At 41.8% G+C, this 114,956-nt stretch overlaps 2 protein-coding genes across 4 annotated transcripts; one reads left to right on the top strand and one right to left on the bottom strand.

Annotated features, from left to right (window-relative positions):
- The first annotated feature begins 40,054 nt into the window (after positions 1-40,054).
- On the top strand, positions 40,055-84,660 carry LDLR (low density lipoprotein receptor). 2 transcript variants are annotated; one of them, XM_043970849.1, is made up of 18 exons: positions 40,055-40,283; positions 56,110-56,229; positions 58,621-58,743; positions 59,528-59,905; positions 64,727-64,849; positions 65,268-65,390; positions 65,493-65,612; positions 68,738-68,863; positions 70,203-70,374; positions 70,551-70,778; positions 73,235-73,353; positions 75,283-75,422; positions 76,848-76,989; positions 77,287-77,439; positions 77,782-77,949; positions 78,606-78,683; positions 81,047-81,204; positions 82,396-84,660. In XM_043970849.1, exons 1-18 carry the CDS (start codon positions 40,202-40,204, stop codon positions 82,429-82,431), a joined length of 2,589 nt encoding a protein of 862 aa, XP_043826784.1. In that variant the 5' UTR covers positions 40,055-40,201; the 3' UTR covers positions 82,432-84,660. The 2 variants fall into 2 exon arrangements, with proteins under 2 accessions (XP_043826784.1, XP_043826773.1); XM_043970838.1 differs by having other exon boundaries at positions 78,603-78,683.
- Positions 84,661-92,271: 7,611 nt separating this feature from the next.
- On the bottom strand, positions 92,272-114,313 carry SPC24 (SPC24 component of NDC80 kinetochore complex). Of its 2 annotated transcripts, none has more exons than XM_043976565.1 (5): positions 114,116-114,313; positions 96,182-96,326; positions 94,615-94,719; positions 93,871-93,947; positions 92,272-93,782 (listed from the first exon to the last, which is right to left on the bottom strand). In XM_043976565.1, the coding sequence occupies exons 1-5, from the start codon at positions 114,273-114,275 to the stop codon at positions 93,676-93,678; spliced, it is 594 nt and encodes a 197-aa protein (XP_043832500.1). In that variant the 5' UTR covers positions 114,276-114,313; the 3' UTR covers positions 92,272-93,675. The 2 variants fall into 2 exon arrangements, with proteins under 2 accessions (XP_043832500.1, XP_043832501.1); XM_043976566.1 differs by having other exon boundaries at positions 92,272-93,107.
- Between the last annotated feature and the right edge of the window lie 643 nt (positions 114,314-114,956).

Genomic DNA, 114,956 nt, shown 5'->3' with positions numbered 1-114,956 from the left:
AATAACTAATCCTCCTGTGTCTCATCTTCAGTCTTTCCCAAAGGATACTTTCCCAGTTGCTTATAATCATGGTCAGGTTTCATCTATTTAAATTTTTTTAAAATTCATTGACTATCTCCTCAAAGTATCATCCTTCCTATGTCTCTTCTCCCCTTTGCCAAACTCCTAAAAAGTCTACACCAGCTTTCTCTTCTTGCTTACTACCTACCTACCCACTCCCCAGTGTCTTCCAAGGTCTTCCAAACATTGGCCCTGTCAGCATACTGCTAATATCTCAAGGGTCACGGGGCAGCTAGGTGGCACAGTGGGTAAAGCACTGGCCCTGGATTCAGAAGGACTTGAGTTCAAATGTTGCCTCAGACACATGACACACTTACTAGCTGTGTGACCATGGGCATCACTTAACCCTCATTGCCCCACCAAAAAAAAAAAGTCTCAAGGGTCACTACTGACCCCTCTATTGCTATTCTTTATTTTTGTGGTTCTTCACCCTTCTTCACTATTAACTACCCTCTCCCCCCTTCCACACTCCACCCTTGGCTTCCCTGAGACAGACGTTAATTCTGTGTGTGTGTGTGTGTGTGTGTGTGTGTGTGTGTCTCCCTCTCCTCCCTCTTCCTCCTCCCTCTATTCTCCTCTTCTTCTACCTATCTAATTACTCTCCTCTCCCTCTTTTCTCTCCCTTCCCCCCACCCCAGCCTTTCCTCTATCTGCCTCTGTCTTCAACCCCTACCTGACTGCTCCCTTTTTTATGTTACCTTTACTGTATGGGGTATAGAGACAAAGGTCAGAATTTAGCAAGAACACTGTTGCCTAAGGTTCAAATGGGTAACCTGAGCTTCACCTTAGCCCCAGAGGCAGAGGCTGGGGGTGGGGGGGTCAAGGTAGTGAACTCTGAGAAAGGAGGGAGAATGGCAGGGGTCCAGGAGATCACTGAGGCAAGCCCCACTGAACTGACCGATCTAAGAGATTGGAGTGAGGTGTTGCACAGGACTGGTGGTGGAAGAGCAAAGAACGTTCTCCCTCCTCCAAGCCCTGGGGTGTGTGTGTGTGTGTGTGTGTGTGTGTGTGTGTGTGTGTGTGTGTGTGTGTGTGTGAGAGAGAGAGAGAGAGAGAGAGAGAGAGATGAGTGATGAGTGAGGTGAATAGGACCCTGTTGGGAGGCAGGGTGTTGAACCCAGAACGGAGAGGATAGCTTTGTGCTAGCACTGAAGCACAAGAAGATGAAAGGAAGAGAACCACTCCTACTGCGAGCTCTGCTGGAGAATTCACCAGCCTCGTGTGTGATATGGGGAAAAGGTTTCAGTCAGAGAGAGAGGGGGAGATGCAAACCTGGGCACAGGTGCAGCAGACAGGCTGGTTTGGTGGAAGCAGATGTCAGGGCAGGTGGGCTTGAATAGACACATCCACCCCATGCCTGGGGTTTCCAATCAGGGCTAACATTCCCTGGGGCCAGCACACAGCTTGCATCCTTCTATGCTCAGCATTTAGGACAGCACCTAGCACAAAAGAGGTACTTAATAAATGGTTAACGAAGGGAATGGATTACTTCTCCCCTTACCTTTCAGTAAACCCAACTTCATCCTTTATTCAATATGAAAGGTAATAAACTCTAGAGTTTACCATCCACATGCACACAGTAAAAAAAAAGGATTAAGTCATTTTTCATAAAGAAAACTCTCCGGTATATAATACGTGTCTCAAGAAGTTTTAAGCTATTAAAGCTTTGAGGATATTTTGGTTTTTGTTTTTGTTTTGTTGTTGTTTTTTAAACAGGGCAGAGGGGGTTAAGTGACTTGCCCAGGGTCACACAGCTAGTAAGTGTCAAGTGTCCGAGGCCGGATTTGAACTCAGGTATTCCTGAATCCAGAGCCGGTGCTTTATCCACTGCACCATCTAGCTGCCCCGTTAGCTGTTTTAAAAAAACAAAATATCCAGGGGCAGGGATGTCTGGTTTCTGTCTTAAGAATTATTTGCATAATTATAATTACCTGAAACATCCCATAAGAACCCAAGGTATTAGAGGGTTCCAGAGTCTTCTAGGGCCTAGCTTCTTAAGTTGCATAACTGAATGTGGGGGGGGGGGAGGGGTCATGAAAAATTTGGCAAGAGTAAGAGTTATATGGGGCCACTAGGTGGCGCAGTGGATAAAGCACCAAACCTGGATTCAGGAGGACCTGAGTTCAAATCCAGCCTCAGATACGTGACACTAGCTGTGTGACCCTGGGCAAATCACTTAATCCTCATTGCACCACCAAAAAAAAAAAAAAGAGCAAAAGTTATGTATACCTATTTTATATACCTATATGCCTGGAGTCACATAAAAATTTCTCTGGTGAAAAGGAGCCACGAGTGGAAAAAGTTTAAAAAGCAGGGTAGCTAGGTGGCGCAGTGGATAGAGCACCGGCCCTGGAGTCAGGAGTACCTGAGTTCAAATCCAGCCTCAGACACTTAACACTTACTAGCTGTGTGACCCTGGGCAAGTCACTTAACCCCAATTGCCTCACTAAAAAAATAAATAAATAAAAGTTTAAGAAGCTCTGGTCTAGGGGATCCTTGTTAGATATCCTAGTTCCATGTATCCCTGTCCCTTCCCAAGAGCACTTTCATAATCTATTGTTGTTGTTATCTCTTATTTCACCATTGCATCCTTATCCTGTGATAACTTTTCCTGGCATAGAGATGAAGCGTAGCACACCCAAACTCTCAAGCTCGGAAGGTAGCCTCCAAGGCTGGAAACATCCATCTAGGGATTACTGTTTGATCACCTGCCCTCAGAGAAAGAAACACAAAAAAGAAAACATACCCAAGGGCTTGAAATCCCATCTCCAGGTCACCTAAACAATCACATGTTGTTTGCTTCCATGTGCATGTAGTCAACATAGCCACTCCCAGAGATGAGGAGTTGACTCTGGCTATGCTCCATCAAAGCATTGGAAACTCTTCTCAGGGCAGCTAGGTGGCGCAGTGGATAGAGCAATGGCTCTGGATTCAGGAGGACCTGAGTTCAAATGTGATTTCAAGACACTTGACACTAGCTGTGTGACTTTGGGCAAGTCACTTAACCACAATTACCTCACCAAAAAAAATTTTGAAAAATAAAAATAAATAATTTTGAAAAATAAAGGAAACCACTTCTCCCCACTGTCAATAACCCAAAGAGTGCTCAGTCACCAAATGGAGAATATAAGGGAGTTAGGCTTGCCTCGGTCTCCCCATATAGAAGTTTTTCACAAACTTGCCTCCTTATAATCATCCTATGGAAGGTAGCTTCCACATGTTTTTCCCATATCAGCCTTTCAAATACTTGAAGATTTATATCCCTCTATAAGTCTTCCCTAAACATTTTCATCCTGGTGGCCTCCTTGGAACATCCCTGTCAATGTCCTTCCTCAAATACAGCTCCAGATGTGTCCTGATGAGGCTAGATTGTGGTAGCACTGTCCATTATTCACTTGGGACCATATGCTTCTATTAATGCCAGTGAGTGTGCAAAGGCAGATTCGTAGTTTGGGGATTGAAAAAACACTTAAAAACTGATCTAACAGAAAAGGAAACCAAGTCACAGTGAGGAAAAGTATCTTAGTCAAGGCCATGCAATCACGCATTAGTGGCAAAGCTCAGTGTGAGCTGCCTCGAGGTTAGGAAGGACCTTAAGTGGTGACCTAAGAGGATGCCACTCATACTAAAGACTGACTGAGACTGCCACACAGAGAGGGCCCCTCCTTCCAGGCACCTGCAAGGCTAGACGTGAGAGGTGGCCACACCTTTGTGGTCTCTTCAGAGTCTCACTCTTGGATGAGTTGGGAGGACTCTGTTGGACTTTAAATTCTCACTGAAGAACACCAACTGAAATCTTCTTTAAATGTCAACAGCCCCTGTCCAGTGGAGCTGGGCACCTATGCCTGTCCTTTTCGGGTAAACACACAAGGTGTACTCTGGACACAAATAGATGACACAGTCAAGCAGGCTCCCAAATGTGGCCCCTGGCCAGGGTGCTATGTTAACTCCCTCTCCAGGGGTCTGTTCTGCAGGGCCAGGGAATCCTGTAGTACTGCTACAGCCTGCTAAACAGAGTCATGATAGATGAGTTTTTAATTCCCTAGTGCTGTCAGTAATGGGACAAAGTAGACACCTAGAACAGGTTCTTGGCTGAACTTTGAGCCCTTTGGTCTTGCCTCGAATTTCTGAGCCCTTTTCTTGTTTGTTTTTTTTTTTAAGTATTTTATTATTTTCCAGTTACATGTAAGGAAAGTTTTCAACATTTGTTTTCATAGGATTTTTAGTTCCAGATTTTTCTCCCACCCTTCCGTCCCTCCCTCCTCCCCAAGACAGAAAGCAATCTGATATAGGTTATATATGTACAATCACATTAAACATATTTCTGCATCAGTCATATTGTGAAAGAAGAATCAGAGCACAAGGGAAAAAACCTCAAAAAAGAAGGGAAAAAAACCAGCACAGAAGTAGAAACAGTATGGTTCAATCTGCATTCAAAATCCACAGCTCTTTTTTTCTGGATGTTGAGAACATTTTCTATCCAGAGTTCTTTGAAATTGTTTTGGATCATTGTACTTCTGAGAAGAACCAAGTCTATCACAGTTGTTCATCACACAATGTTGCTGTTACTGTGTACAATGTTCTCCTGGTTCTGCACATCTCACTAGGCATAAGTCCTTCCAGGTTTCTCTGAAATCCTCCTGCTCATCGTTTCTTACAGCACAATAGTATTCCATTACATTCATATACCACAACATGTTTAGCCATTCCCCAATTGATGGACATTCCCTCGATTTCCAATTCCTTGCCACCACAAAGAGAGCTGCTATAAATATTTTTGTACATGTGGGTCCTTTTGGGGACAGCTAGGTGGTGCAGTGGATAAAGCACTGGCCCTGGATTCAGGAGAACCTGAGTTCAAATCCAACCTTAGACACTTAACACTTACTAGCGGTGTGACCCTGGGCAAGTCACTTAACCCTCATTGCCCCACCCAAAAAACCAAAACAAAACAACATGTGGGTCCTTTTCCCTCTTCTATGATCTCTTTGGGATACAGACCTAGCAGTGGTACCACTGGGTCAAAGGGTATGAACAGTCCCATAACCCTTTGGGCATAGTTCCAAACTGCTCTCCAGAATGGTTGGATCAGATCACAGCTTCTCCAACATTCATTATTTTCTTTTTTTTGTCATATTAGCCAATCTGATAGGTGTGAGGTGGTACCTCAAAGTTGTTTTAATTTGAATTTCTCTAGTCAATAGTGATTTAGAGCATTTTTTCATATTGCAATAGATAACTGATTTCTTCATCTGAAAATTGCCTGTTTATTTCCTTTGACAGTTTCTCAGTTGGGGAATGACTTACATTCTTATAAATTTGATTTAGTTCCCTTTATATTTTAGAAATGAGTCCATCATATGAGCCCTTTTCTCTACCTGGCTTACTGCCTTAAAAGGATGTCATCATTTACTTCCTCCTAATACCTAATACCTCTCCTTTTCCTTCTTGTTGACCCCATACCCTCCCTTCTTTTCCCATGTCCTCCTCTCTCTCCTCCTCCGTCCTCTGCCTCCTCCTTCTGCCTCTCCTTTCTCTCCTCCTCCTCTGGACACAGAATCCCAGTCTCTGAACTAGAAAGGTCTTCAGGGGCCATCCAGTCCAATCCAGAGATGAGCAAGAATCACCTCAACATCCCTGACAAGGGGCTATCTAACCTCCATCTGAAGGTCTCTGGTTGTGACCAGGAGCTCATTCCTCCAAAGGCAGCATTAAGATGCCTCTGACATTCCCCATCCACTCCTCTAGATCCTCTTTGAGATTTTAGTTCTTCAGATAATTGAAGACAATTATGTATTCTTACCAACTCCTCTTTCCTCACCTTCCTCCTCCTTCTTGCCCTCCTCCTTCTTCCCTTTCTTCTTTCTTCTGCCATTCTTTTAGCTTTGTCACTACCCACTCCCCCAGCCCCACCCGTGTACTGTGCTAGGGTTATCTCTGAAGACGGTAACTAAAATCTCCTCCCCACGGAGATCTTGTTAACATCTGAATTTGTGGCACCTCCCAGGAGTATTTGGCTTTTAAAAGGACCATAGGGAAGACCACAGGCGGTACCCTAGAGCAAATCTTTACTGGTAGCAACTTCTAGCATAATGGGCTGATGTGAACAGAGACATGTGGGGCTCCAGGGAGGGTGTTCTGGGAGGGAGCCTCCTCATACTACATCACATCACACCAGGTGGGCACCGGCTTAATCTGCCTATGACTGATTATAATCAATTGGCAGCACAAACAACAATGCAACAAAAGTTCTTTCAAATACTGAGACTCATGAGAGCTGACACAATCAAGTGTGTTTATTTAATTTAGATCAAAGTCCAGTAAGGAAGGGGGAGGGGGAAGCAGATCTCAAAAAGCCCATTCAATTTTCAACCTTTGCCAGAAAATCTCTTTGATGATTTTAACATCACCTGGTCATTTTTTTTTTAAATAGAAAGGAAACACCATTAAACTGTCTGTGAGATGGGGTAGCGAATGGAGCACCAGCCCTGGAGTCAGGAGGACCTGAGTTCAAATCCAGTCTCAGACATTTACTAGCTGTATGATCCTGGGCAAGTCACTAACCCTGATTATCTCAAAAGGAAAGGAAACAGCATTAAACTTTTAAGGGTAGGTATGGGGAGCAACATGTGCACAAAATATAGACAGTCAGTCAAGGAGAATGACATGAGTCTAATGTGAAGGGTAGTTAACAACTGAGCAGGGCTTCCACAGGACATGAGAGAACAGAGAGTTGGCTAGGAATACCGGAGGAGTTAACATAGATGTGAGCTAACTTCTCAACTCCTTCACCTGACATGCCTGAGGATGAAAGTGGATTTGGGAGTAACCACAAGATGACTCTCAAAGCTGGGGCTGCCCAATGCAAAAAGCTCAAAGCTCGAAGGCTGAATTCTCACTATAAACCTTTGGAAGTGTCTTTGAGAAGCTCTGTGAATAGTAATATACTAGAAAATGTCCAAATAAGGATTTTTTTTCTCCCACTGGTGTCCAATTCTTCATGACCCCATTTATGGTTTTCTTGGCAGAGATACTAAAGTAGTTTGCCATTTCCTTCTCCAGCTCATTTTACAGATGAGGAAACTGAGGCAAAGAGGGTAAAGTAACTTGCCCGGGGTCACACAGCTAAGAGTCTGAGGCCAGATTTGAACTCAGGAAGAAGATTCAGGGAAGCTAGGTGGCGGTAGTGGATAAAGCACTGGCCTTGAATTCAGGAGGACCTGAGTTCAAATCCAGAATCAGACACATGATGCTTACTAGCTCTGTGACCCTGGGCAAGTCACTTAACCCCAATTGCCTCAGAAGAAGAAGAAGGAGGAGGAGGAGGAGGAGGAGGAGGAGAGTCTTCCTTACTCTAGGCCCAGTGCTCTATCCACTGTACCACCTGGCTGCCTAAATAAGGCTAGTGACTATAAAAAGGTAACCTTGCTCCTATAGAATTAAAGACTCTCAGAGCTGGTCCAGGAATCAGTTCTAAAACATATCCTACACATCACCCTCTAGCCTTCATTTGAAGACCTCCCATGATGATGAATTCACTACCCCCTGAGTGGACAATTGAGCCTAGAATTCAGTGATATCAATAGCTTACTGTGTATGAACTCTCCAGATAGACATAAGGGTTGTGACCATGAGGTAACAAGTCTGATTTTTCAGCTTTCAGGTACTTGTAGGCATTAGGGAATGATCCTCGAATCCATCGGCCCTAATTGCAATTTTCTCTCGCTGATCCTAATTCTGCCCCCAAAGACCACACAGAGTAAGTCCATTCCCTCTTTCCCAAGACAACCTCCATATCTTCTCCAGGTTAAACATTCCCCATTTCTTCAACTGATCCTTGTACATCCTGACAGGTCGTCCAAGTACTGCCATCTTGTTGCCTTTAGTCTCATCCTCATTCTACTGTCCAAAATATTAGCTAGCCCTTCCAGCTTTGGGCTATCAGCAAATGTATAGTCTGTGAAATCACTGATAAAACAAAACAAAAACAAAAAAGCCATTGAACTCAATCTCACCAAAGACAGTGCCCTCAGCTAGGAACCTCCCTCCCATCAGACATTCGGCCTCAAGGTAGGAATGTCAATGATGTCCTAGGAACCTGTGAGAATTTGGCATCCTCACTGTAGATAAGGCCTGAAGACCTCAAATCCCCTTTGAGTTTTATATAAATCCAGCCTTGCTCCCATTATCCCTACTTCTAGTTATTTTATGGGTGATTGAAGGCAAATCTAGATTATGTCAATCAGGTAAATCTAGTAAAATCTAGTAAATGTCCAGACTAACCCCTGGGGCAGGCTCCGTCCACATCTGGGTTTCTGAACATTTCCCAAGCTTCCTTCCTCCAGCGCACTCATTCCTTCCTTCCAGCCCAGTCCAAGGCCCCATGATAAGAGGGAAGTTGCAAGGAGTTAGCAAATCAATGTTGCTAAGAAACTCAGAGAGGTCCCCTAGGAAGGTTTCTCCCTGTACTTGGGTGTATGAAAAGAAAAAGATATTTCATAAGCCTCGTGTTTGGTGGCTTAATCTAACCAAGATACATTCCTTCTGTTTCTCAATTGCTCTAATGCAGGGGTTCTTAACCTGGGGTCTGCAAACCTGGATGGGAAAAAATGCGCTTTTGTTTTTCACTAAACTCTAACTGAAAGCATTTTTTTCACTTAAACACCAGCAAGTTAACTAGTAAGTTAATTTAAAAAAAATTTTTTTTAGCAAGGCAATTGGGGTTAAGTGACTTGCCCAGGGTCACACAGCTAGTAAGTGTGTGTTAAGTGTCTGAGGCCGGATTTGAACTCAGGTACTCCTGACTCCAGGGCCGGTGCTCTATCTACTGTGCCACCTAGCTGCCCCTAGGTTAGTTAATTTTTTAATGAATCAATTAATTAGAATTCTGACAAGAAATCTATTGGCTTCACTCAGCTTCTAAAGCAGACCAGGGCAAAAAGAAGGTTAAGAATCCATGGCCTAGGGGGCAGCTAGGTGGCTCAGTGGGTAAAGCACGGGCCCTGGATTCAGGAGGACCTGAGTTCAAATGTGGCCTCAGACACTTGAAACTTACTAGCTGTGTGACCCTGGGCAAGTCACTTAACCCTCATTGCCCCACCCTAAAACAAAACAAAACAAAACCAAAAAAAAAGAATCCATGGCCTAATAGGAACAAAAATAGTTTCAAGATTGTTAAAGGTGGGTGACCCTGGGCAAGTCACTTATAACTTTCATTGCCCTGCCCCCCCCAAAAAAAGATTGTTAAAGGAAACATCTGAAACTCAAGGCTGGGAAAGTCTTAGTAGAACTCAAAGCTATCTTTTCACAGGGAGTTGTGGGCCATTTGACTGCAAAGGTTAGTTCTGCCCTGATCTTCCAATTCTCAAAAACAACCACACATCTCTCTTGTATGGGAATGACAATGTTGCAATTAATTTTAATTTGGCCAGACTCCCGGGTTTTTTTCTCTTCCACTTCCAAAAACAAGGATGGGATAGGTATTGGTCTGGATTGGTGATGCAGCCTTTGGGCATACTCAGACAGCCCCTGCCTTATTCTGGACGTATCAGCATCAGGTGAGGTTGGCAGGTTTCCTAGAGTTATTTGTGGCCAAATAGACTCCTCCTTCATGATATCTGAGTCTCTTCCCACCACAGCAGGGGGTTTGACCCTTGATAACAAAGATCAATATTCCAAAACTGAGTTTCTGTTCTCTACCTTTCATCCTAGGGTGACCTCTCATAAGGTGTAGGAAGGAGAAGTCCTTAATACCTTCCTACCCCCAGCATTGGAATGCCTGTCAGGAATTGCTTGCATGCATGCATGCATACACACACACACACACACACACACACACACACACACACACACTGCTGCTCACATTCAGAAGACACTGCTTATGAAATCATCCCCTGTCATCACTCTAGTGATGAGCCAGAGGAGGACCTTCTGAGACAGATGTGAATCAGAGATGAGCCCAGCAACCTGGTGCACCAGAGGAGTTAGCAATGTTGGCCAACCTCCCTTCCCACTGAGGTGAACAAGGAGCCACAACTGTTTCCCACACACACCTGTGGTGTAGTTGTTGGCTTTTTGTTTTGTTTTGGTTTTTTTGGTGAGGCAATTGGGGTTAAGTGACCTGCCCCGGGTCACACAGCCAGCAAGTGTCAAGTGTCTGAGGCTGGATTTGAACTCAGGTCCTTCTGAAAACAGGGCCATGCAGTTGTTGGCTTTTGACAAGAGAAGGCTACATTTGTCAGCATCTGGGAAAAATTCTCTGTGTGTCTCACCTTAGTTTTCTCTCTGCCGTGCTAACAATTGGGGTGGCTGCTATCAAAGCTTGAACTTTGAAGAAGAAAATGAAGAAGAGAGAGAATTTAAGCACACTGAGGGCAGGAATGGTTCCATTTTTGTCCTAACAAAGTATTTGGCACAGAGTAGGCATTTAATAGGCATGTTCCTAATTATAGCTTTAATTCTTTGACCAATTTCCGGTTCTAATTCACGTGATGATCTGGTTTAGGTATTTAGAAAATAATGTAAAATTCTATGATATATCTTTAATCAAAATCAATGCTCCTCCAAGAGAATGTATAAGGCTGTGAGTATCCTTCAGGTGGTCCTCAAACTGGGGTACTGGTATGTGAATGTGTTATGACATAACCGGGTTCATCATCTTATATCTGAAAACCAAACCAAACCAAATAATCTTATATCTTACAGAAATTTTTTAATTGCAGATGTTATATTTATTTATTTTATTCTAAACTTAGCAAACATGAATAAAAATAGTCACATTTTAAAATCCTACATAGGGGCAGCTAGGTGGCGCAGTGGATAGAGCACCTGCCCTGGAGTCAGGAGTACCTGAGTTCAAATCCGGCCTCAGACACCTAACACTTACTATCTGTGTGACCCTGAGCAAGTCACTTAACCCCAATTGCCTCACTAAAAAAAAATATATATATATATATATATATATCCTACATAAAATCAAACTCCAAATACGCACTTTGTTTTTTAAGTTGATTATTAACTAAAAAAAAATAGTAACAAGAAAATCCTATCTCTTGTATCCCCTTCTGATTTCTTTATCATCTAAGTTTTCTTATTATTAATTTTTTCCATCATTACAGTCAGTGTCTTGGTCCTGCATCTTCACTCTGCATTATCTCTTATGTCTTCTCACATTTTGTTGTGTGATTCATGTGTCATTTCTTATGGCACATTATATAGTGAAATGAGCAGAACCAGGAGAACATTGTTCACAGTGACAGCAGTATTGTTCTATAAGCAATTGTTTTTGTTTTTGTTTTTTTGGTGAGGCAATTGGGGTTAAGTGACTTGCCCAGGGTCACACAGCTAGCTCTATAAGCAATTGTGAATGACTTTAACTACTCTCAGCAATACAATCTAAGACAATCCCAAAAGACTAATGATGAAGCAGACTATCCACCTCCAAAGAAGAACTGAGATTGATTGAGGACAGACTGAAGCAGGCTATTTTGCGCTTTCTCTTTTTTTTCACTTGAGTCTTTGTATGTAAAATGACTAACATGGTAATGTTTTACATAATACATTGCACATGTATAACCTATACTGATTTCTTGCAACCTTGGGGAGGGGGGAGGGCAAGGAGGGAGGGAATGAGAGAGGAATAGAATTTGGAACTCAAAACTTTAAATAAAACAGATGTGCATCTTATGGCACATTAACATCCCATCCATTTGTAAGCCATTTGTTCAACCCTTCTTTCTCTCTTTCTTTTAACAATACTTGGTTATTCCATCCACTTAAAAATAATTACCATTGTGCAGTGAGTGTGTCTTTATTGAATCTATCAATCAAAATCAAGTACAAACAGGGCCTATACACCTTCTTGATAATCAAAGCCATAGTGTGAAAGACTTGGTTGTATGTAAGAAATTAATGTCAAAGAATGAGCAATCTTGAAAAGCAGAGTGAATCAGAGATTCTGAAAACATAGCGCTTGGATCAAGTATGGTGTTCTGGTATACCTATGAGGAGCAAAGTTGGGCCTGAGATGTGGCAGAGAAGGGAAATGTCAAGGAGGGTCATAGGCTCTCCAGACATCTTGGAGCAAAAGACCTGGACTGATGGAAGTCCTGTTCAAAAGTTGGCTCTTTCTCTAATTTCCCCTCTTGATACATGCCCATAAAGTTAGGTAGAAAGCCCAGTTTCTGCTTACATATTAAGAATTTTCCTAAATGGGACCTCAAAATTAGATTGTGATGGAATTAATAATATTTTTGTCAAAAATGATTTCCCTGAACTAAATCAAATTTATAAGAATCCAAGAATCCCCAATTGAGAAATGGTCAAAGGATATGAACAGGCAGTTTTCTGATGAAGAAACCAAAGCTATCTATTCCCATATGAAAAAATGTTCTAAATCCCTAATGATTAGAGAGATGCAAATTAAAACAACTCTGAGGTACCACCTGACACCTATCAGATTGGCTAAAATGACAAAAAAGGAAAATAATAAATGTTGGAGAAGCTGTGGGAAAATTGGAACACTAGTGCATTGTTGGTGGAGCTGTGAACTGATCCGACCATTCTGGAGAGCAATTTGGAATTATGCCCAAAGGGCGATAAAGCTGTGCATACCCTTTGACCCAGCAATACCACTTTTGGGTCTTTTTCCAGAAGAAATCATGGAAGGGGGAAAGGGACCCACATGTACAAAAATATTTATAGCTGCTCTATACGTGGTGGCAAGGAATTGGAAGTTGAGGGGGTGCCCATCAATTGGGGAATGGCTGGATAAGTTGTGGTATATGAATACAATGGAATACTATTGTGCTGTAAGAAATGATGAGCAGGAGGAGTTCAGAGAAACCTGGAGGGTCTTACGTGAGCTGATGATGAGTGAGATGAGCAGAACCAGAAGAACATTGTACACAATATCATCAACATTGAGTGTTGATCTACTGTGATGGACTATATTCTTCTCACCAATGCAATGGCACAGAAGAGTTCCAGGGAACTCATGATGGAAGAGGATCTCCAAATCCAAGAAAAAAAAAAAAAGAACTGTGGAGTATAGATGCTGAATGAACCATACTATTTCTTTTGGTTTTGGTGCTGTTGTTTTTTTCTATTTTGAGGTTTTTCATCAGTGCTCTGATTTTTTCTCTTATAACATGACTAATGCAGAAATAAGATTAATGTTATTATGTGTATATATGTATATATGTATATATATATATATATAACCTATATCAGATTACCTGCTGTCTAGGGGAGGGGGAAGGGAGGGGAGGGAGGGAGAAAAATCTGAAATTGTAAAGCTTGTGTAAACAAAAGATGAGAACTATCTTTACATGTAACGGAAAAAAAAATAAAATACTTTATTAATAAAAAAAATGATTTCCCTGAAGCCAAAAAGGAAAGGGCCATGTGAACCTCATTGTCTCATAGGCTTAAATGAGCAAATTATTGTAATAGACTACTATGAAAATAAATCTGTTATTAATATTTTTGTAGTAACATTTTTCCTGATGTCATCTTTGTGGTCAGGTCCTAGTGTTGGAATTACAGAATCAAAGACCATAAAGAGTTTTGTAGTACTTATTATATATTACTATGCAGCTTTCTAAAAAGATCACACTAGGGGCAGCTAGGTGGCACAGTGGATAGAGCACTGGCCCTGGATTCAGGAGGACCTGAGTTCAAATCTGGCCTCAGACACTTTACACTTGCTAGCTGTGTGACCCTAGGTAAGTCACTTAACCCCAATTGCTTCACCAAAAAAAAAAATATCACACTATCCACAGCTCCCTCAGAACCTTTTTGTCTTTTTGTCCCCGCGTCCTAGCACAATACTTGCCATACAATCAGTACTTAATAAATGCTTGTTGATTGGTGGATTAATTGTATCTTATGGAGTATCTCATAGTTGCTTTAAGTTTTATTTCTCTGATTAATAGAACATTGAAACAATTTCCAGGTAGTTACTGAAAGTTTATGTTTCTTCTTTCAAGGACTTCTTTTGAATTTGCCAATTGGGGATATTTATTTCATAAAGACCAAACATTACCCTAATTTTGTCTCAACCAAAGGAGACTGACTTTCTCCATTTATCCTGGGGAGGGAGCAGGCATCACATGGGTTATTCCAAGTGGAACCAAGGGATGCATAACAGCATTCAGAAGCCCTAACAATGACCAGTGAAAGAAGGCTTTGTTGATGAGATACCAACAAGGAAAGGAAATAATAAAGATTAGCTGGTCTGAAGGAAAGGCCAAAGCTCTGTTTAATAAATAAGAGATGTAGGAGACCAACTGAAAGGGAAGGGCCTCCTTTGAGCTTTGTCATCTGAGGCTTGGAAGAGAAATTCTGTTTCTGAGTGGAATGGAATGTGTCAAAGAATGCAGAAGGACGAGTTATGATGAACTTCTAAGGAATTAGAGTTGAGCCCTGTCTCAAACGATCATGCATGTAAAGCATTTTGAAAATACAGGGTCTCAGTACCCTGTAAATTTTAAGAGCTTTAAACAGCACTAAGACTTTTTGGGACACCCTGTATTAAAGTGCTATATGAATACTAGCTATTATTGGTAGTGGTGGTAGTGGTGGAGGAGGAAGTTATTTGGCCATTTCCCCCCTCTTGGCATATATTATAAAAATATTTTGATCATTTGGTACTGGCTAAGAAATAGAGTGGTGGATCAGTGGAATAGTAAGTAGTAAGTGACTATAGTAATCTCCTGTTTGATAAAGCCAAAGACTCCAGCTTCAGCATAAGAACTCACTATTTGAAAAAAACTGCTGGGAAAACTAGAAAATAATATGGCGGAAAGTAGGCATAGACCAACATCTCATACCATATACCAAAATGAAGTCAAAATGTGTACGTGATTTATACATAAAGGGTAGTACCAGAGGCAAATTAGGAAAGGAATAGTTTACCTGTCAAATCTATTGAGAGGGGAAGAATTTATGACCAAACAAGAGATAGAGAACATTATGAAATGCAAAACGGATCATTTTGATTATATTAAATTTAAAAGGTTTTGCACAAACAAAACAAATGCAACCAAGATTAGAAGGAAAGCAGAAAGCTGGGAAACCATTTTTTCTGTCAATGTTTCTGATAAAGGCCTCATTTCTCAAATATATAGAGAACTGATTCAAATTTATCAGAATACAAGTTATTCCCCAATTGATGAATGGTCAAAGGATATGAACAGGAAGTTCAGTTTCAGATGAAGAAAGTAAAGCTGTCTATAGTCATATGAAAAAATGTTATAAATTATGATTTATTAGAGAAATGCAAATTAAAACAACTCTTTAGTACCACCTCACACCCATCAGATTGGCTAATATGACAAAACAGGAAAATGATAAATGTTGGAGATGTGGGAAAATTGGAACACTAAATCATTTTTGGTGAAGTTGTGAACTGGAGAGCAATTTGCAACTAGGCCCAAAGAGCTATAAAACTATGTATACCCTTTGACCCAGCAATACCACTACTTAGTCTATAACCAAAAGAGATCATAAAAAAGGGAAAAGGACCCACATGTACAAAAAGATTTATAGCAGCTCTTTTTGTGGTGGCAAGGAATTGGAAACTGGGGGGATGGATGCCCATCAATTGGGGAATGGCTGAACAAGTTGTGGTATATGAATGTAATGGAATACTATTGTTCTGTAAGAAATGATGAGCAGGCAGATTTCAGAAAAACCTAGAAAGACTTAAGTGGACTGATGCTGAGTGAAGTGAGCAGAACCAGGAGAACATTGTACACAGTAATAGCAACATTGTGTGATGATCAGCTGTTATAGACTTAGCTCTTCTCAGCAATACAATGATCCAAGACAATTCCAAAACACTCATAATGGAAAATGCTCTCCACATCCAGAAAAAGCCCAACAACTATGGAGTCTGAATGCAGATCAAAGACTACTATTTTCATGTTGTTGTTGTTGCTTTTTTTCTTTCTTGTGTTTTCTCCCTTTTGTTCTGATTTTTCTTTTGCAACATGACTAATGTAGAAATCTGTTTAACATGATTGTACTGTATGACCTATATCAGATTGTTTGTTGTCTTGGGGAGGGTGGAGGGAAGGAATGGAGGGAGAAAAATTTGGAACTCAAAATCTTACAAAAATGAATGTTGAAAACTATCTTTACATGTGATTGGGAAAAATAAAATACTATTAAGTAAAAAGAAAAACACTTTGATCAATGCATCACCTTCTACATGGTCTCTCATCAGTTCCATTTTCTCTGGTCAAATACCTCCCGTGACCACATCTTATTCAGCTCATTGTTTAAAAGTATTGCTTATGGGGGCAGCTAGGTGGCGCAGTGGATAGAGCACTGGCCCTGGAATCAGGAGTACCTGAGTTCAAATCCGGCCTCAGACACTTAACACTTACTAGCTGTGTGACCCTGGGCAAGTCACTTAACCCCAATTGCCTCACTTAAAAAATAAAAACAAACAAACAAATTAAAAAAAAAAAAGTATTGCTTATGGATCCAAGAACTCTAGTCAGTTCAGCAGCCAATCAAAACTCCAAAGGACTGGGGCAGCTAGATGGCGCAGTGGTTAAAGCACCGGCCCAGGATTCAGGAGTACCTGAGTTCAAATTCGGCCTCAGACACTTGACACTTACTAGCTGTGTGACCCTGGGCAAGTCACTTAACCCCCATTGCCTAAAAAAAAAAAAAAAAAAAAAAAAAAAAAAAAAAAAAACTCCAAAGGACTGATGATGAGTCATGCCTCACATCACTAGACAAAGAGGTGGAAGACCAGAAGACCCGGTATAGCTAACATGTAACACGTTAACTTGTTACAGGGGACAGCATTTACTGGGCAGGGGGAAGGTAAGAGTGCTGTGAGTGTAAATGGGGGGGAGGGGCAATGATTGTGATAATAAAAAAAATCTCAAAAGAGCATCAATAAAACACTTTAACATACACAAAAGAGAGAATACAGTTCAGAAGGGGGCACAGACAAGCAGAGCAGATTTAAATTTAGTGTACACTTTTACAAAACACACAAGCTACATATAATAGATTCACTATTTCATATACAACCTTTTTCTGTTCATTGTTTAAGGGTGGGGTCAGCCTAGACAATAATCCCAAAGCACTTAAAGTACCAGATGAGATGCCATGCCTTGACACATTTATCTAGTGAGAACATATACCAGTTGTTCATTAAGTGTGAACTGAGAGTATGGCCTGGAGACCTCTTTTAGATCAACAGAAGGTCTGGTTGGATTGGCTGTGTAACTTGGTCATCCCCTCCAAGGCCTGAATAAAAATCCACTGAGCTAGTCAGAATTGGCAATGGGAGCTAGTGTTCAAAGGAGAACTTTCCCAGCCAAATCCCTGAAAAGGAATTGACCTTGGCCAGAGGATCTTTCCATTTCAAAGGGTTAGGAGGATTGTGGACTTCCCATTTCCCCCTCTTCCATCCCTGGGGCATCATGGGCTATCAGCAGTTTCTGCTTTGGGAGAATAAACTGATTGCAAAGAGGAAAAGATTCCAAGGATCTACAATCCCTGAAAGAACATCTCCAGGACTCTAGCCAAAAGTCTGTCAGGAGTCGTGAAGTTCACCCTTTACCACATATGTGTCTGATAAACCTGAGGCTCCTTTCTCCTAGACTCTATGAGCACTTGTAGAAGAGTGGGGCATGGGCTTTGGGAGGAGATATTTGTACCAACTGATTTTACTATTCACTTTAGTAACGATTCTTTTTGGTAAAAACCATTTAGGAGGGCAGCTAGGTGGCACAGTGGATAGAGTACCGGGCCTTGAAGTCAGGAGGACCTGAGTTCAAATCCAGCCTCAGACACTTGACACTTACTAGCTGTGTGACCCTGGGCAAGTCACTTAACCCCAATTGCCTCATCAAAAACAAAAACAAAACAAAGTAAAATAAAAATAAATAAAAACTATTTAGGATTGGCTGACTAGATTATCAAATGATAATCATAGGTGGGGGTGGCAGGGAGGGAGGGTCCTAAGCAATAGTATTAGGATACCTCTCAATCCCTCAGGGCTAAACCTAGAGACCTAAGGGAATGCAGCGGAGCTCTGGGCAATAGGGATAAGGGCCCTCAGAGACTAAGTGGCCTACTTTTTTTTTTTTTAAGTGAGGCAGTTGGGGTTAAGTGACTTGCCCAGGGTCACACAGCTAGTAAGTGTTAAGTGTCTGAGGCCAGATTTGAACTCAGGTACTCCTGACTCCAGGGTCGGTGCTCTATCCACTGCACCTGCCCCCAGTGACCTACTTTTGTAAGAAGAAATGCTGATGCTTGTTGAAGTTTCTCAAGTTCATAAAAATAAAAAGGAAAGTATTGTTGATGGAGACCTAGTAAGAAGAAATTAGTTCACTATGAAAGGATTTACACTTATCCCTTTCACATCACGACTTTCCCTATTACAGCTTTGATATATGGCAGGTCGGCATAAGAAATTAAAATGGGAATTTTGGGGGGAGTTTTGTGGAAGCTAAAGATGACATGTGAAGGCCAACAGACAACACAAAAAAAGAAAAACTCAGAAATACATAAAATATATGTATAGTATTGGATAATATCAACATATTTTATCTTTTAATACTATAATAATTCAGACTTCTTCTCTGGTATGAAGGGAAGGCCAAAAATTTTTACACAGACTTTACCCCTAGCCGTTGTGAAGTGGAAGGAATAACTGTACTTTCCACTCTTCCCACTACTCTTATTTACCAGTGATACTGGTTGGTTGTACACTGCAGATTTTTCAGCTTCAGTAAGCATGATTCAATTCAATTTAGCTCAATAAACATGTATTAAGTGCTTACCATGTGCTAGGCACTCTTGCTGAGCACTGGGAATACAAATAAGAAAGAGTCCCTGCCCTCAAAAAGCTTACAACCATTTAAAAAAAATTTTTTTGAGAAAAAATTTCAAAATAATTAATTAGAATTTTTTAATCCAAATCCACTGGTTGTTTTTATTTTTAATTTTTTGAATAATATTTATTTTTCCCAATTACATATAAAAACAATTTTGAACATTCACTTCAAAAAAAATTTTGAGTTCAAAATTCTCTCCTTCCTCCCTTTTCTTTCCCCTCCCTGCTACAGTAAGCAAATTGATATAGGTTATATGTGTGTAATCATGCAAAACATATTTCCATATTAATCACGTTGAGAAAGAAGACAGACCAAAAAAAAAAGACCCACGGAAAAAATAAAGTGAAAAATAGCATGCTTTTATCTGCATTCAGACTCCATCAGTTCTTTCTCTGGAGGTGGATAGCGTTTTTCATCACGAGTCCTTTGGAATTGTCTTGAATAGTTGTAATAAAAATATTTTTTAAAAATTACTTTTTACGGGGTGGCTAGGTGGTGCAGTGGATAGAGCACTGGCCCTGGATTCAGGAGGACCTGAGTTCAAATCTGCTCTCAGACACTTGACGGTTACTGGCTGTGTGACCTGGGGCAAGTCACTTAACCCCCACTGCCCCGCAAAAAAAAAAAAAGTATAAAAATTGATTTTAAAATTCTTTTTATTTAGAATTTCAAATTCTCTTCTTCTCCCACTCATTGAGGAGGCAAGCAACATGATAAGCATTATACATGTGAAGTCATGCAAAACATATTCCTATATTAGCCATGTTGCCCAAAAAAAAATCCAAGGAAAAACAATATGCTTCAATCTTTACTAAGAATTAATAAAAAAAAAAAAAGCAAGAGTTAATCAGTTCTCTTTCAGGAGGTGGATTGGATTTTTCATCATGAGTCCTTTGGAATTGTCTTGGATCATTGTACTGATCAGAGTAGCAGTCATTCACAGTTAATCATTGTACACTATTGCTGTTCCCATGTACAATGTTCTCCTGGCTCTGTTCACTTCATTCTGAATGAGTTTATCTTCTTGGGTTTTTCTGAAACCACCCTGCTCATCATTTCTTATAGCACAATGGTATTCCATTACATTCATATACCACAACTTGTTCAACCATTCCCCAATTGATGGGCATCCTCTTGATTTCCAATTCTTTGCCACCACAAAAAGAGCTGCTAGAAATCTTTTTGTATATGTGGGTCCTTTTCCTTTTTCTTTGATATCGTTCAGATTCAGAGGAGCTTACAATGTAATGGGAGAAAACAACACACAAAAGGAAGATGAAAGGGGTGGAAAACTATCAAGGGATTCCCTAAGCAGAAGCATGATCTTCTATGCAGTTGAAACCAAGGAGAGCGACTGCTAGAAAATTAAGTGACCTGCGAATGCTCGGAGCCCTTTATATAGAAAGGCTTTGAGAGTTTATAGCTTCACCCTTTAGCCCTCTGATCAGAGAGGAGAAGGAGCTGAGGACGAGTTGAGTATCAAAAACTTTGTCAATATGCAGGATGATGAGATTTTTAAGTCTCACCTTATCCTGGGGAAGGCATATTGTTTCATGGGATCAAAACCAAGCAGAGCTGCCCAGGGAAAATGGAGTTATCTGGGAAGTTCTGTAGGAGACTGGCTGCCATTCTAATGATTGAATTACCCAGTGAGGGAGATACACAGGCCACCCAAACCCACCAAGCTTCAACCCAAAAGAGGCTGCACCAAAAAGAAGATTCTAAATTCTAAAATCTAGGTATATAAAATGGGAAACAATTTCTGTGCCTCTTACTAGCTATTATCCCACTGTTAGGACCTCTTTGCATACACAACCCTTTACTCTATTGTTACAGTCTATCTACTTTATGAAACCAGATGGTTTTTTATAAACTTATGCTTATGCAAAGCAAAGTTGTAAGGCAACTGTTAAGTACTTTCCTCCTTGAATAATCAAGGACACTATCTTCCAAACTTCCTCCTGGTTTCCTTTTTTTGGGGCATCAGAAGGACAGATCTGAATTATGCCCTCCCATCCCTTCCAAGGTCATGGGGAAGATCAAGGGAAGAGCTTGTGTGTGGGATTCCACCTAGGGATGTCTCTGTAAGCAAGAAAGAAAGTGGGGAGGGAGAGAAGAGCAGGAAGGTCCCTGGATCTTCTGATGAGATGCTAAGGTTTCACAGTGGCTTCCAGCTCTGTCTTTACCTCTTTAGATTGTAAGCTTCTTGAGGGCAAGGAGTGTTGTTGTTTTTTTGTTTTGTTTTACCTTTCTTTGTATTCTCCAGGGATTAGCACAGTGCCTAGCACATAGAAGGCTCTTGTCATCTACCTGACTTCTAGAACATCACTCAGATCCTTGGCCCCAACTCCCACAGTCACTGGTTCTAATCAGAGGAGATAACATCTAGAACAAGCATCTGACATTCATTGGCAAGAGTTGTTCCCTTGGCTCCTGCAGACTCTTGGCTCTAACCCTATTCAGATCTCCTCTTTCTCTTCCTTTTTGTCCCCTCCCCTCTCTTCTCCCTGATCAACTAACGAGTCCAGGAGCCTGAAGACAAAGAATGCTACCTACCTCCTGATGGAGAGGTGATGGGCCAAATACTCAGGATTGGGACATGTCTTTAGACATGGCTAGTATAGGGATTTTTTTTCCTTGACTCTGCCTACTTATTACAAGGGCTTTGTTTTTATTTTATTTTCCCAGAGTAGGGTGGGGGGAGGGGGGAAAGGGGGAGAGGAAGGGAGTAGGGAGAGTTGGAAGGGAGAGAAAATAGATTTTTGTTCATTGAAAAAAAACTTGTTTAATTTAAAAAAGAAAAAAAATACACAAGGATTAGTTAAATACTTACTACATTCCCTCTTTTCCCCAAGCTCCACATATCAACGGAGCATGAAAAAAATACAAAAACAGAAAAGTAAAAGCACCAGACAAGAAGGTAATCATAATGTAAACTGCATCTATTAACTTCAGTCCCCAAGAGCAGGAGCCACATAATAGGAAACCCAGGAAAATTCTGATTTGGCCCAAAAGAATCACTGGCAGTGTATGTTTAGAAGCTTGCCCTCCCTTCCTTGAGGGAGCGCGACTTAGTCAAGGGCTAACTCTGAGGCCTTAGTTAGGATTTCTGAAAGAAATTAGCTTCTGCTCAGTGCAGCCTTGGGGGGGGAAGGGGCGAGGGGGGCCTCCCTCAGGCAGAATTTGTAACTCTGCTAACTCATAGCTTTATCTGGAGAAGATCGCTCTAGTCAATGCCCTTGACAAAAGACCCTGACATTTCTGTCCTTGACTGAGCTCATCTGTTGTCTCTGACGCAGAAATGAAGACGCTAGGGAGATGTCAAGGCCCTGATATCTCCTTGTGTGGCATCTGAGCTCCAGCTCAAAAGCATCCCAGGCCTCTTCATGAAAGAGAATTCTTGTTGAACCAAGTTAAAATCATGTTTATAGAGATGCGATGTTGTTTCATTTTCTCAGTTGTGTTCTATTCTTCATGACCCTGTTTGGAGTTTTCTTTTGGCAAAGATAATGGAGTGGTTGGTCATTTCCTTCTCCAGCTCATGTTACAGATGAGGAAACTATGGCAAACAGGGTTAAGTGACTTGTCCAGGATCACACAGCTAGTTAGTGTCTGAGCCTGATTCAAACTCAGGTCTTCCTGATTCCTAGGCTACTCACTCCTTTAGTACCATGAAATCATTTTTCTACTAGTGGAATCTACTCAAAGATCAGTTCTCATCTACCAGACCTAGCTTTCTCTTGAGTCCATTGCCAGCTCTCTTCTCTGCAGCCATGGGTCACACTCTTTGACACTGCTTCCAGCCTTAAGGGGAAGGCCTTTGGCCCTTTGCACTCCTATCTATCTTGAGTGTGTGTCTGCTTCCTCAACCTTGCCTCATATTCTCTGGAATGGACTCGTGTCAGTTGCCTTTATTCAATGGCCAGGTCCCTATAATCCTCTCAAGTTTATGAAGGATTTTTTACACCTAGTTGTGAGGTTTTAGGAGGACTCTTTCATACTCCCTTTACATATACATAATACATACACACATACATATATGTATGTGTGTATATAACATATATCGACGACAGCGATATAGGGAGAGGGAGAGAGAGAGAGAGAGAGAGAGAGAGAGAGAGAGAGAGAGAGAGAGAGAGAGAGAGATTTTCCCCCCAGTCTTTATGTAACTTCCCTCCATTATCCCAAATTCTGTCCTCTGCGGCTGAATGGAACAAGCTTAATTTCACTTCTCTGAGAAATTAAAGCTTCCCCAAATCCTCCTCATTCTGGACACTAAGATTCTTGATGCATCCTGAGATCCCTGAGCTACCATTCTCATTGCTCTGCCTCAGCCACACGAGGCTCAGCCCCTCCTATAGAGGTTTAGTTTGTGCTCCCTGCCAATAATAAAGCCTTTCTTCAAAGCAAGTCCCATTTCCCCCAAAGAAGGCCACCCTGCCTAATCCAGTTCACACTGATCTTTTATTTCTCTGCCCTCCTGTAGCACCTAGTCTGGTGCTAAGTGATTATCCCTAATATCTTCTATTACACTCGAGAATCTCAGAATGGTACAATGCTGTAAGAGACCTCGGAGGGAATTTGGTCCGACTTATAGCTGAACAGAAATCCTCTCTACAGCACCACCATGAATCATCCTCTACCTATTTCCCAAACTCCCAGCAGGCCATGTCTCTGTGTCTCTGTGCAGGTTGTCTTCAATGCCTGGAATCTACCCTTTCCTCATTCCCCTACACCACTCCCAAAATTTCCAACTTCTGTTAAGTTTCAGGGGCTTGCTTGCCCCTGACTTCTACAGTTTTGTTTTGTTTTTTAATCTGTAGAGAGAAAAAAAGGGAGAAAACATTTGGAAAGGAGAGAGGTGTATTACCTTGAATAATAGCTCAGCCTTAGTGATAAGAGTGGTGACATATGACATTGGCAGCTCCTCTCCTCAAACCTGTGCCGCTGGGGAAACAGAGGAGATGAAGGATAAGGGGGCTAGAAAAATACAGAAGACTCTGTTTTTTGTTACCTCTGCTGGCTCTGGTTGTCAGAGCCCTGAGGAAAAAAAACCAGATAAGGGAGGAGTCATCCTTATCCCTCACCCCTACCTTGCTGGGTTCTCTTTCCTCAGCCTATCCTTTTATGCTGACCTAATCTTATTTCTCACAAACATTTGTGGCTGACCCTGTTCTTCCCATTTCCTTGTGTCTTGTTGTTCAAGGCAGGAGGGAATGGGGTAATTCTGGAAACTGCACGGGAGAGAGGGTGACCTTTCTAAGTGCAGAGATGGGGTGCTCACCCTCCTCAGCCCATTGTCAGGCTGATAGAACAGAACAGCCAGTCCCCTCTCTAGCCTCTCTGTCTGCCCTCCTGTGAATATACCCCAGCCTGTCATCGTCCTTCGTGAAATGTGGTGGCCGAGGATAGAACGTAACACTCCAGCTGTGCCCTTGTATCATATGAGTCTGCTCTCACAAAACTGGAAGTTCTTTGACATCAGAGGGGCCCATCTGCAGATCCTCTTGTACTCTCCATCCAGAACAACATGTAATAAGGATTTGGTGATTGACTCACATTAAGCAAAAACCGTCAAAATCTGCCTCTCTGACAGCATCCGGCAAAAGGGAGGAGCCCAAAGAGGCCAAGCTCTAGTTTTTCTGTTTTTCTCTTTCTCTTTTTCAACTAAGCCATTCTTGTTTGTTTGGTTGTTGTTTTTTGGTGAGGCAATTGGGGTTAAGTGACTTGCCCAGGGTCACACGCTAGTAAGTGTAAAGTGTCTGAGGCTGGATTTGAACTCAGGTCCTCCTGAATCCAGGGCCGATGCTCTATCCACTGTGCCACCTAGCTGCCCCTAACTAAGCCATTCTTATCAATTTTGTGCCTTCTTTCACACTAAGCAAGTAAATGGAGGAGACAAACATTTGCTATTTCCTGACTGGTACACAGACTTTCTGATCTCCAGGAAAGCAAACACCAAGATGAGTCCTGTTTCTCCAAAACATGGTGAAATTTTATTTATTTTTCTTGCTTTTTTTTTTTTTGCAACATGGTTAATATGGAAATGTGTTTTGCCTGATTTCACATGTATAATTTTTTAAAATAATAAACATTTTTATTTAAAGTTTTGAGTTCCAAATTCTATTCCTTCTTCCCTCCCTCTCCGAGGTAGTAGCAATCAGATGTGGGTTATACATGTGCAGTTATGTAAAACATTACCATATTAGTTATTTTGTATAAGAAAATTTGAATAAAAGAAACAAAATGAAAGAAAGTGAAAATTAGCATGATTCAGTCTGTGCTCAATCAATATCGGTTCTTTCTTTGGAGATGACTCCTATGCTCCCTCATTAACCCTTTGGGATTGTCTTGGATCTTTGTATTGCTTAGAATAGTTAAGTTATTCACAGTTCTTCATCAAATAATATTGCTGTCTCTATGTACAATGTCCTCCTGATTCTGTTCACTTCACTATACATCAGTTCATACAAGGCTTTCCAGGCCTTTCTGAAATCCTACTGCTTGTCATTTTTTATAGTACAATAATATTCCATTACAGTCATATACCACAGCTTGTTTAGCCATTCCCCAATTGATGGGCACTCCTTTCACATGTATAATTGATATTTTATTGCTTGCCTTCTCAATGGGTGAGGGAGAGGCAGGAAAGAAAGAGAATTTAGAATTCAAATTTTTTAAAATTAATGTTAAAAATTAATAAATAATTTTTTAAATGGTGAAACACATTAAGAAGGCCTTTCTCTAATCCTTGGATTCTTTGCCCTAGATGAGATTCAGCAGCAGCCACGGTCTAACCACAAAGGTTTACATAAATGAATAGTCCCTTGGGTAAGGACCAAAGCTGCTGAGAAATCAACACTCCTTTGGGGAAATGAGGAAACCACACTTCCTGGTTAGTGATGTAGGCCTCTTAACTTCTAAATATCAACTTTCCCCAAAACAATGAAATTGGCACCAGGGCTGCAATAGTGAGCAGGGGGTATATACCTGAGATTTATTTTTTTAATAGGGTAGGTAACAAAGGGTGATATTTTTCCCAGGACTTTGAGCCTGCAGCTTTGTATTTCATTGCATTCTTATTTGATAGATCCTTTTATAGAACCTCCACCAATGCCCCAGATTCTGCTGCCTCATTGACAGGACCGTGGGTTCTTGAAGGCCACACCTATGGGACCTAAGTTCTAACATGGCCTGTCAAGTTCATAAGGCCTGGAGGATGACCCTAGGTAGGCCAAGCCTAGCTGTGTTTAGAGAGGTTTCATCACTAGAATCGTTTATGCTTTTCCCTGGATACATGTGTGTAGATGGATCAGATTCCATCCAAGGAACTTCTCCCCCAAACTAGCTTCTGTGGGGAACATCATAATGTGGCTTGTTTTGTTCACTCATAGGGTTTCCTCTGAGAATTTAATTTTGATTTGTCTTGGTCTCTCCAAACAAGGTGAAGGTCTGTTGGGGCAGATAGGTGGATAGATCACTGGCCCTGAAATCAGGAGGACCTGAGTTCAAATCTCACCTCATACACTTACTAGCTGTGTGACCCTGGGCAAGTCACTTAACCCCAACTGCCCTCCCTCACTTAAATCCAATTTGCTGCAAGTCATGACATCACCCCGATGTAATAGTCCTCTTTGAGAATGAAGAACAAACAACCAAGGTCTGTCAGTTTCTGTGTAAGTTTACAGGTGAGCAAACTACTAAATATAAGACAGGTTTTATTTAACCCAACAGAAAAACAGAGGACCTACATGTAGCCCCTCTTCTCTTTCCCTCCTCCTGGCACTTTCCCTTCCTCCATACTCACAGTACTGTCCTAGGATTGAGGTACCCCTCTCATAAGATGACAGTGCTCAAAGTGGCTAGAGCAATACAGGGCTCATCCCTATAGTGAACCCCATCTCCCCAAGGGACCTATATAGTGTCCCAGATTTATCTGACTTGTGTGGGATTGAAGCTGCACCTGGGAAGGGAAAGCACTCAGACAAGGTCCCTAGAGAGTCAGCCCCTTGATCCCAGACATGCTGGTGGTTGTTGATGACATCACTATGTTGGGGTCAAGATACAGTGTGTCCAACCTTGGCTGATCAAACCAATAAGAACTCAGAAGGCTCTACCACAGGTGGAGCTCAGGGAGATGTCTCTAACTTTGTGCAGGTCATGTTTCTCTTGAGTTACTGAAATTGTGCTTTGCTCATAGAACATAGAGCCTTCTTTGATGTGGGCATACCATGCTGGGAGGTCCTGTGCCAGTGCCTCCCTTGTCTCACAATGATTCCAAAGTTCTTCAGAGAGACCTTGAGACTGTCCTTGTGTCACTTGTGACCTCTGTGCCTGCCTTGTGTGAGTTCTCCATAAAATAGTATTTTTGGCAAAGCTACATTTGGCATTTGAACAACGTGACCAGCCCATCAGAGTTGCGCTCTCTGCAGTAGATTCTGAATGCTTGGCAGTTTAGCTTGAGAAAAGCCCTCAGTGTCTGGTACCTTATCTTGCCAGGTCATCTTCAGAATCTCCAAGTGGAAGTGATTCAGTTTCCTGGCATGGCACTGGTAGACTGTCCAGGTTTCACAGGGATACAATAATGAAGTCAGCACAATAGCTTCATAGACCTTCAAAATGGTAAAATAGTTTGGGTGATGTCTTTTGACTCATACATAAATAAGATTTAAGGGAAGCAGAGTTTTGTCAAGTTGTGGGCTTCAATCAGCCTCACCCTGTCTTCCAGAGTCATCAGAGTCCAGTGGCAAGACAAAAGTCTAGATGACTGGCAATGGCTTGGGATGAAATGATGACCTTGGAATCTTCAATATCCAACCAAGTTGTAAGTGGCCCGAAGCGCCTGCTTCAGCTGCCATCATGGTTCATTGGAACGAATTGTTTACATCTGTCCTTTCTTGCAGGGGAAGTTATCACATGCTTGGGGTAGATACCCCTCTAACTCATTGATGGGTTGGAAGCCCATTGGTTACCTTCTTTTCTTTTTTTTTTTAGTAAGGCAATTGGGGTTAAGTGACTTGCCCAGGGTCACACAGCTAGTAAGTGTTAAGTGTCTGAGGCCGGATTTGAACTCAGGTACTCCTGACTCCAGGGCCGGTGCTCTATCCACTGCGCCACCTAGCTGCCCCCCATTGGTTACCTTCAAGCTGCTCCTGAAGGAGTGTATTCTAAGCATGACAAATGGGGGCAGGGAAAATTTATACAAAAACAGGGATCCTGACCATGAACTATCTCTTTGCTGTACTTCAAAATGCCTTTTTTTTTTTTTTTGAGGCAATTGAGGTTAAGTGACTTGCCCAGGGTCACATAGCTAATAAGTGTCTCAGGCTGTATTTGAACTCAGGTCTCTTTTGACTTCAAGGTTATTCCATCCATTGTGTCACCTAGCTGCCCCAAAAATGCCTTTTTGTGGGCTCCTATATCAGGGGAGAAGCTAAACTATTAAGACTGCTCACCTGGAAGCCCTCAAGTTATTGCTCATTCTGGTTTTTGACCCAATTTGTTGGGGAAGGAATGGTACAAACAGCGATGTTAGTTTTTCCGTTGTTGGATTTTAGTTTATCAGGCATCTAATAATCCATAGTCTAATAAATGTTGTAAGCTGACAAATGATGAGATGAGGAGACAACATTTGATTTTTTAATCTGCACAGATGGATTGGGTTACAGAAATGAGGTTATTCTTGAATTTATGCAAGCAATTGATTGCCTCTTGTTTTTGTGAAAATGATGAAGAGAAAGCTGGATGAAATTCAGGTCCATATTCAGAGAGGTCCAGTTCCCTTTGGGCTCTTTAGGATAGTTGAAGTTACTGAGTATTTCCCATTCTTTATTCAAGCAAAGGTGGGATGACTTCACCCACAATTAGCCCAGCTTCTGCTAAACTAACCAAGGCTGATTCAGACCAAGCACATTGTGTGCTTCTTGGATAATTGTAGCTGTGAAAACCAGGACAAAGCAAGTGGTTCATTAGCTGGAATGAAAGTGGCCAACCACTGCTTTTGGGATTACATTACACCAATCTGGGTGACAAGGACCTTTTAAACTTACCACCAAATTACATGGATTCATTCATTCAATGAATAATTATCCAGCACCTACTACTCATAAGGTTTTCGACTGAACATGGGTCTAATTCTTCACTAAGAAAGACTTAGGCTCCGAGAGAAATTAAAGCCATGTCATTCACACACAAAGACAGCAAGTGGAGAATGAAAGTGTCTCTCCGTGTCAAATGTGAATTGTCAAAGAGGCAGTTTTTACAGTGTGAGTACTATATATGGAAGATAGTATAGGATGAAGGGTGCTGCAGGAGCCCAGTTAATCCAATTTTCTCTCATTTTCTCCTCTAAGGAGGGTCCAAATACCTCAGAGAACAGCTGGACACTTTCCTGGTGGCGCTGTGGTCAGAGCTGTGGTTGGCAAAAAGCAACAACTATCTACTGTCCTAAAAAAATCCACTTGATACAGGAAGAAAAATTATCAACTGGGAAGATATATCCTGCTGAAATTGGCCATTTGAGTCCCAGGGAACAATTGTTTACTGTTAGGGGCAGCTAGATGGCACAGTGGATAGAGCACCGGCCCTGGAGTCAGGAATACCTGAGTTCAAATCCGGCCTCAGACACTTAACGCTTACTAGCTGTGTGACCCTGGGCAAGTCACTTAACCCCAATTGCCTCACTAAAAAAAAAAAAAATTGTTTACTGTTGCCATCAGAGTTCTGATATTTAATAACCCTGAGGGACTGGGGATAGTAGTCCTATATTCATGAACCCCTATCCAGCAAGTTCCCTTTAACGATAAATTACTTGACATCAATTAGCTGCTTTTTTTTTTGGGGGGGGGGTGAGGCAATTGGGGTTAAGTGACTTGCCCAGGGTCACACAGCTAGTAAGTGTCAACCAATTAACTTTTATAGAGGGATATTTACTGAGAAGATATAGCAAGTATGAAGCACAAAGGTATATTGAGGCAAAACATGTAAGGATGATGTAAGGACAAGAGATACTTTGGGATTCTTGGCCCTGGAAGTTCTTTTCTTTCTTAGAGGACTCTACCAAATTCTCTTCAGAAGTGGCATTCATTGGGGGCAGCTAGGTGGCGCAGTGGATAGAGCACTGGCCCTGGAGTCAGGAGTACCTGGGTTCAAATCCGGCCTCAGACACTTAACACTTACTAGCTGTGTGACCCTGGGCAAGTCACTTAACCCCAATTGCCTCACTAAAAAAAAAAAAAAAAGAAGTGGCATTCATTATGGATCAGTCATTCTCTTGCTCAGCTGGGCTAGCTCCTTATAGCTGATAGGTCAATCAACTGCTGGGCTGAGTTAAGAATCTAATTCCTCTGGGCTATCTCCTTACTGGACTCATCTTTTGTAACTACCAGCTCCAATTGTCTTTGCTACAGACTTTAGTAGCTGAGAGTACTACTGATGGCTTTTCCAGCCTTCTAAAGCTCACAAGGTCATTACTTAGTCTACAGCTGCTTTAAATACTCAATCACCTGAGATCAGGAAAGAATAAATATAAGGAAATAAACATCAAGCACATGGGGACACACGGAGGCCTGAAGGGGAAATAAGGCTGCCATAGTAACCGTCCCAACGAGGGGCCTCCCAGTAATTTACTCATTTAAATGCTGCTGAGAAAGAGAGAAGCACAAAAAGGCAGAAGGGAGGGGCTTGTGGATTATTTTGTATTTGAACTCAGTTCCCCTCATTGTTCCTTTTGATTCTGAGGTCAATTCAACATCTCTTCATCATGGCATTTCCAGCCCATCAGTCCCTTGTGGCCCAAAGAAAGTTCACCAAAGCAGAGAGAATGCACATTCTCTGTATAACCCACCAGGAGGGGTGAATATACATGTGCTTGAAGAACTGGGACCTCATTAGGGATTCTTCCCATTGTATTTACATAAAATACTGCTGATAAAGATCTGATATCCAATATACACAGGGAATTGATTTTATTTATATATCTATATGTCTATATAGATAGATACACACACATATATGCATATATATCCAAGTTACTTATATATATGCAATACCAAATTTTTATATATACCTATACACACACACACACACACACACACACGTGCATGTGTATATCTATCTACATCTATATCTATAACCAAGAGGCAATCTCCAGGGAATCAGTGGTCATAGAATATGAATAAATTCAAGAGATAAAATGAAAAGAAATGATAAAAAACCATGTGGGAAAAAAAAAAGTTCAAGTCATTAATCTCCAAAAAGAGAAATGTAAATTAAAACAACTCTAAGGGTGTAGTTTATGTCATCAAATTGACAGAGATGATAAAAAAATAGATCTAGTTAATGTTGGAGGGACCATTGAAAGACAAGTACAACCATATTCTATTGGTAGAGATATTAATTAATTCAACTGTTCCAGAAAACAATTTGACCTTGTGCTAGGAAAGTGACTTAAATTGGTCACATCCTTTTTTTTTATTTTGGTGAGGCATTTGGGGTTAAGTGACTTACCCAAGGTCACACAGCTAGTAAGTGTTAAGTGTCTGAGGTCGGATTTGAACTCAGGTCCTCCTGAATCCAGGGCCAGTGCTTTATCCACTGCACCACCTAGCTGCCCCATAAATGAATTTTTAAAAAGTGCTTTCTGTGCCAAGTACGGTGCTAAGTGCTGCGGATACATATATAAAAGCAAGACAGTTCCTGTACAGTCTTTTAAACAATGTTGTAAATTATTTTTTAATTAAATTTTCTTTTCTTTTTCAGTTTTACATTCTTTATCTTCCATTCTAATGGGGGAGATGACACAGAGGGATTTGATAGTCAGGGAATGGAGCTTTGGTACAAGAGCAGGGTAATTGATCTATAGGGAAGTCGTTGGGTATATTCTTTCCGGAAGCAAGGGAGGTATTGATTTGATTACTGTTTTTAGAGTTAAGAGTCTGGGAAAGAGTGTAATTGGTTGCTGGCGCTAGCTCCACCAATTGTTAAATTGTCAGTGAGAACATTTACACTTCAGAAAATGGCAAATACTATAAATTAGGGCTTGGCTTATTGTTTTGATGATTGTCTAGATTTGAGAAAGTGATGGAGAAAATGTCCATAATACAGATTAGACTCAAAAGTGTGTTGTACACAAAATACCGCCCCCCCCCCGCCCCCTCCAAGGTTGTTAAACACTTAGAACAATGGGTGAAAGAGGAGGTAGTTAGTCATTTGGAAAGACAGCCTGGATGGGAAGTCTTGGTTTCTAGAAATTCGTGTCTGTGAAATTCAGGAGCACAAGGTGAGAGGGATTCTAGGATGCTTCTCCTTGCGGTGAGGTTGTACTATATCCAATCCAACAAAGATGGTAAGACTAAAATAAGCTGATGAGAGTAAGACTATGTTTCTGGCATCTTGTGACATTGGAACTTCTTTGGCCAAGATGTGAGTAGCTCAGGGACCGCACCGCAATCCTCAACGATTCAGTATCTGCTGAACACTGAGAACTACTCAGAATTATGCCACAATCAGACTGATCAGCTGGAGACACTTTGTTTGCTCTAAATTCCTTTTTTCCTAAGGAAGGGAGCAAAAGCCCCTACCCCCAAGCTTTGCGTGCCTAGATGATTCAGAGACTTTCCCCTGCCATGCAGATAAGGAAGGGAAAGGGAGAGGTAGCACAACCTATTTGGGCTGTGTTTGAAAAAGAATTGTTTGCTTTTTCTAATCACTTTAATTCTATGTGTAAGGAAAGGGAGAGATATGATCTCCCAAGCTCAGTTGATATATTAGGAGGATTTAGTCAAAGATGATAAGGCTTTAATGTGATAACAAGGTGTTAAACTATTGGTAAAATTAAGCTACACTGCAAGAACCTCTTACCCACAATGGACTAAAAAAGTCAGGTAATAACCTCATTAGATAAGCAAAGAGTCGGACACACTTTTTCAGGGCTTTAAGTACTTAAATCCTGGCAGAGTTCATTAGTTTGAGCTAGAAACAGGGGAAGACTCCAGCCTGTGAGAGAGAATCACTTTCTGAAAGGAAGGATATTTCTTTCTCTTTCTCTTTGGCTATGTTGCTTGGAAGAGAAGCTACTCGACCAGTAGGAGATATTATCTAGCAAGGTACTAAGGGACAATATTTAACTACAGATACAGAAACAGTTACTCAATTGATAATCAATCGATAAATTAACATTTATTAAGTTGGGTGGCACAGTGGATAGAGTGATGGGCCTAGAGACAGGAAGACCTGAATTCAAATTTGTGACCCTGGACTTATCCCTGTTTGCTTCAGTTTCCTCATCTGAAAATTATCTGGAGAAGAAAATGGCAAACCACTCCAGTATCTTTGCCAAGAAAACCCTAACTGGGGTCATGAAAAGGCAGATACAACCAAAACAACTGAATAATAACATGTGTCGAGTCCTCTACTAAGTGATGGGGATACCAAAAAAGGGTAAAAGATGGTCTCTGCCCTCAAGAAGCTTACAATCTAAGCGGGAGAAAACATACAAACAAATATATACAAAGCAAGCTATATACAGGAAAAATAGGAAATAATTAACAGAGAGAAGGCACCAGAATTAAGATGGATTGGAGAAGGCTTCCTATAGAAGATGGGATTTTGGTTGTGATTTAAAGGCAGCCAGGGAGGTCAAGAGACTGGAGCAAGCATTCAAGAGTGGGACCAAGTAGCAGCTAGATGGCGCAGTGGATAGAGCACCAACCCTGGAGTCAGGAGTATCTGAGTTCAAATCCAGCCTCAGACACTTAACACTTACTAGCTGTGTGACCCTGGGCAAGTCACTTAACTCCAATTGCCCCACAAAAAAAAAAAAAAAAAGAGTGGGGCCAAGAGAGTCAGCATTGGAATCGAGGGGGCCAGCCTGGTAACTGAGTCAAACTGTGGAGAGGAAAAGATGAGCTCAGAAGAGATGTGGTACTCAGAAGGCTCTGCGAAGGGAGGAAGGGCTCTCCAGGTCTGCAGTACTAGAATAGCAAGTAGTTTTGACTAAACGTGTTCCTTTTATGTGTGCTTCATTGACATCATACTCTAAGTTTGTCTCTGCTCTCCTCCCCATGTAAGCTATGTGTATTTATGGGAGAGTGCGCTGTGGAATTCTGGTGGTAATATTTAAAGCTACTGTTTTTGTTGTGCTATCTTAGTAGATGTCTTTTACTAAGAGAAAAATGCAACTACTGGATGGTTGTGGTTTTTTTATTTTAATTTTTATTATTTTGAAATAAGTTTGTATTGGTTTTCTGTTTTTTTAATATCATCATAGTTATTATCCCCAGTAACCTTCTGTCTCCTGCTCCCAGAGAGCCATCTCATATAACAAATAACATTTTTTTTTGCAGGGCAATGAGGGTCAAGTGACTTGCCCAGGGTCACACAGCTAGTAAGTGTCAAGTGTCTGAGGTTGGATTTGAACTCAGGTCCTCCTGAATCCAAGGCCAGTGCTTTATCCACTGTGCCACCTAGCTGCCCCCCCACAAATAACATTTTTTTGAAGACAATAAAAGAAAAGAGGGAGAAAAACAGCATAAGTAATCAATACATTGAAAAAGTCCAAAAACATATGAAATGTATAACTCTTGTACTCCTCCCACCTCCATGAAGTTGGGAGTATCTTCTTATATTTCTTCATGCCAGTCATATTTGATCTTTATAATTTTACTTTATTATATTGCATATTGTATATATTGTTTTCTTGGCTCTGCTTACTTTGCTATGCATCAGTTCATAAAGATCTTTCCATACTTCTCTGTATTCATCATATACATAATTTCTTGCAGTATAATAATATTCCATTGCTTTCACGAACTACAATTTGTTTAGCCATTCCCCAGTTGATGAACATCTACTTTGTTTCCTGTACTTGGCTATCACAAAAAGTACTGCTATAAATATTTTGGTATATATGGGGACTTTCTTCTTATCAATGGCTTCTTTGGAGTACAATCCCAGTAATACAGTCTCTGGTTCAAAGGGCATGGACATTTTAGTTACTTTATTTGTATTTGCATAATTTCAAATAGATTTCCAAAATGGAACTGCCATTTCACAGCTCCACCAACAATGTATTTTTTCCCATTTGACCTCTTCCCTTCTTATCCTATGTATATTAATTTGGTCTGTACAGAAGCTTTTCTGTGTCATGGAAACAAAGTTACCTATTTTATCTTTTATAACTGCCTCTATCTCTTGTTTGGATAAGAATACATTCCCTATCCATAGCTGTGAGAGGTATTTAATTTGCTTCTCTTCTAATTGGTTTATAGTGGAATCATGAATATTAAGGTCATGTATCCATGTATTAGATTGTACTGTGGAATATGGTCTAAGGTGTTGGTCTAAGCCTAATTTCTGCCACACTGCTTTCCAGTTTTTCCAGTAGTTTTTATTAAATAAGGAGTTTTTTCCTAAGTAATTTATGTTTCCTAATTTATCGGTGGGTTAATGAGTTCTATTGTTTCTGATTCTCCCTCGTCTAGTTTGTTCTACTGATCCATCTCTGTATTTTTAAAGCAATACCAGGTAGGTCTGATGACCTCTGCTTTATAATATAGTATGAGGTCCTGAGTACTATTTTCCCTTTGTTTTTACCTCTTTTTGTAATTTTCCTTGGTATTCTAGATCTTTTGTTTTTTCAAATGTCATTATTCTATCAAGTTCTATAAGTATCCCCTTGGTAATTTGATTACTATAGCATCAAAAGTATAAATTAACTTTGGCAGTATTTTCATTTTTATTATATTGGCATGGCCTAGCCATAAGCACTGAATATTCCTCCAGCTATTTAAGTTGTTCTTTATTTCTTTAAGGAGCACTTTGTAATTTAATATAAACAATTCTTTTGTGTACTTTAGTAGATCTGTTCGAGATATTTTATGCATTTTGTGTTATTTGAAATGGGATTTCCCTTTCTATTACTGCTTCTTGGATTTTGTTGTTATTATATTGAAATGCAATTGAATTTTTTTTTTCTGAGGCAACGAGGGTTAGATGACTTGCCCAGGGTCACACAACTAGTAAGTATTAAGTGCCTGAGACCGAATTTAAACTCAGGCCCAGTGCTTTATCCACTGCACCGACTAGTAGCCACCCCCCCCCCCAAATGCAACTGGTTTTTGAGAGTTTATTTTGTAGCCTGCTGAAGATTTGCTGAAGATAATCTTAATTAGTATCTTTGATTTTTTTTTCCTAGGATTTTCCAAGTATCATGCCATCAGCCAATTGCTATAGTTCTTTATCTATCTTTATGCCTTTCTTTCTTTTGTCTTATTTCTTTTGTAAACATTTTTAGAACTTTATCAAATAATAGTGGGGAACAATATGACTAGTGTGGAAATAAGTTTAACATGACTGTAATGTATAACCTATATCAGATTGCTTGCTGGCTTTGGGAGGGGGAGGGAAGGGAGGAAGAAAAATTTGGAACTCAAAATCTTTTAAAAACAAATGTTGAAGGGGCGTAGTGGATAGAGCACTGGCCTTGGATTCAGGAGGACCTGAGTTCAAATCCAGCCTCAGACACTTGACATTAGCTGTGTGACCCTAGGCAAGTCACTTAACTCCCGTTGCCCCACAAAAAACCCCAAAAAACAAAACAAACAAAAAAACCCCCAAATGTTGAAAACTATCTTTATATGTAACTGGAAAAAATAAAACACTTAAGATTGGAGGAAAAAAGACTGATTATTAATGATAAGTACACCACTGGGGAGTGTGTGTATGTGATATGAGCTATATAGTTTTGGAAGCAGATAATGCAGGGGGTAGCCAGGTGGCTCAGTGAATAAAGCACTGGCCCTGGATTCAGGAGGACCTGAGTTCAAATCCAGGCTCAGACACTTGACACAGACCCTGGGAAAGTCACTTAACCCTCATTGCCCCACAACAACAACAACAAGAAAACAAACAAAAAAATAAATAAATAACTCCAGGACTATGAAGTAAACAGATTGAGAACCACTGGTATGGGGACTTAAATTACTTTTTATAATCATATTATAAGATAAGATCACATTGATCCTTTGAACTTGGATAGTGCTTTGTGATAAAGTGTTTTCACAACGGTAATCTTGCTTAGACATCAAGAGATCAAATCCTAGGAATTTAAAGCTGGGAGGAACCTTCAAGGTTATCTGGTCCAATCCCCTGTCGATAAAACAGACCCTCAAAGTGGTGTCAGTCCCAAATCACTAAGAAGTAAAGCTGGGATTTGAGGCAAGTCTTCTGATCGCATAGACAAAATCTAGTACTCTTGGTGCTATACTGAAATTTTATGAGGTAAGGAAGGACAGATTTTACCAATATGCAGAGAGGTTGTGACTTACTCAAGGTCACACATCATGACACATCATGTATTCAGGTCGTGGAGTTCCAAGTATCTCTCAGGTCCCTGTACTATCAGCTTCTATACTTTCCTTTTTACCACATGAAAGCAACATTTTTAGCTTTAGTTTTAATTTAATTTAATTTTTTATTCTCAACAAGAACCAAGTAAAACAGAAAAGCATATGAAACTGCACATTTCCATCACATACAGCTTGCTTTTAAATCAACATTTAATTTTCAAATTATCCTGCTTGTGTCTTCTTTCTATTTTTTTCTGTTCATTTAAAAAAATGCTACAGGACTAAAATATTCTAACTTTTCATTATAAGTGGATAAAGCAGGGGCAGCTTAGGTGGCACAGTGGATAAAGCACCAGTCCTGGATTCAGGAGGACCTGAGTTCAAATGTGGCCTCAAGCACTTGATACTTACTAGCTGTGTGATCCTGGGCAAGTCACTTAACCCTCATTGCCCCGACAAAAAACAAACAAACAAACAAAAAATAAGTGGATAAAGCACCAACGGTAGTTAAAGATGCTCATTTGAATAAACATGTGCAATGTGCTGTCAAAAATGATGTGAGGGGAGATTTGTTATTTTGCAAACCTATTAATAGCAATGCTACAACAAGGGAATTTTTTTCAATTTAATTGGTAGATTTTCAAATGAAAATGATGTAAGATGATTGTATTGGACTTGGCAATGAACGAACTCAACCAATGTCAGAATAAAATACAGGTTTATAAACACAAAAAATGCTTCAGGGACTCTCTTTTCTTTATCTTTTTTGGCAACCCTAACACTGTGCCCTCTTCTTCCTTCCAAATCCTTGACATTGAGGGGAAAAAGAAATAATAAAATAATACCCCCCCCAACAGAGCCTTTCCACTTTTCTTCCATTTTTTCTTAACTTGACTTTTGCACAAAGGCAAAGAAGAAGCAGCAATCCCAAAGACAGTGAATCTACACTGTAACTACTTTGCCTCAAATTTGCCATTACTTTTCATTCATCTGAAAAGAAAATACTAAATGCCCACTGTGTGTTAAGCATTGCATTAAATGCCAGGGGAGGTCCAAAACTTAAATGAGACAAGGTCGCTGGTTTCATGGAGTTTGAAGTCATTAGAGGGTTAGGACACTAGCAAAAAGAGCCATAATCCACAGGATTGTGATGAGTACCACAGGGCAATGTGGAAGGAGGTGCTCTGAGAGGCCCAAGGGGGAGGGAGGATCACGCTCTAGGCTTACATTTCTTTTTTTTTTTTTTTGTCCTGAGATGCTTGTTAAGTGACATAAATGAAATCAAAACCACTTTTATGAGTGGGGTAGTTCTGGGCATACAGAGTAAAAGGGAGGAAGAGCTGAATGAATCTTAACTCATCTTGAGGAATCAACCTCACCTCTTTATTGTTTGCCGTTTATGGAAATAGAGACCAAAATGCCCTCTATTACTAACCTCTTTCTCCAGTCTACAGGAAGAAAGGGTGTTCATGAGTTAGCTTGTGGCAGTCCATTCAATTCAACAAACATTTACTTACCATGGCCCATTTAATGTTTGCTGTCCGCCCTTCTTTCAGTTAGCGGAACTCCAGGATCCATTCTGGTTCCTGGAGAAGTCTAAAGGAATTTCAGGGCTTTGGCGAAGGCGCTCAGCATTTGCACCCTTAAGTGTGTTCCTTTTGGCAACAAGATTAGCCCTAATTAATAATTGTTACTTTCAACTCAACAAACAGCTCTAGTTTAGTTAGCATAGTGCTTGGCACACAGTAAGAGCTTAATCAATGCTTATTGTCTGCCAGCCTCGAGAGATCTTTGCCAGATCTGGATCTAGGTTCTCCCTGGGCCCCTCTGATTTATTAAGCAGCAGCTGCCTGCTAAATCCCAGGGACTATTCTGGGCCGCTCGGGAGGGATACAAGACAAAAAGGTGAGAGTCCTTGACCTCTTAGAGTTTACCTTCTGGGGAGTGAAGTGAGGTGAGGTGAGGCTGTAGGTGACTAGACTTGTTTTAAATAAGCACTAGGGTAGCCTTGGACAAACATTCTATGGGGAAAGCCAGATAATGGGAGTAGGGGGTTGCTTTTTGTTTTGATTTCATTTGGGAAACTACCCTTCTCGATCTCCCACTTTACCTGCGGTCTTCACTTATTGGGAGGAGAAAGTATTTAGCTCTGAACTCCAGCTCCTGCTGAGGAGTGGGGATGACATTTGTTTTGTTTTGGTTTTTAGTTTTTGGTTTTTGAAGGGTGCGGCTTTTCTCATAATGCTTTCAAACCTGGAGGTCGGAGACCATTCAACACGCTTGTGTCATATGGAAAATAGGAAAAGCCCTCATTGCTTCATAGGTGTGATTGTTTGGCTTAAATACTCCACAGATCGGAATTCCGAAGGCCATGGAGTGTGTCATTGTGAGGATCAGGGCCAGTCATGACCTGTAGCCATTTAGTGGCTGTTGGGCATTCATTAAGAGCCCAGGGGAGACAGAAGAAATGATTGCAGTATTTAAGCATAGATGCTGATGTCCTTTTTCGAGTATGTGGGTAGCGGTAGCTAGGAACTGCGAGAGACAAATTAGGAAACGTTTCAGGGACTTGTTTCCCTGGGCTCAGGAAGAACTGCCAGGGGGCTCTGGGAAATTTTTGTTCAGCTGCAGTCAGGCTTTCATGGGTTAAAGAGGGTGCCTATGTCACATCATGCGTTGGAAACTCCTCCTCTTTCTGTGAGGTGAAGATTTTTGAAAATCACCCCACATTAAACTCCTCCCCCTCATCGAAGCCGCACATTGAAATTCTGCAAATAACTCCTGCCTCCCAAGCATTTCCCATACGGACGTGCTAAGTCACGCCTGGGTTTCCTCGGAAAATTTAAAGTCCAGTTAGAACCAACTGTTGGCATCAGACACAATAGAAGCAGGGGGAAAGAAAGCAAGCCAAAAGGGGGAAAAAGAAGCATGAGAGGCGTAAGAGCTTTAGATGTATTGCTGAGTTCGGGGCTCTTTGTCATTCTGATTCTACCTACTGCAACGAAAGCAGGTAAGGTTTTTTGGTTTGTTTGTTTTGAGGGTGCCCCCCCCTCTATTGAATGGGACTTGGAATGTTCTGACGGGTTTATTGATTAGAGGGGGGATCCGTTAATTAATATAACATTACTATTATGCCTATGAATCCAGTGGCTTAGGCTGTTGCTCTCACAGTCGCTGAGAAACGGATCTTAACCATTTCTCTTTACTAGAAAGTGTTAGGAGAATCCATTAGATGGGAGCCAGTTACTTGCTTTTCAGTTGGACCAGCGCTTTGGGTAAGCTTCTGCCGTGTGCCAAGGCTCCAGCTGGAGATGCGAAGATAAACCAGCCACAATAGTTAAAAGGCATTATCCTAGTGGTGGAAATCGTGATTTATCTAGTAGTGGTCATTACCACGGGCGGATGGTTTAGATACAGCTGGATGCTATCAGAATAAAGTTTTCCTGCAATTCATGGTTTGCTGTAAGCCGGTTGGAAATGGAAGGAGGGGGTCAGGGGTGGGATTTGTACTAGTCACCACCATGCGGAGCCACGGTTCTCATTCGCTGAGATGGGCTGTAGTTCTGCCCGCTGGAGATCATTAACCCTGCAGTTTCCAGAAAGGAGAGGTTTCTCGGCGCCCTTCCTTCTCCCTCGCGTTTCCATTCATTTTTTCTTGGCGGCCTTTCATTCTGCCGAAACCAGCGAGAGGGAGGCGTCCCCAAAGCCCGTAGCAGAACGCCATCCTCACCGTCACTTGGACGTCGTTTGCTCATTCATTTGCCAGATGGAGGGGAAACGGGGTCTAGTTGCTGTTATTGCCGCGGATGCAGCCGGCGGATGCTAGAATCAAGGGAATAAAGACTAGGTGGTCCCGGGGAAGCGCCCAAGTGGAATGTGAAGGGGGAGGACGGCGGAGCAGGGAGTTGTAAATTCGAGGTTCGTTTCGGCCTTTGCCACTGATGGGCTGGGGTGCCCTCTGGAAAGCCTTCAGGCCAGCTGGAACGGGAGCCAGATAACCCGGGTTCACATTCACCGGGAATGCTCACGCTCCCCTTGGGACTTTAGCTAACATACTTAACCTCCCTGTGCCTCAGTTTCCTCAGCCGCTTTTAAGGTCAAAATTCTCTGGGGTTCAATTTCCTCTTGTGTAAAAGTGGGGGGAGGGTTGGGTTACATCGGTGACCTCGGGGGTCTGACATTCCATCTTGTAAGACTTTTTCTTTTTGGGTCCGCCCCTTTCTTAGAAAACTTCATGCTCCTCCTCTCCTCCCGCCCGGGGGTGCAATCCCTTGGGGCGGGCCCGGCGTGGGAGGCGGCGGCGGGACGTGCCCGGTGGCCGCCCCATTCCAGGGGAAGAATCGTGGCCTCTCCCCCAAGTCTGGTTCTGCCCTGGCTGACGGGCCCCCGGGGTCCTCCTCCAGCCCTGGCCTGAGGCCTTCGGAGTTCCTCCCCCAGCGGGCTTTCCGGCTTTTAGGTCGCTGGACTCAGCCACCGCAGCCCCAGGTCAAGCTGGCCTCCAGGGCTTCCGGGCCCCGACCTTCAGCTTCCTCGGTCCCCCTACCCGCCCCGCGCTGTGTCGGTGGGGGGAAGGGTGGGGCCTTTCTCATTGGATGCCTTTAGAACTGGCGATCCTCGAGCCACTCCCCTTGACCAATGGGGGCCAGGGACTGCGGGAGGGGAGTCTGTTATCCCTCGTGGCACCTCCCAAGGCTCGCGCCGGTCCGGACCTCCGGGAAGTCTCAGGGAGGGGTGGAGGGGAGGGATGCGGGGTGAGTTTCCTGCCTTTTCTTCCTCTGATCCTGACCTCTTGGGCGCCTGCCCTTCTGATTCCAACCTGGAGAGACCGAAACCCTCAAATGCTGCCCCCTTCAGATTGGTCATAAGGTTCCAAGTTTAAAGGGATCGTGGAATATTCCCTTTCTACCGTTCCAATTCCATTCTACATTATTAAGCATCTATCATGTGAGAGTTAGTGGTAGGCATTGGGGATACAGATGGGGAAACTGAGACCCAGGGAGAGGAAGAGGGCTCGGCAAACTCGCACGTAAGAGTCAGAACCCAAATCCAGGTCTCGTGTCTGGCAGACCAAGTCTCTCAGTCTTTGCCAGCCCTTAGACCATAAGCCACTTTATGGCCCCTGCGGGTAATTTCCTTTTTTTTTTTTTTTTTTTTTTGCGGGGCAATGGGGGTTAAATGACTTGCCCAGGGTCACACAGCTAGTAAGTGTCAAGTGTCTGAGGCCGGATTTGAACTCAGGTACTCCTGAAATCCAGGGCCGGTGCTTTATCCACCTGCGCCACCTAGCCGCCCCTGGGTAATTTCCTTTTAAGGACAAAGGATTACACCTTTTAAATCCCCCCCTTAAAAGTCAGGATTTCCTAGGGCCAGTATCTGCGAGTCCCAGTGTTCCAATACGTCCAGCCCGGTGGCTTCAGCAAACACTTTGTCCTTTGTGAATGCCGAGAGCCCAGACAGTTTACAGAGGTTTTTGTTTTTTTTTTTAAAGTGAGGCAATTGGTGTTAAGTGACTCGCCCAGGGTCACAGAGCTAGTAAGTGTTAAGTGTCTGAGGTCGAATTTGAACCCAGGTCCCTCCTGACTCCAGGGCCGGTGCTCTATCCACTGCGCCACCTAGCTGCCCCAGTTTACAGAGTTTTTAAAACTTATTCGTCGTTGCAGAGTCTGAAAATACTAGGTTCAACTTGAAGCTTCTTGTTTTTCTTCCCCATCGAAACAAAATTAAATGCAATAATGGTAGTCCCTAGCTCTATAAGATTAAAGGCTTGTCAAACCTGAAGGACCTTTCATACCTGCCCTGGAGATTTCTGACTTATTTTGAGAAGGTGATCTGCACCTGTTGGTCACAGGTAACAACAGGAAATCTGGGGTGTTTAAATAACACAGCCAGATACTTAGTTCAAGCCCCTTTCCTTCAGTTGCATTTTAAAAGTGTGGTAATGGTTTTAAGGGCTTTTGAGGGATGACAATAATAATAATAGTCTTAATAGTTAAGTGATTCTCTTCCTACTCTTGGCCACCTGAGTTTATAAAAAGATTAAAGCCTGTGAAGGAAGCAAATACCTCTCGGTTTTGTTGTTGTTGCTGTTGTTTTTAAGTAAATTCTGGGCTCTTAATTTAAAAAAAAAAAAAAAGGTTGGTTTTGTGGGTATGACAGAACCCTCACTGATATCTAAGATTTCAGTTGTGACCAGTCTGACTGGACTGGCAATCCACTATTAGGCCTTTATTACTATACTAAATGGTATCTATACCTACCTAGTTGTTATGGGGAGGGACTGTTGTTGGTCCAGAAAGTCATATTGACTTCTACTAAGTAAACCCTCTATGAGGGGAGGGACTCCATCTTACTGTCTTTGGGCCCCAACAGGCCGGGTACCTTGTTAGATTTAGAGCTGAAAAGGACCTTAGTCCAACCCCCTAATTTTACAGGTGAGGAAACAGATTAAATAACTGCCTAAGGACACACAGATAATAGTAATAGCTCACTAAAGATAAGTTTAAATAGGACAGATAACCATATCTTACCTCCTTTGTTCAGCACAGCTCTGCAGGGTGCATTGCAGTAAGGAGCTGAGGGAAGATTTGAACCCAGGTTTCCTGATTTCTGAGACAATGAATGTGGGAGAGTGAGATTGTTGGACATTGTTATATACTTTGTGACTAAGGACTTGTGAAGAAGAGTCACAACCAACTAGGCTTTGGAAAATCTTCTGAGAGCAGATATTAGTTTATCATCAGCTGTTTATTACCTTGTCTTATCCTGCCGGTTTTTGTTTCTTGTGGCAGGGCCCATTGCCTGTCCTTTAATCTCTTCTTTCATGTAGATGACCCATAAGGATAACCAATACTTTGTGTAGAAGTGGCAGTCCTGGGCATTTCTGTGGAAATTCAGTGAGTGCCCATCCATATTGGACATGAAAATGGTTTTCTCCATCAAAAGCCTCTAATGAGTATTTTTTGTATTTATTGTTTAGTATTCAGCTAAATCCCTTCACAGGTCACCTACACCTAGGGAAATTAGAGACTTGTCAGTTAAGCCATAGATCTCTTCTAAAAATATGATTGTAAAAATCCAACACTAATTTTAGGGTGTGTCTGTCCTCCATGCCCCCCCCCCCCCGCAGAGATTAGACTAAAGTATAATTGGTTTTCATCGTTGGCCTTCTAGAACATTCCCTAGTGGCCCCCATGTAGCCTGAGGCCCTCTGAAATCCATCCAGAATGTACATTAAGCTTGCTAATAGCCTCTCTCTGTCAGGTGAGTTGACAGTTGCTAAGAGATTGTGGAAGTAAGCATTTAGTGGGGCAGTGACATTGATGACCAGATTCTGAGAACTAAGAGGGTTGGGGGGTGGGGAAGGGAGAGGGGCAAAAGGAGAGGGTCGGGGAGGAGGGAGAAAGAGAGCAGGAAGAGAAGTCAGAGAGAGACAGAGACAAAAAGATTGATGCTAGGCAAGGCCCGAGACTCAAAACTTCCTCTTCAGAACGTTTTGCGAAACCTGAGAATTAGTTTGGAAGTTGCCCATTGGTGGTGGGGAATGGATTAGACTTGTGACTTCACTGGTTTAGGGTGTCCTAGATGAAGGCATTGCCCTCCATTGGCAGCTGCTGCATACCACTTTGGGGTCTCATAGAATACCAGGAAGTCCAGTGATTTGCCTTGAGCACACAGGCAGTGTAAGTCAGAAGGCGTGCTTGAAACCAGGTCTGGTTCACTGTATGTTTAGGAAAGGAAATTAAAACCTCTTAATTTGCTTTGGTGAGGGTGGTGGTGCTGGAAGAGGAAAAATCATAGAAAGCAGCTACCGCTTCATTTGCATGGGGGCAAAAAAAAGCAGAAATTGAGTTGCTTTTTGTTTTTTTTTCCCCATGTTACTGTGCATAAGACTTTTTTGACCTTTCATTATCGTTGTTGACCAATTAGAGAAGTGCTCTCCTAGCACAGCTAGATGTGCTTTCTTGGTTCCCCTTTCTCAATAATTATCCAAGCACATTTGGAGTGAGGATGGGTGATGGTGGGCCAGCACCCATCCATCCTCACTCAGTGGTGAGTTCAGTAGTGTGCCATGGTGAGGATAATCAGAGATTTAGAGCTTGAAGGAACTTTAGAGGTGATCTAGGCCAACCCCACTCCCCATTTTACAAGTAAAGAAACTGAGGTCCAGAGAGGTGAAGCATCTTGTCTAACAGGGACACTGTGGTGCATTGGGTAGAGCACTGGACCTGCAATTATGAAAACCAAGCATTCAAATCCAGCCTCACACACTTACTAGCTGTGTGACCTTGGGCAAGTCACCTAACCCTGTTTGCCTCAGTTTCCTCATCTGTAAAATGAATTGGAGAAGGAAATGACAAGCCATTTCAGTATCTTATTTTCATTTATTTATTTATTTATTTTTTGGGTGGGGCAGTAAGGGGGCTAAGTGACTTGCCCAAGGTCATACAGCTAGTACATGTCAAGTGTCTGAGGTCAGATTTGAACTCAGGTCCTCCTGAATCCAAGGCCAGTGCTTTATCCACTGCACCACCTAGCTGCCTCCCATTTCAGTATCTCTGCCAAGAAAACTCCAATGGGGTCCTAAAGAGTTGGACACAACTGAACCACAAAGGATTGTTTTGAGGTTTGAATGAGAATCTACTTGTGAAAAAGCACTTAGCACAGTGCCTGGCACATAGTAGGTACTTAATAATTATTCCTTAGCTCCCAATGTCACAGTGACAGAGCCAGTATTCAACTCAGGTCCTTGTTTGGCTGATGACATTTGGACCTTTGGTTGTGCATCCATGCTATGGTTAAGGCTGCCCTTCCAAGTCCGGCAGGTAGATGTTAGAAAAGTTCTCCTCCTTCCTTTCTCTCCTCCATACTTTCCTGCCTCTCAGTTATTAATAAAAGTGATTAGCCAGTGACTGGCACCTATAGGCATTTCATAAATTCTTGTTCCCTTCCCCCACCTCCCCACCCCACCCAAAGGCAAATTCTCCTAAAGGAGCTTTTGTTTACTTGACACATCCTGGTTCAGATGTTGTACAAAGATGGACCAGTTGTACCAAAGTCTGTGCTTCCTCTTCATCCTCAGACAGGAAGGGCTGAGTTGAGCCTCTGAGTCAGTGGGGTGACTTTAGCTCCTCCTTTTAGTGACAAAGCACCCAAAATGTCCTTACTCAGGACTTCCTGTCCTCGAGTGCTTCCAACTTTCAGACGTGTAGAATGTTTCTACTGGGAGAGACCTGAGAGCTCTTCTCCAATTCTGCCCTCCAGAGTGATTAATAAACTAAGTAATGAAGTTTACTTTTAGAAGTTTAAACCTTAGAACAGCTTGCAACCAATACAAACCAGTAGACAAAAATTCTGGAAACTTGGGGCTTTTAATCCTAGCTCTGATGCTTCTGGAACCAGGTCACTTCATCTTGGTGCATCTCACTTTCTCATTCATAAAATAATAATGATAATGATCACTAATGTCTCTTTTTAAAAAAATTAATTTACTAGTATTTTTTTAAATTACATCAAAAGACAATTTTTAACATTGATTTTTTTAATAAACTTTTGGGGGGGGGGCGGGGAAATGAGGGTTAAGTGACTTGCCCAGAGTCACACAGCTAGTAAGTGTTAAGTGTTAAGTGTCTGAGGTCGGATTTGAACTCAGATCCTTCTGAATCCAGGACCAGTGCTTTATCCACTGCACCACCTAGCTGCCCATCATTGTTTTTTTTTTTTGTTTTTTTTTAGTGAGGCAACTGGGGTTAAGTGACTTGCCCAGGGTCACACAGCTAGTATGTGTTAAGTGTCTGAGGCTGGATTTGAACTCAGGTACTCCTGAGTCCAGGGCTGATGCTCTATCCACTGCGCCACCTAGCTGCCCCTCATCATTGTTTTTTTATAGAAGTTTGAGTTCCAAATTTTCTCCTTCCCTCCTCCTCCCCCAAACAGTAAGCAGTTTGATATGTTATATATGCAATCACATAAAACATATTGCCATATTAGTCATGTTGTGAAAGGAGAAACAATCTGCAAAAAAAAAAATAATAACCGTTTGCAAAAGGAAAAAAAATGTGGAAAAAAGTAAAGAAAGTGAAAATAGTATGTTTCTATCTTCATTCAGACTCCACCAGTTCTTTCTCTGGATGATCAAGGATCCTAGATAATTCCAAAGGACTCCAATGCCACCCAGAGAAAGAACTGATCATGTATTCCTGAGAAGAGAACAGTATTGGATAGCTAACATTTACTGTGTGCTAATCTCTTCCATCTATGGGTTGTTTTTTTTTGCAGGGCAATGAAGGTTAAATGACTTACCCAGGGTCACGCAGCTAGTAAGTGTCAAGTGTCTGAGGCCAGATTTGAACTCGGGTCCTCCTGAATCCAAGGCCAGTGCTTTATCCACTGTGCCACCTAGCTGCCCCCCATCTATGTTAACCATTCATTTTATAGATGAGGAAACAGATGATGGTGAGAGAGGGGAAGTGACTTTTCTCAGTCCCAGCTGATAAGTAGCTGGAGGTCAGTTGTTTTTTACTGGCACTCTCTTGTGCAAGAAGTGGGAGCAGTATAAGAACTCCAACTTTCTTAGAAATGTGAATAAATCTCTTCAAACTGAATCGGTCCCTACAGCGTGTGGCATGTGATATTTCCAGAAGTGATAGTTAAATGCCATTCATATCCCTGGAGCTGTTGAGTGACAGAATAACACCTGCTCAAGTTTAAGGACTACAGAAGTTCCCCACTCCCAACAGTCCTGGGAAGTAGATAGTCAAGCCTTAGTTTCCCTGCTTCACAAATGAGGAAACAGAGGCTCGGAGAGGAAAAAGGACTTAGCCAAGACTGGGACTGGAACCTAGCATTCTTTCCAGTATAAAATACTGTTGCATGCACTCTCCCAACACAGAATCTGTTCAAAACCCAACTCATTGTCCTCCCTACCAGTTTTCTGGTTCACTTGACAACAGCTTTAGAGCTGAAGGGGATATCAGAGGCTAAGTAGCCCAACTTTACAGATGAAGAAACTGAAACTCAGACAGTGACTTACCCAGGGTCACACAACTCTCTGAGCCAGGGTTTGAACCCGGGTCTTTCTGATTCACAATCCAGCACTGCCCATTATACCACAATGCCTTTCTCCTTCTAACTCTTGGAAATGTCTTGACTCACCCTGGCAACGTCAATTCATCTTTACAAGGGCTTCTCCCATTTCCACTAGCATCTCCTGGACAGTTGGGACAGTTTTCTCTAGTCGATCCATTCTCTCCTCTCTTCATTCAGTCCTGAATCTTGCTTTCTTTGAACCTTGCTCAAGGGAAAGCTCTCTGGTATTTAGGAGCTATCATTACTTGGCCCAACCCTACCTGGCCAAACTTAATTTCAAGTGCTCTCCAGGTTATGACAGTGCAGCATTGGGTGTGTGTGTGTGGGGGGGGTGTCAGGGAAGAGAAGCTCTGGTCTTGGAATCACAACTCCTGGGTTTTGGCTCTGATACTGAGCTGCACCACCTTGGCAAATCATGTCACTGCTCTGTTCCTCAATTTCTTTTGTAACATGAGGATAAGAATACTTACTTAAAAGAGTTGTCAGTAAGACAGAGAGCTTTGTTCATCCTGAAATAACGTGCAGATGTGAAGAACTAATGATTGCTCCTGCACACAAACCTGAGAGCCGCTGGCTCCTTCTCACCCATATTTCTGTTCTTTTTTCCCTTTCTGCTTAGTCATATTCTGTTGATGCTATGAGGTCCAACTCCTCTTCTGACCACTTAAGCTCTGCTGAGATCTCACACCATTAAGTGCTCCATCAGACAATTGGGTGGAGTTCACTCATGGTCTCTTCAGGCAACTGTGCTTTGAAGTCTCCGTGACCTGGTAGAACTTCACTAAACACTTGCTTATTTATTTATTTTTTTAAGTGAGGCAATTGGGATTAAGTGACTTGCCCAGGGTCACACAGCTAGTAAGTGTTAAGTGTCTGAGACCGAATTTGAACTCAGGTACTCCTGACTCCAGGGCCGGTGCCCTATCCACTGTGCCACCTAGCTGCCCCTAAACACTTGCTTATTGTACTGATTATTAGAAAGGAGAAGAAACTCTAGGTCAGTGGGAGCCTTTCTTGTTAACTTCTTTGAGGCGACTTAGAGGCAGCTGGGTAGAGAAGGAGATGAAGCTCCAGGTCTGGAGTCAGGAAGACCTGACTTCAAATCCAGTCTCAGATGCTTCCTAGCTATGGGATCACGCTATTTAACCTCTGTCTGCCTCAGTAAAAACAACAACAACAAAAAAACAAACCAAAACAAAACTGTAAAATGGGGATTATAATAGCACCTACCTCCCAGGGTAGTTGTGAGGAGTAAATGAGATAATATTTGTAAAGTGCATTTAGTGCACAGTGTCTGGCGCATAGTAGGTACTATATCATTATTTAGCTATTGAAGGGCAGCCAGGTGGTGCAGTGGATAGTGTGTCTGGGCTTGGAGTCCAGAAGACTCATCTTCCTGAGTTCAGGTCTGGCCTCGGACACTTACTAGCTGGGTGACCCTGGGCAAGTCATTTAACTCAGTTTCCTCATCTGCAAAATGAGGGGGTTGGTCTGCATGATCACCAAGATCAACTCTAGTTCTATATCCAGGGTGCCTTGGAAGCAGTGACAGTTTTCATGACCTTGGGCAAGAAGCTTTACCTCCTAGACTAAGCCATAAAATGAGGCACCTCTTCATTCTTAAGGCTTATTGAATTGGATTGAGTCTGGAACTAATGGGCTTGGTGTTATCAGCTTCTTTAACATTTAACTGTGACCTATACCCAACACATCAAGCTGGTAGAAGGAGCCTTAGAGTTCATTTGGCAAATCAGAGGTTCTTAACTTTGCATTTGGGGACTGAGCCCCCCCCCCCCATGGTCTGAATGGGGATTTCTAGGGGGTCTGTGAACTTGGATGGGAAAACAGATTCCATCTTAATTTCAACATGATTCATTTCCTTTGAAATCCTATGTATTTTATGTGTTTAACAACATTATTCTGAAATGTCCCTGGGCTTCACCAGACTGCCAGAGGAGTCCATGATCAATCTCTTCATTTTACAGAAAAGCAGACTTGATACTCTGAGAAGTATCCTAATTTGTCCAAGCTCACCCAGAGAGTTAGACGTTGGGGAGTAGATCCCAGGTCTGGCCTTTGAGTGGTACTCTTTCAGTCTCACTAACTCAATCATTCAATAAAGATTTTAATTAAATGGCTACTAAGTAAAAGGCACTGTCTCTACTTTGATGGAGCTTAAATGTGGGGCAGAGAGATACAAGAGAAATAGAGCATTTATTAAGCACTTACTGTATACAACAGGTACTATTAAAGGCATATTCCTGGAGATAGATCTATCTATCTCTATCTATCTATCTACCTACCTACCTCAGAAGCACAGAAAATACATTTTGTTTGGAGTTAGAGACATTTGAGATACACGGTTTTAAAAGCTGTGTCTCAGGCAGCTAGGTGGTGCAGTGGATAGAGCACAGACCCTGGATTCAGGAGGACCTGAGTTCAAATCCGACCTCACTTGACACAACTAGCTATGTGACTTTAGGCAAGTCACTTAACCCCAATTGCCTTACCCATAAAACCCCAAACAAACAAAAAAACAACAACAACAAAACTGTGTCTCTCTACCCTTCTTTATGGCTCCAGCTGATGTCATCTTGTCCATTTGGTGGTGGCTTGAAAGTAATTCCTCCCAGTCCTGTACAGTGAAGTGGTCTGTTTCTTAGCTCTGGAAAATGTACAGGAATTTTAAAAGGCATTCTTTCTTTAAATGAATTGCCTGAGGGGCAGCTAGGTGGCGCACCGGTCCTGGATTCAGGAGTACCTACCTGAGTTAAAATCCGGCCTCAGACACTTAACACTTACTAGCTGTGTGACCCTGGGCAAGTCACTTAACCCCAATCGCTTTACCGAAAAAACAAAACAAACAAACAAAAAAAATGAATTGCCTGAGGTCACAAGGCTTGGAATAGTGAGTTTCCTCCCAGTCTCATACCCTTTCTACCATGCAGATCTCCCTTCTTCTCTAGGGCCATTGACACATTTATTCCTTTCCCTCTCTCCTGGGGTCATGGGGGGAATGAGATCATAGATTTCAAGGTGGAATGGATCTCAGAGGCCATCTTATCCAACCTTTCATGAAAGGAAGTTCAGCTGGAGAGAGGTTAAGACTTCCTCAGTGGCAGTCAGGATTTGAACTCGGGTTTTCCATACTCTTCCCATCCTAGGATCATATTTAGGGTTGGATGACTATTACCTGGACAGTCATCTAATCCACTACACTCATTTTATTTAAAATTATAAAAGTATTTTATTATTTTCTAGTCACATGTTTAGATAGTTTTCGACATTTGTTTTTATAAGATTTCTAATTTCAAATTTTTCTCCCTCCCCAAGACAGCAGGTAATCCGATATAGGTTACATATGTACGATAACATTAAACCTATTTCTGCATTAGTCATGTTATAAGAGAAGAATCAGAGCAAAAAGGGACAACCTCAAAACAGAAAAACGACAGCACCAATAACAAAAAACGTAGTATGATTCAATCCACATCCTTATTCCACAGTTCTTTTTTTTCCCTGGATTTGGAGAGCCTTTTCCATCATGAGTCCTTTGGAACTTTCTTGTACCGTTGTATGGGTGAGAAGAATCTAGTCTATCACAGTTGATCAACACTCAATGTTGATGATACTGTGTACAGTGTTCTTCTGGTTCTGCTCATCTCACTCATCATCACTTCAAGCAAGTCCTTCCAGGTTTCTCTGAACTCCTTCTGCACTTCATTTCTTACAGCACAATAGAATTTCATTACATTCATGTACCACAACTTGTTTAGCCATTCCCCAATTGATGGGCAACTCCTCAATTTCCAATTCCTTGCCACCACAAAAAGAGCAGCTATAAATATTTTTGTACATGTGGGTCCTTTTCCCTTTTTTATGATCTCTTTGGGGAAAAGACCCAAAAGTGGTATTACTGGGTCAAAGGGTACACACAGCTTTATAGCCCTTTGGGCATAATTCCAAATTGCTCTCCAGAGTGGTTGGATCAGTTCACAGCTCCACCAACAATGCATTAGTGTTCTAATTTTTCCACATCTTCTCCACCAGTTCACTCATTTTACAGATGAGGAAACTAGGACCCAGAAATGTAGAAAGATGTACTTGGGGTCATTTAGATGGTAAAGGGCAGAGTGTGTATTTTTTAACACAGGGCCTGGCTCTTAATTCTTCATCATGCTGCTTCCCTCTTGGTTAAATTAAATTGAACCAACCATTAAGGACCTACAGTGCAGCTTATCTCTGGGAATAAAGAGACAGATGGGAAGCCCCTGTGTCAAGAAGTGTATATTTTAGGGGGAGGGGAGTAATGGGACAGTTATAGCATGAATGTTGATAAAGACAAAGTACTCTCTATCTGGTGCTTCTGATAATTTTCTACTTTTCTTCTCTCCATCCCTATTAAATGAACACTAACAGAGGTCAGGAACCTTGATTTTTCTGTGCCCCTCAACACTGAGCACATAGGATTCAGTTCAATTCAAAAGACATTTATTGAAGTCCCAGAAATATACTGTCTCCAAAAGAAGCCTGAGTCAGTGGTTTGAGTTGAATTGAAAGAACGTTTGCAGATTCTTTAAGCAGCAGGTATCCCATAAACCATCCTGGGAAGCTCTTCAGAAGAAACCCTAGTGCTTGGGAAGGACCTGGAAGCATTGAGTCTGTGGCAGGTTGTAAAAGGAGCCTGTTTTCCTCATCTGTGGAATGAGGAGGTTGGAATAGATGGTCTCTTCCAGCTCTCGTGTTATGAGGGTGTGAAAGGAAGATTGGGTTAGGAGTCAGAGGCTCTAGGTTGGGATTCCAACTCTGCTTACTCACCTTATAGATGAAAGGGAGGCCATGATAGCCACACCCCCGCCCAACCCCAGCTGTGTCCTACCCTATTGAGTAATGGAAATTAGCAGAACCAAGGGTCAACCAAAGAATTTGGAGTCAGAGGAGTTGGACTCAAATCCATGCTGTCACTTGTTACCTGTGTTACCTTGGGTAAGTCACTACTTCTTTGTGCCTCAGTTTCATCATCTGTAAAAGAAAGGGATTAGGCTAGATGATCTTCAAGGTCCTCTCCAGCTCTAATTTTTTGATATCCTACAGTTCAAATCCTACCTCAGACACTTAGGAGCTGTGTCATCCTGGACAAGTAATTTAGCCTCTCTGAACCTCAGTTTCTTCATCTGTAAAATGGGGATAATAATAGGAACCCCACTTCATAAGGTCGCTGTGAAGAATAATGAGGTAACAGACGTAAAACGCTATGTAAACCTTAAAGTTCTGTAGGTGTACTGGCTCTCATTATTAGCTAATTTGCACACTCAGAGCCAAGTGATTCATCAGGGGCAAGCTTGGTAGTCAGTGTTCTTAGGACTTCAGTGATCTAGCTGAACCTGCTGCTGATTTCACTGGCCAATTGAGAAAATGGGCCTTGGGAGCCATTGCCCTCAGGCTTGTTGGCTGCTTCTGTTTTCAGATGAGCTCAGATAAGGTTCAGACTCTTGCTTCTAGTGACTTTGTTACTCTCCAGTTTAAGGTACCTGGGTACCATAGCCAAGTTGTGACATGCATACTTCCAAGCAGAAGTTGCTTAAGAGGAAGTGGTTGGGGGCAGATGGCAAGGACTGCATTTGGATGGGAACATACGTCACACATAGTTCAGTAGTAAAAGGGGTTCTGGAGAGATGAGACCGTGGTTGAAAGTTCACTCTTGTCCTCAACTGTGCAAGACTTGCTTCCATATCACTATATATATATCTTGTATGTACATTTTTTTTGGCTTATTGTCTTTCCTATTAAACTGTAAGTTTCCTGAGGACAGGAACTATGTTTTTGTTGTTGTAATTTTTTCCTTGCTTGTTAAGCCCCAGGGCTTAACATAGTGCTTTGGCAGATGGTAAGCATTTAATAAATGCTTATTGACTGACTTGAGGTAATCTACATGAGTATCTCTAATTCTTACCCATTTCCATAACATCCACCCCTAGAATGTACATTGTTTCTCCTTAAATCTTTTTTTTTTTTTAAGTGAGGCAATTGGGGTTAGGTGACTTGCCCAGGGTCATACAGCTAGTTAAGTGTTAAGTGTCTGAGGCTGGATTTGAACTCAGGTACTCCTGACTCCAGGGCCAGTCCTCTATCCACTGCACCACCTAGTTGCCCCTTTTCTCCTTAAATCTTAGTTCTGACTCATTTTGATTTAATGTGTGTGTGTGTGTGTGTATGTTGTGTATGTATGTGCATGTATATGCATACACATACACACACATATAAGTATTGACTGTGCTTGAGCATTTCCCCCTTTTGTCTGTAGGAAGTTTTCTTTTTTGAAAAAGGATTTAGCTAAGACAGAGTTCCTATGCTCATAGAGCTCACAGTTCAGTGAGTAGGAGGTAACATGAGGGAGTCAGACACTAGCACAACCATCATACACCATGTTATGTAAATAATTAGAGAAGTTCCCACCTCCGTGAGACCGTGATGGATTTGTGGTCTCATCAATATGAGTATTCTTGCTAGCAATACAGGTCAGAGCTCATCTTTGTCTACCTATCTTATATGGCTCTTATCTTGTCCATGTCTTTTCATAAAAGCACAAAAAGACTCAACATACTAGGGTGCTTCACCCAGTTTTTCCTGGAATCTTTATATTGTGCATTTTATTAATAAATCAGTTAGTTGGGTCATTCATCAGTTGCCTTTGTTCTCATTAAGTGACTGGCCCATCTTCCCCCTCCCCCAACACACATTTCTCTGATGCCTTCCTTCATTGATACCCCTCCATTGGTTTGGGTGTTTGTCAGCTTCAATTCTTTGGAAAACTATGGTCATACGATATTATCAGAAGAATTCTGGTTTTCAGAGAGAAGCCTGGCTAATTAAAGGGCCTTGAAGTTTCCCAAAGACAATCTCACTCTTCTGTTCAAATCTAGGTCAAGTCATCAAGCATATATTAAGAGCCTACTATGTGCCAAGCACTATGGTCCAATTGATTTGTACTGTCTATTCAAAATATAAATAGTGATAGGTGAGCTTTATATCCAACTGCCTCTCATAGTCTGGACAACAGAGATTCATCCACTTGATTTTTCCTGTATGAATAGTCACAAACCAAGTAAGAGATTAGAGACTATTAATTTACTTACTTGTACTTAGTTACTTTACTTTTTGTATGTCCATCTCTTTACTTTCGTTTGTTTTTTTGTTTTGTTTTTTGTTTTTTGCAGGGCAATGAGGGTTAAGTGACTTGCCCAGGGTCACACAGCTAGTGTTAAGTTTCTGAGGCTGGATTTGAACTCAGGTCCTCCTGAATCCAGGGCTGGTGCTTTATCTACTGTGCCACCTAGCTGCCCCCTTCTTTACTTTCCTCTTAAATTCTCTGCTATTCTGTTAATTTCCCTATGGTTCAGAGCTCCTCTTTATTATACTCAGCTTTGGGGCCCCTGAGCCAGACCCAGTTCTCTAGTTTCAGCAATAGTTGAGAAGAGGTAGCTGAACCACTTGATCGTAATTCTTAGATTTGCAACCCAACTGAACAACGCATAGCCTGGGTACTTTTGGCAGTGAGTTAAACTAATGGTAAAGCTATTTAATGGTACTTGGGTTTCTTATTAGTATTGTTACTTAGCGATCATGACTGGTATTGATTTGACAATTTCCTTTCTGGTTCATTTATTTTTAGCTGTGCTAATTGCCATGAGCCACTTGTTAAGTGTTTAGTTCATCTCTTTTCTTTCCCTCTTGTCTTTATTTTGCTGCAGTGGACATATGTGAGAGGAATGAATTCCAGTGCCAAGATGGAACATGCATCTCCTATAAGTGGGTCTGCGATGGTACTCCTGAGTGTAAAGATGGATCTGACGAAACCCTAGAGACCTGCTGTAAGTCACCTTTGACCTTTGAAAACAGAGATTCTTTGCTTTTTTTGTGTCATAAGCCCTATGGAACGCTTATCAGAAGAATGTTTGTTTTCTAAAATCTGTAATCTAAGGAGAAATGCTAAATTTCAGTTGGAAGTTACTAAAAACAAATTCATTTTTTTTCTTTCCAAATTCATAGACCCTCTGGAATCTATAGAGGTCCATGGACCCCTGGTAGAATGAAGATAATAATAGCAACTGTTCTTCACAGGGTTGTGAGAATCTTGCTCAGTCTAAAACATGATCTCACTGTGATGGGGGAAAACCAAGATGAAGAGAATTTAAGGGAGTTAAGGGCTGTCAGTGATTGGTCTCTGTTAGGAATTGGGAATGTGTGAGTGGGCTGTGAGTACATGAACAGACCTGGCTATCTTGGAGAGATACTAAATGATACTACCCCCGAAATAGCTTGGAACCATTTCTGGTTTGTTTGGTTTTTTTTAATCATAAAAGTATTTCATTTCTAGTTGCTTGTAGAGATAGTTTTCAACATTTGTTTTAATAAGATTTCTAGTTTGGAACCCTCTTTTTTTTTTTTTTTCAGGGCAATAAGGTTTAAGTGACTTGCCCAGGGTCACACAGCTAGTAAGTGTTAAGTTTCTGAGGCTGAATTTGAACTCAGGTCCTCCTGAACCCAGGGCTGGTGCTTTATCTACCGTGCCATCTAGCTGCCCCCTCCTGGAACCATTTCTTAAAGTTAAATTATTTTAAAGGTTTTTTTTTTCTAATTACATGTAAAGATAGTTTTCAACATTCATTTTTGTAAGGTTTTGAGTTCCAAATTTTTTCCCCTCCCTTATTTCCCTCCCCTTTCCCCAAGCCAGCAAACAATCTGATTTAGGTTATATATGTACAATCACGTTCAACATATATCAATCTGCAATATATCTTCCATCTGCATTCAGACTCCATAGTTTTTTTTCTGGGTGTGAGAGTATTTTGCTTGGAACCATTTTGTCTCATAAAATAGCAATTGGGTGTTTCCTTTTGAAAATATATATTTTTTTACCTTAAAAGGGAAAGTTAATGAGCTAATTAGACAACTTTTTGGTAGCTTTTTGGGGGGTGTAGTTGATTTTGGGGGGGTTGTGGGGTTTTTTGTCTAGACCTTTGAGTGCATCAGTGTGGGAACCCCCTTCCACAGATATAGATAGATAACTGCTATTACAGTATTGCCTGGGCCACTGAGAGCTTAAGTCACTTCCTTTTAATCCCACAACTAAGTGTATGTCAGAGGTGGGGCCTGAATCGAGACTTTCCTCCCTCCAAGGGGAGAGTCATCTATACTGTGCCACCTGTTACTGGCAGTGCTAACTGCTTATGATTATGCCATATTTTATATAGTTTCTACACGGTGCTCTTCTCACACTGGTCATATAGGACTGCTGTGATTGGCATTATTGAACTTGCGGGATCATCATGATGATGCCTCTCCTTTCTATAGTGAGGTTATGGGGTTATAGAGTATTTTCTTCACCGCAACCTTGTGAGACAGAATTGCTGCTCCCATTTCACAGAGGAGGCAACTGAGTCTTTGAGAGGTTAAGGTACTTTTCCTTATTTACACAGCCAGTGTCTAGGATGTGATTCAAACTCAGGTCTTCTGACCCTAAGTCTATCCCTCCTAATACTCCACCATGCTTACTTTTCTATCACAAAGCCAGAAGGGCTCATCATTAGGCACCCCTCCCCCAATCTCATTTTACAGAGGAGGAAGTTGAGGTTCAGGAGAGGGGAGAAGATTGCCCACAGTCATATGATTTTTTGGGGGAGGTGGGACAATGAGGGTTTAAGTGACTTGCCCAAGGTCACACAGCTAGTAAGTGTCAATTGTTTGAGGCCGGATTTGAACTCAGGTCCTTCTGAATCCAGGGCTAGGGCTTTATCCACTCTGCCACCTAGCGGTCCCCCATATGATTCTTTCTTAATTTTAATTTTTATTTAATTTTATTTTTTTTTTTTGTGGGGCAGTGGGGGTTAAGTGACTTGCCCAGGGTCACCCAGCTAGTAAGTATCAAGTGTCTGAGGCCAGAATGGAACTCAGGTCCTCCTGAATCCAGGGTCGGTTCTTTATCTCCTGCGCCACCTAGCTGCCCCCTTCTTTACTTTCCTCTTAAATTCTCTGCTATTCTCTTAATTTCCCTATGGTTCGGAGCTCCTCTTCATTATACTCAGCTCTGGGGCCCCTGAGCCAGACCCAGCCCCACCCCACCCCCCAACATGATTCTTAAATGGCTGAGCCAGAACTCTAGCCCAGGGGCTCTTGTCCCTGCTCCTCCACCCCCACCCCATGCCACCTCCTTAATCTTTCTCCTTTGCTGTCTAAAAGAAGCTTGTTGCTGTTTGTTTTAGCATCTGTGACCTGCAAACCAGGAGAGTTCAGCTGTGGTGGCCGCAATAATCGCTGCATTCCCTTATCCTGGAAATGTGACTCCCAAATGGACTGTGAGAACGGTTCGGATGAACGAGATTGCCGTAAGTATGGAAAGGTGCCGAGCGGTGCGGGAGTCATTGAGCGGGGCTCTTGTTAGGACTTGCTGCATGCAGTAAAGCTAACCTCAGGTTTCAGATGTTGACTAATTAAAATTTGAGTGTGGGATACAGTGAAAGTTCGTGTCTCTGAGATCATCACCTGTGACTTTGGGAATTTACCCACTGATCCATTTAGTATCATTTCCTCCTCAACTCTCTAATGTTACCCTTAGTCATTTCCTGCCTGGCACATCCTTCCTTTTCTCCATTCACAAATCCAAATTCTACCCATTCTTTAGGGCCCTTTATACCTCAGCCTTACTTTTTCTGGGAGGCCCTTTTTGCCCCTTATCCAGCCCCAACTAATGTCCCCTTTTTCTGAGCAAGTGTCTGAGGCTGGATTTGAACTCAGCTCCTCCTGAATCCAGGGCCGGTGCTTTATCCACTGTGCCACCTAGCTGCCCCCTATTACATACCTTTTTGTCCCCATTCCCTAATGGTTTCAAGTGTATAAATCCTGTCTCCCCATCCAGGATGCATTTAGGCTCCTTGAGATAAGGCATTTCCCTGTACTAATTCACTTGTCCCCAAGGTATCTACTCCAATAATGAGTCCATAGTAACTTCCTAATAAATACTGGCTGCTGCATGACTCATTTATGTCCAAATTATGTTCAGTTAAGAGATTAGAGAATTCATTAATGTAATAGTCAAAGGACCATATCGTAAGAGGAATTTGAGGGCAGGGTAGATGTTCTTGAAATTCACCAGATTTCCTCCTCTCCTAGCTCCTAAGACGTGCACCCACGACCAGTTCCAATGCCATAACGGAAAGTGTATCTCCCAAGAATTTGTCTGTGACACGGACCGGGACTGTGATGACGGGAGTGATGAGCTGAATTGTCCAGACCCCACCTGCAATCCAGCAACGTTCCGGTGCAACAACACTGCATGTATCCCCAAGCTATGGGCCTGTGATGGCGACCCGGACTGTGATGATGGCTCTGATGAATGGCCTCACAACTGTGGGGGACATAACTTGGTCAAGGAGATCAAGCCTTGCTCTTCTCTGGAGTTCCACTGTGGCAGTGGGGAGTGCATCCACATGAGCTGGAAGTGTGATGGGGGTTATGACTGCAAGGACAAGTCTGATGAGGAAGGCTGTGGTATGTCCCCGGAAACTTAATTTCCCAGTTTGCCATCCTGTCATTCCTCTGCTTGATAAATTTCAGTAGATCCCCAATGCCTACAGGGAAAAATCCCTACTCTTCAGCTTAGTACTGAAGGTCTTCCCCATTCTGGCTTTCTACCTGTGCACATCCAGTAAACACTGTCCATTTATTCAGCCAGACTAGTCATCTGATTGTTTCCCCTTACCTCCATTACTGCTTTTGGTCTCCTCCTTGGTCCCCTAGTATGGAATGCCTTTTCTTTCTCCTCTCCATTGTCTTGAGTTCTCTTCCCACCTTTCAAGGCCCATTTAGGAACATAGGACTTATTTACAATCGGAAGGACCCTTAGAGATCATCTGGTTCAAGTCTCTCATAGTTTAATAAGCCCTCAAAAGGAAGTGAAATGACTTCCTCAAGATCACAGAGATAACAAGTACCTGAAGATCTGTGCAGGAATTTGATAGGACCAAAGCTCTATGGAAAGTCATGGGGCCTTATGAAACTTTAAGGTATAGGGGAGTAGCTATGAGGAAGGGATATTTCCAGATGGGACCTGAGGGGAAGATGTTCCCTAAATGGGTCAGCTGCCCCAATTACCCCAGTGTGCTTACAACTCTTATCACCTTCCCAGAAGTCTTCCTTGATTCTTCCCCAAATTCTCTTATCATTCATTGTGTGTGTCCCTCATTTGTCACTCCGACTGATTTGTGTATGTATCAATCCTGTGTCCCTGGTAAGAATTCTTGAGGGGTAAGCACTACTTTATAATACTGATTTTGCTTTCTCTTAAGTACAATCCACTGGCATATTCCTCTAAATGTTAGTTCCTTAAAAGTAGGGACTGTTGGGGGGAGCTAGGTGGTATAGTGGATAAAGCACCAGCCCTGGATTCAGGAGGACCTGAGTTCAAATCTGCCTTCAGACACTTGACACTTACTATGTATGATCATGGGTAAGTCACTTAACCCTCAGTGCCCCCCCTCCCCTCAAAAAACCAAAAAAACTAGAGACTGTTGCATTTTTGCCTTTGTATTCTTTTTGTGTATGCCCATGCAAACACATTGGTCCCTTAGACAATTTCCCCTTTTCTTCTCATGGGAATTTTTTGTCTTTGTGTCTTCAGTATTTCATTTGTAATCTATACATAAGCACATGTCTGCTTCTGCTACAAGTCTCTATCAGCTGTTCCTGGGGGAAGGAATTGTCTATGATCTCTAAGCAGGGTACCATTGGGCATGCCCACTTCCATGGGCAGATGTCCCTTAGATCTTCCTAAGGCATAGGTCCTGTAATCTCAACAGAATGATTGAAAGAAATCATCTAATTGACTAGGGACTCCCCTGATAAACTTCCTCCCTATTTTTGAGAGCTTTCCATCCCTTTTGCGCTGAAATACTCTTGAATTTTTATTCATGAATTCCTACAAATTCTTTTTCTGAACTCATTGAAAACTGCTCTTCTAAAATCTATAGTATATGTCAGACTGGCCCAGATTCCTTCTTTTCTTTTATAGACTCTAATGTGGAGAGTTCACATGCTCCCAAGATTCCCATTACTACTACCTCAGGGGACAGTTCCTCATTTTTGGTGAGAATTAGACCCAGAATAGAAGTATCTTTCCCTATTTCCTCCATCTTTTGGTGGAAGAACTGAGCATCAAAAGCAAGTCAGGGGGCAGCTAGGTGGTGCAGTGGATAGAGCACTGGCCCTGGAGTCAGGAGTGCCTGGGTTCAAATCCGGCCTCAGACACTTAACACTTACTAGCTGTGTGACCCTGGGCAAGTCACTTAACCCCAATTGCCTCACTTAAAAAAAAAAAAGGCAAGTCAGGAAGCTATTATCTATTTTACTTTTGGCAGAAAAAAAAAGTTCTAACTGATGCCCAGATCACTTAGCTATCACTAAATTCCTCATCTATTTTTTTTCTTTTTATCAAGGTGGTCTATAGTATCCGAAAGTAAAAATAATCATTCCTGCTTCTCCCTCTGTTGACCATGTGAGTGAGATTTTCCCCACCCCTTAGATATAAGTGACTTAACTATGGTAGAAATCAGTATTATGGACTACAAACGGTGATTTATTTAATTTTGAGTGTTCTCTAGTCTCTTAGGTTAATAATGTATATTCTTGGGGCAGCTAGGTGGCACAGTGGATAGAGCACCGGCCCTGGATTCAGGAGGACCTGAGTTCAATTCCGGCCTCAGACACTTAACACTTACTAGCTGTGTGACCCTGGGCAAGTCACTTAACCCCAATTGCCTCACAAAAAAAAATTAATAAAAATAATGTATAATCTTTAGTTGATTTCTTGTAAATTTGTCCTTAACTAATCTCCCTCTCCATCCTAGTTCCAAGGTACATTTGTGGTTAACCGCAACACTAAAAATAGTATCTTCTAAGCTGAAGTAGCCAATCAGCATCAAGAACCCTAAACATAACCTCATTTGCTTGACTGACTTGACCAAATCCCTGATTTGGCTGTCTGCCAAGCAAAACTATGCCCATGTCCCTGTCTTGTCCCCATGAGCCACGTGGACACCCTTGATCACGACTACTATGTCAGTTTCTCTTTTCTGTATCATTTAGATTGTATAATGGGAGGGATTTGTCTAAAATTAGTAGTGTATAAATACTTAGAAGCCCTGTACGGGTATAAAACCCTGTTGAGGCCCAGACTCGGGGTCTTTCAGGTTCTACCCCTGACTGACCAGGTTTATTGTGAGACAGGTATCCTCTCTCAATAAACCTATCTGTCTAAGGTTTGGAGACTTTGCTTTCTTTTTCTTCGTCAGACTTAGAAATTTTCGTGACAACCATCAATCACCTGGATGTTCTCCACTCTGCTTCCTGCTTCTGGTTTCTGAATTTCCTCATGAGTACATCTTTTTAAAATTTTTTTTTTTATGAGCACATCTTCTTAATAGCTATAGTGAGATGCTATCCTCTCCACTTAAATGGCTTTTTCCTTTTATTTTAGGTACAGTACAACCTTCTGGAGTCATATTCTAATAGTGGGTCTTAGCTGATAAAGTCTGAATGATACCTGGGATGTCAAATTCACCTCCCTGTGATAGGATTTGTAGTTCATCTTGCTTATTATCCATACTTTGTGTGTTTATGAGACCACCATGACTTTTTCAGCTAGCTCCTTTCTTGGATTTTTTCCCACTATGAATTTCCAAGACTCCCACAATTCTTCATACATTATAACTCTGTTCTATGGTGTCTAGCTTGGTGGATTTATGTACAAAAAACTTCTCCTTTCAATTTAAAGCTATTTTACTTATAGAACATAGATTTAGAGCTGGGAGGAACCTAAGAGGATTTCTATCTATGCTATCTTTTTTTTTTTTTTTACAGTGGAGGTAACTGAGACCCAAGGTAACTTGCCCAAGGTCACAAAACTGTCAAGTGACAGAAAGGAGATTTCAACCTAGGTCCTCTGATTGCAAATATGCTCTTTCCCATTAAGTATGAGGTCCATCCCTGGCTAAGAATTTTAAGCCATGCTCCAGGAATCCAAATCTTCTGCTCAAACACCATCTTCTTAACCATATGTTAACTTCCTATATCTGCCTTCACTCCTGCCTTTGATTGGCAGCGGTGAGGAAAACACCATCTGTGCTTCAGAGGTCTCCAATCTCTTGCCAACACGTCATAATCCTTTTTGATGCTTTCTAGTTTTGTTTCAGCAGTGTCATTTGTGCCCACAAGAATTGTCTGAAGTGGGTTGAGAAGTCCCAGCTTTGCCAAGTCTTGAAGTGTTTGGTTCTCTGTCACATTCTGGATGGATTCCCCAGGAAAACAAACACAACAGATTTCTCAACAAATAATACCTTGTGAGCAGGGCATGTCCAACCATCATGACTAGTCTCTTCCTCTTCCTGTACTGTATGTATGTCTCTTACCTGACACCGCCTAGAACAGGCAACAACTTTTTCCTCAGAAAGAGGGTTCAACTCTCTTCTCTTCAGGAAGGTGCAGATTTGTAATGTCAGTTGTCCTTTTTCATCTCTTTCTCTTTGTCACATTCTTCCAAACTCCGAACTCCTGGCATTGGTCAAGATGTCCTCCATCCCCTTTCTCTTTCAGATTCTTTTTCTGCTTCTTTCTTCCCACACTGAGGCCTTTCATTTTTCTCCCAAATAGATAAACCGGGAGTGTGGAGAGCTGGTCCTCTTGGGAGCTTCTACCATCTTTTCAAGTCTTTGATTTTAGATATCTTTTTCAGAATGCAGTTTTTGTAAATGTTGCTGAGTTTTGTCCAAAGGGAAACTAAGAATAATTGCCTTCCCTACTTGAAATGAAAAATAGTACCCTTCCTATTCAGAGAATTATTCCTTCTTTCCCTTTCTTTACTTTAGTGGCAAATGATTAATCACCCCAACCCTGTTTTCTCAAATTTATTATGGTACATTTTAACTCAGCACAGTATGTCCCAGCCTCATGTTTTTTGAACTGGAAACAAAGAATTGAAGTTGGCATAATGTTTCTCTGGCTACAGTGTTACTTTCCACTAAGCTGTTGTTGTTTTTATCTCTTTCCTCCCTCTGGTTACTGGTTCCTTTAAACAAAAAAGGCAGGGCAGCTAGGTGGCATAGTGGATAAAGCACCAGCCCTGGATTCAGAAGGACCGGAGTTCAAATATGGCCTCAGACACTTGACACTAGCTGTGTGACCCTGGGCTTAGCCCTCATTGCCCTGAAAAAAAAAAAAAGGATGAAAAAATCCCCCACCTCATTCTCCTGTTGGGGAAAATCCACATTGATGGTAACAATTTAGGAATAAATATCTCTTTGTCTTTCATGTTCCCAGTCAAAGGCACCTGCCGCCCTGATGAATTTCAGTGCAATGATGGGGAGTGTATCCACGGGAGCCGACAGTGCAACAAGATATATGACTGCAAAGACTTGAGTGATGAGATGGGCTGTGTCAATGGTGAGGCCCCGCAGATTATTGTCACTATTGCTCCAAAGGAGTTCTGCACATAAGCATCATTGATGAGAGGGAGGAGATTAGTGCTTGGCAAGAGAATTTCGTGTTTCTGATTGTTTTATTTATATGGGTGACTTCATCCACATGGGGACCTCCCAGTGAGTTGGCATTGGCTCTGCCACTTAGTCCTAGAGACTTGTTAGGGCACTGAGAGCTTAAATGTCTTGGCCTTGCCAATATATGTGAGACACAGGAATTGAACCTGGGTATTTCTTATTCCAAGGCTGCTTCTCTCTCAACTATGCAATGTTCCCTTTTGATACTGGGTTTATTACTGAGAAGACTTTAGAAAATATGAATAGCAAGAGGCTCCAAAGTCTGTCTAATGGTCTTTTTTCCCGTCTGTTTTTATTCATTATAGTAACACTGTGTGAGGGCCCAAACAAATTTAAATGCCACAGTGGAGAATGTATCACTTTTGACAAAGTGTGTAATGGACTCAGAGACTGCCGTGACTGGTCTGATGAGCCCCTCAAGGAATGTGGTAAGACAGAAACTTGTGAATTTGGCTTTCAGAGATTGGAAGTAGGAACTGGGCTTCTGGTCAGCTTGAAGAGCTGAAATTCACCAAGTTTTCTTTGCTTAGGAACCAATGAATGTCTGGACAACAAAGGTGGCTGCTCACATGTATGCAATGACCTCAAGATAGGGTATGAATGTCTGTGCCCTGAAGGCTTCCAGCTTATTGACCAGAAGAGATGTGAAGGTAAAATTCTGAGTGTTGTTCCCTCCATTTACATCTCCTTGACATGGGGGGGGTTCATGGAGAATGTTTTTGGTAATGTGGGTTTGTGGAAAGAGACCTGTATTTGGAGCTAGAAGTCTTGTGTTCAAATCCTTTTTCTCCTACTTAGATTTATGACGTCGAGCAAGTTTGTACTTCTCTACCTTAGTTTCTTAATCTGTAAAGTGACGAACTTGGATTAGGTAGCCTCTAAGGTCTCTTCTAGCTCTATGACCATGATCCTAAGACTATAACTTAGGAAAAGCCATATAAGCTTCCCATGCCTCAGTTTCCTTCTTTGTAAAACTGGTATAATCATAGTAGCTACCTCCCAGATGTGTTTTTTGGTGGTGGGGGGCAATGAGGGTTAAGTGACTTGCCCAGGGTTACACAGCTAGTAAGTGTCAGGTGTCTGAGGTCAGATTTGAACTCAGGTCCTCCTGAATCCAGGGTCAGTGCCTCTTCTGCTGGACCACCTAGCTGCCCCCTACCTCCCAGAATTGTTGTGAGGATCAGATGAGATAATAATTGTAAAGTGTTTAGCACAATGCCTAGCACATAGCAGGCACTTAATAAATGCTTATTGACTGAATGATTGGTCTTTATGCTATTTAACATTATTATCACTACATCATTTTTCTTGGCAAGGCAATTTGGGGTTAAGTGACTTGCCCAGGGTCACACAGCTAGTAAGTGTCAAGTATCTGAACCCGGATTTGAACACAGGTACTCCTGAATCCAGGGCTGGTGCTCTATCCACTGTGCCACCTAGCTGCCCTCTAACGTTATTATCAGTGTCTTAGATGGCCTGCTTATCAAAATGTCAGTGGCACTGAAAATTGATATGAAGCTGGAAAGGTTGGTGAATTTACTAGATGATAGCATTGGGATTAAAGAAAAAAAATTGATGAGCTAAAAACTTAACGGGATAGAATCTAATATAAAATAAAATTTAATAGGGATAAATGTAAAGTCTTACATTTGGGCCTAAAAAGTCAACTTCTCAATTTGGGAAGGTGAGATTAAACAGTTCATTTGCAACAGATTTGGGTTTTTTAACGAACGGTGAGCTCAAAATAAGTCAACAGCTAATGTAATCTTGAGCAACAGTAAGATACATGATGTCTATAACATGGGAGATGTTATGTTCTGTTCAGTTCTCAGGACCACAGTTTAGGGAGGTCATTGATAAGCTGGAGTACAGGAGGGCAGCCCAGACAGTGGAGGGCTGTTACATAAAGACTGAGTGAAGGGGCAGCTAGGTGGTGCATTGGATAGAGCACTGGCCCTGGAGTCAGGAGGACCTGAGTTCAAATCCGGCCTCAGACATTTAACACTAGCTGTGTGACCCTGGGCAAGTCACTTAGCCCCAATTGCCTCACCATAAATAAATAAATAAATAAAAATAAAAGACTGAGTGAAGAAAGTGGGTGTGAGAAGATTTGGGGGGCATAGGATGGCTATTTTCAGGTAGTTGGAAGGCTGTCACATAGGAGAAGGAACCAATTTACTCTAGATGCCTTGTAGAGCAAAACTTGGAGCAATGAATTTGAGTTGCAGAGAAGCAAATTTAAATTCAAAGTATGGGGACATGTCCTAACAATTAAAGCTATCCAGAAGTGGAATGGGGTGCTTTGGGAGGTTTCATTTTCTTCTTCATTGGAGGCTTTTTAGACAGCAAACTCTGGTTGACCACTTGTTGGGGATGATGTAAAGGTGGGTGGTCCTTGTTCAGATGTGGCTTGGACTGTCAGTCTCCCTTCCATATCCTAGGATCTGTGATTCTCTTCATCTAGGGAAATCTTGGTTTGAAACACTTTGACTGAACTGTAAGTGCTGGTCATCCAGAACTTGAGAGGACCCAGGGTAGAAGACATTTTAGAATAAGATAGAACAAATTCAGTTGTCTTTTCATTTTTTGGGGGGGTGAGGCAATTGGGGTTAAGTGACTTGCCTAGGGTTACACAGCTAATACTTTTTAAGTGTCTGAGGCTGGATTTGAACTCAGGTCCTCCTGAATCCAGGGCCGGTGTTCTATCCACTGCACCACCTAGCTGCCCCCAGTTGTCTTTTCTTAATGGAAAAATCACTATATAAAATGATTTTTTTTTTTTTGTGGGGCAGTTAGGGTTAAGTGACTTGCCCAGGGTCGCACAGCTAGTAAGTGTCAAGTATCTGAGGTCAGATTTGAACTCAGGTCCTCCTGAATCCAGGGCCAGTGCTTTATCCACTGCACCACCTAGCTGCCCCCTGCCCATCTGTTTTAAAAGAGGAAGTTTTCTGACGTGGGAGTACTCTTTGTAATGAACAAAGTCACAGGTCCAGTCCCTCTCCTTGCCCCTTCTCCATCACTGGCTAAGAACTATCCCAAATTGAGAAGTTTGAATTGAAAATTTCACTAGGACTGAAATTATCCCCCCAGAATTCCTGGTGATCTTGGGTCAAATGGCAGGGTCCTATGGAACCAACCCAGTATAGATAATTCTTCTCCAAGGAAAAGATAAGTAGCCCTTGACTTCTGAGCCAAGTAGGAGCTACAGGATTGGAATTTGCTGAACCCCTTTCTCCTCACATGGATTGTTTCATCTTCTCTGGAATTTAAGTGACATCATCCCACGACCCTGCTGTTTCCCTCCTATTTCAAGATAGGTGGTACGTGGCTAGAATGGGAGACCTGAGTTCAAATCTAGCTTTGGATACTTGATAGCTGTGTGACATTGAGAAAGTTACTTAACATCCATCTGCCTTGGTTTCCTCATTTATTTGTTTGTTTATTTTTGCAGGGCAATGAGGGTTAAGTGACTTGCCCAGGGTCACACAGCTAGTTAAGTGTCAAGTGTCTGAGGTTGGATTTGAACTCAGGTCCTCCTGAATCCAAGGCCAGTGCTCCATCCACTGTGCCACCTAGCTGCCCCGGTTTCCTCATTTATAAAATGGCGATAATAATAATCCTAACACCTGCCTCCAAGGGTTGTTATGAAGAGCGAATGAAATAATACTTGTAATGTCCTTTTCAAACTTTAAAGCACTCTATAAATGCTGGCCATTATTGGCATTGTTGCCATCATTATTGCTCTTATCATTGCTCTTATCATGCATATTCTCAGATATTGATGAGTGCCAGAACCCGGACACTTGCAGCCAGTTCTGCGTGAATCTCCAGGGAAGTTACAAGTGTGAGTGTAATGAAGGCTACCAGACCGACCCAATCACCAAGACCTGCAAGGCCATCGGTGAGCCCAGATCTCTTGATCTTTGCAGTGGAGGGGGAGGAGGTGGGGAAAGAACACTACAGAGCAACAGGTGAGAAATATTGGTGATGGTTCTGTTTAAACAAAAAAATCTTTAGGGAATTTCATCACCTGAACTTTGTCATAGGAACCCAAAATGAAACAACAGATCAAAATGTTCAGCCACCCAGGCCTGCTAGCTCTCCAGAGCTGTTGAGCAATTAGTGAACAGCCTCTCTCCCCCCGCACCCATCCCCTCAGGGATCACCCTAACTGAACATGTTTCTCTGGAGCTCGCCTTAGATAAGCCTGTAGTAACTCCTTCCATTCGATGGATGGTGTTTTGCAGTTTGCAAAGCAGCCTCCACTGTCCATTATCTCACTTGGCCCTCCCATAACCACTGGGGGAGAAGGGGAAGGTAGTCAAGGAGGAAAAGGTCTTTATTCTTATCTTACAGATAAGGAAGCCTGGCCTCTTAGGATTTAAGTGTATTGCCCAAGTTTATATGGATAGTAATCCTTAGAGTAGCCTAAACATTCCATGTCTTCTGACTTCCTGCCTAAGAGCTCTTGTTACACAATATCTCCTCATCAAATTATGTAGCAGGAGGGGGCTGCTAGAGGTGGCGCAGTGGATAAAGCACCTGTCCTAGATTCAGAAGGACCTGAGTTCAAATCCGGCCTCAGACACTTGACACTTACTAGCTGTGTGACCCTGGGCAAGTCACTTAACACCCATTGCACTGAAAAAAAAAAAGATTATGTAGCAGGTTATTTACTGAAGTTGCTGGTACATGTAAGAAATAGAAAATGTCTTTAGTCACTCACTGGCTATTTGTCAAGGGTATCTTTTCACTTTGGGAACTTAACCGAGAAAATAATAGAATATTCTTCATGGCTTCTTCCTGGGTAGAAATCCTGAAGTTGGAGAGATCATGGAATGAGTGGTGTAATGGGAAAGGGCACTAGATTGGGACTCAGAAGACCTGGGTTCAAATCCTGGCTTTTTTTGCGTACTCACTGGGTGGCCTTGGGTAAAGCCAGGCCTTGGGTTCTTCATCTATAAAATGAGGGGCTCAGACTAGGTAATCTCTGAGGTCTCCTTCCTGTTCTAAATAAGATTGCTTAAATTTCTATCCATTCTCTGTTTTTCTTCCCAATTCTAAAAAAGTGAGCAAAATACTCACATCTGTAGAGTTTCATTATCAGTTTTTCTCTAAAGGGGTTTACTTGTTCTCAGAAACAGTTGTTGCCCACAGATATTAGAGACAGACAGCATCTTAACTTTCATATAGAATTTTGGGGGGGTCCTCTTCTCAAGTTGTTTTTCCTTCTGTCCTAGGCACTATTGCCTATCTCTTTTTCACCAACCGCCACGAAGTGAGGAAGATGACTTTGGACCGAAGTGAATACATCAGCCTCATTCCAAATCTGAAGAACGTAGTAGCCTTGGACATGGAAGTTGCTAGCAATAAGATCTACTGGTCTGACCTATCACAGAAGAAGATATATAGGTAAAAGAGAATTGGATTTTATGCATTTTTTTTAAAATTACATTTCAATAGCTACATAGGTTTGGTAACTTCTTCCTAGCCTCCCAGATTTCCTCATTAGCTAAGCCCAAAGGTCTTGGGGTAAAGGAGAAACTAGCAACTTTACCTAATCCTTTGATCCCTTTGTTTCATTCTAGCTCTGAAATTAACAATGCCCATAGTTTTTCCACTCATGACACTGTGATCAGTGGGGATATCCAGGCTCCAGATGGCATCGCAGTTGACTGGATCCATGGGAATCTCTACTGGACAGACTCTGTCCTTGGTACCATTTCTGTGGCCAATACCAAGGGCTCCAAGAGGAAGACACTTTTCAAGCAGGAAGGTGCTAAACCCCGGGCCATTGTAGTAGACCCAGTTCATGGGTATGTATTTCTAAATGTTACATGAAGCACTGTGGGGGTATTGGGGTGAAGGAAAGAAGATGGAAATTCATAGTTACTGTAATTTTACTGAGGGTAAAACATTGCCCCTTGAAAGCAAAAGCTAGCCTTTTACTAAGTGAGTTGTGGGGGTTATATCTCTATAGGAAGACTAGGGACATGACACCGTGAGAACCCAGACAGTTGTGCTGACACAGGAAGTAGTCTAACTCTTTTGGAGGTTCCTTTTTAGGATCATAGGATTTAAAAAGTATAAGGAGCCTTAAAGAGTATCTAGTCTACTCCTCCATTTTTTTTTTTTTTTTGGTGAGGCAATTGGGGTTAAGTGACTTGCCCAGGGTCACACAGCTAGTCATTGTCAAGTATCTGAGGCTGGATTTGAACTCTGGTCCTTCTGAATCCAGGGCCGGTGCTTTATCCACTGCGACACCTAGCTGCCCCTACTCCTCCATTTTTTTTTTTTTTTTGCGGGGCAATGGGGGTTAAGTGACTTGCCCAGGGTCACACAGCCAGTAAGTGTCAAGTGTCTGAGGCTGGATTTTGAACTCAGGTACTCCCGAATCCAGGGCCAGCGCTTTATCCACTGCGCCACCTAGCCACTCCCTACTCCTCCATTTTTACAGATGAGTAAGGTGGAGCCCAAAGAGATTTTAGTGCTTGGCTCAAAGCCACACAGGCAGTCGGTAGCAGCAGAAGCAAGATCCATACCTAGGCTGCCTTGGCTTCTTTAAGTGAGCCATCCACTCGGTGGGGGTTATATAGTCTTTCTTTTCGTTTTGAAAACTACATTTGGAGAATTGGATTCATTCCTAGCACCACCTTTGAACAGTGTTGACCTCTTTAGGGCATATCCAGAAGAGGGTGACTAGAGGGATGCTTCTAGGGTATCTGGATTTCATGTCATATGAGGAAGAGTTGAAGGGAAGAAAAGACTTAGGGAAACTTGAGTGTTCTCATCAAATACTTTACCTTATTTATTTTTTTTTTTTGCGGGGCAATGGGGGTTAAGTGACTTGCCTAGGGTCACACAGCTAGTAAGTGTCAAGTGCCTGAGGCCAGAATTGAACTCAGGTCCTCCTGAATCCAGGGCCAGTGCTCTATCCACTGGGCCATCTAGCTGCCCCCTCATCAAATACTTTAAAGGCTGTTGTGGAAGAAGGGTGTAGGCTTGTTCTGGATAGCCCTATAGGTCAGATCATTAAAGGTCAAGCAATTAGTTTCAGGGAGGCAGATTTCAGTTTATCTTAAGGAAGATTTATCAAACAATAACATGGGCTGTGTTGGGAGATGGGAAGTTTTCCCCTTGAAATGTTCAGAGACAGGCAGGATGGTGCCTTACTCTGTAGGCGAGTCTTGCCTGTTGCACCAGAAGTTGGCCCAGATAACCTATAAAGTACCTTTGAAATTCTAGGATCTGCTTGCTCTGTATAAAAGCAAGACAGCAAGAATAACTTAAGTATACAAGAACAGTAGAGTAAATATTAATAATATCCCACCTCCTGTCTCCCACTTTGCAGTTTTCAGAGTCATTAACGAGTTGTAGGTTGGGGCATTGAAGGTAGATGTCATGCTGTCTCTCTCTCTACTGGAAGAGGCCCTCATCCTGGCTCTTGCTATAGGAGAATCTGTTGAAGAAAGTAGTAATATTTACCCTAAGAGGATAAGACTTAGTAGATGTGATATTAGACAAGTATTTGAAGGGTTAATGCAGAAGAGATAGCCTTGTTCTGCTTGCCTCCAGAAATCAGATGTGGGAGAATTGGGGTGTCTGTTTATTGCAAAGAGACAGATTATGGGGGCAGCTAGGTGGCGCAGTGGATAGAGCACCGGCCCTGGAGTCAGGAATACCTGAGTTCAAATCCGGCCTCAGACACTTGACACTTACTAGCTGTGTGACCCTGGGCAAGTCACTTAACCCCCATTGCCCCGCAAAAAAACAACAAAAAACAACAAAAAAACAAAAGCAAAGAGACAGATTATGGCTTATTGTGAGGAGAGTTAAATTCCTCTCTAAATATTAATTTCCCTTCCAGGTCTGAAATCTATAATGCTACTATGACCTATGTTTTAAAGCTCTCCCAGAATGGAATGGGCTATGGCTGGAGGTAGTCAGTTTCCCCTCATTTGGGATCCCCAAGCAAAGCTTGCTGGGTGTGTGGTATTCAGACATAGGTTGGGCCAGATGATCCCCTAGCTCTCGCTCTCTCTCTTTTTTTTTTTTTGTGGGGCAGTGAGGGTTAAGTGACTTGCCCAGGGTCACACAGCTAGTAAGTGTTAAGTGTCTGAGGCCAGATTTGAACTCAGGTCCTCCTGAATCCAGAGGTGGTGCTCTATCCACTGCACCACCTAGCTGCCCCCCCCCCCCAGCTCTCTTAATACTGAGGTGCCTTATTCTTTGTCAGTATTCATGTCTTCCCTTTTCCCTTCCTCCTCCTCAGCTTCATGTATTGGACAGACTGGGGAACCCCTGCCAAGATCGGTAAAGGTGGTCTAAATGGAGTTGACAGCTTCCCCTTGGTAACAGAAGATATACAGTGGCCCAATGGAATCACTCTTGGTATGTTGTGCTGAGTGAGGAAACTTGTGAATTCGTCAGAAAAAGCAATCCCCTTTTGCTGACACAATACCAAAAAGTAAATACCTCTGCCTCTGTGCTGAAGGATTTCTTAGTGAGATAGGTGTTGTTTGGGAATAAGGGGAAGGACGCTAATAAAATGCAAAGTGCTTTGGTAACATTCCACTTCCAGCTCCTAGATTCAGTGATTATTTTCTTAGGTTTTATTGTTACCCTTTTTTAAAACTTTGTGATAATTTTGTAGATCTAAAAAAGCTATTCTAACAGCAAACATTTATGTAGTGCCTTAAGGTTTGTAAAGTAGGCAGCATACATTTCCTCATTTGATCCTCATAACAACCATATGAGGTCAGTGCTATTACCCCATTTTTTAAAAAAAGAAATACTCTTTTTTTGGGGGGGGGTGAGACAGTTGGGGTTAAGTGACTTGCTCAGGGTCACACAGCTAGTAAGTGTTAAGTGTCTGAGGCCAGATTTGAACTCAGGTCCTCCTGACTCCAGGGCCAGTGCTCTATCCACTGCGCCACCTAGCTGCCCCAAGAAATACTCTTTTGAGAATATTTTGGTTTTCATCACTTTTTTCATTTCCCAGCGTGCCATTTCTCCTTCCCCCTTCCAGGAAGCCATCCCTTATTACAATGAATAAAAGAAAAAGGTTAAAAAAAAACCCTAACCAGCACTTTTCATGTATTTTTTTTGTGAGGCAATTAGGGTTAAGTGACTTGCCCAGGGTCACACAGCTAGTAAGTGTTAAGTGTCTGAGGCCGGAATTGAACTCAGGTCCTCCTGACTCCAGGGCCAGTGCTCTATCCACTGCACCACCTAGTTGCCCCACTAACCAGCATTTTGAAAAAGTCTGGCATTACATGCTACTCTCCATACCCGTGGTCCTAGTCCTCTGCAAAGAAGTAGAGGAGGGGCCATCTTATTTATTGTCCCCATATTATGAGTGAGTTCCCCCCCCCCCCCGCCCCCGGGGGCAATGAGGGTTAAGTGACTTGCCCAGGGTCACACAGCTAGTAAGTGTCATGTGTCTGAGGCCAGATTTGAACTCAGGTCCTCCTGAATCCAGGGCCAGTGCTTTATCTATTGCACCACCTAGTTGTCCTCTCTCCCCATGTTATGGATATGGAAATTGATGTTACCTTTTTAAAATCAACACTGGTTTCCCCATAATGCCTCCTTACTACCCCTGTATTTAGCTTTGCCTGTTAACAAAGAAAGATCAAACCAGCCAATTGAGGGATCATATCCAGCAGCAAATGCACCATGGTGCTAGTTCTCCACTCCTCTACTGTTAAGAGGAAGATAGTGAAACCTTAAAAAAAGAGCCCCCAAAACAAAACTCCTTTCCCTCTTTATAACACACTATACAGATGGCAGAAAAATTTCACAAAAATGTAGATTTTGCATTTTTTCTACATTTCCTGTAATATGTCTCACCCCTTAGCAGCTGCTTCCACTATCATGTGGATGTCTTTATCAGAGGGGTAACTTCATGATCTCCATTAATGTCCTCTCTTGACACCTGATTGTGTTATGGAAGTAACCCTGGGTTCCTGAAGGCTATGCCTGCAGAACATAAACTGCAGGTCTTGTCAGGCTCAGGTCCAGCAGGGTGCAGACCGCTGCTTCCCAGATTACTTGACCACTAAGGAATTGTATATTTTGGAGCACTCATGAAGGTGATCTGCTAAGGCAAGGAGAGGCTATAATGATCTGAATTGTTGGCAGGGAACATAACAGTCACACTAATGAAATCCTGCATTTCTTCAGTATCTTGAAGCTGGCGATGAAAGAAGGGGGGGAGCTTTTTCAAGGCAGCTAACTGCCAAGCAGTTTAATAGTTTTCGAGGTCAGGAGCTTGGGTATCTACATGCTGCCCTCACCTTATCCCTGTCTTGTTTTTAGATCTTTCCAGTGATCGTCTCTACTGGGTTGACTCCAAACTCCACTCCATCTCCAGCGTGGATGTCAATGGTGGAAACAGGAGGACTGTGTTAGAGGATAAAAACAAACTCGCACACCCATTCTCCTTGGCAATCTTTGAGGTGAGGCTTTGGGGCAATTTAGGTAGATAATATGTGTGTGGGGACTTGTTTTGCTTATAAGCAAATCTCTTTTCAGGAAATAATATTTGCTCTGGATGCTTAATTATGAAAAGGAATAAGCTTTATTGCAGGGATTTGGCAGGGGGTGTTTCCCACAGGGGTTTTATTATTTTTATTTTTTGGGGGGGGGGTGATGAGGCCAGATTTGAACTCAGGTCCTCCTGAATCCAGGGCCAGTGCTTTATCCATTGTGACACCTAGCTACACCCCCCCTCTTTCTCCCAACCCCATCTCATAGTATATATGTAATTCTCTTTTCCATTTAAATTATTTGCAAACCACAGCACTTCTTCCTACCTTTTCGGGTTAGCCCCTCAAATTAGAGGAAAATAAACTATGGTGAAAAGAACATTAACTCTGGGCTCAAAAGCCCTGGATTCGAATTCTACCACTGTTGATCTGATTGGAATCAGGATGATCTGAGTTTGAACTCTTCCTCAGAATGTATTATTGACTATGTGACCCTGGCCAAGTCACTTAACCTCTCTCAGCCTTGTTTTCCCCAACTATAAAATGTAGATGATAATAGCATCTATATCAGAAAGTTATCGTGGGGATCAACTGAGATAATATATATAGAAATGCTTTGTACTCCTTAAAGTGCTATAGAAAATATTAGAACAAGTCACACAATCTTCCTAGGCCTCAGTTTCCTTATCCCCAAAATAAGTGGGGGGTTCAGACTCCAGGGTTCCTTCCAGCTCTAAGAGGTCTATCATCCTTTGGTTCTACGACCTTGCTGAGATATTTTTATTTTCTTTTTCTTTTTCTTTTGTTTTTTTTTTTTTTTTTTGTGGGGCAATGGGGGTTAAGTGACTTGCCCAGGGTCACACAGCTGGTAAGTGTCAAATGTCTGAGGCCGGATTTGGACTCAGGTACTCCTGAATCCAGGGCCGGTGCTTTATCCACTGCGCCACCTAGCCGCCCCCGATATTTTTTTTTTTAATGAAAGTTTTGTTTGTTTTTTTCAGGGCAATTAGGGTTAAATGACTTGCCCAGGGTCAAACGGCTAGTTAAGTGTCAAGTGTCTGAGGCTGGATTTGAACTCAGGTCCTCCTGAATCCAAGGCCAGTGCTTTATCCACTGTGCCACCTAGCTGCCCCTGAGATATCATTTTTATTTAAGAGAGAGCAGAGGGAAGGGAGAGCCAGTCCTTGGGATTTCTCCTGTCAGTCTTACCGGCTCATTGGTTCCTGTGTAGATGAAGGGCCGGACCTTTTCTGACAGCTCGCTGTGTAGGCATACACGTGCATATGCTTATGTGTAGCTGCTGGAGGAGCAGGGAGATTTGGGCTTTACAGGGACTTCATGGGGGCTGGAGAAAACTCATTGGTTAAGACTATCTGTTCTTAAATGATCCCTTAGGATAAGGTCTTCTGGACAGATATTATAAATGAAGCCATTTTCAGTGCAAATCGCCTCACGGGCTCTGATATCATCTTGGTGGCGGAAGATCTGTTGTCTCCTGAGGACATCGTCCTCTATCACAACCTTACCCAGCCAACAGGTACTAGACTGACTTTTATGGCGTTTCATGGCACCTTGAAATGCTTCCTTTGTGTCTCTCTCTTTCTTGACTTGTCTTGGCTGTTCTCCTTTGGAAGTGAGTTGTCTTTCTATTTTCACATATTCATGGTGCTAGACATGTCTCTCTTCCAAGAAGAATGTGAGCTCCACAATCGCAAGAAACTCCTTTGCTTTTTGTCTTTGTGCTCCCTCCAATGCCTAGTGTTTGTAGAGAGTGCTCAATGAATGCTTGTTAAATTGGAATGCGTGCTCACCCCTGTGTTTCCTGGATTTTCAGGGGTCAACTGGTGTGAGAAGACTTCTCTCTCCAATGGTGGCTGCCAGTATCTGTGCCTTCCGGCTCCGCAAATTAACTCTCATTCCCCCAAATTTACCTGTGCTTGTCCTGATGGCATGTACCTGGCTGCAGACATGCGAAGTTGCACCAAAGGTAAGAGACTTCAGGAATCTTTGACCACCGGCTTTACAAGGAAACCATTAAGCCTACCCAGGCTGCACTTTCACTGGGTGAATAGCTGACTTTGGTGGGTGGTTGGTTTCCCCTTGTCTTAGCAGAAAGCTCTGAGGTACCATTACCTCTTTGATATTCTTCCTCAGGTCTCCCCTTTCTGCCCAACTTCCAATTCCTGTGTTTATGCAGTAGACTGCAACCCTTGGCATTTAATCATCCAGGATCTGCATAGAATTTCAAGGATCCTCTTTGTTGGTCTCCTGTTAAGAGAGTCAGGTTACTAGAATCTTGTTGATACTTAGGACATTTCTCTTCTTGCAGAAGTGATTGTACCTGTTACTGCTACCATGACCAGTACAACCAAGGAGCCTCATTCTAAAACAACCACTCTTGCCCGATTAGTAACAACTGTAACAACTCAGAAGCAGACCACCAAACATGGCACTCCTGACCTCACGACAGCAGAAATGGTTACAATATCCCAAAAAGGTAAATTTCTTATAAACTTTATGACTTTAATCGAGCTAATTTTTCCTTAGGTCATGCTGTGACAGTTAAAAATGAATGAGATCTCCTTGCGTAGAGTTCCTTTTTATAGTCTTCTCCAAAGATATGGGAGGGTCATAGAACCTGAGACGGAAAGAAAAACTTAGAGGTCACCCAGTCCAAACATCCCTAAATGATCCACTTTCCTCTATGGTGTTAAAAGACCTTACAGACAGTAGATAAGTCCTATAGAGTTGCATGGGACACAGCACTTAGCAGTGACTGGCCAATAAATGGTTATTGCTTGATTGATAGTCATTGTGTGAAGTTGCCCTAAGTTTATACACCTCATGTGAAAGTTGAGATTTTAACTTGGGTCTTCCTGACCCTTAGATCCAGCCCTTCATCTGCTATGCCATGCTATTTCCATAGATTGACCACTTTCACCCAACAAGGTAATTAAGCTTGAAGAAATTAGTTTGAGGACTCAAAAGTCATCCCTTTTCTCAATAGATGGGAGTGAGGTCATTTGAATTTCTAAAAGAAATATAATAGTATAGTTAACTAAGTCCTAACCTTCATAAACTAATACAATACATTGTTGTTTTTCCTCTCCCTCCTTTGGAATGTGGCTTACTTCTTTGTTTCCTCCTTAGCAGTTCAGAATCCAATGGGAATACAAGACAGTCAAGAGCATCATGGTGGACCCAAAGCTCTATCCATTGTTTTACCAATAGGTAAGATGCAGATACCCTAAAGGGATAGATGCTCTCTCTTTTTTTTTTTTTTGTAAAATAAAATGATTTATTAGGAGAGGAATATATGGCCATGAGACAGAATCAGTTTGGAGACTGTCTTCTATGCCCTCTTCTTAGAACATTTTTTAAAAACCTTTCTTCCAAGCCCATCAAGCAAAGTCTATTTCATCAGTACATCAACAAATTTTTATTTAGTGCACATTAAGTTAGCTTTTGGGGAGGAAATGGCATTTGAATTGGGCTTTCATGAATGGATACAGTATTAAACAGGTGAAGAGAGATTGGGAGGACATTTACTTAAGCAAAGGTATGGAGGTGAGAAAATACATGGAATATTGGAGGGCCACCAAATAGCCAGGTTTAGATGGAGCATAAAGCTCCATATAAATATGTAATATGTAATATGAGATTAGGGTAGTGCCAAGTTGTGGGGAGCCCTGAGGAATTAAAACTATATCCAAAGAAGATTTTTGAGCAGAGAAATTTCTTTGCCTTCACTTCATATTTGGAACTTTGACTCCTTCCCCCAACCTCATAACTAGTTAGTATACCCAAACAAAACAGATCAGTACATTGTGTCTCAAAATATATTCCTCTTTTTTAAAAAAAAGTATCCCTTCGGGGCAGCTAGGTGGCACAGTGGATAGAGCACCGGCTCTCGAGTCAGGAGTACCTGAGTTCAAATCCGGCCTCAGACACTTAACACTTAACTAGCTGTGTGACCCTGGGCAAATCACTTAACCCCAATTGCCTCACTTTAAAAAAAAAACATCCCTTCTTCTGTAATGTGGTCCACCGTCTCTTTACTAAAAAACAGGAGATTAATTTCACCGTCAGTCCTCTGAAACCTTGATTGGTCACAGTCTTGATCAGAGTTGTGAAGTCTTTCAGAGTCTCTTTTCTGTTACATTATCATCATGTAAACTGATCCCCTGGTTTGCTAGGCATCTTTGTATTATTAGGTCCTACATATCTTATCCAGTTTCTCAGATTTCTTCATATTCATAACTTCATATGGTAATTTTCCATTCATATTTCACTACAGTGTGTTTAGCCATTCCCCAGTTGGTATATACTCACTTTCTTCCTAGTTCCTTGATATGATTTTATTTTATTTTATTTTAATTTTTTTTTGGTGAGGCAATTAGGGTTAAGGGACTTGCCCAGGGTCACACAGCTAGTAAGTGTCTGAGGCCGGATTTGAACTCAGGTCTTCCTGAATCCAGGGCCAGTGCTCTATCCACTGCACCACCTGGCTGCCCCAGATATGATATTTTTTGGAATATTAAAACATATTTTAAAAATTTCCTTTATTTATATATTAATATAGGGGTGGGGCAGTGGGAGAAATGAGTATTTTCTCAAATAATACAATTTTTTTTTAGCAAGGTATCACAAACAGTGAAGTTTGTAAGAAGGGAAGGTCTAATTACAATTAATGTAAATAGCTTCCAATAGGAAAAAAAAAGATTATGCCAAAAAGCAATTTTAATTCTATGGCCAACTTTTAGATAGGCATCAGTAAAGCAACTTGGTCATAATAATGCTTATTCATAGAGTGTTTTTGTTTTTGTTTTTGTGGGAAGATGTCCATCTTGATCTGGCAAGTCCACTGTAAGTAATTAATTGTGATTTGGAGTTTTTATAACCCCATCTTTGCTTCATGGTCAGACTGAAAAGATGCAAGATTTTAAAGCCTAAGAGAAGATGGTTGTGTACTTTTTTTTTCCAGATATAATTTTTTAAAACACTACTATAATATTTTTTTCACCTATGGGATCTTTTCCTCTGTCTTTGACCTCCTTGGGTATATGACTAACTAGTAGGAGTGTTCCTATGTCAAAGGGCATGCACAATTCGGTGATTTTTTAAAAAATTTATTTATTTTTTGGCAGGGCAATGAGGGTTAAGTGACTTGCCCAGGGTCACACAGCTATTAAGTGTCAAGTGTTTGAGGCCAGATTTGAACTCAGGTACTCCTGAATCCAGGGCCGGTGCTTTATCCACTGCACCATCTAGCTGCCCCTGTTCAGTGATTTTTAAAAGATAATCCTATATGATCTTTTTTTTGGTGGGGTAAGAGGGTTAAGTGACTTGCCCAGGGTCACACTGCTAGTAAGTGTCAAATGTCTGAGACAGGATTTGAATTCAGGTCCTCCTGAATCCAGGGCTGGTGCTCTATCTACTGTGCCATCTAGCTGCCCCCAATCCTATATGATTTTACAAGGATTTACTAAGTGTAGGGATTGTGCTAGGGCCTGGGGAGACAAAGACAGAAGAAAGAATAGTTTCTGCTCTCATGCAACATATATTACATTGTGCTTCTCCTTCTCTTTCTCCAGTTCTGATCATTTTGATTTGCTTTGGAGCATTCCTGGTATGGAAGAACTGGCGACTCAAGAACATCAATAGTATAAACTTTGATAATCCCGTCTATCAGAAGACGACAGAAGATGAAGTTCACATCTGTAGGAGTCAAGATGGCTACACGTATCCCTCGGTAATAGGCGTTTGTTCTTTTAGTCAGTCTTCTGACAAATATTCATTGAGTGCACACTGCATGCCCAGGTCCTGTCATAAATGACATTCTGGTACACAGACTTTGCCTTCCCTGTGGGGGCATCTGTGGTGTAATTCAAAGACTTTAAGAGCCGGAAGGGACCACAGAGATCATCTTGACTAACCCTTTAAAATTTTTTTTATTACACACACACACACACACACACACACACACACATTTTTTCTCTCTCCTACTCTCCACTCCCATTAAAAAAAAAAAAAGACAAAAACCCCCTTATAATGAACAAAATAGGCACAACAAATTTCCACATTGGCCATGTCCAAAAATATTTGTCTAATTCTGCACTCTGGGTCCATCCTCACCTATCTATTTGACATATTTCATTGGTGGACCTCTGCAATCATGATTAGTCATTAAATTGATTGTTTCTTAGGTCATGCAAAGTCATTTATCTTTACAGTATTGTTGTTATTGTATAAATTGTTCTGGTTTTGTTCATTTTACTCTGCATCACTTCATAGAAGTCTTAACAGGTTTCTCTGAAACTGTTGTATCATCATTTCTTATGGCACAATAGTATTCCATTACATTTATGTACCATAATTTATTTCACCTCTCTGCACTTGATGCACAGCTCTTTACTTTCTTTTTTTTTGCATCACAAAAACAATATTTTTATAAATTTTTTTAAACATATGCAACTCCTTTAATTTGAAAGCTGCTATGTGGTGCAACGGATAGAAGAATGGGCCTGGAGTCAGGAAGATCTGAGTTCAAATTTAGCCTTAGACATTAACCAGCTGTGTGACTTTGGGCAAGTCACTTAACCTCTGTGCCTCAGTTTCCTCAGCTGTAAAATTGGGATATTAATAGTCCTGCCTTGAGGATTAAATGAGATATTTATAATATGCTTAGCACAGTGTCTGGCACATTGTCCGTGCTGAATAAATGTTTGTTCTTTCCCTTCCTTGAAAGGAAATGACTTGTCCAAGGTCACAAAGGCACAGAGCTTTTTGGTGCCTTTCCCCTAATACTGTGCTGCTTCATTATGGATCATTTGCTATCAGAGCCAAACCTCCCTTGTTCTGGAATGGGAGAGGGGGGGTGCTTTGACACCTGGGTAGAAGAAATTAAATGGCCATCCCTAAACTCTCCTTTTTGCATTAACAGAGACAGATGGTGAGCCTGGAAGATGATATTGCATGAATGGTTGCCACAAGAAGTGCCTCTTAACAAAAGTTGCTGCTTATTTATGGGAGGAAAATGCCTTTTCTTTCCCAGTCCTTTATCAACTGCTCACCTCCCAGGGCAGCCACTGCTGCTAATTCCTGAGGGACCTGATATCCTCCTACCTAAAGAAAGAAGAGAAAGTTAAACAAAAGACCAAAAAAGAAAAAAAAAAAGCCACTACCCCACTCACCTCCAGAGGAATGGGCTTTGTTGGTGGTAATGGGGCTGAGCTGACTGTCTTCTTGGAGTTTTGTTTTATATATTTATTCATCTTGGAGGCAAGGCAGTCAAGCTTCTGATGGGGTTTCTTGGACGATGGGTTTTGTTGGTGATTTCCCTTACGTGTGAAGGAGAAGAGAAACAGGAAACAAGATGGAGGTGATTCTCTGGATGTAAGGCGGCAATATTTCTCTGGTGGGATTTGGATGCTTCCTCCACCACAGCCTAGTCTTTTGGATAAAGGAGTCAAGATGAGGAATGCGGTTATGTGAAGACTTGGGGACTGAATTCAAGCACAGTGGCTTCTAGATAGAAACAGGTGCTACTCCTGGTCAGGTGCTGCACCCCATCCCTTCCCTATTCCCTGTATCTCAAGAGTGAAAGTGTTTACTTCTACCTTGGAATTCTTGGTAGACAACCTGTCCTGACACCCTCCCTCTCATAATCCCAAAATTGGCCTCTTCCAAGCACATCTGTGCTCTTCTTTTAAGCCATTAAGTTGCCTCAGAGATGACTAGTAATCAAGTGTGGGGTTAGCTTGAGCTAAAACGAGCTGAACCCCAGTCACTTAACCACTCATTTACAGTAGCTCCTGCCATCATTCATGCTATTATATGCCACAGTGTGCCAGACAGTATCCCGTGAACTCCAACTAGGCCAGTTTGGTCCTGGGAGTCAGCCATTTTATGAAGTTTTTTGTTTTTGTTTCCCCCATCCAATATCTCCTTCCCCCTCACTCACCCCTCTTCCTTTTCATGGGTGAATTTTTTATCTTTTTCTTGCACTTTTTTCAGTTCAGGGTTGTATATTTGTAAATTTTATATTTTTATTATGATTTTGCACTGTTTTCTTTTGTATATATTATTTTGACTAATAATGAGGATTTGGCCAGGATGACCAATTGCAAACTGCCAACAAAAAGATTTTGTTGTATTTGTGAATTTACGGTGTTTTGTATATTGTTCAGTGAGTGAGGTAGGGGTGTGTGTGTGTGTGTGTGTGTGTGTGTGTGTGTGTATGCGTGCGTGCACAGGTGTGTTTTTCTGAGTTTGTCTAAGTGGAAGAGTCGATCAGGAAACCCAAGCCAGGATTTCATTGAAATACAGTTTATAATTGCCATCCATTCTTTCTAGCTCATGTCTAATGGACTAATTGAAGTCTGCTCCCCTTGTGTTTCTTAGGAATCCACACAGTTGAATACTTTACTTCACTTAGGGAGATGTGCTATCTCAGTGCATCTCAAATCAGTGTCCTCTGCTCAGAATATTTGCACAGGACCAGCAATTCTTATACTGGGTTCAACTATATATTTTCAATTAAAAGCCTTTTAGAAGGAACAGCCGCAGACAGACATTGGACTGTTTGCCTTGCACTTCATGGTCCCTGAATAAATGTTTGTTAAACTGAAGTGAAATGAACACTGGAGAGACCCAGGCAAACTCCCATTATTCCTGATTGGTGAGTATTTGTTCTCCTGTCACCCCCACCCATCCTTTTCAGTCTAAAGGAAATGGGAGTGAACAGGACATAAAGACTAGACTAGAGAAAGATTTAAAGCACTACAACCCTCTATTGCCAGAAGCTGTGAAAGACATTCTGAAGCCTGTAAATAAACTCATGTACAGTCAGTAGGTTATTTGTTTTGTGTGTGTGGTTTTTTGCACATAATGTCTTTTTATGGATTATTCTTTGTGTATTTGGGTGAAACCACTCACTCATTTAAAAAAAATTTCTTGGGGCACCCTCTGTGTCTGGGGTGATTTTTCTTCTGAGTCTTTCTCCTTATCCTATATCTAAAAATGACATTTGCACCACTATGGCTGATGCTTCCTGGGGAAATGGTATTTGTGCGTGTGCACACACATATACACACAACACTGATCACTTTTGGAATGGGTGGGTGTCAGACTTTTTAACCAACTGTATGTACAAAATGTTTTTATAGCCTGATTGTCTTACTGTGATCAATTAAATTTCTTAAGTGCACAGTTTCAAGTTAATGTGTGTTTCCTCTTCCACTCAAGCCCAGATAGTGGTATCTATGAGAAGAGTGAGCCATCCCCCTTCCCTACTGAAGCAGTAAATCCCACCTGCATCTATAGAGGCTACCCAATCCTGATTTGTTGCTACCCAGGTGCCATACACCTAACTGGTTCTTGCTCTATAGCTGACAATCCAATGTGAAGCCTTTCTTATCTTTGCAATAGTACCACTCTTGGATGTCCATGGGCAGCGCCTCCTCAAAAGCTATCAAAAATCTGGATTTTAAACCTTGGAACTGGAGTGCTGTCCATGTCTAATCTTTTCAATTTTGAAGGGGGTAGTGGAAATCTCTAAATTTAAAAGGAAGGGATGGGGGAAACTTAGCTATTGATCTCTAGAAACTTTTCGTTCAAACAAACTTTGGGCATCAACCTGTTGTTTTTTCTCACCTAAGTGAGGCCCTTTGCCATCCTAGTGCCCATGGACCCCTGAGCCACTCAGGAACCATCCTGTGCCTTTCCCACCCCAGCTCTCAATGGTTGCATGATCTATCAGCCTCAGGAAAAGTGCATTATCTTGTTTAATAAAGAGTAGTTTCAGGGGCAGCTAGGCGGCACAGTGGATAAAGCACTGGCCCTGGATTCAGGAGGACCTGAGTTCAAATGTGGCCTCAGACACTTGACACTAGCTGTGTGACCCTGGGCAAATCACTTAACCCCTCATTGCCCCACAGAACAAAAATAAAAAGTGCAGAATGAGACATATATTTTTTGTTTTGGGGTGTTTTTTTTTGGTGAGGCAATTGGGGTTAAGTAACTTGCCCAGGGTCACACAGCTGGTAAGTGTCAAGGGTCTGAGTTCACATTTGAACTCAGGTCCTCCTGAATCTAAGGCTAGTGCTCTCCACTGCGCCACCTGCCTACTCTGAGACATTTTTGGATGTGGCCTACATGGGAATTTGTTTTGCTAGATTTATGTGTATTTGTTTATGAGGGCTTTCTTTTTTCTTTTTGGTTTTGGGGGAAGGTACAGTTAGAGGAAGAGATGAAAAAATAATCATTTAAAAATTAAAATATTTTAAAAAGAAGGTGGTAGATCTAGGAAAAGAACTGCCTGTATGTTTGATACTATGATTAGATGGAGTTGAGTTTTCCATACCAGGTCCTCCAAAACTGACATTACCCTCCACCCTGGATTCTCTGTTCAAAGAAGAACAGACTATATATAGGGGCAGACACATCCCTTTTAATCTCCCGAGCAATGTTCTCTCCTCTGTCACTGTGTCCTGGAAATGGCACCAGAGAGTAGGCATTCCTGGGTGGGGCAAATCAGCCAAGGAAAGAGGTTGTCATGCATTTTGGTTCTGTCCCTAAAACCTTTTCCCCATGTCCTGGGGCTACACCTGTTAGTTTGCCAAGAGATAGATGGTATGAATGGGGAGGTATTTGCCCCCAACCCCCACTGACCTACCAGGGAGCCACACATTCCTTTCAGGAGAGTCATTGCTTTTATTATTTTCTCTCTTTGTTGTACATTTTTCTTTTTTTACTACTCTGAACTTGAGAAACATCACCGAATAGGAATGGTTTTCATAGACGAAGAACAAGAAAAACAAGCCTGTAAATGAAACCTTGAATCTCTACTTTGTAACAGCCTGTTTTTTTTTTTTTTTAAGTATTTAACAAATCCAACATATCCGTTTTAAAGCTGGACTGCTTCTTTGCCCCCCATCCCACCCCTTCCTTTCTTCTTGTCATTCTGTTAAAAAGAAACAAACCCACAAACTTTACATGCAAAGATTTACATGGAAAGATCGGAGCGAAGGGAGTAGAGTGGAGGGATGGAGACAACCTTTGACCTTAATAATATAAATGGGAAGAACGAGCACAAAACAAACAGAAGTAAATGAGGCAGAATTGTAAAGAACAAGCCTGACTCCAAAAAAAGAGATATGAGGAGAGGCCCCTTTACAGAGGCAGGAAGTCTATGGGTGTGGTGCATTACACATATTTTCAGACTTTTTCAATGTATTGATAAAGTTTCCTGTTTTCCTTAAAAAATATTATTTGTTACATAAATGGCTCTTTGGGATGGAGTGGGTGGGAGATACTGGGGAAAATTTTGGTGATAAAAACAAGATATCAAAATTATTATTATTTTGGTGAGGCAATGGGGGTTAAGTGGCTTGCCCAGGGTCACACAGCTAGTAAGTGCTAAGTGTCTGAGGCTGGATTTGAACTCAGGACCTCCTGAATCCAGGGCCAGTGCTCTATCCACTGCGCCACCTAGCTGCCCCTTTGAAATTTTAATTAAAAAAAATACTTCAATGACACTTTTTTTTTTGGTATCACCAAATCCCCCTTACCCCCTGCATCTTCCCAATTTTTCTTTAAATTCTATTTTTTTTTCTAATTACATGTATAAACAATTTTTTTTTTGGGGGGGAGGCAGGGCAATGAGAGTTAAGTGACTTGCCCAAGGTCACATAGCTGTGTCAAGTGTCTTAGGCCAGATTGAACTCAGGTCCTCCTGAATCCAGGGCCGGTGCTTTATCCACTGCACCACCTAGCTGACTCCATAAAAACAATTTTTAACATTTGATTTCTAAAATTTTGAGTTCCAAATTCTCTCCCTCCCTTCCCTCTTTTCTCCTTGAGAAGACAAGCAATTTAATATAGATTATAAATACAAAACATATTCATATTAGCCATGTTGCAAAAGAAAATACAGACCAAAAAAGGCCCAAGAAAAGTAGACTTTCTTTCTTTTTTTTTTTAAATACATGCTTCAATTTGTATTCAGACTCTTATCAGTTCTTTCTAGGGAGGTGGATAGCATTTTTCATCCTAAGTCCTTCAGAATTGTCTTGGACCATTTGTCAATTGGGGAATGATTCATGTTCTTATAAATTTGACTGAATTCTCTATATATTTGAGAAATGAGGTCTTTATCAAAGGAACTTGCTATAAAATTTCCTCGAGTTTTTTGCTTTCCCTATAATTTTGGCCCTTTATTGAATTATAGTCTGAAAAGAATGCACTAAGAAAAAGATATATCCCTTCCTATTCTCATTGTTTTCTCCAGAGGTCTGTCACATCTAACTTTTCTAAAATTCTATTCGGCTCCTTAACTTTTCTTTCTTTCTTTTTCTAATTACATGTAAAAACAAATTTTCTGGGGGTGGGCAGGGCAATGAGGGTTGTGACTTGACCAGGGTCACACACCTAGTAAAAGTGTCAAGTGCCTGAGGCTGGATTTGAACTCAGGTCCTTCTGAATCCAGGGCCAGTGTGTTTTCCACTGTGCCACCTAGCTGCCCTTTTATTTGATTATTTTTTTTTTTGTGAGGCAATTGGGGTTAAGTGACTTGCCCAGGGTTACATAGCTAGTGTTAAGTGTCTGAGGTCGGATTTGAACTCAGGTCCTCTTGAATCCAGGGCCAGTGCTCTATCCACTGCGCCACCTAGCTGCCCCCCTTATTTGATTTTAAAAGTTCATTTCTGAGCTCTTCCAGGAATTCTTTCTGGGCTTGTGACCAATTCCCATTTTTCTTTGAAGCTTTGGATACAGCAGATTTGACTTCATTGTCTTCTGAGTTTGCTTCTTCCCTGTCACCATACTAAGCACTCCTCTCCTTAGATCATATTACCTTGGAAGAACAGAAAACTTACAGACCCCCCCAGAGCTAGCTCTGAAAACAGCAGCAAGAAAGGCCTGAAGCTTGGGACAGGTCCCCCTCCACCTGAGGAGTACAGCCAAACTTTAACATAGAATTGTAAGTCAAGGCTGGAACAGGCTGGAAAAATGAGCAAACGGCAATAAAAAAAAGAACCTGACCATTAAAAGTTAATATCCTGGGGCAGCTAGGTGGCGCAGTGGATAGAGCACTGGCCCTAGATTCAAATCCGGCCTCAGATACTTGACATACTTACTAGCTGTGTGACCCTGGGCAAGTCACTTAACCCCAATTGCCTCACAAAAAAAAAAAAAAAAGAAGTTAATATCCTGATCTGTAAGTTACCACAAGCACTCTTCACCCTGGTACTCATGCACTCCTATAGTCTCAAGTGCTCTTCTTAGTTCTGGGACTGTGTTTGGGAATTGTGTATGGGAAATGTGACAGAGTCCTGAACCTAGTGCTAACAATGGATCCCTTATACTTTCCTTCTGTCTATGAACTGCCTCCAAGGTCTGCTGCTGGTACTATCTGAGCTGGTCTCTAGATTTGACCAGCACCCTGCTGAGACAGACCTTTCCTGCTCACCTAAGTTGTCCTGGCTGGGAAAATTTTTTCATCTTGACTTTTTGTTGGTTGTGCTACCCCAGAATTCAATTTGAAGTGCTATTTTAGTTATTTGGAGGGGAATTTGGGAGAACTCAGGTGAGTCTCTGCTTTTACTCTGCCATCTTGGCTCCACCTCTCCCCCCAAAATAATCCTCCCTTGTAACAGATAAATGTGGGCAAGCAAGGAGAGTTGTTGGTTTTTGGAGAAGACTACCTTCAGAAGGTTCCTGTTGAATTTAAAATGTTAAAGGAGGAAAGGTGTGGTGTATGAGGGAGGGGGAGGCATGGAGCTCCAGTCTAAGAATACATTAATTAGCACCTTTGCCAGGATGACATTCTCTAGTTCCTCAAGTAGAATAGGCCTTGCCTGAAGGGATTGGGCATAGACCAAGTAAATCCAGGATTTGAAGGGCAAGCCTGGGTGGGTCATTCATGGGTAGTGGTAAAAGGGCTTCAGGTACTTGGAGGAAGGTATTCCAGGTATGGAAAGGCACCAGGCAGGCCCCCTCAGTGTGGATGGAGAACACCTGTGAGTCTGCAGCCTGATCAGCCATACCCAATGGAGGGTTCTGGAGCACTTCTCTCACTGCATGGGCAGCTTCTATCAGCAGAGCCTTTTTGACCATTAACCATGTTGGAGACCCCAGCACAATGCTCTCTTGTGCTGAGCTCCAGATTCCTCCTCTGAAGCCTCTGAGTACCCTTGGAATGGGTGGGCAGGTGAAAAAAGAGGGCAGCAAGATAGAAGGGAAGAGAACGTTATTAGCTACTAACTTTATCTCAGAACTCAGTGGACTCAAGGACCCCAGGAAGAAGATGGCTCAGAATTTGTGACCCAGGGGGCAGCTGGGTGGCGCAGTGGATAGAGCACTGGCACTGGATTCAGGAGGACCTGAGTTCAAATCCAGACTCAGACATTTGACACTTACTAGCTGTGTGACCCTGGGCAAGTCACTTAACCCTCAATGCCCCCCCAAAACCCCCCCCCCCAAAAAAGCAAAAAAATTAAATTAGAATTTGTGACCCATCAGTCTTTAAAAAAAATGTAATCAACATTTTTATTTATAGTTTTGAGTTTTTTTTTTTTTTTGTGAGGCAATTGAGGTTAAGTGACTTGCCTAGGGTCACACAGCTAGTAATTGTGTCCGAGGCCACATTTGAACTCAGGTCCTCCTAAATCCAGGGCTGGTACTCTATCCACTGTGCCACCTAGCTGCCCCTTGAGTGCCATTTTTTTATCCCTCCTTCCTTCCCTCCTCCCTGAGGCAGCAAGCAATCAGATAACCCATCAGTCTTTAAAGGCTTTTTCTCTTCTTTTCTGAAACATCCTTTGCTCTGGATCCTACTCACTGTCTCATCAGCTCAGGGCCTCTGCCCAGCCAAGTCTCCTGCTTCCACTGAAACTCTGCCTTTCCATACTACCGAGGCAATAGAAGGCCAGGTGTCTAGTGGTGGCAGGGGAGGACAAATTTGGGGAAAGGAAGCCACTAAGCAAAGGATTCCATACCCTATCTTCCCAGGGCGGGTCTAGGTGGGTCCTGGGTGGCAGGACCCCAGGTATTGGAAGGGAGAAGACACCAGTCATCTTTCCTTCTCAGTCAGGGATGGTAGTGGCTGGTGCCACTGATACCTGGGCCAAACCCCTATCTGGAGAGATGATATTCACTCATCTCTTCCAGTGGCCTCATCTCCTCCGAGAGGCCCCAAGCAGGGCAGGCATTTGCTGACATTTCAGACTGCACCTTCCTGCCAGACTCTTTTCTCTCCCACCCTGCCCCACCCTTCTTGGCTAAGTGAAGGGTAAGCTCAGAGTAGCCAGAGAGGTTGGTCTCTGGCCTGACACCAGGAGGTGAAAGGAGGGACATCACCTCATTGGTAGGCAGGGCCCCTAGAATTCCTGCTCCACCCCCAATAAGAGGTTCCTACAGTTGCCTCTGCCTTGAGTCCAGCCACTGGCTCTAACCCTTAGCCTGGGACAGCTTACATCAGAGCATCTTCCAGACTTGTTGGCTAAGTCCCAGAGGAAAGGCCATCTGTCTCCTACTAGTGATTGATGATCAAGCAGCCCCTGCCTCGGCCTGGTGTAGGGGAAGGTCAAAGGACTCTTTATGTGATTTGAGCCAAGTCACTTTCCTCATCTGGCCCAGTTTCCTCATACACATGTAACCACGCCCTACATCTAAAATGCAGGAATTGATTAGATTCCAGTTCTAAATCTGATTCTTTAAAGCTTGAACCTCCAGGAAGGCCTGTGCAGGACCCTGGGAGGGTGGGTTTAGTGAAAGATGTGGGTGGAACAGCCATCATCCCTGGAGGAAGAGGATGTGACTCATGCTTAATAAACATTACTCATAGGTGACTGTTCAAAGCCTGAACAACTGGACAGGTTTAATTTGCACCCTGAAACAGTGCTTCCCCAAGGAAGCTTAAATCCCAGCCCTACTCCCATCTCTGAGGCTTTGAGGGTCATTAGCCCTTATACCAGTGAGTATAGTTTCCTGAGGAGAGGTACAGTAGCTTCCAGTCTTTCCCTTCTGTTAAAGGAGTCCCAGATCCCAGGCAGTGGAGCAGGGGCAGAAGAATGTCTTGTCTGGTGTTGGGGGAAGAGACAGGCTGGGCTGGAGAAACGTATCAGCCTGTACTAGGGTCCACGGCTCCCCTGTGAGTCAGGCACTGAACCTTGCACATCTGCCCCTCCTCCCACTTACCCATCTAGGAGGATATCCACCTCTGTTTTTCACAATTATGTTCTTTCAAAGGCGGCAACTCCCTGAATGAGGCCAGGGAGAATGATGCCCTTGGAGACCAAGCCCAGGCCACATTCCTCAGCCACTTGTACATTCCTTGTCCCTCCCTGGTTTCTGCACATGTCTAGAGTACTTGGGCCCTGCTGGGCCCCCTGCACATGTCCTCTGACACTGACTTATCAGGTCAGCAGATTCCATTTGAAGGGCATCCCCTCAGAGGCTTCTCTGAGAAGCTGCTGTTAGTTGTTACCCTGCTCTGCTTATTTCGTTATTCTCCCACAGAAAAAACTAGGCAGGCCCCTTTGGAAGAACAGAGAACAGAGAACAGAACCTGGCTGGGGACATGCAAGTCTGAAGCACTAGGTCTTTGGGTTCAGGTAATCCCCAATTATAATTTAATCAGGCTCCAGAGGTGGAAAACATTGAATGTTTGCCTTTTTTAAAACTTATCTCTCAGGAACCAGCCTAATGTCTCTGTATGCCACACTCTCAGCTTGTGTACACCATAGGCCCCAGGCCCCTGGGTTAGGTTTGATTCTTTGCTTACTGTTACAGTGAATAAAGAAACCAAGTTTCACCCAGACAAACCATTTATTTAGGAATGAAGGTGGTTGCAAAACAATTTGGGACCAAGGCTCTCTGGTAGCCAAGGACCCTGAAACTTGGTTTCTATACAATTTGGAAGGAATGAAAAACAGAATGATAGGGATTATCTGGTTTCTCGGGGGTGAAGAGTTTTGGGAAACATTGAGGTAGGAGCAAGAGGGAATAGTTTTGTAACTCTCCTTAAGGTGGGTGGATCGACCTCCTTTAGGAGGGGAGTGATCTTGTGACATCCCCAACATCAGGTCACTTACAAGCAGCAGAAACGGCCTCACAAAATGGTGGATAAAGGCAAAATGGAGTCACTGGTGCTGTTTCTTACTCTAACAGCCAATTGCATGGGTCATATTAGAGTTCTTTGTTTTTCTCTTGGGCCAGAGGGCCATTACCCTTTCCCCACAACTCTAAGTCCTATGTTGGGGCTGGGAATCTAATGGATTCTGACGATTTGCATGGTGCCTGCCATTAAGCTGGGCTTAATAAGTGCTAGTCTACTGGCTTGCCTAAATCCCTGCAAGAACAAGGGAAGAGTGGGGCTCAGGCCTTGTTCTTAGTGCCACCTCCTGGCAGCTGTTAGATAGCAAGGCAGAGGCCAAGAGAGGATTCTGCTCCTGTCCTTGCTGATCATCCCTTCTGACACTGGCATAGTCCTTTCTGTACTCCTGACTGGTTGATCAGTCCTGTCCTGGGATAGTAAGCTGTTTTTAGGAAAATTATTGGGCAGATGTTCTTACTCTGCAGCCTAATCTGGAGACTTGAGGTCTCAAACTGCCAGTCACTTTCAGGGAGCTGATGGCCTGGTGGGTGTTATCCTGGCTATAATGTTAAGGTGAAATCATGGATTCAAATCCTCCCTTAATGCTTCTGTGACACTGGTGAGAAGGGAAAGGGTGAAAGGAGAGGGAAGGATAAACAGGAGAAAAAATAGGATAGAGGGAAATATAAAGATAGTACTCAAAACTGTGAATGGGGTGAACTCACCCATGAAACAGAAGCAGATAGCAGAGTAGATTAAAAACCAAATCCTACAATATGTTATTTATGAGAAACACACTTGAAACAGAGACACAGAGTAAAGGGAAGGGGCTAGAGCAGAATCCATTATGCTTCAGCTGAAGTTAAAAAAAGGTAAGGGTAGCAATACTGATCTCAGACAAAGCAAAAGCAAAAATAGATCTAATTAAAAGAGATAAGCAAGGAGATTACATTTTACTAAAAGGGACCACAGACAGTGAAGTTATATCAATATTAGACATAAATGTACCAAGTGGTCTAGTATCCACATAACTGAGCTCACCCACCCTAAAGAGGCACCCCTCCACTTCACACCCCCCCCCCTCCTCCTGCTACATCTATATACACACCAGTGAGGCCAATGGATTGGTCACCACTGTGTGTCCACCAAATTCCAGAGATAGTCACTGATAAACTTCTTAGAGTGCTGGGTGCTATCCAAATGGATAGGCTGGGCAATGTTGGGACCATGATGAACTGAGGAGCCAAAGTAAAGGAAAACAACTTTCTATTTACAACCCCTTCCATTGGAGCCCTTGCCCCCTTTACACTCAGAGAAGGATACTGCCTTTGATAATAGTTGGTTCACATTCGTAATCCCACTCAATTTTACTGACTCGATGATAAAGTTGAGACACATATCTGCAAAAGAAAACACAAAAGGTTTAGTGATTGGGAATATGTTAATATTTCAGTTGTAAGTTATTAGGAGTAGTGTAGTTTCATCCATTGAAAGACATTTTGATTCATTTAACCTATCTGGGCCTCAGGTTCCCCATCTATAAATTGAGAGGAGATGGACAGGAAGATCGATCTCTGAGGTTCCCTCCTGCTCTAGATCCCATGAGACTGCCAAGCAGTAATAGCCAGTTTCATGAGTTGTGGCAGCCAGTCTTCTGGTGGTCTCTGTACTTAAGCTGGTTATTCCTTGAATGATGATTGGCTATGGGGCCCAGCTTGGTATGACTTGATGGAGCTCATGCTCCACAGGCACAGTCTTTAAGAACCCACAGTCACTTCCATACCATGATGAGGCATCAAAGTGGGACTTAATGGATACTGTCAAGAATCTCTGCTGAGGGGCAGCTAGGTGGCGCAGCGGATAAAGCACTGGCCTTGGATTCAGGAGGACCCGAGTTCAAATCTGACCTCAGACACTTGACACTTAACTACCTGTGTGACCCTGGGCAAATCACTTTACCCTCACTGCCCTGCAAAAAAAAAAAAAAAAGAATCTCTGCTGAAAATGGAGGCCAGTTTATTAGGTCAAACACACTGCATCTGGTGATGTACATTATGGGACACTTACATAGCTGAAGGGATCACAACAGTTGAATCTTCATCCACTTCTCCCTCTGTCCTTGTGAGGTCTCGTTCCATTTCCTTGAGTTCTTCCAGCTCTTTTGTCAACAGAGTACAACTGGAAGTTAAAGAGCTATTCATTTTTGATCACTTCCCTCTCACTCCTATCAAAATCACAATAGTGGTCTCTAATATGAGAACTTTTCTCCCAAATCTACAAATATATGTAATGCACAAGAAACTTTAAGTGCATTTCAAAGGACAAGTCTTTGCTGGAAGTTGGGTCTGAATGCAAGCTTGTGGAAAAGGATACTAGAAACTATTCCAACAGATAAGCTATCAACAAGTATATGAAAGAAGCCTCCCAATTACTAATGAAATAAATGAGGTTTTGCCTCACTTCCAAACTAACATATATAACAAAAGATGAAAATGAGAAGTGTTTGAGGGGCTATGGGAAGATGTGAGCACTACTGTACTATTGATGGGGCTACAAATTGTTTTAACCCTTCTGGAAAATAATTGGGAATTATACTAAAAAGTTACCAAAGTGGGGCAGCTAGGTGGCGCAGTGGATAAAGCACTGGTCCTGGATTCAGGAGGACCCCAGTTCAAATCTGGCCTCAGACACTTGACACTTACTAGCTGTGTGACCCTGGGCAAGTCACTTAATCTTCATTGCCCACTGCCCCCCTCAAAAAAAAGTCACCAAAGTGTATAAACTTTTTTGATCCACTACTTACTACTAAGCACATACTCCAACGAGGTCAAAGACAGAGGGAAAGCTCTCTCTCTCTCTCTCTCTCTCTCTCTCTCTCTCTCACACACACACACACACACACACACACACACACACACGCACATTTAGCAGCACTTTTTGAAGTAGCAATGAACTGGAAGGAAAGTAGATATCCATCATGTGGAGGATGTTTGAAGAGTATGAAGAATTCATACTCATGGGAAAATATTTATGAACTTATACAGAGCCAAAAAAGCACAATCAGAAGAACAATTGACATGATGACCACAATCACACAAAGGAAAATGGCACAGAAAATCTTTCTTGATTGATGCAACAAATAATTATGACTTCTGAGGGCTGATGATGAAACCTTTCTTCTGCCTCCCCGTAGAGGTGCAGACTATATATATGGAATGAGGGAGATACTTTTAGACATGGTCAATGGTTTGATTAGTTTCTCGATGACTACATTTATGTGTTCAAGGAGCAGCTTAGTGTAGTCGATAGAGAGCTGACCTCGAAGCCAGGAAGACCTGGATTCTAGCACTGTCTCTGACATGTATTGGCTATATGACCCTGGACAGGTCACTTGCCTCTCAGTATTGTAGGCAGCTCTTTAAGACTATAAGTTACAGATAGGTCCTGACCTGCATTGGTAGAGGGAGTTTAATATTTGGAAGTTCCCTATATCAATGAAATCATAGGTCTAGACCCTATTCCTTCTTATTTGTTATAAGGGAAAATTCTCCAGGCATGGGGGTGGTCATTGGAAAGTTACAGTGATATTTTAAAAAATCAAAACAATATTTTAAAAGAAAAAGGACAAGGATATTGGAGATCAGCCTTTAGACTGGCATCCTTCTCACTGGCCTTCCGAAGCTCAGATTCAATTTTCTGTAACTTGGATTCAACATGTTGTGCTATTTCTTCCTCATCAATAAGTTTCTGGGCCACATCTTCCTCCATAGTAAGGATCTCTGCAGAGAGACCAGAGAGGGTACAATCAACATCAGATGCTTAGTTAGGCAAAAATAGTGAGTAACCAAGGTTTCCTTTCTTTCTAGAAAAACAAGCACTTAGCAAATTAGTCCAGAAATGTACAGTAAAAACAAGAGGCATTTTTCTTTTTTTAAATTCAATTTTCTTTTATTTTCAATTCCAAGTTCTTTCCCTTCCCCATTCCCTCACTGAGAAGGCAAGAAATACAAAACTCATAAAATGAAGTCATGGGGCAGCTAGGTGGCGCAGTGGATAGAGCACCAGCCCCGGAGTCAGGAGTACCTGGGTTCAAATTCGGCCTCAGACACTTAACACTTACTAGCTGTGTGACCCTGGGCAAGTCACTTAACCCCAATTGCCTCACTAAAAAAAATAAAATAAAATGAAGTCATAGAAAAAAGTTCTACATTAGCTATGTTAAAAACAAAGGCAAGAAAAAGAGAGAAAAATCCTTCCATCTTCATTCTGAATCCATCAGTTTGTGAGAGGTTTATAGCATTTTATATTATGAGTCCTTTGGAAATATCTTGGATTATTGTACTGTTCAGAGTAGCAGAGTCTTTTAAAGTTACTTATCTTTATAATATTGCTGTTTCTATGTATAATGTTCTCCTGGTTTTGCTCACTTTACTTGGCATCAGTTCATACAAGTCTTCCCTGGTTTTTCTGAAACAATCTCCTTCATTCTTTCTTTCTTTTTTTGCTGGACATTGAGGGTTAAGTGACTTGCCCAGGGTCACATAGCTAGTAAGTGTCAAGTTTCTGAAGCTGAATTTGAACTCAGGTTCTCCTCAATCCAGGGCCAGTGCTTTATCCACTTCGTCACTTAGCTGCCCCTTCATTATTTCTTACAGCACAATGGTATTCCATCACAATCATATGCAACAATTTGTCCAACCATTCTCCAGTTGATGAGCATCCCTTTGTTGCTACCATAAAAGGAATTGCTATATTTTTGTACATATCAGTTGTTTTCCCTTTTCTTTGGGGGGGGGTGTAGATGTATTAGCATTGTTTCTGGGTCAAAGGAAATGCAAGTTTTAGTAGCTTTCTGGGCATAGTTCCAAATTACTTTCCAGAATGATTGGACTAGTTCACAGCTTCACTAACAGTGCATCAGCACACCTATTTTCCCACATCCTCCCAGCATTTGTGACTTTCCTTTTCTGTCATCTTAGCCAATCTGAGGAGTATGATGTTGTACCTTACAGTTGTTTTAATTTGCATTTCTCTAATTATTTGTGATTTAGAAAATTTTTTCATGACTTTTAGTAGCTTTGATTTTTCCTTTGAAAACTACATATTCATATCTTTGGACCATTTATCAATTGTAGAGTGACTATAATTTTTATAAATTTGGCTCAGTCTCCAATATATTTGAGAAAATAAGATTTTTTTTGGTAAAATTTTTTATTTATTTTAAACTTAAATACAAAATGAGAAAAGAAAAAACCACTGCCATGTACACAGCAGAACACGAGAGGATTCAATATAAAACAATACATCTACATTTCAAGAAAACCTACACAATACTACACATTATTTTCAAAGCTACCTAGCTTTTTTGTGCTTCCTTGTAGGTTTTCTTTTGTTCCCTGCAATGCACTTTTTTTTTTTTTTTATTTTATTTTTTTTTTTGAGATATTTTATTTTTTCCGTTACATGTAAAGATAGTTCTCAACTTTTGTTTATACATGCTTTACACTTTCAGATTTTTCTCCCTCCCTCCCTCCCCTCCCTCCCCCCTCCCCTAGACAGCAGGTAATCTGATATAGGTTATATCTATATATATCTATACATATACATATAGATATATATATATGCACACACATATATATACACATAATAACATTAATCCTATTTCTGCATTAATCCTGTTACAAGAGAAAGAATCAGAGCAGTGCTGCAAAACCTCAAAATAGAAAAAAAAAACAACAGCACCCAAAACAAAAGAAATAATATGGTTCAATCAGCATCTATACTCCACAGTTCTTTCTTTCTTTTTTTTTCTTGGATTTGGAGATCCTCTTCTATCATGAGTTCCCTGGAACTCTTCTGTACCATGCAATGCACTTTTTACTTTATTTTTTGCCCTTCTCCCCCCCAAGACAACAACAATTAACACACACACACACACACACACACACACACATATATATACAGATACATAGGTATCTATAAACATACAGATATATGCACATAGACACTCATACACATGCATGTAGGACTGTACTATGCTTATTCCCACTTATCTCTTTCTCTGAAGGTGAATAGCATCTTCCTTCATTAGTTCAAGTGTATTCATGTTTTTCTAAATTAACCAGCTCATCATTTCCTACACCACAGCAATATTCCAACCCAACCACATCCTATCTGAAAGATTGTCTATGAAAGTTTCCCCCCAATTTCCTGCATTCCTTTTATTCTTGACTACATTGATTTCATTTATACAAGAATTTTTTTTTTTTTTAAGTGAGGCGATTGGAGTTAAGCGACTTGCCCAGGGTCACACAGCTAGCTATTAAGTGTCTGAGGCCGGATTTGAACTCAGGTACTCCTGAATCCAGGGCCGGTGCTCTATCCACTGCGTCATCTAGCTGCCCCTATACAAGAAATTTTTAATTAAAAATAATGGAAAGTACCCATTCTATACTTCAACAATGTTCTCACCTTATAATATAGTTTAAGGTTTGATACTACTGAATCTATTTCCTTTACATCTTTTCCCCTGGTTTCTTTGAAATTCCTGACCTTTTGTTCTTCCAATGAACTTTGTTATTATTTTTTCTAACTCAGTAAGATAATTTTTTAGTAATTTAATTGGGATGGAATTGAATAAATAAATCAGTTAGGTAAAACTATAATTTTTAAGATTATATTGGATTTACCTGCATAGGAACAATAAATATTACTTCAATTATTTGGATCTATTTCCATAGAAATTGTCATATGCTTTATGTTCCTATAGTTCCTGTGTCTGTTTTGGCAGGCATACTCTCAGGTATTTTATGCTGCATATTTATTTTAAGTGGTCTAAAACAATACTGAATAATATTGCTGACACATAGTGTAGTTTCCCTATTCTTCTTTTGATTAAATCTATTTTATAGCTTTAACTTTGCCTGAGATCATGATTACTATCACTGCTTTTTTTAACATAAGAAATTCCACTACTGTCCTTTATTTTATCTTTGTGTGTATCTCTCATTTTTATAGTGTTTCCTGAAAGCAACATATTGTTGAATTCCAATTTTAAATCTGCTTTCCATTTGTTTTACCATGCCATTCACATTCTAAGCTATAATTACTTGTGTTATTTCTTTCCTCCCCATTTTTTTTACTAATCTTTCTTGCCCTATTGACCCTATCCCTCCCCACTCCTCTAATTAACTTCTACCTGCTGCCTTCCTCTCCTATTACTTAACCTACCCCTTGTCCTCTCCCCCTACCTTAGCCCCTTACCCTCTTATTTCTTTCTGAATTTAGAAGACTTTTATGCCCTTCTAGATATATGCTGTTCCCACTTTAACCCTTGCCTGATGAGAGTAAGGTTCCAGTACTATGTGCCCTCCCCACTACTAGCTTATTTTGTATCCATTTTTCCTTTTATGCCTCATTTGTATGAGATAATTACTTTTTCATCTCTCCCTGCAGTTTTTTTTTTTAGAATCATCCCATCATACTCAGCTCAGCCCAATCCTTTCTTTTAAATACCCAGATAATGATAATAGTCATAAGAGTACTGATAACCTTTTCATATATAAGAAGTAAATAATTTGACCATATTGAGATCCATATAATTGATCTTTAATGTTTACCTTATATTTCTCCTGGATGTTATATGTCGAATTTTCCCTTAAGTTCTGATGTGTTTGTCACAAATACCTGAAAGCCTTTCAGTTCATTAAATATCCCACCCCCCATTCAGAATTAGATTTAATTTTGCTGTACTCCATCTCTTTTGTTTTCATATGGTATTCCATACGTATGGATATATGGTATTCCAAGTTCTTCAACATAATTATTGCTAGGACTTGTATAATCTTGATTATAGCTCCCTGATATTTAAATTGTTTTTTCCTTGTTGCTTTCAATATTATCTCCTTAATTTGGGAGCTTTGAAACTTGGCCACGATATTCTTGTAAGTTTTCCTCCTGAGATTTCTTTCAGGTGTGATTGGAGGATTTTTTCCCCTATATCTGCTTTGCCTTCTTGTTCTAGAACTTCAGGGCAATTTTCCTTAATAATTTCTTATGGGGGCAGCTAGGTGGCGCAGTGGATAAAGCACTGGCCTTGGATTCAGGAGGACCTGAATTCAAATCCAGCCTCAGACACTTGACATTTAACTAGCTATGTGACCCTGGGCAAGTCACTTAACCCTCATTGCCCTGCAAAAAAATAAAAAATAAAAAATAAGTCCTTATAATATTGTATCAAGATTCTTCTTTTTTTTTTTTTAGTGAGGCAATTGGGGTTAAGTGACTTGCCCAGGGTCACACAGCTAGTAAATGTGTAAAGTGTCTGAGGCCGGATTTGAACTCAGGTACTCCTGACTCCAGGGCCGGTGCTCTATCCACTGCGCCACCTAGCTGCCCCCAAGATTCTTTTTTTTTTTAATTGTAACTTTCAGGTAGTTCAACTATTCTTATGTTATCTCTCCTCGATCTGCTCTCCAGATCATTTTTTTTTGTGAGATATTTCACACACTATTTTTTCATTCTTTTGATTTTATTTCATTATTTCTTGGTGTCTTATAACATCATTAGCTTTGTCTTAGCCAAGTCTAGTTTTCGAGGGATTACTTTCTTCTTAGGTTTTTTATTCTCTATTTTCAGTTGGCTGACTTTCTTTTATTTTCAAAATTTGGTTGAATTGCTCTTATTTTTTCCCCCTAATTTTTCCTCAATCTCTCTTATTTGATTTTTAAAGTTCTTTTTTTTGGGGGGGGGCAGGGCAATGAGGGTTAAGTGACTTGCCCAGGCTCACACAGCTAGTAAGTATCAAGTGTCTGAAGCCAGATTTGAACTTAGGTCCTCCTGCATCCAAAGCCAGGGCTTTATACACTGCGCCACCTAGCTGCCCCCTAAAGTTCTTTTTACGTTCTAAGAATTCTCTTTTTTTTTTTAAATTTTTTTAATTATGAAAGTATTTTATTATTTTCCAGTTACATGTAGAGATAGTTTTCAACATTTGTTTTTATAAGATTTCTAGTTTCAATTTTTCCCCCCTCCATCCCCTCTCCAAGACAGCAAGTAATCTGATATAGGTTACATATGTACAATAACATTAAACATATTTCTGCATTAGTCATGTTATAAGAGAAGAATCAGAGCAAAAAGGAAAAACCTCAAAAAAGAAAAACAGCAGCACCAAAAATAAAAGAAATAGTATGGTTCAATCTGCATCCATATTCCACAGTTCTTTTTTTTCTTCTGGATTTGGAGAGCATTTTCCATCATGAGTCTTTTGTAACTACCTTGTACCATTGTATTGCTGAGAAGAATCAAGTCTATCACAATTGATCAACACATAATGTTGATGATACTATGTACAATGTTCTCCTGGAAGAACTCTTTTTTTGTGCTTAAAACTATTTGATGTTTCTCACTGAAAAAGTGGATTTTTTAGCTCTATTATCTTCCTCTGAATATGAACCCAAATCTTTTCTATCCACACAGTAGCTGTCTATGGTTGGATTCTTCCTCCTTTGCATACACATTTTTATTGTTTTTAGCAGCTATTAATTAGTACAATCAAGTTTTAGTCCCAAGGTAAGGTGAATGATGGCCCAAGCCTCAGGTCCTTCTTGCTGTTATTTTCTGAAGTCTGTCCTGGGGCCCAACCTTGGGCTTTCCTTTTCATTCCTAAGCCAGGGCTAGGGCTCCCCAACCCCATTATCCTACAAATGATCGTGCTCTTTCTCCTCTGTAGCCACAGCCCGGGACCTGTCTGGTCAACACAGCTGTGCTTAGTATCCCCTGATAGTGGGATCATCTCCTACTTACCATCAGACCTTCACATTGTTCTCTGTCTACTCTGTGAGATGAAAGTTTCTAACTGAGACTGCCTCCCAACATAGCTTATTTGTTGATTCAGCAGAGTAGGCCTGGAGGTGTTTTCACTTCACTCAAAACCTCCAGGGGTAGGTCTTTTCTGGGGTCTTAAGTTGTCTTAGGAGGACAATTACTTTACCCTGACTTATGTTTGTTTCCCCTATGTTCCTTCTGAGGCGATGGTACATCTTTTTTTGTGAATGAAATTTGGAGAGCTGAAAGTTTTACTCCACCATCTTCCCAGAATCCTCCCTGAGAAATAAGACCTTCACCCAAGAAACTTGATGCAAAAATGCCCCCCACGCCCCACATACTATTCTGCTTTTCTTCTAATTTTAGCTATATCATCAAAATTACCTATTTTACCTTCCATGAACCTCACTATCTCATTTGGTCAGGCATTTTTCAAAAGGCATTTTCAAATGCCTCTCGCCAAAGATAGACTTTCCTTTGTTTTGCCTTTGAAAGACAGACATGGTCTGGGGATATATCCCTTGTGGCAGACAGCCACAAGCAACCTAAGCAGACCTAGTACCAGGGACAAGGGAGTAGTGTAGGAGAAGTTGCGGAACTCAATACTCCTCTCTATCCCCCCACCCAAGGTAGTTAAGATGACTGTAAACTCTAGTTAGACTGGGTCCTCAGGAGACAAACATTGTCCACTACCAAGGCTATAGCTGAAGCTCTTCTTCCATCTGGGTGGGGACTGCCAGAGGTTGTATCCATGAAGGCTTTTAAGGACTCAGGGTCCCCTCCAGGGACAATGAGTGAGAACTGAATGAAGAGGTGAAGACAAGAGAGAACAAAACCTAATGAAAGAATGAAGCATTGCACTGAGCTCAGTGCTAGGGATACAACTGGAAAAGTATGATCGTTCCTGCCCTTAAGGCGTTCACATTCGAAGGGAAGATTCCTAAATTAGATGGAAAGGTTTCATGGTCCTTAGAGGAGAGCAACAAAGCAGATGGTCATTGACTAATGTTCTTATTTAACATCACTATTACCAGGGCTCTTAGGTTCAGGGTCTGAGGGGAGATGGTAGTCAAGGTGGTGGTGGTGGTTTGACCAGCTGGCCCATGCTTTCTCCAGTCTAGCAGCTATGTGACACAGTGGATAGAGTTCTGGGCCTAGAGTCAGAAAGACCAGAGTTCAAATCCAACCTCAGATACTTAGTAGCTGTCTGACCCTGGGCAAGTAACTTAACCTCTGTCAACTTCAATTTCTTCAAGTATAAAATGGGGATAATAACAGCATCTACCTCCTAGGGTTGTTGTGAGGCTCAAACGCGATCATATTTGCAAATCTTAAAGTGCTACAGAAACACTAAATATTAGTAAGAGATAACATTTGTAAAGTGCTAGCTCATAGCAGGCACTTAATAAATGGGTATTCTCATCTCTCATTCACAGACGTTGCCTTGGGGGACCTTGCTGCATCAGTGAACTTGGCTTGCCGGCCTTGTGGGTGGAAGTTGGCTGGCAGTATGCAAATTATGATATGGGTAAGCAGCATGTTATAGGAGAAAGAACATTGGGTCTGGAGCTGGAAGACCAGGGTCTGAGATCCATCTCTTACTCTACCTGCTGTATCCTGGGAACAAGTGAATATCTGTCCTCAAGGGTAGGAAAGGCTAACTTGGCCCAGGAGGGCTGAACTAGTGACAATGGGTGGAAACTGCAGAAACCTTGGCTGGAGAGAAGGAAAAGTTTCCTAAAATAGGATAGGCTGCTTCATGAGAGAGCTGAGTTCTCAAGGTTTTCAAGAGGAGGCATGAGAATAATAACAGCTGAGTTTGAAACACAGCTCTTAAGATCTGTAAAGTGTCTGTTAATTATTTCCTATTTCTTCTGTATATATCTTGCTTTGGATATATGTGTTTGCATGTTGCTAAGTCCATTAGATTGTGAGCTCCTTGAGGACAGAGACCATTTTTTATCTTTTTTCCTAGGGCTTAGTGAAGTACCTCACATATAGTAGGCACTTAATAAATGTTTATTGACTGATATTACATACATTATCTCTTCTGAGCCTCTTAACAATCCTGTGAAATTAATATACAAGGGTCATTATCTTCACTTTTAGAGAGAGGGAATCTGGGAGTTAAGTGACTTGCCTCTGGTCACAGGTAAGGAGTATCAGAGCCAATAACAATAACTAAATTTCCAGTTTAGCACCTTGGCATCTAGAAGACCCCAACCTAGTCCCTTGCTCCCTTCATCTATTTTGTGTTTCCTTCCCTTTAGTCATCCCTATCTATCAGGTATCCTTATTTTCTAGGCTGTAAAAATACTGTCACACTTTTACGGACCTTAGGAAGGAAGGAAAGAAGTGAGGGAAGGAGAAAGGAATTGATAGTTAAGTGGCATCTGGGTTGAGGCCCAACTTGTTTTATAGAATTGAATATTTTATTTGGATTCTTCTTATCTGGGCACCACACAACTGTAGAGAATTCTTTGGGGGGTTGACTCATGTGCCAAAAGCTTCTGCATGGTGTAGTGGAAAATGTTTCCTCTTTTTACTTCCAATCTACTGGTTCCTTCACTACAAATCCGCCCAGGTCTTCTCCATCCTTAAAAACACCTCAAACTATTTCTCTCTTTTTCCCCCCACCCTACCTCTTTCTCATTATAACCAAGCTCCTAGAAAAACAAAAAGCTGTCTACACTTATTGCTTCTATTTGCTCATCTCCCACTCAGTCCCCTTCCTTTTTTTTTTTTTTTTTTTTTAGTGAGGCAATTGGGGTTAAGTGACTTTCCCAGGGTCACACAGCTAGTAAGTGTTAAGTGTCTGAGGCCAAATTTGAACTCAGGTACTCCTGACTCCAGGGCTGGTACTCTATCCACTGCGCCACCTAGCTGCCCCTCCTTCCTTTTGAATTTGAACTGTACCACTTAACTGAAACTGCTTTCCCCAAGTTTATCAGTGATCTCTTAGCTGATAGGACCAGTGGCCTTTTTCTTCTAACTACCAAGCACCTTCTCCTCATGAGTCCTCAAGTCTACCTCCTTCTTTTCTCTCTGAGTTTTCCTGTTTCTCCCCATATTTCCTTCTCTAATGGCTCCTTCTCATTCTCCTTTGCAGAATCACCATCCATGTCCAGCTTCTACTCTCTCTGTATTACAGCATATACTCCAGGGTTCTGTCTTACATCATCTTTAATTACCTTCTGTACTCTCTTTCCATGAGCTCATCAGTCCCCAAATATTTAACTATCATCTTTGTGCAGATGACTGACTACCAAACCTACATCTCTCATCTCTAGCCTGAGTTCTAGTTCCATGTGACAAACTGTCTCTTTGTCTCTAAATCTATTCCATTTCTTCACCTCCTCATTTCCTTCAACATTATCAACCTTCTAGTACCCCAGATTGGCCATCCATGAGTCATCCCGGTTTCCTCACTACTCATATCTAATCAATTGCCAAGTTTTGGTGATTCTGCTTCCAAAACACCTCTCAAATGTATTCCAGTCTTTTAGGCTCTCATCCCCTCTTTCCTGGATGATCGAAATAGCTGGTAGCTTCCAAACATCAGTTAGGTGTTCTCACTCCCAGTCTCTCTCCTCCCCAAACCATCCTACGCCCAGCTGCCAAGTTGATATTCCTTTATTTTTTCTTTTTCCTTTTGTTATCCTGAATTTCCATCATTAACAAACAAAAACATTTCCTTATACACAGAAGAATGGAAAAAGAGTGTTTGTTTCAAAGCTGCCCTGCTTGTGTGTCAAAATGATGTTGCTAAAACACAGACTTGATCATGCTAATTCCCTGCTAAAGAAACTTCAGTGGGGGTATTGAATAGAAAAACCTACTGCTTGAATAGAAGCAGGCGACAAAGCTCTCACGTACCTATTCCAATAAACCTGAACAAATAATGATCAATAAATCTAATTAGAAACTACAACAAATGACTTTACCCACCCCAAAACTGTATAAAAAGCCAGATGCTGACAAGCAATAGAAAAAGCCAGGGTCAGAGAACAAGATGAAGTTTACCTAGTATGACCAAAGATGGGCTAGAGATCCCTGTAGCCTGCAAGACTCTATATTCTGAGACAGTAAGAGCAAAGCCTTCCACAAGAAAGGCCCAGGGTTGTTGGAAATTTCCCTCAGTGCAGACCTTGGAAGACCACAGAGGTTGTAAGAGGGCTTGACCCTGACAAGGGCCATAACCCTAGGTCTTGAGACACCACAGAGTGCTCTGAAGATCCAGATGTGGTGGTGGGTAGGTCTAAAACCAAAAGCACTTAAAAAACAAAACATTTTTATTGAAAGTTTTAGTTCCAAGATTTTATCCCTCCTTCCCTCCTTCCCCTCCCCACTCCCTGAGGCTGTAAGCAATCAGGTATGGGTTATACATGTGCAATTATGTAAAACATTACCATATTAGTCATTTTGTATAAGAAAACTTGGATAAAAGAAACAAAATGAAAGAAAGTGAAAAATAGCACGCTTCAGTCTGTGTTCGATCAATATCAGTTCTTTCTTTGGAGGTGGATAGGATGCTTCATCATTAGTCCTTTGGGATTGTCTTGGATCATTGTATTGCTGAGAATAGTTGTAATTCACAGTTCTTCATCAAACAACATTGCTGTCACTGTACACAATGTTCTCCTGGTTCTGCTCACTTCACTATACATCATTTCATACAAGTCTTTCCAGGCCTTTCTGAAATCATCCTGCTTGTCATTTCTTATAGCACAATAATATCCCATCACCATCAGATACGGCAGCTTGTTTAGCCATTCCCCAACTGATGGACATTCCTTTGATTTCCAATTCAAAAGCACTTTTAGAGTAGACATATCCTGGGAGGTAGAGGTCAGTGCAGAAACACAGGTGATCCAGATTGAGACCAAGGAGGGTGGAATGCCCCACTCAAAGCACAGCAGTGGCAAAGCCTGGCCCTGGCACAAAGCCCCAATTCAAGAAATAAAGCTAGAGGGGGCAGCTAGGTGACGCAGTGGATAAAGCACCGGCCCTGGATTCAGGAGTACCTGAGTTCAAATCCGACCTCAGACACTTGACACTTACTAGCTGTGTGACCCTGGGCAAGTCACTTAACCCCCACTGCCCTGCAAAAAAAACCAAAAACCAAAAAACAACAACAAAAAAAGAAATAAAGCTAGATATATGACTAAATAGAAGACACCAACCACTATAACGATTTATGGATCCAGAGATACTAAAAAATCCTAGAACCTGGAAGAGAGTCACTCTATAACAACTACAAGGAGAGATTCAAAGAAAGAAATGGATTATCTATAAGTACTGCATGAATACCTGGAAGAAATGAAAGAGATAAAAAAATGAAATAAAAACCTTGGAGGAAAGAAATAAATAGAAAAGAAAGTGGCAAATCTTATTCAAGTAACAGAGTCATTGAAAACTAAAATAGGCCGGGCAGTTAGGTGGCACAGTGGATAAAGCACTGGCCCGGGATTCAGGAGGACCTGAGTTCAAATCCAGCCTCAGACACTTGACACTTAGTAGCTGTGTGACCTTGGACAAGTCACTTAACCCTCATTGCCTCATCCCCCCACCCCCCAACAAATAAATAATAAAATAAAATAGGCCAAACAGAAACCAGGGACTCTATAAGATGAGAAATATTAAAACAAAAAGGTTGGAAAAAAAGAGGAAATTAAGGTGTCTAATATTAAAAAAAACAAAAAACAAAAAAACCCCACCAACTACTCTGGAAAAAAGGTCAAGGAGAAATAACTTAAGATCCCTGAATTCCCTGAAGACTGTGATTTAAAGAAACAACAACCCCCATACCTGGGTAGTCTGTTTCAAGAAATCATAAACAAAAACTTCTTAGACCTATTACAGTTAGGAGACAAAGTAAAAATAGAAAGAATCCATTGATTACCTTCTGAAAGAAAAGGTCTAAGAATGTCATAATCAAAATGGAGAGTTTCCGGGTCAAAGAAAAATGACTGCAACCAGCCTGAAAGAAACGAAAACTATCTACTTTCCCTGAAATGCTGAATATAATGGTACAGAGGAATAGATCTTTAACTGAATAGAGAACTTTCAAGCATTCTTGATGAAAAGAAACTTCAATAGCTCCATAAAAGACAAACTCTCCACCTTAAAACTCTTCACAATCTAACTCCAGCTTATCTTTCCAGGTGTTTTGTTTTGTTTTTTTTTTTAATATTACTCCCCTTCATATGCTTTTCCTTCCAGTCAAACTCTGTGTTCCTTGTTATTTGCTAAGACATGCTGTCATAGGTGATAGATGGTGGTCCTTAGGTTAGGTATTTCTCAATAAAGAATTACATTCCATGGGGTAGCCAGGTGGCACAGTGGATAAAGTACCAGTCCTGTATTCAGAAGGACCTGAGTTCAAATCTGGCCTCAGACACTTGACACTTACTAGCTGTGTGACCTTGGGCAAGTCACTTAACCCTCATTGCCCCCCCCCAAGAATTACACTCCTGCACACAGTCCAATTAGAATTAAAGTAGTCTTTTATTTGACACTAGGGAAAGTGACCATGACCAAGAGGAAGAAGTATTCAAAAAAGCACTTCCTCAAAAGATATCGGGAAGGGCAAGGCTTTTTGTAGAGGATAGATGGGGGGTAGTATCACTTCAAAACTGGAAAGTTCCCTTTTGGGGTGAGATAGGGAAAGCTTGGATGCTTGTCATAGTCCTGAGAGTTGAGGGGGATTTTTTTGAAATGATGGTCCTGACCTTTGGGGTTATCTGCCTTCTGGCTCAGGCCAGGTTTGTAGACACACCCAAGCCAACATTCCGGCTATAAACCTTTATTTTCTCTGACTTCCTCAGCATGTCTGTCCTACTGTCTGGTCATCTTTGAGTCTGCTTCTCACAGGAGAAGCCCCTGTTAATTGATTCCAAGCCCATGTCATTCTAAGCCTATGTCAGTGCCATGTTCAGCATTCAAGCCTTTGACCGGGTTGTCCCCTACACCTAGAGTTCTCTCTTCTCACTTTTGCTTCTTGGAATCTCAGAATCCCTCTGTGACAAGAGAATATCTGGCTTAGGCTTCTTGCTGTCACTGTGATAAGAGAAAGACTTGTGATGAGAAAGAAACTCTGGCTCTGACTTCTTGCCAACACTACGATAAGAAGAGGGTGCTGTCCCAGTCTCTATTTTGAGCTTCCAGACATTGTTCCTGAAAGTTAGAAGGGCACAACTCCTGCATGATCAATTTGGGAAGCAACTGAGAGCTTCTGTTTTGACCAGCTTCATGTGTCCTTCTTTTCCCCTTTCTGTTACTTGTTTCTAGACATGTATACTCTTATTTTCCCCACCTGCTTTCTGTAAAATTCTATTTTTTTATGTGCTTATATATTCTTCTTCTATATAAGGTTGCTGAAGCTAATGCTCTGGGCTCACTGACTACCTAATTGAACCTGCACTCTTGAGCAAGAAAGTGCAGTTAGCTATCCCTGCATCACGGGTTCAGTGGCTGACTGACATGTTTAATCAATGAGCCCTCAGATATTTTTTATCAGACCTTCGAGGTTCAGTTTTCAGGTATCAGCTTCTATAGACTTCCCTTCCTTATATGGCTCCTGGTTATTAGTGATCTTCTCCCCAAGTTGCTTTGTACATGTTTGTATACACATAACTGAAGGTGAGTATGCCACCTTCCCCTGAGGGGGGGCGGGGCAACAGAATGTAAGCTCCTTCAGGGTATGGGTTATTTGGCATTTGATTTGGTGTCTCCATTGCCTTGCATAGAGTAGACACAAAACATCTTGAATGAATGAGACACCTGGTCAAAAGAGAGCCTTAAGGATGACATTTTGCCCCTCAACTCACCCCCCATCCCATGGTTTATTTCACTTTATATTTGGTACACCCTATTGCCTTGCACGTAGGTGGCACCTAAAAAAATGTTTTTTTGGCAGGGCAATGAGGGTTAAGTGACTTGCCCAGGGTCAAACAGCTAGTAAGTTTCAAGTGTCTGAGGTTAGATTTGAACTCAGGTCCTCCTTTGTACATTCCTAGATTAGGCAGCTAGATAATACACAGTGGGTAAGAACACTGGACTTGGGAGTCAAGAAGACCTGAATTCCCCATGGCATTTCCTAGCTGTGTGACCCTGAGCAAGACACTTGACCTCTCAGGTTCAGTTTTTTCATCTGTAAAATGGGGATGATAATAATAGCACGTATGTTACAGGATCAAATGAGAGAACTTATGTATGGCACTTTGCAAACTTTAAAGTGCTATATAAATGTTAGCTGTTATTATTTTCAGATTGACATGAGAAGCAAAACCAAAGGTGACCAGATAACAGGACAAACATATTGAGGAATTAAGGGACTATTAAAGTTTAGCTTGGACAACCAGATATCAGGACAGACACACCTAAGAAGTAAGGCTCTATAGGAGGAAAGTCAATTACCCAGGGCTACTACCTGACTGGAGCTGGAGAAAGAGATAACTCTAGAGGCCAGGGCTGTCATTCCTAAAAAATACCCCCCCTGACTCTCAGGAATATGACAAGCATCCAAGCTTTCTCCACCTCACCCCCAAAAGGAACTTTCCATTTTCAGGTGGTCACCCTATCTATAAAAGCTCTTGCCTTCCTTCTGTTGTGAAGGATATGTCAAAGTCACCTCCTCCTCGGGGGTGAAGTCTTTGACTTACCCCTCAGTCACTTTCTCAAGTGTCAAATAAAAGACCATTTTAATTCTAACTGGACTGTGTGCAAGACAGTGTAGTTCTCTACAGAGGAACGCCTAAGGACCCCCCCACACACACACACACAAGCTGCTGCAGAAATAGGAAAGTGGGCATTTGGATCAGAAATTCACTTTTATTTGGTAGTAATAATATTGGTGGAAAATAATAATTTCCCACAAGCCTTTAGAATTCTTTCCTCATCGAGTATAAAAAAGCCTTAGATGTGGAGTCAAAGAACCTTGTTCAAAACTCAGCACTGCCACTTATTGCCTGTGTGACCTTGTGCAGATCAATTCACCTTTCTGGACCTCTGTATCCTCATTTGTAAAATAAGTTTGGACTAGAGGATCTAAGGTCTCTTCCAGCTCTCAATCTATAAGACTATGATTCTTCCCAGCTTTGATATTTTAAGAGTCTGGGGGGGGGGGCGGCTAGGTGGCACAGTGGATAGAGCACCGGCCCTGGATTCAGGAGTACCTGAGTTCAAATCCAGCCTCAGACACTTGACACTTACTAGCTGTGTGACCCTGGGCAAGTCACTTAACCCCAACTGCCTCGCTAAAAAAAAAAAAAAGAGTCTATGGGAAAAGACTTTTGTGATAAGACAGGAAGAACCCTAAGATGGGAGTCAAGTGACCTATGCACATATCCCAGCTTTGCCAATACTACCTGGCTGAGTTGTGACCATAAGCAAGTCCCTTTTACAGCTGTTTTTCTCTCAGTGTAAAGTCAGGGGTTTGGACTGGAAGGTACATAAAGGAGGTGTGGTGGGTGGTGCCCTTGGAGGGCCTGGAGTCAAGAAAAACTGAGTTCAAATCCAGTCTCAGATACTACACTAGGCAAGTCACTTATCCAGTTTACCCCAGTTTACTTACCTTTAAAATGGGAATAATAATGGCACTTATCTCACAAGATTCTTTTGAAGATCAAATGAAATATTTTTTTCCAATCTCTTCCCCCCACCCCCACCCCCCCAGGGCTATGGGGGGTTAGGTGACTTGCCCAGGGTCACACAGCTAGTAAGTGTCAAGTTGTCTGAGGCCAGATTTGAACTCAGCTATTCCTGAATCCAGGGCCGGTGCTTTATTCACTGCGCCACCTAGCTGCCCCCTTTTTCCAATCTTAATAGTATTTTATTCTTTTTCAATTATATGTAAAGATAGTTTTCAGCATCGTTTTTTTTGTGTGTTTTTTTTTTAACTTTGTTTTTTTTTTTTTTTAGTGAGGCAATTGGGGTTAAGTGACTTGCCCAGGGTCACACAACTAGTAAGTGTTAAGTGTCTGAGGCCAGATTTGAACTCAGGTACTCCTGACTCCAGGGCCGGTGCTCTATCCGCTGCGCCACCTAGCTGCCCCTTCAGCATCGTTTTTATAAGACTTTGAGTTCCAAATTTTTCTCCCTCCCTCTCCTCCCTTCCCCTCTCCCCAAGATGGCAAGCAACCTGATCTAGGTTATATATGTACAATCACACTAGATACATTTCCACGTTAGTCATGCTGTGAAAGAAGGATCAGAACAAAATGGAAAAACCTCAAAAAACCCCCCAAAAGTAGAAACCGTATGGTTCAATCTGCATTCAGACTCCACAGTTCTTCTGGATATGGAGAACATTTTCCATCATGAGTCCTTTGGACTTGCCTTCATTGCATTTCCAGAAGAACAGAGCCTATCACAGCCAACAAATGAGATCTTTGTAGAGCCCTTAGCACAGTGCCTAGCACTTAGCAGGTGCTATATAAATGCTGCTCCCTGCTCCCAAGTTCCACAGTCTTATGACAAATCCAGTCCAACCAGGATTTATTAACTAAACTTTCGGTACTTGGAATACAGAGAAAAGCGAAAAACAACTCCAGCCCTCAAGGAGGTTATATATTCTGCATGTAAACAAATAAGTATACAGGTAATAATTTGAGAAGAGAATGACCACCAAAACTTAGTCAACAAGCATTTATTGAGCACTTACTCTTGTTTAAAAGGTATTGTTTAACAAGAAATGGGGGAGGGAGGCCCAGAGCCTCACACAGCAGAAAGGGAATAAATATTTATATAGCACCTATATAGCTACTATGTGACAGGTACTGTGCTAAGCACTCTACAAATGCATCATTTCATCCTCAATGAGGTTGGGGAGAGGGGTTAGGGCCAGATTGTAGTGTTGTTGTTTTTTTTTTAAAGTGAGGGTCAATTTTAAAATTTTTAAATTTTTTGTGGGGAGAGACTGGAGGCAGGGAGACTAATTTGAAGCCTACAGCAATGTCCAGATGTGAAGTGATATGGGTCTGAACCAAGATGGTGGCATTTAAGTGTCTACTATGCGCCAGGCATTGAGCTAAGCTTTCTACAAGTCTTCTCTCATTCGATCCTTACAACCCAGGAAGATAGGTGCTATTCTTATCCCCATTGTACAATTAAGGAAACTGAGGCAAATAGAGGTTAAGTCACTTGCCCAAGATCACAGTTGTAACCCAGTCTTCTCTGGCTAGACCTTGGCTTTGATCATTCCCCTGTCCCGGAATGCACTTCCTCCTTAACTCTGCTTCAGGGAATCTCTCTATTCCTTGAAGATGGACTCCTGGGACCATCTTTTCTGTATAAAGCCTGTTCCTGATTCTCTCTCTCCCCCCACCCCCAAACCCAAGAGCTCAAATTAACCTTGTATTTAACTACTTTGCATATATTTGAATTTAACTTTTATCAGCGCCATATTTAGCTTTATATGTACTTGTCAGTCCCACTCGAATTGAAATTCGTTTTGAGTAGATTGTTTCATTGTAATTATACCCTGGGTACGTGGGCACATTGGAGGCCTTTAATCAATACTCGCTGATTGATGGGTCGCGGGAAAGTTAAGTCAATTGAGCTTGGGAAGAACAAAACTGTGAAAGGTTTTTAAAGACCAACGGGTGGCCTTTGTATTTAATCCAAGGGACAACAGGGAGGTAGGAGAGTCACTTGGCCGAGGCCCGCCCCCAACCCCAGAGCGTCCTGCGCCTGCGCCCTACGTCCTCCCTGCCCCGCCCCTCGCGCTCCGCTACAGCACCTGAGAGGAGCCGATGGGTATCTTTCTTCGTGTCCAGCAGCTTTTCGATCATTCGCTCCTGTCGTCCCAGGAGCCGCCGCACCCGCGTCCCGGCCCGGTTAAGGTTGAGCAGACTGAGCAGTCCCTGGCTCACTTCCTCCATGTCCCTGAACACCGCCATGGCCAGGGCAGGAAGAGTCGGAAGAAGCCTGCCGGCCCCAAGCCCGCCCAAATTCAAACGGTCCCCGACCCGGCCTCGGTTGTTTTCTTCACTTTCTATTGGTCTTGTGGTGTGACAGACGTTCAAAATAGCCAATTATCATCGAGGGGGTGGGGAACGTTCTTGATGCACATGCGCGAGCTGATCTCATCAGCTGAGAGGTAATGATTGATACCAAGCTGCTCTGGCTGCCGCCTGTGCTTCTTTCTGCAGAGTATATCTTCTCCGTTGGCAGTTCTCTTGTATCCTGAACCCCTAACCCAATACCCCAGGCCCTTCTGTGAGGGAAAAAAAGTCTCTCTGCTCCAGGCCCTTCTACAATGTAGGCTCCTTGAGGGCTGGAACAGTGTTCTTTCTTTTTTTTTCTTTTCTTTTTTTTGCTGGGCAATGAGGGCTAAGTGACTTGCCCAGGGTCACACAGCTAGTAAGTGTCAAGTGTCTGAGGCTGGATTTGAACTCAGGTCCTCCTGAATCCAAGGCCAGTGCTTTATCCACTGCGCCACCTAGCTGCCCCTATTTCTTTATGTCTACTAAACACCTGGCACATAGTAGGCGCTTCACAGATGCTTGTTGATTGAAATCCCCTCATCCAACTATAACCTATTGGTTTTTCACCTCTCCTTTTGTCTTCCCTTACAAAAC

The sequence above is a fragment of the Dromiciops gliroides genome, chromosome 1, assembly GCF_019393635.1.
Source record: "Dromiciops gliroides isolate mDroGli1 chromosome 1, mDroGli1.pri, whole genome shotgun sequence".
Lineage (NCBI taxonomy): Eukaryota > Metazoa > Chordata > Mammalia > Microbiotheria > Microbiotheriidae > Dromiciops > Dromiciops gliroides.
Note: the sequence above shows the minus strand (reverse complement) of the source record. Positions and strands in the feature narration are given on the sequence as shown.

Excerpts from the sequence above, each read along its gene's own strand:
- LDLR (XM_043970838.1), top strand. The coding sequence starts at position 40,202 with ATGAGAGGCGTAAGAGCTTTAGATGTATTGCTGAGTTCGGGGCTCTTT. Across the intron at positions 59,906-64,726 it reads GTCTGATGAGGAAGGCTGTG|TCAAAGGCACCTGCCGCCCT; the intron begins GTATGTCCCCGG and ends TCATGTTCCCAG. Across the intron at positions 68,864-70,202 it reads CAAGACCTGCAAGGCCATCG|GCACTATTGCCTATCTCTTT; the intron begins GTGAGCCCAGAT and ends CTTCTGTCCTAG.
- SPC24 (XM_043976565.1), bottom strand. The coding sequence starts at position 114,275 with ATGGCGGTGTTCAGGGACATGGAGGAAGTGAGCCAGGGACTGCTCAGT. Across the intron at positions 96,327-114,115 it reads TACCCATCGGCTCCTCTCAG|AGATCCTTACTATGGAGGAA; the intron begins GTGCTGTAGCGG and ends GTCTCTCTGCAG. Across the intron at positions 93,948-94,614 it reads GTTGTGATCCCTTCAGCTAT|ATATGTGTCTCAACTTTATC; the intron begins GTAAGTGTCCCA and ends TTTCTTTTGCAG.